This window comes from Pelecanus crispus, chromosome 6 (assembly GCF_030463565.1).
Source record: "Pelecanus crispus isolate bPelCri1 chromosome 6, bPelCri1.pri, whole genome shotgun sequence".
In the NCBI taxonomy this organism is placed as follows: Eukaryota; Metazoa; Chordata; class Aves; order Pelecaniformes; family Pelecanidae; genus Pelecanus; species Pelecanus crispus.
Genome location: NC_134648.1, coordinates 34,815,636 through 34,935,123, shown reverse-complemented (window position 1 = coordinate 34,935,123; position 119,488 = coordinate 34,815,636). Strand labels below are relative to the sequence as shown.

General features: G+C 48.6%; 1 protein-coding gene across 7 annotated transcripts; it reads right to left on the bottom strand.

Moving 5' to 3' along the window:
• Positions 1-8,909: 8,909 nt before the first annotated feature.
• Positions 8,910-105,881, bottom strand: SLC8A3 (solute carrier family 8 member A3). 7 transcript variants are annotated; one of them, XM_075712531.1, is made up of 7 exons: positions 104,116-105,881; positions 32,492-32,598; positions 21,453-21,470; positions 12,047-12,171; positions 11,408-11,507; positions 9,588-9,863; positions 8,910-9,286 (listed from the first exon to the last, which is right to left on the bottom strand). In XM_075712531.1, the coding sequence occupies exons 1-7, from the start codon at positions 105,879-105,881 to the stop codon at positions 8,910-8,912; spliced, it is 2,769 nt and encodes a 922-aa protein (XP_075568646.1). The 7 variants fall into 7 exon arrangements, with proteins under 7 accessions (XP_075568646.1, XP_075568649.1, XP_075568647.1 ...); XM_075712534.1 differs by lacking the exon at positions 32,492-32,598 and adding an exon at positions 30,986-31,089 and having other exon boundaries at positions 12,047-12,158; positions 21,449-21,470; XM_075712532.1 differs by lacking the exon at positions 32,492-32,598 and adding an exon at positions 30,986-31,089.
• Positions 105,882-119,488: the final 13,607 nt, after the last annotated feature.

Here is a 119,488-nt window from a genome sequence, read left to right as displayed (position 1 = left end):
TTGTGGATTTGTCAAGAATGAAATGGCAAACCAAGCTAATTTCCTTGTATTACCAAGGTAACGAGTTTTGGGCTAAGGGAAAAGCAGTAGTTGTCATCTTTGGAGTTCTGCAAGATGTAATTAAAACTAGGAAAAGAATATTAAAAAAAAAAAAAGCAATTCTTTGGCCATGCTTCCTGTTTCTGGGGTCAACTCTGAGAGGCCTTCACCCTTCCCTGGTGGTGCAGTCATTCTGTAAGCAAGTCAAAAAAGAAATACAAAGAGCTCACTTCTGCTTCTGCTCTGACAATGATATTGCCAGAAGACTTCTCCTCCCTGCCTCTTTCCCCCTTATCTTTGACATAACTAACAAAATCTACACACAGAATCCTGACCTTCTGACTTCTCAGCAGCCAGCCCTTGCAAGCCATTTCAGGCAAAATAACTTGGCAACCCTCCAAAAGCTGATATTAAAATGGACGGTGGGATCTGCAGAAGTGGTGCTCCTTCATTTGGAAAACACATTGAAAACAAAGTGTGTTAAAAAAACACCGCCTCGGGAACGAGGAGTATAACAGCAAGAATTTTCTATGGAGTGTTTGCCAGAAAACCTGAGGCTGGCTGCTTTGGGAAGCAATGATGCTGTCTGCCATTCTGTATCCAAGGGCCTGGTTACTGATTTCAATGGCTGTTTTTGTTTTTCAAAAGTGCCTTGCCCATGCACACCAGGAGGTGTCTAGCTTTCATTCAGAAAACAGTATCAGCTCTGTGCTACATGTTGCAGCACATACCTATATCCCCACCTCCCACAAAAGCACGAATGAACATTTATTCCATGTTGTGTTGTTCTTTCAGCACATTGGGACCGGGCTGAGGGTCTTCTGGCTCTCAGCCCAGGCGGAGGAGCTGCGGCCTCGCTGCATACTCAGCCAGTTGGCATCCCCTTGAGGACAAGGCACTAGTGGTGGGTGGCTCTCTGCTCGCTGCCTGAGCTGGACCTGCACTCTGCTGCAGGCAGAGGGGTGCGTGCTGGGTGTTGAGGGAGGCAGAAGTTTGTGGCTCCCAGAGGTTGAGGTTGCCTCCTCTCTGGTGCCAGCAGGAATAGCAGGCCCAGATCTCCTGCATGCAATTCACAACTAGGTGGCCCTAGTTTGGAGCTCAAAAGCTCCTCAGTGCAAGGTCTGGGAGTCTGGAGGGCAGATGAATTCAGCTCACCTTACTAAAACAGACATATTCACCATGGAGTCACCATCCCTGGAGGTGTTCAAAAAATGGGTACACGTGGCACTTTGGGACACGGTTTAGCGGGCATGGTGGTGCTGGGTTGATGGTTGGACTGATGATCTTAGAGGTCCTTTCCAACCTTAATGATTCCTAGTTTTTACTCTCATTAAAAAATAATCCAGCTACCAAGCCAGGAAGCATGAAATTATTACTCTACCCTTAATTGGTTTAGTGGTGGACTTGATAGTGTTAGGTTAATGGTTGGACTGGATGATCTAAAGGTCTTTTCCAACCTAAATGATTCTATGATTCTAAATTCAGTCCCAGTACAAAACAGATCCTTAATTCATTGCTTTTTACTATGTGAATGAAGGACTCAGAACTGTGCATGACCTTCGTCTTCAGTTTGGTGAAATGAGTTCTTCTGTAGCATCTCAGTGCTGTGCTTCAAGCAATAAAAACTGCAGAGTCTGAATGTCCATTATACAGGACAGCTCTGGCTTTGCATAGCACGAAGTACCATTGCTATGTCTCTCAGAGATGACTTTGGCTGGGACCACTCAAGTAATCCCTGCTGACTTCACCATGTCAGAAAAGAGTTGATGCAGCATTTGGCTGGAGAGATGGAGCTATTTCTGAAGTGACTTGGATGATCTCGCTATGAGCTGGCAGGTTGTAACAGGCAAAGCTATGTGAAGGTGGCTGAAGTTTGATCTGTTCATCTGCAGCCCAACGTGAACATGAATTTTTGCACCTCTTGAGCTGTTATGATTGTTTCAAGTGTTCAGATGTTTGCTGCAAGCTTTTTCTCCTCGAAATGCAGTTGAATACCAGACCTTTGTGAGATGAGTTAATCGAAAGTACTTAGACCCCAAAAAATAAAAATAGCAATGAATTCAGAAAACTGGTGAGTGGGCTTTGTAAAGAGATGCCCTAAAGGATAAAACAGATCTGAGAACTAATAAAAAAAGCTGGGGTCAAAGTCCCAATAAGAAACTATCCTGCTGCAAGGGAAATGAAGTAGAGACTAGTAAAGGGGACCAAGAGCTCGTCAACGTCCTGAAGCATGAAAAGGAAAAATACGAAACATAGGATTTGTGTTGGAGCATTGTAGACTATATGTGAGATTCCAGGGGACTTAAGAATGACGTGGCAACATCACCTAATTAGAGATGAAGAAAAACCTAGGGTATTATAGACCTGATGGCCTAATACCTCTCTGTGAAAACCTACAAGAGTGAGCTACTGACTATTCTCTAATCCCCTAGATAGATCTATAAATTTGTAAAAAAAAAAATGACTGGGATGGATTTGTTGATGTTTTGCTGAGGACAAATTGTATCAAACTAATTTGATTCCATTCTTTGACAGGATAACTGGCCTCATGGCTAGGGGGGTCAGCACTAGATGTGATATGTCTTGACTTTGGTAAGGCTTCTGGCACTGTCCCAGAGGACATTCTCGTAAGCGAGCTGAGGAAACGCAACCTATTTAGACTCACAATACATTGAGCTCAGTGTCAAAGTCAGAGAGCTTTCTGGGCAAATCTTTCCAGTGGCTGTCCAGGGTCCAGGTCTATTGAGGATTTTTATTAGCAGCTTTAGGAAATTACTTTATTATAAAATTTCCAGGTCATATCCAGCTGGGAGGGGCTGTGAGTACCTATGAAGGGTAGGAGCAGAATGCTTGATAAATCGCAGAAATAGTCCAAGTCAACAGGATGAGTTTCAGCAGAGAAGCATGCGATGACCTGCCGTGAGGCAGCTGGCATGAATGCGCAAACACAAGGCAAGACCCAGCAGGCAGCAATCCAGCAGAAATGACTGCTCAGAAGCTGGAAGAGGAGAAAGTGGAGAACCTGAAGGGCTTTACCACATACAAAATGCTCTTATGACAAGGATAGCAGTCAGTTGTTTTCCATGCGTTTGTGAATAAAACAAGAAGGAGAAAAAAAAAAAAAAAAAGCAGGGCCAAAAAACCCGCACCTTTGGGATTGCTATTGTTTTTCCACCCAAGATGCTACTGAAGAAGAAGAGGCAATCGAACCTCTTTTGATAGCTTTTTTAAGAGCTTACTGGACAACTCTGGTGTTGATAAAGGCATAGTGGCGCTCTTTACAGCATGCCTTAGTGCCAAGGAGGTGCCCAGGGGACCTTCTGAGAGCACTGTTGAAGCTTTTGTGTTCAGATTTTTTTTTCCCCCCTACATCTTTTCCATACACTCAAGTTGTACGCAGATAATTCTCACAAAATGGGACCAGTGTTTCTGTAATGCAAGCTTATTTTCTGAGACAAGAGAGACATCTTCCTGGGAAGGTATTTATAACTTCACATCTTACACCCCCCCAAAAAAAAAATGTTGCTTGGATGGTTTATTTCTCTAATTCACCTAGATTTCATACCAGTTTCAAAGAACTTCCTAGACCTGTGTTTCTTCAAACTGGGCCAATTGCTGAGTGCATGCCCAGCAATGAGTAGTAGGTAGGTCACGATTTTTCCTTTAGCCACAGCTCCCACTCAGCTCGTCACATGCATGGCAATAGCAGTGGTACTGTCTGGCACATTGGTGAATGCTCACATTTAGGTGCAGTAGGAACATCTGATGAGCTCATCAACCTGACATCATGCCTGCTCCATGTCTTAAGCTCAAACTATCACCTGAAGCCAAGTGTGGGGAAGGGCCGGGTTTCCCAGTCTGACATGGAGAGGGGCTGAGGGTTTCTGCTGCTGGCAGTGGGGGCAAGTGTGAGTGACCCCACCGGCCACCTGCCGGGATGCCCCGTGGGCCTGAGGTGCCGGTCTCTCTCCACCACCACATGCTGCCGGGCAAAGCACAGACCCCCCCCAGGTGAAGGGAAGGCAGACGTCTATGTGTGCGGGGTGGGTAAATCTACTCACGGTGTTGATTATCTAGATATTTTAAATAGGTAATTTAAATACTGGGGGGGTCCTTAATCCCTTCCCCCTGTAGAAGCAAGTTGTGAGCCCTGTCTTCTCTGCCGGGCACTAAGCGGCACTGGCACACATAGCTCCTTTATTAACAAGCTGGCTGCCACTGGCACACGCACACAGATGACAACGGCCATTAAAAACATTTTTTTTCCCCATATAATACTCCAAAGGTTACTCTTGCTGACAAGTGCTTTTCAGCTTGTGGCCAGGGCTGGCCAGGGCTCAGCAACTGCTGCTCACGTTCATGCAGGTTGGCTCCTACATCAGGATGAGGGATGTGACCACTCCCTGGCAGAATTAACCCAAAAAAGCTTTTGTCTGTTTTTTTTTCCCCAGAAAAAAAAAAAAAAAATTCCAGGTGAATGATATGTGGAATGACCTGCTGCCAGCTAACACCAAAGTACGATGGGTTGAAATTTCCTGGCTTTGAATGGTGGCATGTTCAAGCATGACCAGAGCTCCTGGATACCCTTCTGTTACTATCTATATCTATCCTATTGTGCTATCAAGAACTGGATGATGGTCATTCCTCAAAGGTCTTGCTACAAACCTTTTATCTGAAAGGTGTCCAGGTATGACAGTACCGGGTGTCCTCCAAAATTTTTTCCCAAAGCAAAGTGCTATGCTGGTGGAGACATGCAGGTAGGCATCATTCCACCACAACAGTGGGCCAGGGTGCTTGAAGCTTGAGGTGCCACACAGCTGATGGGGGGCTTCTCCTTGCAGATGATGCTGTGAGGTGAGGTCATGTTGCTGCTTTGGAGGGTGGTGGTGGGGTCCTCCCATACCAGGGACAAGTGGCTTACACACCAGTTCAGCAACCCCAGCCATGGAATCAGAGGAAATGTGCATCACAGAGTATTTTCGTGTTTAATTTTTGTGTGTCCAAAAGAGCCTTGATCGCACCACCAACACATCAATTGCCAAAAAAAGGTGACAAAACCTGTTCTGAGAGCTGCAATTGCCTCCTCCCTGACTTAAAACCTTTCCCTAATGGCTCTAGCAAACACTTCATTCTCACCATACCATACTGCACCCGATTCCCCGATGCCTGTGCGCTCTGGGATGAGCCCTTCAGTCCTGGACCTAAGCCTCAGCACCTGTGGGGACCCGGATGCTTCTGCACAGCCAGCCCCAAAGGGTTGCACCCCGCCCCCATCACCCCCAGCCCCTTCACAGGAGTCAAAGGCAATGGGTCCTCTCCTGGAGCCGGGGCATCTGTGCTCCCCCCCTGGGTTGAGGGCAGGCAAAGGGGGCATCCCTGGCCTCCCACCAGGGTTGTGGGCTGCACCAGCCACCCCTGTGCTGCAGAAAGGCACGTGGGATGGTTCTGGCACAAGGCTCACTGTGAAGGAGATTTCTGGGGTCAGGGGGCCAAATAAAAGTGGAAAAATGCAGTCAGTGGTGATGCTGGGTAAGGAGGCAGCATGGTACTGGCTGAACCCGGGGCACAATTCCCAGACAGCTTGAGGGGGATGGGTGAGTGATGCCTCTTTACAAAACTGATTTTTACCCAGAGGCTGATTTTTGACTGGCATCTATGTAGTGCAGCATCACCTCGATGGCAAAACCTGTGGGATGCTGGGGGTGCCCGCCATGGCAGCGGCGGTGGGAAGGCAGCCAGAGGTACCACTGGCCCCACACCATGCATGGTCCTTAGACTATGCCCCTGTGCCATGCCAGGCTCCAGGGACAAAGCAGCTCCTCTGATCACCTCTGCTTTTCCCTCCTGATGTCAGGGTGTGTTATTTATCCTCAAAGGGGCCTCGGTGAGGAGCGGAGACGGCGGGGAGAGGGAGGCTGAAAGGTAAGCGTGTGCCGCCCAGAGCACGAGGGCTGCTAAGAGAGGACAGCGGCTGTTACCGCAGGCTGCCACGGGAAGCTGACAGGAGAACCAAAGGGGAAAGAGCAGTGACAAGAACACCAGCCAAATCTCCTCTCCACCAGCCAGGGCAAATGCTGCAGCGTCCTCCCAGCAGTACTGAACTGGAGAGCTGGGGTGGAGGCGGGGGTAAACCAGTCAGAGCCAGTGTGACCAAGTCCAGGCACCTGCCCAAAGGAAAACAGGAGCAAGCAGATAGCTAGACCCAAAATAAAACATAAAAGCTTCAGGAAAAAAAAAAAAAATCCCCAAAGGCACCAAACTTGCTTTTTTTCAGCTTGCATATTTTTTAATGAAGTAAAAAATAAAAATAAAAGAAAGAAACACTCCACGGATGTTTCTGGCCTGGTGCAGATTGCCCTCACGCATGGAGGGCACCCAAGGTCCCCATGCAGTTGGCACTCATGGCAGCCAGTCCTCCCCCCCTGCGCCCCCTCCCCAAGGTCAGCTGAAGAAGGAAGCGGGTGAAAAGCACATGGTGGGTACAGCACAAGCAACAGAGGAACAGCACGGCAGCTCCCCAGGCCGGGCTTTACCCATGGGTGGGTGAGCTGGCACGGGTAAAATAACAGCTCAACAGACTTTGTATGTCCAAATTAAAACCAGCAATGATAACAAGCACCCCCCCCCCGAGAGCTGCACTTTAACCCCCCCGCACGCAGCATTTCGGGGGCTTTTGTAATTTTTCTTTCAGTGTCACGCATGTGTGCTCTGGGGTCCCCGGTTGGCAGGCGGTGGCCGGCGGCAGCAGCTGCTGCTCTCGGTGGCTGCAGGCCAGAAGGACCGGCAAGCTCGGTGGGAGCCTGGCCTTGGGGTTCCTTGCCTGTCTTTTTCAGGCCCTTTCCCAAAGGTATGGCAGAAGGAGGGTAAGGAGGCAGGAGGTCAGATGCTTGTTGGCTTCAAACCCAAAGGCTTTCCACCCATGGTGGGCTCCCACCAGCAAAGCTCCTGCTGCTCCTCTGAGAAGGATCCTTCTCTGCCTTGCGTGTATACACATTTATATAGAGATATAGATATCTGATAAACATTTTGTATGAAAATAAATACTTCATCTGTGTGTTAAGGACCATCATCGCTCTCATCTAGTCACCTGCTATAATGCTATATCTCTTTTTTGTCCATGACTACCTTGTTCCCATTGCTATTTTCCTAACCTGCAGCCACCTCCTCCCTGCCTCCTGGGGCAGCAGAAAGCACTGCAGCAGGCAGAGGCGCACCTTTTGGCAGCCACTCTCTCGTCGCGGCTCAAGATTTGGCTTATTATAGGAAACTTTATGAAGAAAATGTTTCCCTTTACAGCACCTGTTTCTTGATAGAAGAAATTATCTTCATCTTGAAAACACTTTACAAAGAGCAAGGTTTTAACATCCTCTTCCAGGGCTCTCAATTAAGAAATATGTCTCTAGATAGCACTGTTTATATAGATATAGGTATAGTTTTTATTTATTTTTATTACCAACCCAACATTTCAATTTGTAGCCATTGATGTAATTCATGACATACTCTCGTGGTGGTTTGGTTTGTTTTTTTTTTTTTTCTTAAAAAGAAATGCATGTCAATGAAAAGGATGCCCTTTTGTCTGTCTGGCATTCCTAAAAGTTACTTGAGATACTACAGGAGTCCTGATGTGGGTGGCAGTTTTTAAGCCCGTACCTTTCAATGGCCTTAAGACCACCAGCAAGATGCGGGTGCTGTGAAAACTGGGGTAGCAAATGAGTGAAAAGGCAGCCACGCCACAGCTTGGGGTGAGACGGCACTGGGAACATATGGGTGGGCACACTATCTGGGTTTTCCTGAATTCATTTCCACCTCCGAGCAGGAGGACCACACAGCAAACCCACCACTGCCACCATCCCAAGGAGCCGGTACCACTTTCCCTGGCTCCCTCCCCCCCACTCCCAGGGCAGGCTATTCCTGGGTAGCCATTTATTTCTTTATCAATTGTAAATGAACATAATTTTCTCTCCCTGCAGTACCACAAGCTTGAAGTTAATTATACAAAGAGAAATGCCATAGTCAAAATATACATGTTACGTATTATATTAGAGGATTGGGGTTTGGTTTTTTTTTTTTTAACCTCCTCCTTTTTTTCTTAGCCCAGGCAGGTGGTTGAGATGCTACATGCTCCAGCCTTTGTCACTGATTGTGTGTGTCTGTGTTTGTATTAAAAATATATCAGTCTTGTGATGTTCTTAAAAAAGAAAGAAATGGAAGGCGATGAGGGAGGAAACAAGTAACAGTGAAAAAGTTCTTTGACTGTGTCACAGTCTTTTGTGGCTTCAAAAAATACACATGTTCAATTCCAGCACTGACGGCAGCTTGAAGCTTTAGAGTAGGTTTTTAACATTTTTCTGGTTTAGTAGTAAAAAAGGAAAAAAACCCCAAGCACTGTGCCCCCCCAAACCAAAAAGCAACAAGCAAATGAAAGAAAAAAAAGGAAAAAAAAAATCAAATTCCTGATCAGCCTTCTGCAATTCCCAACCAGTAAAAATAAGAAAATCTCTCCTTACAGTGGAGGGGTGCTCAGGAGGAAAGCAGACAAGCCCCTACAGGAGAAGTGGCCTTTGGAGATGGCTGAAACTTCTTAATCTCATTGAATGGGGTCAGTGGCTGGGTTTATTCTGTTTTATTTCAACACTTGCCATTGTTGCTGTCTTTTCTTTTGTATCATTTTGGGTGGGTTTTGTTTGGATTTTTTTTTTCACTCTGTGATGGTTTTGCCCTTCTTGGCACCCAGCTGTCTGACTGTCCGGGCAGTGGCGGCCCCTGACGGACAGCCGTCCCCTCCGGTGAAACCACGCTTACAGGACTGGTGTCCGGTGAGGTAACGGAGGAGGGGGTCCCTCCCCCCGGCAGCACGGTCCCTCCACCACCTAAAACCCCTTGATGTAGCAATAGGCCTCCAGGGTGGCAAAGAGGATGTACAGCAGCCAGAGGCTGACGAAGAGCAATGTCGTGGCCAGTTTGCACCCCCGGGGGCCGCCCAGCTCCCCCCCAATGTGGGGTCGCCGGCGGTAGAGGAGGACGCTGATGCAGATGAAGGCGAAGATGGTGAAGAGGGTGACGGAGAAGGCCAGGGTGCCCGCCGACACCTGGAACTCCTGCCCCTGTGACGCCCAGTAGATCGCCGCCACTGACCACGCCAGCCCGATGCCCAGGAAGACGTTGACGGCGTTGCTGCCCGTGACATTGCTGATGGAGGCGTCAGCATACACATCCTGGATGGCTGCAGCTTTGCTGGCGAATGTGTCTGAGGTTGGAGGAGGAGGGAAGGAGAAATCACTGGGGGTCCGACAGGAGAAATGGGCAACCCTTCAAGTCTGGGGGACAAGGGAGGCTCAGGTGTGGCACTGGCCAGGCTGGGACATGGATCCCAGGTCCAGGGACCCCACGTTGCACCCAAGTGGGGTGCAGACCTTGCTTGGGGACAGAGCACCATGGAGCCCCTTCCCAGCCTAAACCCCATCCCCATGATGGAGCTGCTCCCCTGGGGCAGGAGAGCTGCCAGAGGACTTCCCTCCCACCTTGTCCCCTCCCCATGGCCACCTCACCTGGTACAGAAGTGCCGAAGGCGACAAAGATGACGGCAGTCACTGAGTCCTTGAGGCCAATGGTGCAGCCGAAGTGGGAGGCAAGGTCGCCGATGACGGCCGTGAGCATGCCAATGATGAGGATGGAGACGACGAAGCAGGCCCAGCCGTTGCAGTACTCGGTGGGGGGCACGCAGGCAAACAGCACCTTCCAGAAGACGGTCAGGAAGTGCATCACGTAGTCGAAGCAGGACGGCAGGCGCTCCTCGCCAGACTCGTCCTCATCCTCATCACCCGCTGCAAACAATGTGGAAGGTGAGGTCCAGCGCTCATGACGGGGCAGGTCAAGATTGCAGGGGTGGGCTGCAGCCCATGCTTGGCCCCTGCACCCCAGGGCTCCACGGACGCTGCTCTCCTGGGACAAGGTGGCGTGGTGCCGGCCACAACAGTGGGCTCAGGGCGCACCAGGTCCCTCAGTGACGGGTGAGGCTTGGCAAGAGGGGTGCCTCCCAAGACACCCCAGAGCCTGCGGGGCTGGGGAGTGGCAGAGCAACATGCTGTACCCACAGAGGGGCAGCCCCACCCTCATCCCTGTTCCCGTCCACAGGCAGTCACATAGTATGTAGTCAGAATGTGGAGATCACTGTTGAGGGGCACCATGAAGTCACAAATGCAAGTGATGTTTTGGGGGGGTAAAATAGCAGAAAGTGGTAGAATTGGGAAAATGGAGTGAATTCTTGGTCCTCCTGCACCAGAGCACAGGCTAGTCACCAGCAGTGCTCCAGCAGGAAACTTCTCATCTGTGTGAGGGTATCAGCAGCAGCCCTGCAGCCCCTTGGAGGGGTTCCCTCCTTAGGCTGGTGGGCCAGGTCAGCCCCAAGGCTGAAAGCACTGCTGGTCTCTGTGCAGGTACAGGACAATGGACATAAATTGGCAAAAGAGAAAGCAAGTAGGGAGCACAGAGCAGATGGCACGGGAAGGAGAGAGATGAAGAGGGAAGGAGGCCTGCTTGCTAAAGGGATGGAAGTACTGTTTCCACAGAAGCCGTTTCTCTTAATTGCTAGAAAGAAGAAAACTGAATACCCCGCACCTCTTCTTTCATATCAGAAGAAGCCCTTGTGGCCACTGGTGACAGCTCCCACTCAGCTGCCTGCCTGCTTCCCGTACTATGGCTGGGTGGAAAACAGCCCTTCAGGAAAGATGCCAAACCATCAAGGAAAGGTTCAGAAAGGTGCCTGAGTGTCATTAATGGCATGGACATGCCTAAAAGGTCTGCTCCATGGCTGCCTGGCTCTGGAAGCGGTGAGCTCTCTCAGGCTCCCTGGGCAACAGCTGCAGGTCTCTGGGCCCTTCCCTCCACCAGCTGCTGCTTCGTGGGGCAACACCTCCTGCCCATATGCAGTGACCCTCCCTACTCCCAGAGACTCTGCTGGCCATGGCAGACAGGACATCTTCCAGCAGCAAGACCTACCTGAACAGGACAGCACTGGGCACACCAGGAGCCAGCAGCCTGGCCAGGATGGGATTTTGCTGCCTGTACACTGCTCATCAGACCACTGAAGCAGCAGGAGCACCACCAGCAGAAGTCTTTGAAAACTGGTGTCCTGGATGGCTCCCCACCAAAAGATGGATCTCCTGGGCTCCCAGCTAATGCATCTGCAAAAGCCCAGCATATCTGGAGCAGAGGAGCTCTTTGGACTGGCTTTGCTGATGACCCCCACGCACACAATAGCTGAGCATCACTGACCAGGCAGATGCTGTCTCCTGAGCCCAGACAGATCCCATCCCAGGTTGCATGGACCCTGGGGATGCTGGTGTGGGTTTTCTGATGTCCCCCTCACCTGCGCTGACAGTAATGGCCTCCATGAACTGGTCCCTCCAGGAATGTGTCCCTACAACCAAAGCCAGGTTTGTCTTCTTAATCAGCTTGTCCACGGTGCTCTGTTGTGGAAATAAAGATGCACAGCAATTAAACTGGCTGCCAGCAGGCAAGACTGATCTTTCAGTGCACTGTGGTCTCATAGACCCTTCCCAAACTGTGGAGGTGCCACAAGCACTCTCCTACCAGTCAGATGAGGCCATGACTGGAGTTGGGCCCACCTTCTCCCTGGACAGACTGACCCAAACCTCACCAGAGCCTGCTGCTTTGCCACCCTTTAGTCCAGAGGATTCTCCTTCTTCCCTCACCCCTGCCTCACCAGAGATAGCTTTGCTCCTGCCCTCTCCTGCACACTGGCTTCTGCTTCCAGCAGGGCTCCCTTCTCTTCCTCCCTTCACCTCTGCCTACCAGCAACTACATCACCTGGCACTTCTTGTAGGCTTCTCCCACACTTTATTGCATTCTGTACTCCTTTTTATCTTCCAGCAGCCCTTTCCCTGCACAGGCGGCCACCCCCAGCCTCCTCAGTTCTGCTTTTCATGGCTACTCTCAGTGCCACACAGCTTTCCCCTCCTGTAGGACACCTGGGACAACTACTGACCTTGAACTCATAGGACTCCTCAATGATGACTTCTAGTTTGGGATGCTCGCCAAGTATTGGTTTGCCCATCTCTGCAATCCTCTTGGCTTCCTCCTCTTCAACCGTCAGCTTCCTCTCAGCCACCTCTGTGAAAGCAAGGTCAAAAACAAGCTGTAGACAGCAGCCCTGGAGCACTGGGGCACTGCGGGGGCTTGTCTGCAGGGCCTGAGCACAGGCTTCTGCAGCCCCTTCACAGACTGCTAAACTCATGCAGCGATTTGGGGGGGGCAGTGGTGGGGCGCTGGACCACAAAAACAAAGGACCAAGATTTCTGAGTATCAGTCACCAAGAACATAAACAACACGGTTTTAATTTATTTAAAAAAAAAAAAACAACCCAAATCTTTCTTCAGCCTGCATTGGTGCTCTCAAATGACATATGCCCTCCCATCATCCCTGCAGCAGCCACATCTATAGGGAGACCAAGGTACCCATTGGTTCTGCCATTTGGCTTACGTGCCCTTTAAGACAGCTTTCATGCCCTGGCATGCTTCCTGGTTTGAATGAACAAGAGACAGGATCTTTTTTTTTCCCTTTTGATTAGAAAATCACTTTGGCACCCTGTGTCACTCAGTGCTTGATCTAACTCTCAGGCAGACACACACAGTCACAACCACACACACACACATGTACATATTCCTAGCACTTGGAAAAATGAACAGGAAGAACTAAGTCAGGAGCCAAGTGGGTTTTTGCTTTCCCGTTACTGGATGTTTAGTTTCTGCTGGAGGAAACTAAACCAGGACCCCAGGTCAGCAGATGCCACTGTGGGGCAGGAGGGGTGCCCCACTGGACTGCCCAGTGGGGGGGGGTGCAGTATGCTGGGACAACTCTGTGTTGGGGTCACCTTGCTGATGCCCCAGCAAACCCAGAGAGGTGCCTGGGGAGTTTCTGGTTGCGTGGATGGGAAGGAGGACCCCGACCAGCAGGGGTGGCCCTGACCCAGGTCTCCTCTCTCATTCACACTCCCAAGTGCAGGCACATGCCGGTGGGCTCTCTGAAAAGTCTTGACATCTCAAGAAAGAAGTTGGATTTCCCTGGCTTTCCTGTGCCTGACCAGTCAGGGAGTACAAGCTGCAGCACGGGGCCCAGCTGAGCCCGTGAGTGGCAGCTGGAGCTCTGCAGAACCTGGCGGGGTATCACAGACATAGAGCATCTTGTTCTGGCTGAGCAGCAGGTCAGATGTTACCCAAGGTTTCCTCTAGAGTTTACAAACACCCCAGGTAATGCCTCAGATGTGATTAATCCCATGTGGGCTCCAGCAGATCTCATACTCTGCACCAAAGATCACACAGAAATTATGAAATGCCAGTGAAATCCAGCTATAAACTCTGCCTTCTCTTTATCAACCCAGCTAGACTGATTGCAAAGACTGTAAACCTTGCAAGTCCTGCAGAGTTTATAAAATATATAATAACTCCTGTGGCAGGTGACATTATTATAACCCATCACAGGAGCAGAAGCAGCGACATCCATCATTTGAAATCAATGACATACATCAAAACCATCATTGCCTACCTCAAAGACAGTGTACTCTGGATTTGGGAATCCCCAAAAGTCTACAAATACTGAGACAGGGGAGCACACCACCTAGAGAAGGTGGCAGGCAACGTAGACGGGCAATGCAGGATGCCAGAGGGGTAAGGGGGCAACTGCAGGCAAAGGCCAAGCAAGCACAGAGGGGAGGAGAAAGCTGAGCTGGAGAAGTGCAGAAACAGGGGCAAACTTGGACAAAATGGTCTGCCTTATGCTACACTTGGAGGCATGAACTGATGATCATCAAGAACAAGATTCAAGTTACTTATATTCACTTGAGCAGGGAATTGGATGAAATCTTCACCTCTTTTTCTAAGACAGAGATTGAGAAGGTCAAGTCTCTGCCTCTGCCTGGCAGTGTTTCAAGATGACAAGCTGTATCCATAGTTGAAAATGCAAGCGCTTACACATCAGTTACCGTACCATGTACATGGCTTGCTTCTGTCTGAGCTCTCCCATAACCTGAAGCTCAGATGAGGAGGCACCCTCAGCTCTGCAAGGCCCAGCTTGGGAGATGAGCTGAGTGCGTGCCAATATGTGCTGACACTACTGAGCTGAGCAAAAGCACAGCAGCCATCCCAGCAGGGTTGCAAAGCCCGGACTCAGGGACAGTCTGGCTCACTACAACCTTTGCTGGGAAGTAACTACATCAGAAAAGCTGTGCTTGCAGCTGGCGGCACAGTCCCTTGGGCTCTCGCCCACTGGCTGCAGCTGCATAGCGCAGAAAGTAAATGCCTGGAATCAGAAGAGCTGCCCTGAAAACAGGAAATATCAGGTAGAATTTCCTCAGCTTAACAACTCCAGGAGAAATGATGCAATGAAGCCTTGGTCCCCACTTTAACTGATTTGACAAAAGCCTTTGGCATGGTAAGACAACACGGAGTCTTGTGCATGTATTGGCTAGCTAGGCAAGGCTGAGCTGCAGGCAGGTCCGTAAGCACATGCAGTGCAGAATGCCTTCTCCTCCCTGTAGGTAGCGGTATCCAACACGGCTTTATCCCAGAACCTGGCATGTTGCTCATGCTGGTTTATGTACCTGTGCCAGGCAGGACAGCGTGAGACCCGATACCCTCCTCTGAGGAGGGAGACCTGCTCTGTCTCTTCTGACTGTGTGCCAGGCGCAAGGCTGTCAAGCAGGCTGCATGGGAACCCCCGAGTCCGTGGCCAGAGGCAGGACCTTCGACTGCTGGCAGATGGCTTCGTTGTCTCTGCAAGCCACTTGCAGATCACCTACCGATTTGATGAGCACAGCAATCACTTGCCAGGTAGCTCGGTGTAAATCAAGCGACACGTCCATGACCAGGAGTGTACAGATTGCTCTAAACCTGGGGGCTGGGTGCAGTGTAAGCACGGGACTGGGCACTCCACCAAAGCAAAGGCACTGTGGGACTTGCGCTATTTCAGAGGGCACTTTGTCAGTGGAAGAAGTGCCACCAGAGGCACCTTCAAGCCCTAGGTGGGCCGCTCACGGTGAAGGGACAAGCTGGCCAGTGGTGGAGACCTGCAGCCTGCTGACAGCACATCCACCGAGACATGAATAATGGAGGCTCTGCTGTCACCATGCAGCTCCTCTGCGGTGAATTCGGTGAACTGGGGCGCAGAGAGAAGAAACACGGTTGCCCAAGAAGGCACGTCAAGGATGTCCTGTGGGGGCAGTTGATTGAACACCACTGACAGGCTAAAACCTTTCAATGTCAGCTGCAAGCAAACTGCAGGAGAACAGGCATAGGCAGCATCTCCAAATGGATACCTCGCAGAAATGTTAATAGAGGAAGCTTGCAGATAATGAAAAAAGGAGGTAATTCCTTCACGCCTCATTAAAAAGCAGTCACATTTGTGAATGTGCAACAGGAAAGCAAAGCACAGAAACCTAACAAACTTCAAAGGTGCATCTGAAAACACTGAGCCTGCCATTGTATTTTCTCTGAGCCTCTATCCTAATGTAGGAGACAGAGTTTGAGTCACATGTCAATATTGTGCTGGATCTTGCTCAATGCACTCATGCAACTGACCCATAGGTGCCACATACCAGGCTGCTGATTGTCCTCTGAAGTTAGAGCAGTGCCATTTGTGGTAGGAAGGACAAGCTTAAGAGCCTAGTTGACATGTCTCTTGCCCCACTCTATGCTCACCATACAATTAAGGGGAGAGAGCACCTCCAAAGAGCAATGCAAAGCACCTACATGAATCTATCGCTTCTCCCTACCTACCATTTAGGACACTTGAGCATCCTGTAGCATGAATCAGTGCCAACCTCTGCAAGACACTAGACCCCAACCTGAACCTGCTCCAGGCCTGCTGGGACTGCCTGTTCCCATGGGATGCTGAGGACTAAGTTGAGCCCTGTGTGTACAGATCCAACAGCTGAGAGGGAATAAACTTTGCAACATCCCAATGGCAGAGCACACTCCCGATGCTCCTGCCTTTCAGGGAGGCACTTCAGTCAGCAGCACGGTGCACCAACCTGCCTTCAGAGCCACAGGAGGCCACTGTCTCTGCAGCAAGTGTGGGGCATGCTCCCATGCAGGCTATGGTAGCCACAGGCCCCCACCTCCTGAGGGACCAGGTGTAGGGATGGGGGACTTGGAGGGCTCCTCCAGGAAGCAGGGACAGGTGAGATGTGTCACACACCACCCCGGTGCCTGCAAAGACAACTATCAAGGGCTGTGGTAATGAAACACAGGGGGTGGGGGGGAGAGACAGACTTTTAATTTGGAAGGTCAAGTCCGTCAAGGTGAATGATGCTGAACTGCAGCTTAATTATTAACTAGCCTGATTTCTGTTTGTATCAGCATCAGTAACTACTTTTCAATGTGGACTGCACGCTGTCGACCCCAATTAAACCTGATAAGGTCTGGCTATGCCCAGCAAGAACAGGAGCCTGCCAGGACCTCCTGGGCAGCCTCCACCTCCTCCCTGGGAAGGGGAAGGTGGGAAGGGAAGGGTCCCCTAAACCTTGCCTGTTCTGGCACATAGGTGTGTGCTACCATCGAGTGCTAGCAACCTATCTGGGCTACAGGAGCATGCGCAGGCTGCTAAGGCTAGGCAAGCTGGGGCTGCTGCACCAAGGTACTGTGCTCCTTGTGCCAGGGAGCCCACAGGTTAGAGTGGAGATGCTACAAGCAGGGGAGACAAACAGGTCTGGTAAGATCAAAGGCTGGGTGGGAGGAATGAGAATGAAATCCTCTTTTGCCCAGGCTGTAGCAACAGCCACAGCTGACACCTGCTAGGTGCTGGACCCAACACTTGCTTGCAGGAAGCGAGGGGAGGTTTTTGGTTAAACCACTCCATGTTCTCACTTACTGTGCCTCATTCAGGGTCAGTTCAGACCCTTGAAGGTAGGACAGACGAGGGGGGCCAGCAGCTCCTACTTACAGTCCTGCCACTGCCGTGCTCTGCAGCCCCGCTGGGCATGTCCCTGCCACGCTCACTCAGCTCTCCCACAGCACAAGAACGATTTACGCCTGCAGGGCCACCATGGGACTCCATCTGCAGCTATCTGCAAGGTGCTTTCCAACCTACACATGATATGCAGTTTCTTGGGCTCAAAATACCATAAGCAGATCCCCTCCTCCTCTTATTTTTGCCAGGGGAAAGGGGAGCACCAAGCAGTGTTCCCACATCATGCATTGCTCCTGGAAGGTAGGTACTCCATGAGTGCTTGCTAGCTCAACCTCCTTCAGACCAGGTGTCCTGGTTTCAGCTGGGATAGAGTTAATTTTCTTCCTAGTAGCAGGCATAGTGTTGTGTTTTGGATTTAGTAGGAGAAGAATGTTGTTAACACACTGATGTTTTTTTTTAGTTGTTGCTTAAGTACTGCTTATGCTACTCAAGGACTTTTCAGCTTCCCATGCTCTGCCAGGCACACAAGAAACTGGGAGGGGGCACAGCCAGAATGGTTGATCCAAACTGGCCAAAGGACTATTCCATACCATATGACATCATGCTCAGTATATAAACTGGGGGGAGTTGGCTGGGGGGGCAGTGATCACTGCTCGGGAACTGGCTGGGTATCCGTTGGCAGGTGGTGAGCAATTGCATTGTGCATCACTTGATTTGTATATTATTATTACTGTTGTTATTATTATATTGTTATTATTACTACTACTATTTTACTTTATTTTGTTTCAATTATTAAACTGTTCTTATCTCAACCCAGGAGTGTTTCTCACTCTTACTCCTCTGATTCCCTCCCCCATACCCATAGTTGGTGTAGGCTATGGGTCAGGAACTGAATTCCCTCCTGCTTTAACTCTACTGAGGCCGAAGAAGGCTAAACCAAGAGGAACTGGGCTTGGGATGGGAGCAGACCAGAAGGCAGGGGGAGTGAGTGAGCAGCTGCGTGGTGCTTAGTTGCTGGCTGGGGCTAAACCATAACACCAGGGGGACCAAATGGGAACCAGACATTGCCTGTGGCCCTCTGGACACAAGGTAAAAGTTAGATAAAGCCCATTTCCATGGGATAACCTGGCTACTACACCTTCCAAGCTGAAACAGGCAGTGGGAAGGCCCTGTAAGACCTTTAGAGAGGTAGCTACCCATCACCTAGGCAATGCTGCAAGACTACTACAGCCACAGACCAGTTTGTATTCCCTGTCACTTGCTGAATAAAGTGGATTAAAACCAGCAATATATTCATAAAAGATTGCTATGAAGGCCATTTCACAGCCCTCGAGCTATCTCGTCTCCATCCATTTCTAGAGCGGGCATGTATCTGCATGAAGGTCACCCCTTCTGGGGACTGTGCTGCTAGGAAGAAATTAAAACGACAATTAAAATAGGATTTTTTTTTTTGTTGCAGCTCAATAAAATATAATCCTGGCTAAACAAAGTAAACAGTGAGCATGAATGAGTTCCTCTCTCCAGAGCACTGTCAAGCCGTCAGTCACAACCGGAGAAGACTGCTGGCTAAAAGACAGTCCGGCTTTTGAGGTTAGCATATGGATATGCCCTTTACTGAAACACATGCACAAGCACTGGCTGCCTGGGCTGCTTTCTAAAAAGGGAGGAATCTGCTTACTTAGCCCTGAAAGCTATTTTTGAGGCGTGATAGATCCCATATACATGCCCTGGTGTCCTTAACGCTAACTGGGAAACACTGCACATTCATGAGAGGGAGGCTAAGGCACAGGGCTGGGAACTGCGCAGTATTCCACTGCTGGCTCTGCCTTGAGATTGCTGTTGACATGACTGTCCCCGACAGGCCAGTCTTTCCCACTGCAAAGTGGACCCAGGAGTTTTAATGCATAAATAAAGAAACATACTTAGAAATATTTTGTTTGAGCTGGGTGAATATGTGGAAATAAGGGTAGAGCAGCATCTACCATTTAGATATTTCCTCATCCCTTTAAAGATCTGGATCTCCTGAGCCCAAGAACTTGCAAGCAAAGGCTCTTCTCAGGCTTTCAGTGACTTTTGCAAAGGCTGTGAAGCCCACCAGAGCAGCTGGTCCACTGCTGGCAATGGCAGGGACAACTGGAGTAGCTATGCACTTTGGTATCAAATGTTTCCCTGTATAAAGAGTATATGGAAGGATCATTGTTAGTGCCAAAACAAAAGGTTATGCATCAGAGAAGTTAGAAAAAAGCAAACCAGGTTTGACTCTCAAGTCACTCCACAGCCACCCCATACTACTGTGGTCCTCTGCAGCCCCAACAGCTGGCACTGGACACTTGGCCAAGCAGGGCTTTCAAAAGCTCTGCACAGCCCTGCAAGTCTGGCTCAGAGAGCCCGTCTGGAGGAAACAAATGCTGAACTGAACCTGTGCCAAAGGCTCTCCCCAGCCTGGTTACTTCGCTTTGCGTAAAATTCACAGCCCCGTCTTCCCAGGGAGGGCTTTGCAAGGCCAGGGGGGCCAGAGCCAGGATCTCCCTTTTACCCCCAGAAAAGGGCTGCTGGGACTAGAGAGGTGTTTTCACTTGGGCTTATCCATCGGGGCACCCCAGGGCTTCTGCAAAGAGACGGGGCCACTGCAGTGAGCGGGGGCCGTGGCACTTCTGGCCCTGCGGGGGCTGCCAAAGAGGTGCCAGGGGAGGGTGAATGCCCCAGGGCTGCGGAGGAGAGCCAGGGTGCCCAGCAGTCCCAGGGAGACAGCCCTGGGAAAAGGGGTGCTGCCCAGGAAAAGCTGTGTGAGCTGCTCTGGGAGGGACGGGATGAGGAGCGGGACCGACAGATTCCACTGAAACGTTCAATAATGCAGTTTTTTTACAAAGATTCCTGCACATCCGTGTAATCTAAATCTAACATGACACGGACTAAACGAGGACGTCACTTCTCTCCCCGCTGATTAGCCGTGATTGCTGCTGAGTGACACTCCAGCACGTGCCTCTGCGGCAAACGGGGCTCTGCTCGCCAGCCGGCCGGCCACGGGCTTGAAGCAGTGCAGGGCCAAGTACACAGGGCACCCTGGGGGCAAGGGAGGCACCCCAGGCCCCCCCCCCGCCCTTCCCCTCATAGACAGAGAGGAGGTTTTTCTTTGTTGACTGTAAAGCAACTTTCCATAGCTGGTGACCAAGTTCTCCAATAACAGCTGCCAAAAGCAATCAGGCTGGATCACAACAGAGGGAGGAAAGTTATGTTATTTTAATAGAAATTATTTGGTTCCTAGGGTTCTGATCAAATTAGGCAGCTACTGAATTAAAGCAATGAAATTACTGGGAAGGAGGCTGTGCTCAACTTATTTCCAGTCCTCCCGGACCTGAAGAAGTAACAAAGGAAACCATCCAAACTGCTCCGAGGTGTTTCCTGTAAACACCCTAAGCTGATATTTGGGGAGCTGGGGACTTCTGCCTGCCACTAGCAATTTCCTAATTAGCCCAATATCCAATGGGCTCAGGCCATCCCTTGAGCAGCAGATTTGGCATCTCCTCCGAAAAGGAGTGGAGATTGAAGCTTGCGTGGCAGATGCTGCTCCTTTGATTTGCAGCACAGCTCAGGCGTGATGAATGCTTTTGTTTTCAGCTCTGCTTGCAAACCTGTCAGACTTGAGCTCCTCTCTGCACCCTGTGTGCCCACCCTTATCTTTTGACAAATGTTTCTTTAGTGCAAATTCAACTGTAATCATATCTGGAATTGAAGGAATAAGAAAAATACAGGAGGTGTACATCACTCCACAGTGGGATCAAGAGAGACCGGCATAATGGGGATTTTGGGCAATGAAGGGGGCTCAGTATTACCACATGTAAAATCCTGTCATGGGAAGAGGAGATGAAGAGTGCAGAGCCAGAGCTGAAGGTGAGGAGGGAAATGCTGCTGATGCTTATTGTGCCCTGGTAGCACTGCCCTGGCGCTGGGCACACCCCCGGGACCCCCCAGGACAGGAGGTGGAGAGCACCCGGGTGCGTGTACTGAGGGGCAATGCATGGCCTGATCCTGCACAGAAGGGGACACCTGTGCAGCCCTGCACCCTCGTGCACCCTAGGCAACACCGCCCCACGCCCCAGGAGTGCCGCTCCACGCCCCAGGAGTGCCACCCAACCTGCAGAAAAGCCTTGTGCTCCCTGGTGCATCAGGACAACCCAAGCCCCAGAGCTGCCCAGCGAGAGGGTCGAGTCACGGTCCTGGACCAGCCAGAGCTGCATGTTCTGCTTTGCAACCCGGGCTGGGTCATTTCCCAAAACCGTGGGGAAAAAAATCTGGAATATGGGAAATGCACTTAGATGTCAATCAATCACTGTCCTGTTCCTAATGCATTGCTCTTAACTAGTTCCTGCTGGACACAAACACCATGAGCTGGGGCTGTCTACAACACAGCAAACACAAACAAGAGGGGCTGACCGAAGGGGACAAAAACAGAGCCAGAGCAGGCAGAGGAAAGGCGAAAAAGCACTTACCTTGTGTGAGCAGCAGGGCTGTGGGGAGAGAACACAAGAAAGACAGGGAGAGAGAAGAAAAGAGGGAAAAAGTTAATATCCAAGGGGGAAAAGCAGTTTTGCAGATGATGGCTGTCAGTGAGCAATGGACGTGGTGCAAGGCGGTGTGTGAACTTGCCAGGGCTGCATGCCGGGCGCAGGCCGGGGAGCAGACCCCGCAGCAGTGACATGGAGAGGATGCTGGTGAGCACCAGGGTGCTGGCTCCCCAAAGTCACACCCCCGCAAGCGAAGGCAGAGGGATGGAATGCAGGGGGGGAGCAGCGAGGAAGGGAAGGGAAAAGTAGGGGGGGACAGTTACACTTGCCGTCGGGGCCTGACGTGGCCCAAACTGACCTGAAGGCACAGGGGGTGCCCCCACTTCAGCTGGGAATATGTGGTTGTGGCAGGGCTTGGCACAAACAGGGAGGCCCCGGTAAACCCGTGGGTGGCTGAGAAGACAGGGTGGCCAGGAGTGATGGGCAGCTCACTGAGAAGAGCATCATCGGGGAAGGTGTTGATAAAATGGGTGCTGGCCTCTAGCGTGAAATGGGGCAGGGGGTAATGTGGCTGTGTGTCACCCCCCGGGATGCCCTGGCTCGCCTACGCCTGTCCTGCGCCCCACAGGTACCGCTCCCAGAGGGTCAGGCTGCCGAGAAGAGCACACATAAAGCATCGCTGCTTGAGTCCTCCTGGCTCTCTTTGCTCCCAATTGCAGGTCTGCCCGATAATGCTGCACGGGCGTGTGACGTGCAATGTCATCGCAGCAGGATGCAGCTGCCTCCCGGGAAATGTGACCGTGTGGTCCTCTGAGATCAGAGGTGGGAGGAAGGGAGGAGAAAGGGGCAAAGGTCCTTGCAAGGGACAACCTTATCCTGCCTTTCCGTACAGGCACAGCCCTCTTGCTGCCTTGCACTGTGACCTCCTGGCCCTGCCCGCCTTGATTTCCCCACTCCCCAGAGCTGTCACCAAGAAACGTCCAGCTGGATCCCTCTTAGGTGTTACCCTTAGAAAGCCACAGCCTGCGTCCAAGTTTCAACTAACTACAGGAGCGTCTGTATAGCAAAAAACACTGAACCCTCTTCAACAGGGGCCAAGCACCAGCTCTGTGCCTTAGCTTTGACTTCTACCTGACCTTCAAACAGCAAACTGGTCCCCAAAGACATGGTTGCATGCAATGACGGTTTTGTAATTACTAACACTTATTATCATGCACTTTTAGTCTCAGAAGCTTAAAACTCTGTACAAAGACTGAGTCAGTATTAACAGCCCCATTTGACAGATGGTGAAGCAAGCAGAGAGAGGCTAAAGAGAACATTTTGCGAACTCAGAAGTGGGCTGGAGTCCAGAAGTGCTAATTTACCCAGGCTTGCCGGTTCAGGCCTCTGAAAAGCAGGCACTTTTATACAGAGGCACCTAATTGTATCCATGCTGGCTTGAACGTGATTTCCTAAGCGATTCGTCAAAGGTCGCACAGCGCATCAGTAGCAGAGCTGGGGAAAGTAATCCTGAGTCCTGGCTCCCAGTCACGTCTCTGCTCTGTCAGGCAGCACCCACGGGCACAGCTTTCCCACCAGCCTGCGGAGAGGCATCAGCCCAGTCAAGATCTTCATCCACCTGTCCATCTCCCCAGCTGGAAATAGCCTGGGCACTCGGGGAGATCTCCCTTGTCCGTGCGGGCAGGTAGAGGTGCAGTGAAAGGGGAAGGGGCAACAAAGAGGCTCCTTGCTGAGCATCCCTCGTGTTTCAGGGGCAATTCCTTTTGAGAGTCAAAAACCTCTGGGGGAACCATTTGTGAATACATTCTGCAGCATGTACAGAGCCACGAGAAGCACACAACCTGCTCTGCCCGCACCACCTCTTGTCCTCCACCCAGCTCTGTCTGGAAGTCTCCAGCAGGCCTGCCACTGCTCCTTGCGGCACCAGTCTTGAGTCTCCTTGTAGCTCCATCCTGCTGCAGTTCCATGCTAACCTGTAGCCTCCTTACTATTCCACGGTCTTCTGGTTCTCCAGACAATGTGGGGAAATTTAATTTGCCTTTTGCAATTACAAGCATTAGTACAATGGGTCGATTCAGTGTTCAAATTTAATATAATGAAATATTACTGGGCTCCTAAGCTACTGTGGTTATTAAAAAAAAAATAAAATCATTGGTTCCTCATGAGTTTTAAAACTGTTATTCTAGTGCTCTGGGATTTGAGTTTATTTTTTTCCCCATTTGCTTTTGAGCCTGCAAAAGACCTATTTTTCTCCCTTTCACTTATAATATGATACATGAATATTTGAAGAAGCCTATAAAGCTATGAATGAAACATCAAGAATACAGCATGCAGAAAGCCAAGGGATTATTTTATCTTTATATTTCTTAGTGAATGCTGTGCATGCAAGCAAGAAAATGATTTCACGGACTAAAGCTTCCTTCCTGCACATGCATCTGCTAACGTGCCCTTAGCCCTGACCTGTAATGTTTCCTGACAGTCCATCTGGGGATGCTGTACCTGTACCAGCCCCGCCAATGGCCCCCATGCTGCTCCCATCCCACAAGCCTCCCTCCGCTGCCCCCAGCCCGGGCTGCATCCCTCCATCCCTCCCCAGGGCACTCTCCTCCTCCTGCGCTCCTGCTCTGCACGTCATGCTCCGCATGGGGCCAAGCCAGGCCACTTCATTGCTGCTGGCATCTCAGGTAGTCTCAGAGGCTTGACATGCGTATTCTTAGAGGGAGCTGCTAAAATTAGCTCCGCAGTCAAATCCAAAATAGCAGTCCCAAGTACCCCTCACCTAACCCTTGCACGGCGTGAGCACAGACACACACCCGTGCCCGCAGACAGGGTAGGTGACGCTGACTCTCTCAGGAGACCCAAAGCCTTCAGCTCTGGATCCCAGCTCCTCCTTTACTGTGATTTCTCTGCCCTACAGGCCTGGTTTTTACTAGGTGAAGTCAAAATTGTGTGCATGAACTCTGCTTCCCCTGCCACCCCTGAAACTGGACAATTTAGACCTGAATTTAGCTGCTAAAAAAAAAGCTAATTACTAATAAACAATTTCATCTGCATGTTTTCAATGTATTTTGGGGTGAAATCCTGCTGTGACATGTATGTTGGTGTGGGCTATGGGTCAGGAACTGAATTCCCTCCTGCTTTAACTCTACTGAGGCCGAAGAAGGTTAAACCAAGAGGAACTGGGCTTGGGATGAGAGCAGACCAGAAATTGGGCGATCCTGTAAATCCTGTGCTAAATGGGTGTCCCGGCCTTTTTCTAAACAGTGAAACACCTTTTTCTGCTGTTTACCTCAGAGAGAGATTTGACCACACTGCATGCTTTATTCTGGATTCATTCTTCATTAACATAAATCTTTTCTAATCAATATCCCTAAAGACTCCAGGAAGCCACTGCATAGATAACAGGATCCTTGTTAAAGGCTTCGGATTTACAGAGTGAGCTGAAATGAGGGAGAGGAGGCTGGATCTTGAGGAGACTCTCAGTCACACAACAGGGCAGTCACAGGCAGCAAAAGGCAAGGAGAACACATTGCCTGCACCCCGTGCGCACCCAAAGGAGCTCAGTGACCATGCAAATGGCAGGCTCAGTTCCCCAAAGAGGTAAGGATCCCCCATCTTCCAGATGTTACTGTCCACAGGCTCTGCCTCCAGATTTGCTCACTGAGGTGAGCAAACTGTTTCCCTAATGGACTGTGAAGAGCTATAAACATGGTTTTTTTATAGGCTAAACAAGGCAGAGATTTTGCAGCATTAACCTGAATGCTGTTATTATTGAAGTCAATAGCAAAGCTCTTGCAGACTTCAAGAGACTCCTCTCCATCAGGAGAATCAGCAGCATCCAGCTTAATCACAGAGCTGCAAGCAAATTATTAAACCTTCGGGGAAGGAGGCAACAGCAATCTAACATTTCTTTGCTATTCCCGTCAGCGGCTGATAGAAGGAGTGTCTCAGCATCTGCCCACACTTCAGAAAACTGCAGCATGTGTGCTCACGTATCGATGCAGCTTATCTTATCCAGGCATGGACTTTTGTACAAAGTCACATCATTTCATCAATATTTTGATACAGATAACTTGCTGGATCAATCCAAGCCAGGAATCCTTCTTCCTTTGCAGTTTAATCCTTAGTCTGTGACTCCCAGCCCCATCCTCCCTCTAGGGTATGAAGCTTTCCCATCAGGGATGCTGACACTTGATTAAAAGGAGATGTGTTACGAGATTTGTCCACACCGGTTGACTCTGTGCTGGGAGGGCTGAGAGGACTTCACAAAAAATCTTCCCAGGCCAGGTCATGCCAGCAAGCTGTTTAATAGTGCTTGCCAGCCATCTGTGCTCCTGTTTCCAGTGAAGCTGTATCCTGTGGGAGACATGCTTTCTGAAGCAAAATTTTGCATGAGGATGTTGATCCCTTTTACGAAGCATAACCCTCAAGACTCAGCCTTCACACACAAGCCCTGAGGCTGAATCTTCCACCACTGTGCCACGAGCTGAATTCTCATGAGCAGACTCCCAATTACGCTCATGAAACATAATTTTCCAAATGCTATTTTCACCATTATCTGCTATCAAGTGAAATCTTCCACAGTAGCCTCACTTGCCATTTGTGCTCCATCAACACTAAGGTTAACCACAATTTAAGCAGAAGACCGACTGTATCCAGGGAAAGCAAAGCAAGTTTTTCTCCTGTAATTCAGGACTGCGGACAAAGTGTGCAAGCTGATGTGTGAAGAAAGTATTTCTCCAAAATCCTCCTGGGCTGACAGCAGCAAAATCCTTGGTCCAAGTTCTGAGCTGACATGATACCAGAGCTGCCATGAGAGCAAGAGTCAAACCAACAGACAGCATCTTGTCATAAAGGAAAAGACTTGTTTCACTGCAGGAACACTTTAAAAAGGTGCTGAAAAATAGGTGGCCAGAAAGATGGCTCAGGGTACTGGGAGGTTGGAAAGCTCTGCAGTGCTCAGTAGACAGGGATTCAGTTTACGTGACTGCACATATGGAGGAAAGGTGAGACAAGGATTCAGAGACTAACTTCTTAGAAATGGAGAAGACAAAAAAATCAGGAACCCTGGGAAATGTCCAGGAGGATAGAGAAAAGCAACATTTACCATCTTTGTCAAGCAAACAACAGGAGTATCTCTTTGATTTCTTTTTACTCATTCACTTCAATATCACCAGCTTGTGGCAAGCGCCATCTTTGCTAGTGTTCTTTGCACCTGATATGCCAGTACTGAGTCAGTATCAGTCTTCATCACAGACCGGGCTGGCAAGATACCCATCTCGGATCTATTCTCATCTCTTTGAATTATTGGAGCACATCAACAAAAAGAGCTGCTAAAGTAAAACTACATGATGTGATTTGTTTGGATGATCAGAAAGGCTTCGAAAAACTCCAGCTGCAGAAAGCAACTTGTGAAAAAGGATAAATGGGCTGTAAGACAAAGTTTGGTATTGTAGATGTAACATTCATATAGGGGGAAAGTAAAGAACAGGAGTAAGTAAGTGGACAGCTCTCCTTATGGCAAGGGTTAACAACTGAGGCTCAAAGCAGCATGGCACGGATATAATTGGGGGTGAACAGTGATGAGGAACATCTGCAGATGATGCAAAATGTTTCAGTCAAAAGTCTGTTTCAGTGGCCGTTATGCGTTGTGCAAGCCCTGAGCAACGTTATGCGTTGTGCAAGCCCTGAGCAACCTGAAGACAGGAATTAGTGTTTGGAACACCACAGGTACCTTGCTGAGTAGAGATGTTTTTCCCCAGTAAGGCGCTTGCAGGTGCAAACAGCAAGAGCAATAGGATGAATTTCGTGCTGAGCTCTGGCCCTCACAGAGACCCTCCTGGAGATACACAGCCTCACCTAATTGTGCAGCCCAAGACAAGGTCATTCTCCTCTACCCCACAGCTCTGGTCAGGGCAAGCAGATGTTCCCTTGACTGGTGGTGACTGCTTTGTGCCAGTACATGTATGGGACAGTGCAGCCAGTAATGCAAATCAACCATATGGTAGCGAACCCTGCTCCTGCCTGCTATCCTCTTTCGCTGCGTGTCTATCAGAAACCGCTGCCACCGCAGCCAGCAGCAGTGTGGATACCCTCAGGAACAGCGCAGGGGATTTTAACAGCGTGGGGCTCCAGACCAAGTTCTGTATCCAAAATAAACTGTCCAAACTCTGCCCCAGGCTGGTTTGAGAAGCACACATCTATTCCCCTGATCACCGGCCCTGCTGTCAGCTCTGTCTGCCCTTCAGGGCACCACATTTCATCACCAATTTCATCACTGCTACCTAGTTTGTGAGGTCCTGGGGTGACTGCAGGCCCTCGGCACGAAGCTGTGATAGTGCAGGCATGACTGCGATGGACTGGCTGTCTCTGCGTGACCCTGACCACAGATTACTTCCAACCATGACTGCCAGTGAGGTGCCCAACACCGCCCGGCTCCCAACAGGGCCAGAAGAGATGTTTTGAAGACACTACGAAGAGTCATCTGAGAACATCTAATACTCCTACAGCACTCCAGGCACCAGCTCAGCGTGACAGAGCTAAGTGGGGAGTAATGACAAAACGAGTACAAACCGTCAAGAAAACCACGTCTTTTGTGGTGCTGGAAACAAATGCGTGGGTAGCCAAAACCCAGAGAGACTCTTAATCAAAAGGAACCCAGCCTGAACCTCCCAGGAGAGGCAGGAGCTGTGCTTTGCCCTTGCCATGTGAGTCACATGGGGGCCCATTCATCAACGCAACAAAACCAAGTGAAGTCCCAGCTAGGCGGCTGCGGTTTGGGATTTTCCCCGTCTGTGGGTGCGGGGCAATGGCAGCATCCACGCAGCGCTGTGGGGGTCCATTTCCACCGAGGCGGCTGCGCGGACCTTGCAGCCCACGGGGCTGTATTGGTCGTGCATGCGCTTTGCAATAAATAAACCATCCAAACTCTGCCTCTGCAACAGCACAATGACGGCAGCAACACGCGTACAGGAGTCAGTGTGAGCACCCCTTCCCGATGCTGTACGGCAGGTCGCACGCCTCCCCAAGCGTGTGCGAGCTCGTGCGTGTCCCGGGCTGCCTCCTCTCCGCTGGGAGCCGGCTGCTCACGCCTGCGCCCCATGGAGCTGCTGGCAACAGCATCTGCTGTCGATCAGTCCCGATGCTCTGTGTGGGGAAGCCTCCTTATTCTTCATCCCAGGCACAAGGCTCATCGGAGATGCCACAGCGTGCAGCACTATGGAGCTGGGGATTTTTCCAGATGCCCTGGAATTAGTGTGGCGACTGTGCCACCTTGTGCCAGCAACACTTACAAATGCATTTTAGTCTCCCGCCTCTTAGATTTTGAAACCACGGTGCTTTGATTTTTCTCTAACGAGGCTAACCAGGGCTCTGCATCTCCTCCTTGGCACGGTCCTTCACTTCCTCTGGGTAAGGAGGGTGCATCTTTACCTGTGGCGAGGGAAGAGGCTGGCCTGCAGGCTCTGTGCTGCAGATCATTTAGTCTGGCTCTGGTCTCCTCTCTGCCTGTTGCAAATCAGACAGTCCCACTGACTCCAGTTGATGCTGCTGTAAATGAGGCACCCACAGTATGGCAAGCTGGCATCATGGTCCTAATAATGACGAGGCCATTTTACAACTGAACCACCTTAAGGGCTATTTGGATTTTTTTCAAATACGTGTTTTTATTCAGCCAGATGTGACATGGCCTATATGGGAAAAAGAAATGCAAGTCTTCACAAAAACCAGCCCGATCCTGACTCTGTATCCTGCAGCTCACTGGTTTAGAAAAAGATGCAGGGCTCACAGAGAGCAGACAACTGAGCAGAAACCAGTGTGATGATCCAGGCTGCTGAGTGCATAAGTAGGAGAGAGGCAGAGGCAGGTGATTTTTCTCCTGTACCTGCTGAGATGGAGGCGGGAGCCCCACGGACGGGAAGGGGCACATGCAGGGAGGAGACCCCAGGGTGATTCTAGGGCTGAAGACTTTGCTGACACAGATTCAAAGGGCTTAATCTCCTTAAACTTCCAAGAAGAAATCTGACTGTAATATGGCTACAGTGAGCAGGTACCTACACAGAACGTACAGCATGCTATATAGTTCTTCAATCTGATGGCGAAAAATAGGAAAATAACTAGTGGCTATAAGCTGAAGCCAGACAACTTCTACCTAGAAGTCATGCTCACATCTTTACCCTGGAGGGCAATTAACCGCTGGGACATACCCCCATGGGATATGGCAGGTTGGTCACTGCTTCCGCTCAAGGGCAGTTGGACTTTGGTGAAACCAGACAGCCTGTGCTCAACACACAGTGAAACCTAATGTCCCTCATTGCTTGCAGGCTGCAGGAGATGCTCTAACGGCATTAAACTATGAATCCTCTTTGGGCTTATATTTTACAAATCCACGGATGCTATATGACATTGTCATGCTAACGCAAGCTGTGTCTATCCCAAACGTCCCACAGAGCCGTGCATGGGAGCTCAGACTGGCCAGAGGGCAGCTGCTGTGCTGGTCAGATAAGAGACAGGAGATGGTTCAGCAAGGTAAAGCTGTGCAATGCATGGGCAACTACGAGGTGTTCCCATCACCTGCAGCAGCACATGGGAGCAGAAATAACCCCATGGGAACACACGTCTGTCTCTGCTCCGTATCAGATACCCAGAAGGTGGATTTGAATTCCCTTTTGTAAAGTGCTTCTGTTTAAAGCTTGGCCTTCCTGGGCCACCCCAAAGCTGGTGAAGCCAATGGCAAGACTCACGCAGTGATAAAGGGGTCAAATACATATAGGACAAGGACAAAGATACATCTAGGCAAGGCATGACCATAAGTCAGGGTTTATTCCCACTATAAGCCTGCTTTGCTGGGACATCCTGGGTCTCACTGCTGATGAAGTAGGACCTCAGCAGAGCTCCACAGCCTCTGCACAACAGTCTGTGATTGTTTGTGATACATTAAGGGTGTTTTCAGATGAAATACATGGAAAACCATTTTTAAAAATAAAAGCAAAACGGGATACCTCACACCTTCCCTCTTATCCTATGGGCTTTTCACCACGCCTCCCAGGGACCGGAGAGCACCAAGGCAATGCCATTGACAGGCAACAACAGAGGAAAAGACGGGAGGTGTATGGGAGGAGCCGAAAGGGCAGCCATGCATTACGCCCTTCTCTTGCCTTTCACATTCCCCAAGGTCCTGGCAGAGGAGCAGGAGCAGGGGGAAGAGCAAAGGTGTGCTCGGAACAAAAACAGATCAAGACAAGGAAACCCAATCAAAATAATACAGCCTCCAAGGCTCAGGCATTGCACAAAAGGAGGATCAGAAGTAAGCTGGGCTCTAAAAGGCAGAGATGACACCAAAACAGGGTGAGAGCGAGAATACAGGAGGGCAGAGAATAAAAGTTGATTCATCTACAGGAGGAGGAGAAAAGGAGGGAGGGGAAGGAGGAGAAAAAGGGTTTTATTTTCTGGATTTGGGGGTTGGAGACGTGATTCTCATTTTTTTCTGTTTTCATTTTTTTTCATAAAAGATCTCACACCTGATATTCCTCGTTCCATCCATTTCGGTTCACCAAGGGCAATGAAGAAATTCTCCTGCCTTTCGTATTCCTCCTCATCTACTATCTTAACCCTTACGGTCTTCCTGTAGGGACAACAAGAGAGACAACCGTGTACAGTGGGTCGGCTGGCCGGAGGTGAGGTGGCAGCAGCGGCAGCAGCAGCGGCGGCACACGGGCTCCTGGCACACAGCCCCTTCCCCGGCGGGGCGGTGTGCGTCGGCCTGCCTGTTGGACATGGGGCATCCGTTGCAGCTGCTCCTTGGGGAGCGGGAGGTGTTAGGGAGAGAGGGGCTGGCGAGGGAGTTAGGAAGGAGGGAAAGCGGGAAGGTTGGACCTTGCTGATGGTTAGTGGGAGGCGACGTCTGCAGCGCATTTTTTTCAGTGTCACATGGTAATGGAAAGGGTATCGGCTGCCTGGAAATCACCAGGGACCATCCTGGGGTACCCACTGCATTTTACCTGGAAGATCAATTGCTTCTTCTACCCTCACAATTAAGAATAAATCTGCAGGGACTCTGGGCTGGGAGCCTGAGGAGAAGAGAGAGAGATGGGCACTCACAGACACGTTCCCCAGCGGGGTGAGGTGGGTCTCTGCTGGGAGGCTACAGCTCTATTAGCTGTGAAGGAGGCTGATATTTCTAATTACCATTTTTAAAATGGCACATCTTATTGCTTTTTCTCCTCAATAGCACCTGCCTCTTCCCCCTGACCTGTTGCCTGAGCAAGGACGCAGCTTTCCCTGGGAGCAGACAGCTTTGCTGGGACCTCATGGAGGACACAATGGGACTAAAATGCCTCCAAGGCTTGGATGGAAACACCCTGGGCGCTGGAGTGGGGCTGGCCCCTTCTCCCTGCTGCCAGCTCGTCTGGCTCCCTTCAGCACCCCTGCAATGCACACAGCTGCTGTGAGCCCTCAGGCGAACCAAAGTGGGGCGTCAGCTCTTCCCTGCCCTCATCTCCCACTCCCAGAGCTGCTCCACAGCAACCGGACTGAGGGCTGCACAGCCTTTGCCGAGTCCTTCTCAGAAATTACAGGAGCTACTTCTCTGCCAGGCCTCGATTCCTGTCTTTATCTGACATGGGTTTGACCAGGATATCCCATAGGACCAGGGCTGGGCAATGATCTTCTGAGATGCTGGATGTGTTTCTAGCCAGCATCTTCCCGCTACGCTACAAAATTTGCTTGGACCCTCCAGCAGGGATGGCAGAAAGTCCTTCTCAAGCTGCTGCAGAAATATGGACAAGCAGGACTGCTCTCCAGCCTTCTCTCTCTGTCCTCCCTCGCCACTTTGCCTCTCCCCAGCCCCAGCATCACTCCCCCCGCCGTGGGTACCATGTGACACGGTGTGTGCGCACAGCAGTGTTTAGGGCAGAGCGGTTGGAGATAGAGAGACATCAGAGGAAGAGGAGGAGAAGAGGAGGAAGGAGACAGAAGAGAAGAGGAAAGAAGAACGTTAATGTTAGTCTGGAGGGCCAGTACCACACCTTTCTGTAAACTCATATCCATCATGCGGGGGCTCATCAGCTCAATGAAGAAATTCTTGTTTTTTTCATACTCCTCATCATCAATTACCTTGATGTGAACTGTTTTGCTGTGGATGGAAAAATAGTAAGTGTCATAAAGGGGAGAAGGGAACAGAGAAGCAACAGTGGAGGAAGGCAAAGAGTTGAATCGGGACATTAGAAAGTCAAAGTTTTCTCACCCACTGAACAAGCTCAACATGGCCCTTGAGAAAGGCTAAATCCCCACTCCTGCAAGTGACACTGGCCAATTTTCTGTTTAGCCCAAAGGCAGGCCACACTGTGCAAAGTGAAGTTAGACAGAAATGGCTCAGATTCCCTGGCAAACCAGCGAGGGGCTCAGGAGCCACCAGCACGGCGGCTCACAGCTCAGCGTGCGGGCAATGAGGTCTGCTGGCCAGCAGAGAAGCAGGCATCCCTCACCCTGCTACCCACCACACGCACACACACACGCAAAAGCAGACGCACAAGCACGCGCGCCCCACAGGCACCGTGCTCCTGCCTCCCTGCTGGCAACACCCGTGGACGGGCAGATGCCCGCTGGCCGCATGGGCCGTGGGGAAACCCTGCAACCTGCAGCTCTGATGTAATTCACATTGGAGGGAACCCTAAGTGATGCGGGTTCATCAGCCGCCGAAGGGACAGCTTCATCATCCTGCTCTGAGAGGTGCTGGCTGCTGGAGCAGCTGGGCAGTGTGTCCTACGTCTCTCCTTAGGCAAATTTCTTATGAGTTCTTGGAGCATTTTGTAGGAAAAGAGAAGAGCTCACTGTGCCACGGTTTCTTTCACAGCAAATACATGCCTTATGCGGAGGTCACCATCCCTCAGCTTTTGCACACAAACAGAACAAGGAAAATGAGTTGAAGGCTCTGCCAACCCACTGCCTCCTTCCAGCCAGGGCTGCACTGTCACCTACCAAAGATGACTCCCATGCTCCCCTCACTTTCCTGGTGGCTGCAAGGCTTCATGCAGTCTCATCCCTTGTGACAGAAGGGATTGGTGCCTTTATTCCGGGCTGATCTCACACCCTCTTAAATGCAACATCGTCTGCATGTGCACTGATAAGCACATACAATTACATGCTCATATAAATGCAACTACTCTAAAGGGGCATGTGCTTGCCATCTCAGGGCTCCTGGACTTCCAGTTGGCCCCAACCCCAAGCTGGAACTGCATTTCTTAAATGAAATGTCAGTTCCATTTAAAAAGCATTTGTCTTACCCCAAAACAACTGCTCCTGAGAGCCACCAGGCCAGCTGCCCCTCCTGCCAGCGAATGACACACCTCCCCCCCGCTTCCCACAGTTTGGTACCCACACGTGGCCCTGTGGCTATGACCTCCCCTTGCTCCCTGCCCATCCTCAATGTTCAGGTCAGTCCCTGGTGCATTTTGTGCACAACTGGTCTTGGCTGGGGATGAAAAGGAGGAGAAAAGCAGGACTGGCAATCATGAAGTCTAGAAAAATAGCCCCAAGCTTCAAATCCCTATGTGCCTCAGCTGGTAGCCCTTGGCATTAAATATACCCAGTATCACTGATCCCACAGCGCTTCAGAGAATGAGCCGTCCATCCCTGCATCCTGGGGATGCTGTGATCTCCATCCTGGGGATGGTGCTTCTGCCAGCAGCCCCCGGAAAAATCACCATTTCACAATGGAGAATAGGAGGGTTGATTAATTGTCATCGCTGCAGCTTGCATTCCTACTGATATCACTAATGACCACAAAATTATCCAGCCCTCCTCCAATTTGACTCGAGTCATAACTGCTCCTGCACTCTGACTACGGAAATCCCATTCCCTGTGCTGGCCCTTGTTTTTGGCTTGGTCCCAAACCCCGTCTTTCAAATGATGGCATACAGAATAGGGGGAAGAGTTTGGACAACCTCTGCTATATCCATCAGTGCAGGAATATGCAAGAAAACTCATCTCTAATTCTTCTTTCTAAGATAAATCAGTCTTATTTTTGCCAGTGCTTGTCTACCCACATCCTGTGCTAATGCCAGCAAGCCTCCTTTCCCTTCTCCAGCCCCTTTCAATTTCCGCTAATCCAGCCTGAAGGATGTAGGATTTTAAATGATATGTCTCTGCTGTAAATGTTGGTGCTCAGCTAAGACTTCATCACGATGATTTTGCTGCATTTTCTTTGGAGAGCTTGACTGAATTTGGCTTTTGAACCAGATGTTGTCTGGGCCCCTGGTACTTTGCAAAGCTTGTTCAATTTGCTGAGTTAAACCTACAGCTGATTCATAGCTCTGATCTTTTCCTTGCTCATATACTACAAAACAGAAGGTGGGATTTTCAAAAGCAGCCAGTGCTTCCTGAATGTGGGTTGCTTCTTAAAATCCTATTCATAATTACCATTGCTTAAGGTTTTTCCATTCTAGGAGCTCCAAATTACTCAATATTGCTTGTCTGCAAAAATTTGGAAAAAACCCCACAGACCTTGTTTCCTGGGGGCCAGCTTAGGTATTGCGACAAAGCTATTCTAAGGCTTTATGCAATGACTATTATGCATGCACACCGTTTGAGTTTGCTTTCATACAGCAACTTTTCCTTTCTTTCTTTCTTTTTTTTTTAAGAGGTGGCTCTCCTGTCTCTGTGAGTGGTGTGTGCGCACACCAGAGCGGAGGAGAAGCGTTCATTTAATGAGGACATGTGCCCAACAGATGAACACAGCTGCGTGCTGTGTGTATGGAAAACCTGATTTCACGCAAGCCCCTCATCTATGCGATGAATACTCAGAGCTGTGGACTCAAGGAATAATGTCTTGCTGCATGCACATTTTGTTAAGTATAGAGAGCTCTATGCATCCTACTAAGCAGTCCCACTGCGGTGAGATTTCCTTAGAGCAGTCTTTTTTTAATGTTTAAAAAAAAAATCAAGAAAGAGGAAGAAAATGTGGTAAGGATCCATAGGGAGGATGCATGGTAAAATGCTGGCTTTGCAAAGCAAGTCCCCTTGGGACAGGAAACCGAGAGAGCAAACCTTCTGAACTCCTAGACCAGCTCAGCTCTGCTGCAAACTGGACCTTTACCACACACTCAAGCCTCAGGTGGCTTTTCAAAAAAGGGTGTCTGAATTTGGTGACCAATCCAGTAAATTCCTGGTTTCCTCCTTTGCTACGAGCCATAGGGAGAAAAGGACCTTCTACCTGGCTCTGAAACAACAGGTGAGGGGCAGAACTTCCACAGACCAAAGCTGCAGGTGCCCTGCACAGACACAGGCAGGACCTTGCAGCCCTCGCCCAACCTGACTGAATTTCAAGAGGAGCAGGTGCCCAACCTCCTCAGCTTTGCTGAGAGGTGGTGAGCACTCAGCAGGTCCACCACACTGTGAAAGCTTTGGGGACCCAGCGCAGGGGCCCAGAGGTTCTGTGCTGTGGGGACCCTGGCACCACCATGGGATGGAAGGCATCAGCCAAACCACAGCCACTGCCTGCTCTTGCTCCAGAGCCAGCACGTTGTAAGACCTCCCCATGCAAGGAGAAAAGGAGCACGGCAGAAGTTTGCAAGGACTGTGCAGTGACACCGGGAGGTAGGTGAGGGCTCACAGACCCGGTGCCAGATAACGGGGAGCAGTTAACCTTTCGCTGGGACTTTGCGGCGGAGGGAAGAGCAGCGTCCCTGCTCCCGGATCACTCTGCAGCCTGCCAAGGATGGGGGTGTGGGGCTGGGCTTGCTCCCGTGCGGGGAAGTGTCCTTCTCTCAGCGGGCTAGTTGCTCCGGTGACTGTCACCGCAGAAAGGTCAGCACTGACGGAGGGCGATTGCGGTGGCCTGTCAGCCTGCCACGGCTGGTGGGGGCTGCCCTTTCCCAGGATCTGCAGCTTCCCTAGCCGCTGTGAGCATCTCGCTCCTCTCCAGGGCTACAAAAGCAACCATATCTACAGCTGCGTCCTGAGCTGTCGTAAATCATCTGGAGGCCAAAACACGGATTGCTCCCACACAATCTCATCTCTCACCTGCAGCCACACTGAGAGCTACCTCCTCGGAAGGCATGGAGAGCGGAGGAGATGGATGGGGAGAAGGGCTGGAGCGTAACACCGCCCCGGGAAGACATCACGTTAATGCGCGAGATGTGACAGGAGGACACCGAGAGGCAGAGAGCGCGCGGGAGCAGGAGGCTTGGGAACATTCTGCTGCAAGAACATCCTGACAGCTTCTGGAAATTAATGGAGGCAGAGGCGGGCACGAGGGGGGCTGGCGGTGCAGCAGCTCTGATGGGCACACTCACCACAACAGGGAGCAAGGGATCTGAAGCCCACCTTGCTCAGCCAAGCACCTTTCATTCCCCAGCCTCTGGTCGCTCTGCACAGGGAAAAGAGGACATTTTCCAGCCTTCCCCTTTTTTTCTCTGACAGCTTCCTCATGGCCGAGACATACCTCAGACAGGTCAAAAGCGGAGAACAACAGAGGCCATCCAAAAGCCTCTCCTGGCAATCAACTGCCTTTGTTAAATGCCACTGGGAGCTGGCAGCGAGGAGCCACTCTGCAAACCCCAAAGCCCCACCGCCAGCACCAAGCCACGGCATAGTCCCATCTCAACCCCCATGAGGACATTGGTGGGAAGAGCTCTTTAATTCAAGCCTTGGTGGTGTTTTCAGCAGACTGAGCAATGCTTTCAGTTTGGGCTGTGACACAGCAGGGCAAGCCGAGAGCCGGTGTTCCTGGGGATCACCTGGCTGTAGGGAAGTCAGGATAGCTGCTTGCTGTCTCCTTTTTCTCTGGGGTCATTGCAAGCTGCCACCAACAGCCCTCAGATGATGGCGGTCTGGGCTCTCCTTTCAACATGCACTTAGAAACAATCACTGGTTTTAAAAGTTAGGGATGGGAAAGTTCTTCTGGGGAGCACCATTAGGTTCGAGATTTCCCTGAGTAAGCAACACAAGATGAAATGAATAGACATCGATTTTCTCCTAAAGGACTTTGTGCACATGATGTTGCTAAATTCCCCATCTGGGAAGTGCAGAGGATAATCTATAAAATCATTTTATTTGACAACACGTCCGCTTCTAACGCATAAGGCAACAACTGGATGGTTATTTGATTAATGTGCTAGAAAATATTGAGTATCTCTGTGTGGAGACTCTCATTTGCAGGAATTATTGCTGAGGAGGTTAAGACGATGTGTCTGCGTGACTTTAGAACGTGAAATAAGGCTCAGCTCTAAAAACAGCGTAAGTCAGGAGATGTCACATAGTGTATACCATTGAAACAGGCAGGGCTGTGCAAGGGCAGGATTTACAGTCCCCAGTGGGATGCTGTTAGCCTGGATGGAAAGCAGCCAGGACAGCAAGGTAAACATCCCTGGGACAGCGAGAAGTACCAGGAGATCTTTAGTAACTCATTAATATGAATCATTAGTGCATACACCTTGGGTCAAGCCACAGCTTTCTTGACACATCTTGATATACCCAAATCCTCATCTGATTTGCTGTTGGTGCAGGTCCCCGCAGCATGAATTTCAAAGCGCGTGGTGCCAGTCTGACTCTTCCCCAGAGCCCTGCACTGGGCTGGGATTTCAACATGAAACTGTAGATAGGACCTACTTGCTCTGCCAGAAGATCTCGTTGAGAAGTCCTGCTGCAGAAATGCTGACTAGGTAAGATGTCAACATCTGAGGCAAACCAGAGGGGATTACATAAGGCTATGCATAGTGGGGAGCTGTCTTTGCCAGGCTCACTGGGAGGCAGATATTTAACAGCGCAACGTGACAGTGCTGGCAGACAAGCTGAAGAAGCCAGTAAGAGAAGCCCTGTATGATGCACATGGTCACAGAGTTACGCATCAAGTAACCCAGGGTGGGACAAGCTGAGCCATTTTGAAGCAAAGGATTAAGCTGTCACATAGCACAAAGATGGGAGGTGTCTGAGGAGGAGAATCATGAGATCCCAAAGCAGATTCACTAAACTCACCAAGGAGATGATGAGTGATCTTAATTTCAACAGGAAATTGTGGTAATTTAGGAACCTATCCAGAGTATGACCAAGACAGACAGGTTGCACATGGGCTCATGCTCATGAAAGATTTTTGTCTCCCACGGGGATTACAGAGGGAGGAACAGGTTTTTGAAGCATCCAGCTGCAGCCACCAGTGATGGTCACAGTTTGTTCTACCAGCCAGGTCAGAAATGAAGTCGCCTCTAAGGTCAGAGCAGACATTAGTACCAATTACCTAAGCAGATGTCAACAGGATAGACGAACTGTCAGGACAGAGTTTCAAGCAGATCATTGATGTGCAAGTTGCTGATCTATGAGTTACAGAAGAACTGGTGCTAGTACAGGAGCTGGAGACAAGCCATTGCGGGCCAATTTCCAGGAACTGTCTGTGTCATTCATGAGGACCTTGGAACAGCAGCTGTGCAAGAGCCATCCCACTCCGTGCAGCAAGCACAGGGGGAACAGCCCGGACCACTTCACTACCAGACCAAATTGGCTGTAAAGTGCCATAGACAGAAGCACTCCAGAAATGTGATTTTTTTCTCTTTTGTCTTCAAGTCGTCCTGGGGGATAACCAGATGATAACCAGTTAACATCTTATCATTAAAATAGGGTTCTCTGCAGTGCTAATCACTTTGTACTGCTCTACACGTAGAATACCTATGTATTTCTCCAGGCAAGCCTGAAGCCATCCAAGCAAGTCACTTGATACTTCTGTACTTCAGTTTCTATATCCATGCAATGGCTGTGATCCTTATTTCTCACAGGGATTTGATAGGGGACAGTCCCTACTTGCTTTGAACTCCTAATCTGGATGATGTTACAGTGACGCAGCCATACAGAGGGTTAGGGAAGAGAGCAGAGAGAGCTTGAAGTGGCGGTGGAAGCATCACTTATTCACACGAGTATCAACTTACCCTGCTTCATCTGATTCGGTTCTCATTTGAAGGGAGCTGTGCATTTCTCTAGGGCACCTCCTTTTCCTTGCTAAAGTTCCTTTATGCCATTAGGGAACTGAAAGACCTCAGAAAACAGGGCTGGAAGCAACTGCTAGCACTCAGTTATCACCCCGTCTCTGTGCAGGGCCAGTCCCACCAAGCCATTCCTGGCAGGTAGGTGGTTGCCCAACTGTTTTTTGAAAGCTTCATGGTAGAGATGGTTTCTTTCCCCATATTTCAACTCTTTACTCCTAGAAAGTCCTTCATAATGTCCACCCATACCGACAAGGTATAACTTGCTTGGCAGGGGAGGGGGAAGAAGCCTTTGGCGCTGCCTCCTGGCACACGTAGCAAGGAGGGCTCCCTATGCCCCTGCTGTCCCACTCCACACAGGGAGGGGCTGGGATCTGTCCACATGATCTGGAGTCCTTCTGCATGCCCCTACCCCTGCCACGCATGCAGCACACAGGGCACCTCCACTCTGTCCCTGCAAGGGCCAGGGCCAGAAACATCCATCTCTGCTACAGCAGGTCACAGGGAGGGGGGAAAAGGTCCGCTGAGGAAGACACTGGGCAAGAAGTGGCTGTACCCTTAGGAGGACACCAGGACCCCAGTCCGAAACCCTGCATGCCCCTCCATGCCCATGTCCCTGGGACTGTGTGTGACTCTGCTCAGGATCGCTGGGAGCTCAGGGGCTCTGCCTGGCTGGCTGTCGGTGGTGCAGTTTGGTCATGTCGCACTAGGTCTTCATAAGAGATAAAGGAGGAAATATTGATGCAGAAAGGCAATTTCCCTTTGTGTATTCCCCATGTAATCTTGGCTAATTAGTAAATTGCCTCTTGTTTCAATTAGAACTATTGAAAATGCTTTAGTAGCTGACACATGATAATTAAAGGGACATAGCCAAGACTAAAGCCATATTTTTTAAAGTCTTTACTTGTATCAGAAAGCTTCAAAGTGTCACCGGTAAAAGATGTATAGGGATAGCTGGTAAAAAAATAAATTCTAAAAAAAATTGCCTAACCATTATCCTTCCTCCATCCTGGTTGTCAAAACTAAAGGGGTCACTTTGTGCTTGTGGTCAGCTTCACTTTTCAATTTGCGCTTGTTGCCTGCTACAGCAGCCCAGCCCTCACTTCCCACTGCCACGTAACCCTGCAAAGAGACATGAAATGCTGTCAACTTCACGACAGCATTTCACACTTACTTTGTACCAGTGCAAACAACTGTACCAGCAATGAGAAATCAGAACTGCTAAGTTGCAGGCAGGTGAGCCCATTAAGCACTGTCACACCTTGCAAAAAAATCCTTAAGTACGTGGTATGTTATTCAGGGCAACTCCAGAGATGCGATATATCCACCTGTGTCACCCATGGGAATCAGCACTGGAGCTAGCAAACAGCAAATGTCTCATGCTCAACTTGGAAGCCCTGAAGAGATGGAAAAGGCACAGTAGGGAAGCACAAAAAAATGCTCAGGGAGTTTCCTTAATGCAGTCAGCCCTGCCAAACAAGCAGTTTTCCAAAGCATTCTGTATTTCACTTTGTTCAAACATGATAAAATGCTCTAATACAGAGATTTCTTCAAGGAAAGATGCCACAATTCAGTTTTAAGAATTTCTGCAAAGAGGGGAAAACCATAGTTTGTTACACCCTCTTTCTCTCAGCTGAGTCCATGCTGCTGATCAGCTGAGTTGAGATATTTAAGTTGGGTTGTACAAGCATAGTAGCCCAGCTCCACAGGTTTTTTTTCCCTTTATTCAGTTTAATAAAGCTTTTTTTTTTTTTCTTTTCTATTAAACATTTTCAGGTTCAGCTATAATCTTTAAGTTCCTCTTAAAAAAAAGGAATCTAGGCTGATCTGTGTATCACCTTCCAGACTGTTGGCTCCGAATACTGAAGCTGTGTGTACAGATACAAGCGGCCCCTTGCCTGGCCTGCTGCAGGTCAGCTTTTTCTTGCTGGCCCTATGAGACTTGATGCTTCAGGGCCAGGGCAGAGCAGACAAAGCCTTGACAGCCTGTGGAGCTATTTGTTGAGGTCTGTACAGTAAGCACTTGTCTTGTACAAGTAATAATTCAACTTGGCAGCCCATGAAACCAGACAGTTCTGGTGGGTATCAGCCTCGTGTAGGTGCAAAGTGGTGCCAGGGCCCTGGGCACGGACGTTTCTCTCCTCCCTATCTTGGGCAGGTTCCCAGGGGAACAGATTCACTGAGACAATGCTGTGCCCTTTTTCTCTCAGAAAGGAACTTTAAAAGGAACAAAACTTCAGCCACAACCCCACCATGGTCACACAGTACAAAATCTAAGAAAAAGTAGAGGGTGGAAAAAGAGACAAGGAAGAGAATTTACTCCTTACTAAAGGTCTTTGAATTTTCCTGCTTCCAGCTTAGTCTAACACACCGCCACAAAAGCCTATGATGTCAAAACCCACCATGGACGTTGATGGCCAAACAAAGTACTGGAGATGCTTTTGTTTGCTCTAGAGAATGGCTCCAAAACTTGACACGGTGCAGGAGCGGGAGTGCCCTGGACAGGAGAGGGTAGGCTGAACTACCCCAAATCCCCTTGAGATGTTCTGAGCAAACACGAAACTGGCATTCAGCTGGAAGTGACCCCCATCCCACCACAGCGCTCCTGAATCCCACCCGCAAGACACTCTTCACTGGCTGGTATTAGCAGCCCAGTGCTTCAAGCCGTCGCCCCTGGTTTTAGACTTTTCGCTGAAGGCATGGAGATTTGGAAGCTATATTTAGATGTCTTCTCTATTCTCCAGCAACAAGGTTGCCATGGAGATGCTGGCACGGACGAGAAGGTGGGGACAGAGGGGGAGAAGAAGTTGAGGAATGAGAAGTGCCAGATTCAAAACAACCCTCACCAGCCCAGGAAGGCTTTAAATTCTCTGTAGGGCAAAAATTGCTGAAGGTTTTTAGCTGAAATGAGCCCCCGGCACTACCCGATGGTGTGGCCCTGCCAAGCATCCCTCAGTGCTTTGTCACAGCAGGTTTGAAGAGACTCAAGTAGCTGGCCTTTGGGCACTGCTCTTTTGGGAGAACATGCCCCCATCAACCTGAGCTCGCTGCCCCAGGGTGTGCGCTGAGCACCGATCCGTGCCTCGGCTCATCTCTCCTGTGAGTGCTGATCACTACCTGCACCCTCAGGTCATCCACCCCTGGACATCCTGAGGACAACCACCCACGTCCTTCTCTCTGGGCACAGCTCTGAAGGGCTGCATACCACCTGCTGCTGGCTGTAGCTCAGATGAGCTCTACGCAACTTCTTTCATCTCTCTTCAAAATTCAGTTCTCTGAACTCCCAAGGGATTTGCAAAATCTTCTGATGTGGGGTACCCAAAACCAAACCTGCACTGTGACATTGCATCCCAGCAAAGACATGCTAGCCGCTGCTGCCTGAGTGCCAAAAGCAGCCCTCTGGGAGCTCAAAGTCCTACTGCTGCCGTGCTGCTTCACAAACTCATATTGACTTTGTACTTATCCGGCTCCTGGCATAGCTGGGGTGGCTTTGTCTCAGACAGGGAGCCACAGCTGGGGACAGAGCTGCCCAAGGCTCCCCCACGGGGTGGGCAGGGATGTGCCGGCACGCTGGGGACGAGCCACCCAGCACAGGATGGGAGGCGGACGGCCATGGAGACCTCAGCTTGCTGATCCTACTGCCACAGGAGCCAGGCTGTGGTGGGAGTGAAGGTGGCTACTGCCAGCAGGGATTAGAGACCCTCAGTCTCCCCCATGACACATCCACATCCCCCAGGCTGGCATCAGCCGCAGGCACAGCCCAGATATGCAGCTGCCAGCAGAGATTTGCACCTACTGCCCGCAACACTGCTCTTCCCAGCACAGACAACATAGGTGGAGACCAAGGGGTCCTCTTAACGTGGCTGTTCCCAAGACTCACTGTCCTACACTTAATGCACTTGCAATGAAATTTGGCTTTCTAAGAAAGGTCAGAATAGTCCCGTCACTTCCCAGTGTGGGAGCTGGCATATCCCAACCCCACACACCTGCACAGACCTCCTTCCTGGCTCCTGCACATGACAGCATCCCCAGATTTCAATGCTCAAACCACATCAAAAAGGGTGAGGAGCAAAGCAAACTTCCCCACCGCAAGCCTCCTTGCAAACTTCCCCACCTGGACATCAGCCTCACAAGTCCCTCTTTCCCCTCCCTCGCCCTGCTCTTCCCCCCCCCACACGCAGACAGTGCTTTTAGCTCAGCAGGGCTGTGTTCAGCCCAGCCATTGGAGTTGCGCTACATTCAGCGGAGCAGCAAGGCAGCAATCTGTAGGAAATTAATGAGCTGCAAACAACGCTGTGCAGCTGCCAGCCTGAAACGAGCCCGCTCTGCACGCTGCAGATACAATTATTATATATGAACAAAAGGAGCTGGAGCTGGAGCTGGGGTGCTTTGGCTCCAGTCACAGCCTTCTTGTGACCAAGATAAGGGACAGCACGCCGAATCACCACAGCAACATCAAAGTTGCATATCCAGCCATTTACACAGAGCCAAGATATTGCATCTTTATCCAAGGCCCTGTGCACTTGACCCGGCTCACTGTTCTCTTCTGTAGCCCTGAAAATAGGGTAGAGGATATTCAGTTACACCATTTCATTTCACTCTTTGGGGCTGTTTTAATTCTATTTCTTACTGAATAAAAACACACTGGGAAAACCAAACAGGGCCATTTGTTAGCTTCCAGGAGCTAGTGCCTCTGGAGGAGCTGCAGGTTCCTGGGAGGAGGCCAACTCTGCTGGGCTTGTACTTCCAGAATCCAGAGCTTTGGACCATAAAAAAGGTACCTTCTTGTTCATAAACTGAACAAAAATCATGTCATCAGCCAGCTTTGCAGAGACAAAGAGTGCTTCAGAAAGGTTAAATCTAGGACCAGGGCAACCTTCAAGCCTCACTTAATTCTGCCAATGACCCAGCTTCAACTCCCAAAGAGCCAGGTGGCCAGATGCCCTCCTGCCTCCCCACAGCCAGTCCCCTCACAGGACAGCCCCGCTCAGCCAGAGACAGGAACAAGTGCTGCACGCTGGCAAGACCACATCAAACAGATCAAACAGACCACAGCCTGCGCTGCCCTCACCCGCCCAATTGGGTCTCCTTTAATCAGCATAGTCCTCTATCATCTTACTGCTATAATTTCCACCCCAACATTTAGCCCCATCTCAGCTTTCACATGTGGATCCAGCTTTGTGGGAAGTGCTTTTGGCAAACCCTTCTAACCAATCCACATCAGAGACGGCTTGAACTCCTCCTGGGGTCCCTGGCTGACAGACAGGAGTCTCCTCCTGCCCTCTCTACCCTGTGGCAAGAGCTAGAGCCAAGGCCCTTCATCCATCCTAAAAGCTTGCTCTACCCTCAACCCAACATGCTCCTCAACTCTTGTTCCCCTTTTTGCCATCTAAGCCCTCCTATTACAACTCCCTCAACACCTCAGACCTTAATAAATGATGCTCTGTCTTCTCCCTTGCAAGTTTTGATAGCACCACTGAACAACTGTTTGACTTGACCTGTCCTGGCAAAGCCCAGCCATGCTCCTGATGGACTTTGGCATATATCCTATGAAACTCCCGCTGAATGTTGAGTTTGCAGGCTGATCTAACACACTTCTCTCCATCTGGTTAGAACCACAACCTGATAAAAAAAAAAACCCACAAAAAAACCCCCATTCTCCCAGCCCTGGTCTTCCACCCAGCTTGCTGGTGGGTGCAGCACCTTTCACCCCAGCATCAGTAAACATGTCCTCAGGCATTTAGTAACATGACACAACTGCTCTGAAGGCTAATACCTCATGCAGACCTCTACAACAAATCCCCTGTGGTTTCAGAGGAGGGACTGTTGATTAATGAGCTCCCTCTTCGCCCTCCTAGCCCTCTCACCTTAAAAATGTAACTCCCTGACTCCATCAGGAGTCTTACTCATTATAGGACCTAGAAGGCTTTTTAGGACTTGAAATCCCAAAATAAAGAGCTTCTGAAGAAAAAGGAAAAGGTGCGCTTGATGGGTTTTTTTGAGCTGATTTTGATTTTTTCTGAAAGGAGGTCCCATCCCAGCTCTCTGCCCAGGCAGAACATAATTGGGTTGCAATGCCATTGGTGCCTGAGCATCGCTCCCTCCCTGCTCCAGCCTCCGCTTTCTTCCAGCTCGCTTCACATGTGCCCTGCAGTGAGTGTCAGTGCTCTTACGAGGAAACTGCTATACTCCGGGGAGACTAGCAGGAGTGGGAGCCTTCTGCTCTGTCTGTCTGTTTACCGGGGTGTCTGCCTATGTTTATCAGTGGCTTATTCTATTTTTCAGATGCTGTCGCTAGCTCTGCTCCCTGCCATCATGCTCCCCCCCCCACTTCCTTAGCTGTCCCAGAAAGGCACTGGAGTAAAATGTATGCTGAGAAATACTCTCTCAATATGCTAAAAGCCCCTCAAACTGATGCTGATTGCCCACAAACTGGATCTGAACATGTACCTCGTTGGCCTGAGGTTCTTCCCTGGCTTCGCACCCATGGGTAGGCTGCACTTATCTTTGCTCTCTAGAAGCAGAGCTGAAGCAGAGAGGATATCGAAGTCTTGCTTAACTTCATAGGCAGCAATCAGCTGGAGCAGCCAGGAATGAAATGCATGAGCAAAAGCCCCCCTGGTCGCTCCCTGGGCACTCACCTCATCTCCCCGCTGCCGGGGAAGACCCCTCCCACCTGGGGCTGCTGCTGGAGCGGCACAGCACTGGCTCCATGCCGGAGCACAGCAGCCTATTTCTGTCCTGTGACCCATCTGCCAATGTGACGCCCATCTCTAAGAAGGGCCAGAAGGAGGACCCGGGGAACTATAGGCCTGTCAGCCTGACCTCGGTACCACGGAAGATTATGGAGCGGTTCATCTTGAGTACGCTCAACAGGCATGTGCAGGTCAACCAGGGGATCAGGCCCAGCCAGCATGGGTTCATGAAAGGCAGGTCCTGCTTGACCAACCTGATCTCCTTCTATGACCTGGTGACCTGCCTGGTGGATGAGGGAAAGGCTGTGGATGTCATCTGCCTGGACTTTCATAAAGCTTTTGACATCATCTCCCACAGCATTCTCCTAGGGAAGCTGGTGGCTCATAGCCTAGGTAGGTGTACTCTTCGCTGGGTAAAAAACTGGCTAGGTGGCCGAGCCCAGAGAGTTGTGGTGAATGGAGTTAAGTCCAGTTGGTGACCGGTCACAAGCAGTGTTCCCCAGGGCTCAGTTTTGGGGCCAGTCTTGTTTAATGTCTTTATCAACGATCTGGATGAGGGGATTGAGCGTGCCCTCAGTAAGTTTGCAGATGACACCAAACTGGGTGGGAGTGTCGATCTGCTTGAGGGTAGGAAGGCTCTGCAGAGGGACCTGGACAGGCTGGACCAATGGGCCAAGGCCAGCTGTATGAGGTTCAACAAGGCCAAGTGCTGGGTCCTGCACTTCAGTCACAACAACCCCATGCAACGCTACCGGCTTGGGGAAGAGTGGCTGGAAAGCTGCCTGGATGAAAAGGACCTGGGGGTGTTGGTCGACAGCCGGCTGAACATGAGCCAGCAGTGTGCCCAGGTGGCCAAGAAGGCCAACAGCGTCCTGGCCTGTATCAGGAATAGTGTGGCCAGCAGGAGCAGGGAAGTGATTGTCCCTTTGTACTCGGCACTGGTGAGGCTTACACCTCGAATACTATGTTCAGTTTTGGGCCCCTCAATACAAGAAAGACATTGAGTTGCTGGAGCGTGTCCAGAGAAGGGCAACAAAGCTGGTGAATGGTCTGGAGAACAAGTCTTATGAGGAGCAGCTGAGAGAACTGGGGTTGTTTAGTCTGGAGAAGAGTAGGCTGAGGGGAGACCTTATCACTCTCTATAACTACCTGAAAGGAGGGTGTAGTGAGGTGGGTGTCTGTCTCTTTTCCCAAGTAACAAGCGATAGCATGAGAGGAAATGGCTTCAAGTTGTGTCAGGGGAGGTTTAGATTGGATATTAGGAAAAATTTCTTCACGGAAAGGGTAGTCAAGCATTGGAACAGGCTGCCCAGAGAGGTGGTGGAGTCACCATCCCTGGAGGTGTTAATGAAACAGGTAGATGTGGCACTTTGGGACATGGTTTAGTGGGCATGGTGGTGTTGGGTTGACGGTTGGACTGATGATCTTAGAGGTCCTTTCCAACCTTAGTGATTCCTAGTTTTACTTTCATTAAAAAATAATCCAGCCACCAAGCCAGGAAACATGAAATTAATTATTACTCTACCCTTAACTGGTTTAGTGTTGGACTTGGTACTGTTAGGCTAACGGTTGGACTTGGTGATCTTAAAGATCTTCTCCAACCTAAATGATTCTATGATTCTATTCTGTGATTTGCAGCTGGTGCACAGAGGCTGCAAGCACACAAGAAGTGCCCTGGGCCTGCCAGGTCCCTACCCTACACATGCCCTGCTGGGTGGGTGGGCACCACCAAGCAGGGAGCTCACCAGCTTGGGTCTTTGAATCCAGAGTTGGGGCCTGAGTGAGAGCCAGAGGAAGACATTTGGGGCTTTCTGAAGCAGTCTAGCAGCCCACTGCAACTCAAGCTGTGCAAGACTCAAAATCATGACACTGGACTAGGAGAAATGAGGCTGCCTGGGCAAAACACCACTTGCCCTACACTCACAGCAAGACTGAAGGCAAGCTGCACATCCTACAATGGTAGAGGAGAGCCTGCGAACACCTGCAAACCACAGGCACTGACTTTTTCATAGTCCTAATGGTGAGAAAGGTCTGCAGAGCCAACCTTGACGCTGGAAATAACTCCCCATGGAAGACTTAGAGATGGTCTACAGCAGAGATAGCCTGCAGCTGCAAAAGCTGGCTTTGCCAGGAACACTCGCCTACAGAGAACCAGGTCACATCCCATTTCCAGCAAATCAGAAATAATCCTGGGTGGTTTTTTTTTTTTTAAATGTTTATTTACCAGTTGGTGCCTCCTGCAGAGACAGACATTTGGAGATCTGTGACTGTGGAAAAAGGAGGGGGAAAAAAGCTTCTAATGATATTGCCATCTCTTTAAAAAGCAATGATAGTAACAGTCCCTACTAGCCCTTGGAGCTTCACATATGACTCTGCTCTGACAGAGTGTGACTGTACAGGATGGCAGCGTTGGGCTCTATTTTAATTTTAGCCCAACTGCTCCAGATCAAATTTTCACAGCCTCCACAGAAAGAGATGGCTTTTATTAGAGACAAGAGTTATTAGTTTACAGTCAAGCTGGACTCTTTCCTTCTCATTGCCTCAGCGCAAATAATAACAGTTTTGCAGGCTAAATGAGGCTCTCCTGGCCATCTGTGAGACCCACTGAAGACTGAAAGATTGCCCAGGTGTAATTCAGGATAAAATCTGGTTTTTGGAGCATTTAGCACTGTTGGGATTCAGTGCTGAGAGAGAGTGAGGGCCCAGCCCCACGTTTTGAGCCAAGAAATCCTGATAGTGCTGAGGCACTAAAAGCTCCTCTTTTCTTGTCTTCTACTGCCAGCAAATGTGATTTGAATTGACCAAGAGTAAACATGTGGGGTGTTTTGGGTTTTTGTGTTTGCTTGGTTTGTTTTTTACAGTAAATGCAGATTTCAGATGCTTCAGTGGCTTGTGTTACTCAAGCAGGGAGAGGGGCTCAAATTCAGTCCTTCCAAAAATGGAATTTTTGCAAGATTGCACCCAAGACTGGATTCACCCTGAGCATCTATGAAACCACCTAGCTCCATTTCCTTCTTTTGGGAGGCTATGCGCTTATATGTGGCATCGCTTTCCCCAGAAATATTCATGACTAGGAGTGCAGTGCTGCCCTTCAGCTGAGCTCAGATGAGTTTCTTCCTACCCCTCCAGGTGTAAGTTTTGCTCAAGTCAAGAGAGATTCATTATCTTTAGTCTAATCTAAAGAGACCCCTGTTCTTTGGAGCCTCTGCTGCTCTGCGGAACTATGCCACCACCCAAAAGCTTGCTTGGCCATTAAGACCAGCTCCATTTGCTGCATCTCCCCCATGCTCAGCTCTAGTACCTTCAGAGGCTACCAAGGGCTGCCTGGCATGAGAGAGCTTTCTCAAGCGGGACATGTCTTTCGGCTGGTGGTGGTTCCCGGCAGGCCTCCATCAAGGTGAGATGTAAGGCACATCCCCGTCCCATCCCGCCTCCCTTATGCAACCACCACCAGCTAAAAATACAGCCACAGCCCCTGCAGCCCAGGCCCTGGCAAGATGCAGATTTAATGAGGCTTCCATGGCAACAGGTTTCACTTCGGCAAGGACCGGGATCCAAGGGACAGGAATGCTTGGGGGGAGAGGTGCTCCTCGGCCAGGGGAGAGCTGCATGGTTAAAGGCTTGAGGCGGTGGGGTTTGAGGTTTTTTTCCTTGCTGCTATTAATAAAATTGCCAAGCATTCGGTTCAGTTAGCTGCAGCCAAAGAGGCAAGCTGTGTAGTGTTTTTAACAGACAAACCTGGACCTATTTCTGTCATGAGGATAAATATTTACTAGTCAGCCTTAATTAAACTCAATCACCCACAGGCAGAAATGTTAAAAGAGGGATAAATCAAGGAGCCTGTTTCAGTCTACCAATACTATAAACATCCTTTTCTGTAAAAACAGGCTCCTGCCAGAGCTCACAAAATACAGTGGCAGAACTGGCCGATACGGAGCCAGGAGACCTGAGGACAGCTAAGGTCATGGAGGAAGTGGCACTGGTTGATGTTTCATGGATATGTCCTCTGTGCCAGTACAGGGGGGAAAGAAAAAACCCAAACAGAAAAAAAGAAAAAAAAACCAACCCACAGTTGATGAAAAACAGGGGATAAAAAGATACTGTAAGCCTGGTTTTCAAAGAAGAATAAAACTGAATAAAACTATTGCTTCCTGTCCTCCATACTGATCTTCCTACACTGCATGTAAGAGTAAGGATACATGCCAGCTAAAATCCCACTTTGGTGTGCAGAGCTCTAAGCATTAGATCAGCAGGGGCTGTCCTGTGGCTAACAGGTGTTTAGGGATCCATGGATTATTTCTGTGAAATGTGGAAAGTACCTCAGAGAAGCTAGCCTCTTACTAGTTGGCTATATTTGCTATTCAGACGGTGACACCCTTGCTGGACAATGCTCATGGGGTCACAGATCAAAGTTCCTGTTTCCATTATAAATGTACAGTATTTTTCCAAAATGCAGTTTGTTTTCAGGAATTTCTTCTTGTTTCACTTACAGACTAATACACCACCTTCTACTGGGACACTACTTCCTATCAAAGCACAAAAAGAATAGAAACAAATCAAAAATAAAGGTAAATATTAACCTTTGCACTTCAGTCATGAGAAACTGAGGCATGGAAAAATTTCAGGCGGAAAGCGAATGCCCAGCCTCCGCCCAATTCTATGTATTTGGCACTGGGAACGGAAAAATCAAGACCCCCAGAATTGCAGCTTGTTATTGAAAATTGTGGCAAAAATCAAGTGCCTATAAAATAATGCACCCCTAACATCAAGCACCCCAGCCAGGCACCAAAACCTGTTTGGAACTCCATATATCTGAATGTTAAAGACAAAAATCACTGTTTCCTACTTCTTTTGGCTCAGCTCCTCATATTCAGGCATCCTTCAGAGCAATCTGCCCAGTATGCTTCTCCAGAACGAGCCATTCCTGTTGATATGAAAAATCATCACTTGGAGGCACCTAACCCTTGTAGAAGCTGATTTTGTACACATTAGCTCCCACCAGTTATGTCTCTCTCGCTAAACCAGGTTCATATCCTGTTATAAGCCTACTGAAACACAACGTGAATCATTTCACAAACTACAACAGAAAACCATCTCTCCACCCCATGGAAAGTTCCTCCTGCTAGGATGAAACGTGGCACGTGTTAAATTACACACAGCACCAAAACCGATGCCACAAATCAAGATGCCGAAGCCACTGGGGAAATCTGGGGACATAAAATGTCATTATCCATACAGAAAACTGGCCACCGCTGCTTGCTAATGCAGCAGTGTCTCCAGCACTGCAGCAGCCCTGGTCCTGACCACCTGTGGTCATCACGCTGGAAAGAAAATGCTGCCTGTTGAGGATTCCCCTTCCTTCTTTCCTGCTTCTTGTGTCACAAGGCTGCTTGGCTGCAGCCTAGCCATCAATCTTACCCCGAGCTGCATACAGAGGCGTTGACAGGACCTCCCAGCCTCTGTGGCACCAGGCTCACGCTGGTTCAGTAAAGCTGGTCTCTGGAGCTCTGGTCTCCTCTTTGGAAAGGTGATGGATATATAGGTTAGCTCAGACAGACCTGCTTTCTCTGGAAACTGTAGTCTGAACCATAGTGGTCGCATTTCCTCAAGATTTTTCTCCTTTGCCCCTGACAGCTCTACTAAAAATAATTTTTGACATGAAATAGGACTGGGCAGTCACTTTGCCTTGTACAGTGATGAAATTCAAAACCCAGACTCATTACCCTACTGAGTTCTGAAATAAACGAGCAAACATCAAGGCTCATATGTCCTTCTCTGGGATGATAGTGCGAGGGAGGAGCTGCCACAGCATCTCCTTGATCAAAGGAGGTGCCTGTGCTGCTGGAGTGCAGCACTGGTGGGGAATAGGGAAGTCAGCCATGTCCACACCTTCATTTAGATGAAGGCCAAGTTCAGTTTAAAATTAAATCCAATATCATTCCCCATAACATGGAGTTAAATTATGAATGGCACATAGTGAGAGTGTAGGCCTCTTCCATTTCAAGCTCCTTAGCTTAACCTAGGTTTCCTAATCAGAGGAATCACAGCACTGAAGATGCCACCACGCAGTCCTTGCTCTGCCTCTGCCGGTGTCCTCCTTAGCAACTCCAAGAAAGTCACTTCTTTCCCTGCTTGTAAAATGGGAACAAGCACTCCTTTGCCTCTGAAGCACATCACGAGCATGAATGCATTAATATTTCAAGACACTTCAATATTATGGAGGGGAGAACGCTTGAAATGCATAAATAAATAGAAGCAAGGTTTTTAAGGCGAGGTAATATGCTTTACTAGCTCAACTAATATTGCTGTATGAACTTCTGAGCATAAGGGATTTGTGCCCAAAATGTACTCAGTTTCAAATTTGGGATTTCTGTTTAAGCCTGTAAAAAGGTTTGTATTGCCTCAAATTGCCCTTTCCTGGGAACTCATGCCAATCAGCTGGGCTCATATTTCCTCTCCCTAGAGACTTTGCCACTCTCATATCCTTAGGCCATCACAGTTTGCAACAACATAAATAGCTAATTAACTTTTTACTTAAAAGTAAGAAAGCAATCAAGCCGGCATCCTCATCAGCTTCTGGAAATACTTCAGCTCTCCACCACAGCTCTGGCTTCAGACAACCTAAGATGCAACCTAAAATATTTGCTGCAACGATATATTCCACCATTATTGCACCATATTTGTAGCTCCAGTCATAAGAAAGGCAGCACACTGAGAGATAATTTGCTCTATCATCACCCGCCTTGCTACACAAGATCATACAACCTCATGAAACAAACATGAACTTACAGGAAATGGCAAGACATGGAACTTAATAATAACATGCCAAACCCTTAAGAAGGTTCTTGAGCATCTGTTCAGTCCTCACCAGGACTGAGGAGAGCCTGCCTGAGAAAAGCTCCCATAAAAACCGACCTCAGTCTCACAGCAAGGGTAGGCGTTAGCTTTTAGGAAATACAAAGGTGCTCCCGGTCTCTTTAAAAGAGCAGAGGCGGGGTGAGACTACCATGGAAGTCAGAAAAGCACAGTATGTTTGCAGATGACCGGTCATGCTGCAGGAACCAGAACCATGTAAGCCATCAGAGAGACTCCCCTGCAGAGCCAAGGGCCCTACCCTGGAGAACAGGAGCAGAGAAGACGCCCCAGAGCACCCCCAAAGCACCACCTCTCCTGCCTGCCCTCCTCCAGCCTCGCTGATGAGCACTGTCATGCCCAGACAGACTGGAAATCTTGCTTTAGTATATACACAAAATAAGAGAATGCCTTTTTTGGCCTCAAAGCAACTCTTGCAGGCTTTGCACGTGGGTTGTTTTCACACCTCACAGTGAGGCAGATAACTCTGGCAGGTTTCCACCTCACCAGGCAGCTCAGCCACCTGGCCTCAGACATCCTCCATGCTTTTTTCTGTTCTCTACCTTTCCAGGATTTTTCCTTAGGGATGATCTTAGCAGGACAGTGGCCCCATTTTCCTTCTCTTCCCACCCTTCCTGGCTCCACTCCCAGCAGTTCCAGTGCAAGGCTGTCTGGATCCCCAGGAGGACCAACATGGGACCAGCCAGCAGCACAGAGGCAGGCAGGGAGCTGCCTGTAAGGGGGACAAAGCTGTCAAGAGTGGACAAGCTGGCTGCCATAGACCTTCTCTCTCTGCTGGCAGGAGGGTGTCCCGCAGCATGACACCGAGGCAGGGACACATGGCACATAACCCGAACGAAGGCTGGGGTTGGCTCGGCTGCTTAGTCCACTCAGGAGCCCTGCTGCGTCCCCAGCTCTTGCGAACCAAGAAGTCAGCAGATCTGTCAAGAATGATAAAACCTAGCCACGCACCCTTAGACCTCTGCTTGTTATCAATTATGAGGCTCGCTGGCAGAGCTTATAGACTTGCTGTGAACAGAATGGCCACAGCCATTTCAAGCAGTCTGGTCTCTTACAGGACCCTTAACATCCTAATATCTCACACACTTTCATGCATTTACCCTTGCAACATGCCAATGATACGGGAAGCAAAGGAAGAATCAAGGCAGGAGCTGTGGCTCCCACCCACAGCACCCAGCAGGCACTGCAGAGCTCCTGCCGCTCCCATGCAGGGCGAAGACCCTCCCCTAGACAAAGGTTCCTCTAGATGGCAGCTAGGGATGGAAAATGGTGCCTGCCAGGGTCTGATGCCTCCAACCAGATTGTCCAGAGAGATTTCAGTGGCTGAAACTCCCATCCCATAAGGCAGAAGCATGCATAGTTCCCCATGGCTGCACCAGCCCATCAGGAATGAACCCCTCTGAGCATGGGCCACGTTGGCGCCTGGATAGAAACCTGGTGTAGCCAGGACCACCAGAGTTAGAGCTGAACTTATCAAACAGGCACGTCTTTAAACCTACCAGCTATGAACTAGGCAGCCTGCTTCTTGTCTGGAGCCCAGAGAGAACACTCAAAGCTGGGCCCAAGGCTTGGAGAGCATGCTATGGTTTTGAACCACTTGCAAATGCATCTCTACTACTTTACTGCTCTTCAAACACAAGTAACGTGTGGGCAAGGATGAGCCAAGCTTTGCCTTGTATTTGGCTTGATTTTCAGGAGCTCATAAAATAAGACTACACCCGAAGATAGAATTATTTTTTTTGTTATTTTGTCTTATGAATAGGCACACAATCTGACCTGCTGGCTGCAAAGGGAAGTCTGTAGCAGATGATACCCTCTTTGCAGGCTGTTGTTACATTTGATTTGGGTCAGGCAACAGGAGAGGAAAGAGGGACAATAAAATCATCACACTTTTTTTTTTTTTTTTTTAAATACTCTGGATTTTAGAGAATGAGCTAGAGATGAAGCTTCAATTAAAGCACGCTTAACAAGTGACTCTGGTCTGCATCTCACACGTAAGCGATTCTCTCATTTGAGTCCTGATCATCTCTGATCTGCCAGAAGTACCAAAGGTGACAGATTTGTAGCATATGTCTTGGATAAAAGCCTACCTTCTGCATAAGGTAGCTAAGAGACGATGCCTAAACTGAGCCTCATCTTATTACCCAAAATGAAGACATCTATAGGCAGAAGAGCCCTGTTAGTTATTGTTTTGTAAAAGGGAAGGAAAAATAACCTCTATGATGGAAGAGGAAGAAATATCAGACAAAGACTAAAGCAGCAACAGCAGACAACCTACAGGCTGAGTGGGAAATAGGATTCGGTCTATACAAATATCTGGCTCTCACCATGTTCTCTTATCCCAGCCAGCTCAATCCTGGGGCTAGGGACCAAGAGGAAGGTTTGCTTTTGTCCTTTTGGGTTTTGTTTTTCAATCTAACTGCTCAGGTTAAAATGGGCACCATATATCTAAATTGTCAAAAGGAAAATCATTAGCTTCAAGCCCTAAAGAAGACACTCCTGAGGGCTTGTACCAGTTCCCACATTACAGCCAGTGTGCCATGCTCACTTCCCACACCATGTTAGAAACCTACCCCCTGCTTTAAAGTCATTTTCTGAAGAAGCTGAGCACGAATTCATGAAAGAGACCCTGCCTGTTAAGCTCAAGGGGAGGGGAAAAAAAAAAAAAAACATTCACATAAACGTAGTGAAGTTCTGTCCACTTCTACATACACCCAAGGAGCCTGCCACACTCCCTAAGAGTAACTTCTGTTTGTCGCAAGGTGGATCTGCAGTCTTTTTTCTCCTAAGCCCTGACACAACAGGCTGCAAGGCTGAGTTTATTGCTCTGTCTGGTATCTTCTCATTTGGCTCTAATCCCCTCCAATATAGATGCAATATTTCAAATACTCTTGCAGATATGGGGCTCTTCTGAAGACCTGACATTTTTATAGTCCTGGCAAGCCATCCATTTCTATTTAATTTAGTTCTTGACACAAATAAATATATGCACTGAGATTTACATATGGGTAGACCAGCCAATATTTTCAGGCTTACATGCTGAGAGCTGCATCTCTACTGCAATCACTGCTATAACTATAGGTGGTGTCAAGCCATTCATGTCGGCTATCATCAGCTAGATTGGGGGCTGCTAGAAACATAGTCACAGCATTGCTGAGCTCTTCACAGGCTAAAAGCTACCTGCAAATCTGAGGAAAAATTAATTGACCATATTGCTCTCTAAGCTATTGCAGCTGTTTTAAAACTCTCAGGTCTCCTGCTACAAGCTGCAGTCACAGCACAGACATATCTAGAATTAAAGGCCTAAAATAGAGGTTTTATCCTTTTTGCACCCCAATTGCTCCCCAAGACACTGCATAGACACAGCTCACACTTCCTCTTCACATTTATAGTCTTGTTACCTCTGCTTGAAAGCTTTGGCTGTAGCTCCTCCAGACTGCTTGCTAGAGTACACAAAACCCCTGTGAGCCCTGGACAGAGGATCTCCTTCATGTCAGGACCTAACTGGTGCCTACACCACCATGGCTGCCTCTGTTATCACCACAGCAGGGGAAGGGAGGGCTGGACCAGGCAGAACTTGATCTCTCCCCAGCTGGCACCAGTTAGGGCATCTCCTGTCTGCTCCCACCTGGGCTAAGGGGTGAAAATCAGCTCTCAGGGAAGTGGTGGGAGAGTCTACTCAACCTCTCCTCACTCTATGGGGCTGTGCTTGAACTCTTAGTGGGTGCTCTCTGGGTTGGTATTTTCCTTTCCTAGCTAGACATAAAATTGTTTCTTCACGGAGCTCTGTTGTGGTCCCATGTGCAGAGCTCCATGGCTACAGGAGGGAGTTGACTTTCCTTGATAGCTGCACTGCAGTGGAAAGGGACAAAAGCAAAGGGAGAGAGCAGGTTCAAGAGGCTTGTGGCTACATGGAAGATGGGTACATAGGTGATTTCCTAGGAAAAGTGCTAGACTATCTTTGAGAAAAACAAGGAAATGGAGCTCAAAGCTGTGAAAGCAGAAGCCTGATCAGCACACTGCCTTCTCATCTGTCCTGTGCCCCATCAGCCAAGCCCAGGGCTCCAGATGTAATCCTGAAACCCTGCCAGTGCAATTCAGAGCTGCTTTTCTCCCACAGCTCCTGGGGAGCATCTTCCAGGCAGCAGCTTTGCGTGGGATGGTGGGTGCTGCGTGCCTGGGTACCAGCAACCATTTCTCTTTGCCTTGTTACCTTTGCTGGGGACAACAGTGTAGTGGAGGCTGACCAACTGATGGATACTTATTTCCTATTCACACACTGAATGTTTTTACCCTGGTGTGGGTGAATGTACTGAATGAGACTGAAACTGCACCTGGGGAGAAACAGCCACAGGCACCAGTACATGCTGGAGGCTGCCTGGCTGGAAAGTAGCTTGGCAGAAGAAGACCTGGAGGTTCTGGTGGTCACGAAGCTGACCATAAGCCAACAATGTGCCCTTGTGGCAAAGAAGACCAATGGTATCCTGGGCTGCATTAGGAGATATATTGCCAGAAGGTTGAGGGAGGTGATCCTTCCCTTCTACTCAGCACTGCTGAGGCCACACCTGGAGTATTGTGTCCAGTTCTGGGCTTCTCAGCACAAGAGAGACATGGACATACTGGACAGAATCCAACAAAGGACCACAAAGATGATTATGGGACTGGAGCATCTCACCCATGAGGAAAGGCTGAGAGAGCTGGGAGTTCAGCCTGGAGAAGAGAAGGCTCAGGGGGACCTCATCAATATATAAATAATTGAAGGGAGGGTGCAAAGGGGATGGAGCCAACATCTTTCAGTGGTGCCCACTGACAGGACAAGATGCAATGGGCACACACAGAAACACATGAGGTTCCCTCTGAACATTGGAAAACACTTTTTTTACTGTGAAGGTGACTGAGCACAGGCACAGGTTGCCCAGAGAGGTTGTGGAGTCTCCATCCTTGGAGACAGTCAAAAGCCATCTGGGCAACTGGCTCTAGGTGGCCCTACCTGAGCAGGGGGATCAGACCAGATGACCTCCAGAGGTCCCTTCCAGCCACTCTGTGATTCTGTAAAACCTGTGAATAAGCAGGATGCTAAGATATCAAGTGCTCTAGAAATGAGCAGTGTGAGATTCCTCCCTCCAAAGGCATAACCACTCCCCCAAAGAGCAAAACAAACCAGAAATGGCCCAGCAATGGTGGCATATGCTGGAAATACTGTGAGAAAACTGATACAAGCAGAGTATGTGCAAGCTGATGCTGTGTCTGGGACTTGTGCAATGGCCTGTAAGACTCGAGCTGATGACAGCAATAATGTCTCTGGCTGCGAGCTCGGTTGCACTGGCCTGCATGTGTGTAATCTACCCATTGGTACCTACCTCCTTCAATCCTGGAAATGCTTGCTATCCCACTGGATAAACACAGGGAATGTTCTCGCCGCTGCTCCCCTGATTCAATGACATGTCCACAGGGGAAAGAGGATTGGTGACCCCTGTTCTGAAACGGATTAAACCACTGGCTGGACTTCCATGAGCAGATTAAGGGAAATGACTGCCTATCTTTCTGTTCTGAATGCTGAAAATTGTTGTGAGAAAGTCAAGCCTTGCAGTCCTGGGATCTTGAACTAGAACGGCCAATGCAGAGCAGTAAAAAGATGCTAAATATTTCAGTGATTGAAAGAACACGAAGACTAAGTTATTAAAAATCCATATGGCAGACAGTGGCTCTTAGACCACGGTCTGTGGGGCACCAGTGGCCTGCGGAGTGTCCCTACATGGTTGCCAGACAGGCTGCTGTTGCAATGGCAAAGCATCTGTCACTTTTTAAAGTGACCTGCCCTGCTCCTTCTGCTCCCATCCAAGATTCACAGAGTTTCCCAAGCCTATTTTTGACCAGCTGGCCTAAAAGAGAGCCTGAGCCTGTCCATCTGCACCAGGCTCTCCTGTGACTCCTTTTGATGGCTGATTTGAAACGTGTAAAGGAAGCCACAGAAAATGCCAGGCAGAGGACTACAAACCATGCAAGGAGCACTGCAACTCCTCTGTCAAAGGGTCTGTAAAGAACATAGGCTAACAGCGCAAGTGTCATGTTAGGCAGGGTGCTCTAACCAGGCAGCTGTGCCCACTGCACTGAAAAGACTTTCACCTCAAATTCTTCCTATGATGTTTGCTAATTTTACTATTTTTAAATAATTAGCCCTGGCATTGTATTTATGTCAGGGAAGGAATGGGGTCAAGAACTGAGAGGCTGGAAGAGGAAGATGATGGGGAAGTTAAAAATGTCAAGAGGATCAGCTCAAGGAAATCCCCAGTTGCCATCCTGGTGGATGATTCTCAAAAGCAAAAGAAGAGGAATTCCCAAACCCCCTTATTTTCAGCTCACTTTGAAGAGCTCCCTCACATGGTTATCCTGAATAGATGCATCTCTGATAGAAAAACCTGACCTGAAATCTTGTAAGAACAAGGTCTCTTATGTTTCTTTAACTTCAGGGCCAGAAAATCCACATGAGCAGCCTTCATCTATTCAGGGTCTGCGGTCTGCAAGCGCCTTCTAGCCCTTCATTAGCAACGTGACTAACGCTTGTCACGTGTGCTTTGTTATCACTCCCATCCTCCCTGCAGGCTCTGGATGCAGCACAGAGTTTTGTCTTGGTAGGGTTTAGTGGTTTGTTTTTTCCAAGGAACTTGCTGCTGTGCAGTCCTGTCGGCCACAGCAAGCTGCAGGAAGGTACCCTGCATTTAGAGAGGGAGGTGGCAATGCCTGGGGAGGTCCCTTGCTCCTGTGGGAAGTCACTCTGCTGCCTGGCACGGGCTGCACTTGGCAGAGCAAATGTCACAGCACCTTGGCATTTACAGTTCAAGCCTGAGGAGAATTAACCACAAGCATTGCAGTAACGCGTTATTGATCCTGAGCATGGGATTAGAGTGTGAGATGCCTCTTGCTGGAAGAGAGGACACCTATGCCTAATAACCAGCGGATGTTCCAGAATGCTGTGCCAATCACGTGCCTAAGCACAATCGGCAGCGGGCTAATCTCACCTGGCGCATCAAAACAGGCCAGCTCAACACTAATTAAATCTTGAATCTCCTTCCTGATACACGTAGTATTAAATCAGGCATCTGAATGAAGTCCGGGCTGTTAAGAAGGGGATCTTCTGTGGGTAGCATTTAAAGGGGTTTGTTTATTTCTTCTCCATGTGGGCAAACGACATCGTGAAAAATCCCAGCTACTTTGATTTGGTGACCGGAGGCACTAGGTGACCTTATCTCTCAACCAATCTTTGCAGTGGCTCGGTCTCCCTCCCCCTCCATGCTAGAGATGGCAGAGCAGCGCCGCTGGCGTGCACAGTGAGTCAGCAGCCCCGCAACTCCCCGATCATGGAAATGCTCCCGCTCCCACGGCCTCGCGGTTCGCAGCTTCGCAACTAAGACGGGGCACTCCAGCTTTGACAAAAAAAAAAGTGCATTACAAGGAGGCAGGTCCTCTTATGCAGCCAACACACCAGTTAAAATTGCTCTGTCTGGGCCAGGGTGTATGTAGAGAGCTGGTCCTGACCACAGGCAGCCTGCGGGAGCCTCGCTGCAAGCTCCCCTCTCCAGTCGCCAGAGAGATGAGCCACCTTTCCTCCTGCTCGTAGAGCCTGCGGGGCCCTCCGGGCGATGGTGGGACAGTCACGCAATATTTTTGAGAAGTTGAAATCGGTCAGTGAACGAATGGTGGTTTTTGAGTTTCTCAGCCAATGCTCCTGGGAGGAAAATGCTATTATAGCAAGGAAAAAAAAGCGCTCTGAACTTTTGTTGCTAGCGCCTGAACTGAACCCCACTCCTGAGATTTCAAAGGAGTTTCTGTAGCTTTTTAACTTTTCACTGGTCTCTGCATTTCCACGCCTGGACAGTAAAAAGGCTAAATAGACTAATGCTGTTTTCACAGTGCGCGGATCATGTTCAGCACCGTCCTGGCAATGCTCGGCCTCTTGAAGTGAAGTTCCAGCCTCAGCCTCTCTGAAGAGGTCTGAACTCATTTAAACACTCCAATTCTGGCTACACTTTTAATCAAATCCTTTGAGATCACCTTTAGGGCTCGCTGCTTTTGTTCTGCAGCCAGGAGCACGTCCCACGCCTTTACGCCGCTCTGACTTCAGCCATAGTCAGTGGCTCTTTTCAGACTGAGCAACACTACCCAGTGAGGACCAAAACCAATGCTTCTTATTTGCTTTGTATGGTACCAGCCAGCCCTGCAATAATGAGGCCTCCACTGCATTTCCATCACAGCTCAGCCATTGTGCATCACTGGTCCTCTAATGAGGATATTTCTGAGAGAAGGTGGGCTGAACTCTGTCCCATCACTGATGGTGGTGGTGTGGCTTTTTGCCTACCCCTCTCGATATCCCCTACGAGGTCTGGATGCCTCTAAAAAGAGTTAAACCCCCCTGACGAACTTCTGTGGTTTCAACTCCTCTCCAGGCTGGCAACCAGATAGTGTCCTTCCCTGGCCACTTACCTTCTCACCAACAGAGATGTCACCAGGAAAGCACACTCCTTTGTATCTTGCATAGGAGGTATTGAGATTCTCATAACACTGACTCAGGGAAATATTCACCACAGAATTACACATATTACTTCTAAATAGTTTGTATTTGTTCTTACTGACTTTGCCCACACAAGAAATTGTAGCTTTCTAACTAAAATGGTGTTAAAATCTGACAGCCTTAAACTGGTGCAAACCACAGTAGAAACACTAAGCGGATCCTTGGGTTACATACATGTTTAAAGAAACAACACAATTAGTTAAAATTTTGTTCCTTAGTGTACAAACAAGCTACATGGCTATTCAAGTATTAACATCCAGATTTGCAAAAAGCAATAACCTGTTTAAGGGTTATCTGTGCCGGATCTGACTGTTGATCAGCCTTTTAAACAACAGCATATTATGATCACTATTAGCAGAAATAGCTATACAAAATGTAAAAATATTAATATATTCCCATTAGTCTTTAAAGATCCAACTTATACTTTTGAAATTCATATTGGCCTCAGAATTAGACTGTACATATCCATTCCCTGCTGTAAATTCACTCCTGAAATCAAATCTGTCAGTGGCATGGGTTTAATTTGATCTTGTGACTCTCTCCGGTATTTGCTACTATGCTAACACATTACATTCTGGACAACATATTAAGCTGTGATATAACATCAGGGTCACACAGAGATGAGTAAGAAGCAATATGAGAGTCTGTGAGTACCCTGATCCTTTGCTGCTGCCCATGCTTTGAGTTATTCATATTCTGCAAGGGCAGAAAGATGATACGGATTTCTGCTTAGAAGCCTGAACCATGGCACAATAATCAGACGCCAAAGGTTAGTTTTAGTCCAGCACAGAGGTGAGTGCTGAGATATCACCCAGAAAACTCCAATCCAGAGGGCTGGGGTGGAAAAGAGAGAGATGCACCTGGTGTTCAAGTACAAGCACCCCAGTGGGCTGCACATACGAACCTTTGGCAGCTCACATAAAGCAGTCATCTACACATACGCCTACTCATCCCTGTGGTGCAGACTTCCAGATAAGAGGTAGTGCTGCTTTATAGTACAAATGATAGGTGTGGAGATACACACAGCAATGCATGCCAACAGAGTGTACCAACACCGATACCTACATGCTGAAACATCATACTCATCAGGAGACACAGGATCTCCTGCCTGCCCACACTATTTCCTCCAGGAGGGAATGTGCCGGTGTGCCAACCTGCAGTGCCTTCGGCAGCAGCATCACCCACTGATGGGGGAAGGATGAGGGCCAGCCTGGGGCGGGGGGTGAACATTAGGTGGGATATCTTCTTGCCTCTTTGTTCCTGCCGAGGAGGCCAGGGTGAAGAGGAAAGAAATGGAGGAGGAGGCAGAAGGACCCTGGATCCATCAAAGCAGGTGGCCTCCACAGGCTTGGCCTTGGACAGAGTGATGGGAAACTTGCATATTCAGAAAACCATCCATTTGGCCTAAGGTCTGAGGATTGGAACCAACAGCAGGGAAGAAAAATGAAGGAGTCTGTGAGGTCTTCATGGTGTAGACCCATCCATGCTGCAGTTACACTCAGATGGAAGGGCTGAAAGACAACAGCTTGGTACCACCGTACAGATGGGGCTCCACTGCTGCTCCACCCTTCTCGGTGTGAGGGAGAGGGACAGGTCTGAGCCACAGAAAAGGAACTATACCTCACAAGGGGAACAGCATTCAATTTCCACAAACAAACAAAAAAGAAAGAGAAGAGGAGGCCGTGTCCCCAGTGTCTACATCAGACAAGAGTTTGGGCAAAGCTGGGTTATTAATAACTCCAAGAAAGGGCTCTCAGAGGGCTCTTTCCATGAACTTTCATCTGGGATACCTACCCAGGAACAGACAGCACTCATGCAGATTCTTCCTCCCTCCTACCATCATTTATTCAGGACTCCTCTTTGAACAACCTGTCCTCAGTCACCCAGACAGCAGAGCACTCAGAGAGATAACCATGGCGCATTTTCCAGATGCAGAGCCAAACCTACTGGAAACTCAAAAAGACTGCAGATCTCATGTTTTGATTCCTTATTTCAGAGCAAGGATGCTCAGATCTGGATCTACAGTGGCCAGAAATGTAGGGCTGTTGGTCTCTGGGTTGCTCTTGTTGGATCAGCATGTGACAATATTGGGTCACTGCAGAGTGAAGCAACCCTGGCTTGCATGGCACTGGACACAGTGACTGCTGGAGATCTGGGCCAGGCACTGAGGGACAGACCTGACAGCACTCTCTGGAGCATTTGGCATCTGGAAGACTTAAGGAAATAATTCTCTTAACAAGCTACTTGCTAGCTTCCCCCTCCTGGACATTTTTGGCTCTCGTGAATGTGAAATAAGCCTTTTCTGTAAAGACGCAGATGACGCGGCTGGCAAAATCCTTCCCTGAACACGGTCAGGGAAAAGTAAGGAAAGGGAAAGAAAAGCCATTCCATGGGCTGTTTTGGTCCTCTCTGCATCGCCCACCACACAGGACCTGGAGTGAGCTGCCCCACCTCCCTGTGCTCCAGGCTGGCTGGCCGATGAGACCTGCTGTGAAGGAGCAAGCTAGAAGCAGCCTAAGTGGAGCCTCCCAAAACCAGCTCTCCTCCAGAGCCTCAGCAGGGACTTTCATCCTCTCTTTCCCTGAGGAGCTGCTTTTCAGCTGAGGCTCTTGCCCCCAGTCCCTGCCTGAGCTACACTGCAGCTGTGCCTGGCTGCACATACCCCACTGACGCAGCCCGAACCCTGAGCCGCTCCCATCCCTGTCTCATCACCACAGACCTCTCCTCCTGCACATCACTGCTTTTCCACCACCGGACAGTGCTCAACCTGAGCAGCTGATGTTCACCACTGAACCCCGTGGGTCCGAGCACATGCAGGCAGCTTGTTCTGCCTTCTGGGCTTCAGAAAGCAGGACGCTAAAACACATATGGCTACGTGTGCTTTCTGCTGCATCCTCCCACGTGCCCTGCCAGATGACCACCCGCAGCGGTAAGGCAGTCCTTGCAACTTAGGCGTGATATTATTCATCCTTGTTTTCCAAAGGTGATACCCAGTCTGGGAGCGGGCGAGTCTAACAGGTCAGTAAGGCATCCCAAGGTGCCTTCAGGAAAACAGGACATTTATAAAACATAACTGCATGGAATATCAGCTGTATTGCACGTCATCATGCTAGCTGCTTCTTGCTCACAGCCAGGTAAACAAAGAAGCCAAGAGTGCGCAGCCATTTCATTTTATTAATTAAAGTGACTGGCATTTATACAGCACCAGAGCACTTTGCAAATCTTAATTAAGCTTCGCAGCAGCCCTGCGAGGTGAAACGTGTTCCCATTTACAAACAGCAAAAAATGAGACACAGTGAAATAAGTGCCCTGCCAGTGCACTCAGGAGCTCAGTGGAAAAAAATGGGAAAGGATCCAAGATCCTGCCGCCTTCCCACCCCTTTCCCTAGCCGCTGCTCCCCACCCCATGCTGCCCCATGGCTTTAACCCTGACTGGACACCACGGGGACCTCTAGCCCAAGCAGCCACACGCGGGCAGGAGTAAAATCAGCACAAAAAGCTGAAATGTTCTCCCATGCCTAAGAGATGCCTCAGGGATCTATAAAAATTTTATTATTTTTCATATATTGAAACAGGTAGAGAATCTACAGCCAAGGCTTCAGTACGCCTCCAAAGTTCATTTCACACTGCCCAGGGCCACTGATCTTTATTGTGCTGTCGCTGGAGAATAATACTGGGTGTCTGGGCACAGAGTTATTCCCGCTGAGGAACATCCCCAGCAGCCCGGGGAGAAGCAGGGAGACCCTGTCCTCACCAGCCTGCCTCCCCTGTCCCCGGGGAGAGCCCCGAGGCGTGCTCCCCATGGTCGCACCGGCGCCGGGGCAGCACCAGACTCCACGGGGGCTGCCCACGGTGGCCCTGCCCAGGCGCTACAGCCACCTGCAGCTATTGGCATCAGGGGACAGACAGCAAGGTGGCCGAGGTGTGGAGGGGAAAGGTAGAGGGGAAAAGGGGGAGAGTCTCGCTGGTTCAGGGGAAGGAGGAGGAGCGGGGAACGGGCAGCTTGATGCTCTACGGCTGTGGCAGGGATCTGTTCCCATCTCTTTGCAGGTGGGACCTCGCTCTGCGAGAGCAGCGCTCTGGAAGCGAACACCTGCCTGAGGGAAACAAGCCTGACAGATATTTTGCACAAATAATTGAATTATTTTTAGATGCTCAACACATCCACTCACAAGACAGCTAGCCACGCAGAGACAAACAGATCTCGATGTCGCAGCCCCTTACTAATCCACTGAAACAGCTAATCTCCTTAACCCTTGCAGCTCATGAATAACGGGAGACACATGCTTTCCTTTGCAAAGGCATTGCACCTCATTACTTCTACCCCAGACGCTGTGCCCAAAGGAAGGAGACCTGCAGCATGGCCTTTTTTTGGTCTGTTTTTTATTTTCTTGAAGGGGAAAGGCGGGTCCAGATAGGATGCCAGCAGAGAGGGACCAGAATCAACCATGTGGGGAAGTGCTCCTATAGCAGAGAGACCTTTCCTTCCTTCCCTCCTTTGCTGCTTCTTGCAGCTTGACATATGCACAGGCATGATTCATCCTTGCCAAAGCGAAACAGGGTCAGCAGCAGCCATCCCAAAAGCATGATAGCTGGGTTGAGCGGGGAGAGGTTACTGTCCAAGTGTTTCTAAGAGCCTCAAGCTTAAAAGCCAAAGGCTTGGTTTGGCTGAGCATGGAAAAGAAACCCCTGCAGTCACCTTCTGTTTTTCTTTGACTTTTCATTACTTTTGCTAGAACAGTCTGAAGCATCTTATTTTGAAAGACAGCTCTGTCTCAGTGCTCTGCATATACTATTTATGCTCAGTTCTGCCCCCACCCTTCCCAAGAGCGAGGGTAGGATCCTTCACAAGAGCAAGGGTAGGGTCTGATTCCCAAAGGCTGTATCATCACCTTTTTGTCTACAATGCATGCTTTAAATGGCAGGTCTGTAAAATCTTATCAGTTGAAGTAAACCTATGAGATGAACAGCATATGGAAAAAAAAGATGCCTAAATACATGCATATACACACTCACACAAAGCTCATGGGAGACAGGAGCTATATGGCTTTCTTTTCTCCACATAGTCAGGACACAAAGATAATGTCCTGATAGTTCAGTGCTGCTGAGGAAATATCCCAAGAAATATGAGTTTGGTTGTATTTCAACTAGCTCTATCAGCAAATCTGCAAAATTCCTGTAATTGGGACAAAAAGGATCACACAACATATTCACAGTGGCGAACAGATGATGCTGCATCCAGAAAAGACGCAGGAATTGCCCAGCCAAGAATGCTGGTATGGCTGTATCAGTTCTGCTGCTAAACGCCTTGGAAAAACCTCTCAATTGCTGCAAAACAGAGACAGTTGTGCTTTTCTAAAGCCCTCGTTGCATAATACTTCCACATAATCACATACTTGGGTGAATTTCTAGCACAGTTAGGGTGTAGAGGCATGGGGGGTGGGGGGTGGGGTGGGGGAACATTTCTACGTCTCATGACATTTGCATAATGGACCCACAAAGGGCTATGATTTATTTTAACAGCATGCCCCGACCTGAGCATATCCCTGCTCTGCCGCTGGGAGAACCTGTGCTGAGTTTGGCCAGCCCAGCCCTGCAGTGGCCCAGCAAAATTAGGAATGAGCCCTGCCAGTACACACCAGTGCAGTGGAGAAGGTCTGGCCCTTCCCAACATCTGGCCACAGCACCGCAATCCTGCTTTATCAACAAACATCCACCAAAAAGTCTCAAAGTTATCAGAGTCCAAGCTCAGGCCAAGGTGCACTGAAGCAAATGCCAAAGTTACCCCTGACTTCTGCAGAGACAGCACAAGTCCCATAGTTGGCAGTGGGTCTGCAGCAACAAATCTAATTTATAGATTACTTTTCCAAATTCAGCAATATTTTCAACATAATTACAGCAGTACGAGGCTCAGTGTTCAGGTCTTGGAAGATCTTTAGGCATCCTACTATCCATGTATGTCTACTCTTACCCCTCTTGCTGTGGCAAGTGAATCCAGTTTTGATCTTTATGGAGACCCTGTTTGACAACAAGTGGTTTTACCTACTCTGGAAACCTCGACCTGAAGAAAACCTACTGGGATGCTGCACCAACAAATTAAACTGTTCCCTCTGGAATGACTACAGCTTTTTCCTAACCTAGAAAAATAAAAGCCACCACTATAAGATGGTGGTGGGTTTTTTTTTTCCAAAGCTTTTCCATACTATTCAAAGAATCTCCAAAAGGGCCAAACAGTCTAATGAACCACAGATTTTCTACCAGTTTGCAGAAGAGCACAGTAAAGCATCTGCTCTGTCCTTCCCATTTCAGTTTTGTAAGACTAAGGCGTCTAGGAAGATTTCAGCTTGTTAGGAGTGTCACAGTAGTACTTCTCACCAGCAACAAAGTAAAAATTAATGTTAAATTAGCATTAATATTTAAAATAAGTTATTCTATTCCATGCTTCTCTGTTTGTGAGGAGATCAGGGTAATCTCTCTGAGGATTTCCAGTCAGCTTCCCTGATAGGGCATCTGCTAGACGGGAACTGATATTCTCCAGCACTTGATCTTGTTCAATATTACAGCATCTGGAACATGGTCCGGATGCATTGTTTCTTCAAAGAAGTCCTTGCCTGGGACTGCTGAGTGGGGAATGTAGTTGGATTATAGCTAAAAATACAGATTTTGGAGCAAGGAAAGGTCCTTTTTCCTGCTTGCCCTTTCCAGCAGCCTGGCCTGTCTGGGGGTGTCCTGACATGAGTGCTGCTCCCCCATCTGACTGCACACCCTGGCTCCCCACACCTCTCTCTCCTGCTCTGCCAAAGCTGACCTGACAAGCGCAAAGCCTCTTCCCTGCTGCCTCGATCCCTGCACAGGGCTGCTTGCTTGGAGCCCGGGCTTCTTCCCACGCCTCCCACCAACCAGGGCACCACTGACACCTTCTGACCTTGCCCGCAGCCAAAGGAAATTGAAATGTAGAAGCTGTGACTCATGGGGAGAGCAACATGCAATGCTGCCTGCAGCTCATTTCTTCTCCAGCCTTAATGCATGGCTGGGATCACTGAGGACCAACGAGCTAGACGTTTCCCTGCCAGACCTTGCCTCTTTTACAGCCAGGTGTCTCCCCCATGAGCCCGCAGTGTTTCCCCGCTGGAAACATTCCCCCTTGCAGTGAGGGGGAACAGTGCCGATGCATACCAGCCACTCTAGAAAAGACTCTGGGGGTGGTCTGGCAAAGGGACAAATAGTCCTAGGCAAAGTCAATGCTTGGTTGAAGCCGTGCAAACAACCCTTTAGTATAACTGCTCAGCAGCATCCCTAAAAGCAAACCTCCCCTGCATGCTGGGTTCCCTCAGCGAGTGCCCCAAAGACAACCTCACATGTCCCCCCCTCCCAATCCTGTTAGCACCCTACAGAGGCAGTGGATGCTTGGCCTCTTCCCAGGAAGGACCCCCAGCTGGTGCCGACTGAAGGCCCCCTGCCCAGGACAGTTGGACCCCCACATCCCCAGGCACCCCAGCTTGGGGACAGCCCCAGCCTCTCCCCAGCCCCAGCCTCTCCCCAGCCCCAGCAGCCCCTGTGGGTGTCTGGCACACAGCGACTGCTCTACAGTAATTAGGTTGCAGTCAGAAAAAAAGCAATGGCCTTTGACTAGAGGTGTCGGGGGCCAGCTGGTTGAGCTGTGCTAGTGTACTGCTGCACACTGACCCGCTCCCTGCCCCAGCAGCCATGTAGCCCGAGCAGCTGGCTCCACGTAGGTGAGACTTGGGGGGATGCCCCGGAGGACACTGGCCCAGGAGGGGAAGGAGAGAGGCTTCAATGGGGTATGCAGCAGAGGGACATGGGGACCTGCACAGCCACAAGCAGTGGCAGAATGTCCCCTCCTGCTGGTCCAGGCATCAGCAGCCGCTGGTCACTGCCACTGTGCAGGAGGCAGCTGAGGAGCAGAGACATGCAACTGCCAACAAACACCATGCCATGCTGCAGCAACCACCATCCTGAACGATGGTGGGAGCAGGACACAAGCCCCTCGCAGCGCCTAGCGTGCCGGGGCAGAGCAGCTCTCCAGAGAGACCTCCTCCCGCTCACAGCCTCTCTCCCAAGCCAGCATATGAGCTCAGGTGTCCAGAGATGAAGGTACAAAGCCCAGGGTGTCACCACACATTGCGGCGGTTTTAATCAAACCCTTCTCAAGTTGTACTGGAAATGCAAAGCCTCCCTCCCCCTGGCACGCAGCACTGCCGGTGAGGTGCCTGCTGTCTTCACAGCCCAAGCGTCCCCTGTGAAAAACCCCAATGCATCAACTCATCAGGGATAAACAGCCCCAGGCCATCAAAGGGTTAAAGCCAGAGAGACTACTGCAAAGTATTTATGAGATGAGACAGAGCTCAGCCTGCATACTCTGGAGGGTAATAACATCAGGGAGGCTTTTGCTGAAAAATCTTAATAGGATCAGCCTACGGGATCCACTTTCACTCAGAGGTCAGTGCCCACATATCAGCCAGCAAAGGGGCCAGGTGCCCTCCCTGCACGAGGCTGGCTGCAAGAAGGTGTCCCCTGCAGCCCTGGGGAGCCCACAGCTTCGCCTCTCCTCAACCTGCTTTTTCTCAGCAGGACCCAGGTAGCTGCTGCCCTGCTCTTGGCTTTCCCTGCTCGGCAGGCTGGCTGGAGGCCCGGATCTCACCTTCCCACTGCCCCAGCTGGCCCTCGTATGGGGCACAGGTGAAACTTCATTCATTGCAATGGCTCTTAAACAAGATCTAACAAAGAAGCTCCACTTGCACTTCTTTGGCTCCCTCCTCATACCCAGCGTTATTTTATTGCATGGAAATAAGCCTGCAGGGACCATTTCATTTATGCTACTCAGTACTACCAACTCCAATAATGTGATTCCTCATTTGCATCACCAAGGGATGTAAATTTGCCCCAAAGAGCCCATGATCCACCCACAAAACTCTCCCCTGAGCCAGACAGAAGAGGAGCAGAGGGAAGAAGATAATGGCTGGGACAATCTAGAATAACAGGGAAAAATCCAGGAGAAGAACCGTGAAGAAAGGGAGCAGGAATAAGCTGCAATGCTACCTTACAGATTCTTCAAGTAAAGCTGAAAAATGCCATATTTCAAAAATCCCCCCTGACCTGGGCACACCTCTAGCCACTGTGTTTTGCCCCCAGACCCCTGCTGCATTCACAACGAAAGGTGAACAAAAGCATGCAGAAGAGACCTGTGGAGCTGGGATGCTGGAGTGTCACAGCTTATCACACAGCAAAGAAAAAAACACCCCAGAGCTCTAACAGCTCAGCTCTGCATGTCACATCAGTGTCCATTGAGGAAAGCAGGCACAGGAGATGTCTCGGTACAAAAAACACTACACAAAAAAAGCCCTGTCTCGGGGGATGGGGGGGTGGAGCTCAAAGCGCCAGTGGAGATACTTGAGAGTGGAACAAAAGGTTCAGTTTCAAGCTACCTAGAAGATTAAAGTTAAAAAGACCATGTCTAGTTGTACAGCTTCCTACCAAGGACTGAAATTCCTTTTCCATCGCATTTGCCACAGTGGTGGTGGCCAAAACATCATGCATGATATTTGTGTTGTGGTTAACACCCTTCCAGGAGGTGGGGAAGGACTCAGGTTTGTAGCAGCAGGCTCAGGGCAATGCATACATCTGAATGGTGACACCAAATTTTTGTGACCTGAGCCTGACTTCCCAAGGGAGAAAAGGGCACCCGGTGGGCTCTGGCTCATGCAGAGCTTGCTCCTGGCTAGGAGCCACCGATATGGTGAGTGGCATCAGCATCCCTTTTTTGCACAAAACAGCTGAAAGTGGATGCACCCAAAACCCAGCAATGCATGGTGCATGCAGGACCTGATGAGGGAACAAAGGGCGAAAAGCTGGGACTATTCCTCACCATTTGCAATTAGGGGACCAAATAATTACAGATTCATTATAGCACCTCTCCAACTGCCTGCAGCTCCTGGTCTGACTGGTGCCATCACAACCGCCGTACAACTTTGTCTCCTTTGAACTTGTCCTGGTTTCGGCTGGGATAGAGTTAATTTTCTTCCTAGTAGCTGACATAGTGCTGTGGTTTGGATTTAGTAGGAGAAGAATGTTGATAACACACTGATGTTTTTAGTTGTTGCTAAGTACTGCTTACACCAGTCAAGGACTTTTTCAGCTTCCCATGCTCTGCCAGGTGCACAAGAAACTGGGAGGGGGCACAGCCAGAACAGCTGATCCAAACTGACCAAAGGGTTATTCCATACCATATGATGTCATGCTCAGTATAAAAACTGGGGGGAGTTGGCCGGGGCCTGCGATTGCTGCTTGGGAACTGGCTGGCTATCACTCAGCGGGTGGTGAGCAATTGCATTGTGCATCACTTATTTTGTATGTTATTGTTCGTATTATTATTTTCCCTTCCTTTTCTATCCTATTAAGCCATCTTTACCTCAACCCATGAATTTTACGTTTTCTTTTCCAGTTCTCTCCCCCATCCCACTGGTCTGGGGGGAGTGAGTGAATGGCTGTGTGGTGTTTAGCTGCCTACCAGGTTAAACCACAACAGAACTTCAGACATTCACCGTGTAGGAGCTCACCACAAGAACGGGGACAAGATGAATGTTTTTCAGAACAGTTTCCAGGGCCTGGGTAGTTCAGAGGATTGCCAGCAGATCTGGGGGACTTTCATCTTGAAGTTGCTGGTTCCGACACAGCCTCACTAGGAAGGCATGCTGATGGCCAACTTGGGGTCCATCTTGCATAGGATAAACAAGTATGACATCCCAGAAAAAAAAAGCAAGCTTCAAAGAGGCAACAGACATGCTGAGCGTACTAATGACATGCAGTTAAAAATAACTAATGCTAGAAATGCTGTGTAAAGCAAACATTACACCAATCTCTAAGAGTGACGTTTTAGAATATACTTGTGGAAGCAGTCCTGTATACAGCCACAGTGAAGTTTTGTGCACTTCCCTATGTCTCAGAGGGGCAGACACAATTTTGAGATCTCTGCCTGATATTTGCTGTTGAGGCAATGTCTCCTAGAAGTGCCTCCTGAGATCTTCAAAAAGGCAGAGAGTGAAGGCATCCCAGGCAATCACTCTACCTCTTCATCTGCAGTTGTCACCACCAGCTGTGCCTGCTGTTCCAAGAGGAAAAGCCAGCTGGAATTCCTTACTTCCCAGAACATGCTAGACAGCCCCTGTCTTTACCCCACCTCCCACAACAGAACAGCAGACGTCTGCCACATCGAGCAGGTGACCTGTTTGATCCACCTTGACATCCTGCAGTGCCCAACTCCAGCTGGTTTGGGCATGGTGCCTGCAGCACGCCCACCTGTGTTAGAGGTCTCTAAACAGTCTTTGCTTTCTTCTGGCGCTGGCTGGCATTCAGCTCCTATCTTGAAGCCTGAGGACTCCCTTCCGTTCTAATTTGTATAACTGCTGATGCTATTCTTATTCAGAGAAATGTCTAATTCATAGAAACGTTGTTCACAAATGGGAGCAAAAGGCCTTGTGCACTGGAGGAGAAGCTCCTACAAAATACAGAGTAACAGCAGAGCTCACCCTCCCTTCCCTCTGCAGCCCCACCTGTCATGGCTTTGCTACCCTGATGCCATTATCTGCCAGACCATATCCACCTATTCCCTCCTCCCCATCCCTTTTCACTAGTCTCTTTCCTCAGGCTACCTCCAGGCCCCAGGCAGATCCACAGACTGATCTAACCCACTCGGTTTGAGAAAGAAAATGTCTTCTCCCCAACTCCTCTCCCAAAAGCCCCAGTGCTCCCTCCAGTCTCTTCCCAACTGCCTCAGTCTCTTCAACTGTCTGATTATTCATGTTGCACAATACTGAAGCCAAATCTGGCATCTAAAGACTCCTCCAGGAAATACCCAGCCCCACCATCTCACTCAGGTGACCTCAGGAGAAAACAAGAAACTCTTGCTCCTTTCCTTGTAGGATCTCTGGGGCGTTGTTCAGTCATCCCTTGCTCACACCAGCAGCAACTCTTGGCAGCTCAGAGGATTTTCAGAACAGATTAGTCACAGCTGGTGCCTCAGGTACTCTGCCTCCATGCAACTTTTTGGGGATGGAGGGTGTGGTTAAGGGGTGGCATCCCCATCTGAGTTCTCAGAAGACCTACACAGCTAAGTTCAAGTTGTGTCAGCAGCACAGATAAACCAGAGGTGGCAACTGAGCCACCTCCTCCAAGCTTCCAAAACCTTCATGGACACAGACCAGCAAGGGTGAGACAGAGAGTGAGAGGAAAAGCGTGAGGAGGGAATAAGGAGGGGTGAGAGCCAGGAGAATTTAGGGTGTTGCCTTGTGCTGTTCCCTGAAGGGAGCATCACACTTGTCTGGGCTTACATTACGCTGGGAGGCAAGACAGAGAAAAAGATAAGATAGGTGATGCTGGCCTGGCTTCACAGGCACCCCTCTCTATGGAGCACTGCTAGGCACGGGGACAAACTCCTTTGATATCATGAGCTGTTGACTCAATCATGAGCCCATTGTATACGGATGGAGGAAATCCCACAGCAAGGGGACGCACCAGGAGGGGCGCGCCCTGCCAACCCCTGCGAGCGTGGCTGTGTGACGTACCAGCATCACCGCTGCGTGGGGAGTCACCAACAGCTCTGCGCGCACACAGGGCACCACAGTGCCTCCCGTCACGCCTGACATTTGCAGCTGGCGAGAAGCGTGTGTGAATGTGCAAATCCCAGCCCCATGGTCTCCTGGGCCCGTTAAGGGGAGCAGTGCCAAGACAGCGCATGTGACAGCAGTGGAGGGCATGTCCTGTTTGATAATCTCCCTCCTGTCCTCCATCCAGGGAAGAGCATACCTCTGTCCTTACTCTGTCTTCAAACCAAGGCTCGGTAGGAATACAATGTCCCCTCAGACACACCAGGAGGTTTCCTAATTAGCCAAACGATCTTCCAAAAATAGGATTAAAATGTCTGCCCCAGACCAGTAATATATTTCAAAATATTACCTGGGTATGAAAAAGAATACTTTCAGCATGTTACAGACCTCACAGTTCTTCAATAAATGTAAAGAGCTCGACAGTCATTAGGGAAGCCCTTCCTCCCCCAGCAAGAGGGGTGACAAAGACAACTCAGATGCAACAGGAGGAGAAAGGCATAGGGGTCATCTGCAGCAGCTGGTTAAGGCTGGATTCAGGTATATCAGGACAGAGGGATCTCCAACAGCTTCGTAACAGAGTGCGTATTATAAAGTATGGTAGTCACCTTCTTGTAGGCAGGGTGTGAAGTGAATAGTCCTTAGGCCTGAGGGTTTGTGCTCAGCAGCCAGTGCACCCTGGAAGAGGCAGGAAAGCAGATGTCCTGGAGAGCATCAGGAGAGGCCAGAAGAGAGGACAAGGAGGGCTTACAGTGGCACAAAGCTGAGAGGAAGGGGTGAGAGCAGGAAGAGCAGCCACAGCAGGCATACCTTCAGCCTCACCAAACAGGGAAAGTTTTGCTGACCACAGTGCTAACTGCAGAGACAGATGAGACCCACTTTTAACTGGCTAGGAAAGGAGGCAGAAATAAGGGCTGGAAAGAATGATCTACCAGCACGGGCTGGCAGGACCTAGAGAAGGTGGCAGAGACAGTCATGGACCAGCAGTCCTGGGACCAAATCTATCTCTCCACACTACCTATAACTGGAAAGGCCTCAGCTGGAGTAGAGGGTCCAGTTCAGGGTGCTGCACCTCAAGAGAGACATGGACCAAATGGAAGAAGTCCACAGAAGAGCAAAGAGAACAACTGGAGGGTGAGCAGGGCTGGCTTATTTGAAGAAAGGTTAAAAGGAACTGGGATTACCTTACAGAAGAGAATACAGGAGGGAAATGCAACTTTCAGGCACAGCATTCAAGGATGTAAAAGGCTTATTTAGGAAGAACCAAGGGAAGAAGGGATCTGGGAAAAATATATTTTCTATGTCCCCAGTGGTCAGAACAAACAATATGAGGCTGGAGTTGGAGCAAGGTCAACTTAGCTTAAAAATTAGGAAGACCTTTCTAAGGGGTTAGGATAGTGAAGACCTACAAGAAGACCTAGGGATATTGTAGATGCCACTGCACCAAAGATCTTCAAGAACAGGCTGGAAGAACATCCGTCAGAAATTACATAGGTGCAAGTGGATCTGGCTTAGGCTGAGATGTTGCATGGTGCATCTTTTAGATGGCCATGTTACGCCCATGTTTCTCAGCTGAGCAAGCAACAGTCATTGTGCTTTGCTTGGGACAGCGAAACAAGGGATATTCCTCTCTTCAGATGGATCATCTCTTGAACTTTGTAGACTGTCGGCCTCCACAAACTGAGCTTTTTCTCCATGGATAATTGACCAAGAACCATCTCCTTGCCTGTCTGCCCTCCCTTGTAAGACAGGGCACTGCATTGACTGCAGTTGTTGGGAGGTAGGCTGGCACCAGGGAAGTGAGAAATCTCTTCCAAGTCAAAGCGGGCATTACTGTTGACTGCTGATGGTAAACTACAACAGCAGAGTAGTGGCATTCTTCTCTATAAATACCAGAGCCAAGAGAGGATGAGCAACAAGGCTAATTTGAGAGCTGGCTAGCTGGGAGAAGAAAAAGCCCTTTGCTTACCCGACTTGACCTCAAAAAGCCAGAGCACTACACTGTGTCCACTGTGGTAGAGATGCTGTCAATCACCTCCCCTGCCAAGACATTTAGCCCCACTGTTCAGGTGAGACAGACTGAATTAAAGATGTGAGAATTGGTTTCACAGAGCTGAGATCCATGTCCATTTTTGTAGCATCACCAGTTTTAGAACATCATTAAGAGTCTGACGTTTTTTACATTTCCCTCCTATTTCTTTTCATTTTCTCTTGCCAACAAACTGCCAGATCCTGGCCAGAAATGCAGTCAGTGTGCTGAAATCTAATTTGAAAAGATATTCTTGCTTCTAGCTGAATTACTATAAGAAGTATCCAAATTTCACAAAAGAGACAGGAATGTCCCTTCTAGGTGTGGAGCCTGCATACAGGCTTCATAGTCCAGCATTTATCTATGGGGGAGAAGAAATGAGAGGAGCATAGGGAGGGGACACAGACCCCTGTGTGGGTCTCTCCTGTCCAAGGATGGGGGAGTTGGACTGCAAGGATGTTTTGTTATGGGTGCCTAGTGATGTTGCGAAGGGTTCCTTAAGGTGGTAATTAAGGGAAATTAAAGCCAGAAGGATGAGATACAAGCCACATCAATACCTTTCATTCCACGACTTATAAAAGCTGGGGTTTCTAGCTGAAATACTAGAGAGTCCCTTTGCTAGAGTAACATTTTGCCTCTACTGCTCATTTAAACAACACCAGAGGAAGAAGCGACTGTCATTACTACAGGGGCCGCAACTGTCATCACACTGAGCTGGGATTCACGCTCCCTTTAAAACAGAGCAGGGAAGAGCTCACAGAAGCAGAGATTGAGATTCTCATCTAACCTGCTGGACTTACAGGGGTGGGGTGGGGTGGGTGGGAAATTACATTCATTGAGAAATCCAAGGAAAGGATCTCTTACAGGCAGACCTCTCTATTTTTTGTCTGACCTGGTCTGCAGGCTGGAGGTTTTATGATTTACCAGCAACTGAGGACAGCATTCTAGCCTTACCCTAACAGCAGGATGTTGCTAGCTATAGGGATCCCTGGACTTCACCTTGTTGACACAGTTCTGATGGGCCATGGCAAAAATAAGAGACGAGACTTTATCATGCTTCCCAGCCCAGAGGAACCCAAGTGACACACATCCCCTAGCATGTTCTTACCGAGGAGTCTGAGAAAGCATGTGCAAAAGAAAAATCAGAGGGGGGTGTAGTTGTGTGTGCATGTGCTCAAGTTAAGAAGTGCAAGTGTTCCATGGCAGCCTGGCATTTAAATCTGACAAAGCGGGCAGATCTGCATAGAGAACCCTGGTAGATTTACTGCCTACTAGGTTTTTTTTGAGAAAAGCTATTCATAAGCATTTCAAATACTATTTACAATGTTTTGGTGGGTATTAAATACTTATTTACTACAAAATCATATGGTGTGCTCTCTCTGAAGGCTGCTGAGAAGGACTGTTGACACTTATGCTCAGAGCTGACATCCATATGATGGCCCTGAGGTTTAACTGCATTAATGCTTTCTGGAAAGATAGCCGGGGCCTGCGCTCCAGCTGTGGTGCAGGAGGAGAGCACGGCACAGCACTACACATAACTGTGTCCCCTCTCCCCACCCCTCCAGCTGCCCAGGCTAGGCTCCACAGCACTCTCGAAGCCATAGCCCACAGCCTTCCAGGACACAAGAGTGCTGATGCTGCTGCCTTTGCTCCAGCTGGTCCCCTCTCCACACTGCAGGAAGCACTGGTGCCAAAGGGCAGGCAACTCAAGGAGGACATTCAGGAGAGCCCCTCACCAGCACTGGCAGCCACCTCCTCCAGGCAACACGAATTTTACCTGTGCCACTTCTTGACACATAGCCATCTAATTTTTTTTTTTTTTTTAAAATCCTCCAGTGACAGAGACTCCACAAGCCGCACAGGCTATCCACTCTGGAGTTTAAACATCCCAATGGAAGCAGGGGAAGAACAGGGATTTCATCGCTATCACTCCACTGCTATCACCTCTAATTAGAAACTGCCGTGTGCTGCGGTACTGGGGGCTGCCAGGGCCAGCCCCTGCTAGGCTGCAGGGAAACATGCCAGGCACCAGCCCCACTGATAACATACACCACTTTTGAGAAACACAGAGAAGATTTTTTTAACAGGAAAAAATTAGTAAACCTAAAAACAAAGATAGTTTGGGCTTAGGGGCTGTAAATTTAAAAAAAAAAAAAAAATTGGCTAAAATGAAGCAGCTAGCTGGTAGCCCCCCGGAAGCCAAGCAGCTGAGCATCGCATCAGTGCCAGTCGGGATGTTTCAGGGTAGGTTTTTCTTCTGCCAGATTTATATCACTCCCAGATTGCTGAAGATCTGCAAAGACACACTGACCCAAGCCCTGAAGAAGTGGATGACCCGTCTCGCCTGGCTGCACCAAGGCTGTAAGTCCAGCTCCATCTCAAAGCTGAGCTCTGTCTGCTGGTGGGTCTGAGGAGCAGCAGTGATCCCACAGGGACCAGGCTGGATCCCCACCAGGGACGCGGTGCTCTGCTCACCAATGCCAGCCCACCTCCCGCTTCAGATTTACTGCTACTTCTGGCAGTCAATAAAAGCCTGCAATGCACTAGGCAGGAAACCTCCCCCCTCCATCCCTCCCACCCTTCCAGCTAGAGAGATCCAGGAAGATTTATTACAGTAATAAAAACAAAAGAGACGAAAGATACAGGGGAGTCTCCAAGCCAGGCAGTGCTTCAATAAAGCCCAAGAAGGCTCTTGGGGGGGATGCTGATCTCTGGGAGAGACCACATCAAACAGCAGCAAGCAATTCATCTGCTGGAAGGGGAAATGTCAGCCCATGCCTATGTGATACCCCAGCAGGAGAGCAGGAGAGATATTTCAAACAGGAGGGAGTATCAGGCTCTGGGTTTTTAAAGCCCCTGAGTGGAAGAGCAACCAGATAGGACAGGAAATGCTCAAGCAGGGTAGCTGAGATGTAGCCACACAAGAGCACGTCCACCCTCACTACCATCACTGCATCCCAGGCCCAGGCCACGGTGATAACCATTGCTCTGGTCCCAAAACTTCACCCATGGCACAGCACTGCCCACTCTCCTGGGGCAGGGTGGCTCCGAGGGGCTGCACAGTCCCCATAGCACCATGTGCCTTGCACTGCTGCAGGCAGAGATAATACGGAAACTCCTCTGCAGGAGCCTTTTACTCACCTCTGCTCCTACTTGGCAGGAGGGACAGTCAATAAAACCAAACTCCAGTCCCTCCTTCCCAGTCCCCGGGGTCCCTTACTGAGGCCCTCAGGACATGAGATCAGGTCTCCCTGGCTTGGGCAGGCACCACGCAGGGCTTGCAGCTCCTTGCCTCCCTTCACAAAACCCCTGCAGGTCCACACTCTCCTGCGCTGGGACCTACCCACAGGCAGCCCAAAATTCCCTGGGAAACACACTCCCCACCCAGATCTCCATCACCCTCAGCACCCAGATTGGCTTGTGGTCAGGCTGGCACCCACCAACCTTCTCCCTGGACAGATGTCATGTGCAGTATAATGTCACAGCAAGGGCTGTGCTTTTGCATTTAAGGAGGACGGAGAGAAACCCTTTAAGCCTGAGAAAGAAAGAAGGAAATGTGTTCCTTCAGGAGGAAGGAGGGGTTTGTAGCAGACAAAAGCCCTGGAGAGACTGGAGGCTTCAGTCCCGTTCTCCTCTCCACAGAGTGTCGTGGTCTAACCTCACAAAATTGCCGCCTTGCCTTAGTTTCACCTGCAAAACAGGGTGTTAGACCTGTAAGGGATGCTAGAAGGTGCCACTGAAGAGCAAAGTTGCTGCTCTTACACATGCTGCAAGGCAGGCTCCCTTCCCTGCCTGCAGTAAGGTCCCTGCCCTGCTGCCTCCTGACCCAGACCAGGTGGCTCCACAGTGGGACATTGGACTGGGGCTTGGATAGAGTCCTTTTACTGCTTGGGATTTTCACACCCACAGAAACAGATATTCCCTGAGATTAGCCACCAGTTACCCTGAAATTACTTTTAACTCAAGCCTGGATTTCCACAAGGTAAGGCAACGCACAAATCTCAGTTAAAAGCTATTCTGTACCCCAAATCTTGCCCCAGATGCAGATGTGTATTCACACCTGCATTTTCTGGCAACACAGAAACAGGATTTATGCCTGCACATAACCAACCAGTACCTCCTCAATGACTCTAGATAAAGTGGGCCTAAGGGTCTACACTGGGTTGTGTTGACCAGCCCCCTGTCCCATCTCAAAGATCTCAAGGTACAACAGAGGCTTCACTCCAGGACCGCTGCATTTCAGGAGGACAGGAGGGAATACAGGGTACTTTGGAAAGCACAGCACTAAAATACACTAACTCCTTTCAACACTGATTTACTTGGTACTGTTGACTAGACAAAAGCAACTACCAAAAATCACGTAGAGAATAAATGAGGAAGTGATTTTCAGTCCTCATTTTCAATACGTAAATGTATCTGTGCTTGAAGCTTACTGTGCTCTTAAATAATTGGTTAATTCTTTCCCCTGTGCAAAGCTCTTCAGTTCACCTTTAAAAGAAAGAGATGGATGATTTAGAGTCCAGCATCCCAAAAGCAAATCTCCACTCCCCATGCGAGAGGCAATAATTCAGCATAGCTACGCTGCCATCAGTCATGCTTTTCATCTTCCCAGTGCACCTTTCCTGTCACTCCCTGGCAGGGGGAAATGGATGGTAGATGCTCCCTGCTATGCCAGTTTTGGGGGTGGGAAAGATAGGAAAGGGGTCACCTTGCAAACACTGCCAGGAAGTCACATGTGTCTAGCTCAGGGGTGGCTGGTGGTCTCCTTCGTGACTGCCTGGCTTTGCTAATTAGATGCTGTGAATGTTAGGAGACATATTTAGCTCCCCGGAGCATGGCTAGTGTTAGAGGGACTCTAATTTTTTTTTTTGTTTTTGGGGTTTTGGGTTGGGTTTTTCCCCCCCACCAATAGTTCCCACATGAAATAGGCTCACTCCTCAATTCAAAGGATTACTATTTTTATTTATTTATTAATTAACTGCCACTTCTGCAAGCCCAGCCTAGGATCTGAGTCAGACAAGGCCTTGTCTGCTTTCCCCAGTAATAAAGGCCTTGTAATTACACAGGAAAGCCTGGTGCTGACAGATGACAATCCAGAAGACATCCCAGCCTATTTTTCTATAGCTGTCCTGTTTGTGGAAGACTGAGAATAGCTTAGCCATGCTGGCTGCGCAAACAGACGTGATTCACACAGAGAGACCAGGCCCTGGCTAACATTAAAGCTGCAAAGTTGGTGGAGAAAGGGAAAGAATAATTATTTTTTTTAAGCCCTGTATCCATCATGTTCCCTGTGGCTCTGTGTACGGCACAGCTAGGGAAGTACACCATGCCATGTAGTCAACATTGTGTTGACAGCTCTCCCACAGCCACTGAGCCCACCTCTAGCATTATCCCAGCACCGTGGTGGGAAAGCCAGCCACTGAGCCTGGAGGAGCCAGGGCACCATTCCCCACCACTCTTCCAGCACCGGCACCTGATGGGGAAGAGGCAGATCTCAGGGGCTGTGACCTCTCCAGCAGGCTGGAGCAGGACCCCTCTCTGCAGGGGGAGAATTCATACCAAACCCTACTGGGATTTTCACAAGGCTTTGAGTTGCCACAATAGTCTCCGCTTACTCTGTCCGGCTGTCTATTTTAAACCAAGCACAAATGCAGTCCTTCCTCCTATTGATCAAGCCTCCATCTAAAGAAAAGACTGTTCTTCTCCCCTTACCTCTTCGAACAAGGCCGTTAACTTTACTCCAGTTATCAAGAGACACCTCACCCTGTGGACATGTCCAGGCTAGGTAGTATCCATATCAGGAGAGTGGGGAAAGCACAGGTCCTCACAGTAGCACATGACCTCATGCAAGTGATGAGAAGTAGCTCAGATTTCAAAAGTTATCTGTTTTCATTACACACAGTGAGATTTATAACACAGGTAGAAACATTTAGATAGTTATTCAAACTTTTTTTCTTTAAGAAATACAGTGTGGAGATTGCTAAGCTGGCAATGCCCTAAAAGTAAAATTTAAAAGAGCTTTCCTTCCACCTGAAAGAAATTGTTCTTCTATGCTTAGCATATAAATAAATACATTAGACCCAGGGGTATAATGCAGCAGGTGATTTCACTCCATTCAGTCCAATGCCAAGTGACAGTTTTCTGCATTACTACTGAAAGATGCTAAGCTGTGAGCTAATGCGTAGCTCGATGAATGTACTTGAAAAACCTGCTTGGTCCCCAGAAGGAAGAGATGCTCAGTCCAGTGTGGACCATGACACTGAAGATGCCCCACTTCAAACGAATTTTGGATTCTGCATTCCCCTGATCTCAGCCCATGCCACTGGATATGTCTAAGGACCTGATCCTACACAGAGCTCCGTTGAAGCCAGTGCCCTGCCATACTGACCCCCAATGCAGGACAGATGCCTTCAGCTTCATCCCTACCTGCAGCTGGGCAGGCTGCTAAGGCAGCAGTCTCTTCTGACTTGGTTTCAGTCATCTTCAAAAATCACTCTGACTCTTCCTACATGTCCCTTGTTAGGGCAGAGATACTCCATTCTGGACCTCCCTGGAACAGAGCAGTGCAACAAGCAGTGACCAGGGACAAGACCCAGGGCAAGAGACTTTCCATGGTAATGCAGCATTAGAAGAGGTAATGGCTGCTATGCTACCCCCATTTTGCATGTGGGGAAACTCAGGTACAGAGCAGTGATGTGGATTCCTCACAGCTGCACAGCAAACCAGAGACAGGTCCAGAAGAAGCCTGCTTCCCCCATCTTATGTGCTACAAAGCAATGGTTGGAAAAGGGAACCAGCCAGACAGGGCTGTAGTAGCCACAGGCATGTTAGCAACAGATTTTCCTGCTTGCCGCTGCCTCAGCTGCCCTCTGAGCACTCCCAGCTCACCAAGTCTGGCCAGTCAAACCACCACTGCGCAGCCTTTACGCTAAATTGGGAACCCTGGTCCTGGGCTGGACTAGGTGCCCTCACACACCCTTTCACCACTGTTTTGCCATGGGGACTGCTGGTAACTGAGCAGAGCCACTTCCTAAACTACTCCCCTTAGAGCTGCATTGCATAAGGCTGTTAAGCATAGCCAAAATGGGAAAAGATGACCAACTGTATCACTGTTGCCAAAAAATCCCAACGGAAGTTATACCTGATGTAATACTAGCCTACTCAGTTCTGGCAAAGAGAGACATAATAAAGGTCCGATTTCCTTTTTTGCTAGTGAAAGTGGATTTTGCCCCGACAGCTGCTGGGAGCACAGCACAGCAGACCCGTGTCAGGCTGAAATCCAAGCTGCGCCTGTACCGACTGCCGAGAAGCTCTGCTATTGCCAGAGCTCAGGGGTTCTCCTGGGTGCCCCTGTATGATGGCACAGTCCCACATGGTGATTTGAAGTGGTGTTTGCCGGTTTCTTTGAGGACTGTAGACTTACTGCAGCCTGTCTGCTCCCCTTAACTTCTAGGTTTAGCAGGAGGAAGGACACATGCTCCAGACATCACATAACAAAACTGCAATCCAGCAACACTGGGAAGGGCTCAGGTACCTGGGGATGCTCCAGAAAATTAAGCTGAATTAATTAGGAGTGGGAAGTTAAGGCATGAGAAAGCCCTGTGTGGACGCCCATGCTCTGGAGTAACATGACCTCAGTTCAGTTTAGCTTAATCTTCCTGCAAAGGCAATTAGGCTAGACTAAGGCCCCGGGAATGAGATCATGCACACAAGGATTTAACAGACTGCAAACAATCCCTCAGTCAATAAAAATACAACTGGCCCAGCCTGGTTTTGAGAGACTCAAGTCTGCCTGTGCTCAGTGGATGGCCACCAACCTAGACACCAGTGGCACTGTGCTCCGGTTTTGTTTCTTTTTCAAGTTTCCCACAGTTTCTGGGCATATCTTCATCTCTACGCTACGAACCAAATATTGTAACAACTATTAGAAACCTCACATCCATCGTCACGGCAGAGGCCAGAGCCACCATGAGCTTCCTGGAGAGCAGCAGGGCCGTAGCCTGGACTCAACCACTCCAAACACAGAGTCACTACCGATACAGCTACAGGGTATTTAAATAGCTGTGAACCACTGCAGCCATGCTCTACCCCGCCAGCTCTGGTCAGCAGAGAACATTTCTACATGCCAGCCTATCACTATCATTTGGACATTATTTTATTCTTTTGTTGCGCCAAGATAAGAGTTTGTTTCTTGATTGCAATAGTAAATCAATAGAAAGATGTCTGCACTCAGCCATTTGAAAAAAAAAAAAAAAAATCCCCACTAAAAAGCATGATTTGATTTTGCTATGTAAAGTGATGCTTGAGCCTGCGGTCTTAGCTCAGCAGCGTTCTGGCACACGTACTACATCAACCAAACTAAGCGGCAATATCAAGGCAAACACTATGATGGCAGAATTAATTTTGTCCCATGGCATGACAGAGATGCTTACCCAAACGTAATTCTTTGTCTTTACACAGGGTGCAGACATCAATGACATAACCACATCTCATTATTTAAATACCACAAAGCCACATTATATCAGTAAGTGCAATACCTCTCAGTACAGCAAATTTCTTTATGTGTTACAGACAGAACTTCTCAGAGTCACTCTGAGAAAAGTTTAGTACACTGCTTTTACACAACATACTAGAAATTAAATATAACAGCACATAATAAGAGAGAACCGCTGCAGGCATATTTAGGCCGCATAAGTTTTGCAGTTAAAATAGCTGCGAAGTTAACCATTTCACCCTCCAAAGTGGAGTGTTAATGGACAGTGAATGGTATAATACACAGCCATTGACTTGGAAGGGAATTTTTGCCTACAAGGCTTAGAGCAGCGGCTTCCAGCCTGCCATTTTGATGGCAGACTGCAGACTGCTCCTGAGCAATTCACGAAAGGTTACTGTGAAAAACGAGATCACTATACACTATAAAACAAAGTCAGATGTTCCTAAAGGGGCTCGGATATCCCCCCCCAGAATGTTTTGAAGGTGCCACAAATTGAGAAGGACCGAACACCCCTGCATGAGGGACAAACTCCTTATTTTATTCTGCCTGCTTTGCACCAGCGTAACTCTCTGTACGAGAAGGGAGCATCTTCAGACGTATATCATTTTGGTAGAAATTAAGAGAAAATTAGGCATACGTCAATTCAGCTGCACATGGCAGGATCAGGATAATTACATTGGAGAGAGAACACTGGCCTGCAAAAATCCAACAAGATGTTTCACATATGAAGCTCTGCGTGTAGAAGACACCGAGAGTACATTTGATTATCAGATACACAGTTTGTAATTGTGTAATTAAACATCATTTTATAACTACACACACTGGGGGCAGAATTAATGTTCTGCTTGGCATTATTGACTTCTAGGACTTAATCATGCAAATGGGACAGTCTCTTAACGAGATTTTTTTAAATAGCCTCTCTTGGGTTTAAATGGAGAAAGCAAGAGAAGAAAGGCGGTTCTCCATCCCAGGGAAGTATTTCGCACAAAAACACCCTCCACTGGACATGCCACACTCGCCCTAGGCAGCTGCGCCCAAGAGGCCACGGGGCAGAGGTGCACCCCTGCAGATCCCCTTCGTGAGCATCCTGCCCCAGCTCCTGCTTCAGGCTACCTGTGCAGGTGCGGGTTACTGGGGCACGGCATAGCCACGCTCAGCTCCACGTGGTTTATTGTGGAAAAAAACTTAATCCTGACAGTGGAAAGGAAGGCTAAGAGGAAGCAAAGCAGGAAGGGCTGTAACACATGGTATTAATGAACATCTGTATCAGAAACTTAGTCGTGTCCAAAAGTCTCTGTTTCGTGCGGTTCCCATGGCTGAACACAGTTCAGCAACCACTAGTGCAGAACAAAGCTATGTTCCCTGCCTGATGCCAAAAGTGCCATCAAATGTCTGTCCTACTTACATGTACTGAGCATGAAACACCATTTAGCTCGGCCTGGCGATGTCCCAATTTGCCACTAATGGTCCTGCGTCAGGGTGCAGCACTCCGTGCTCTGCACGGCTAACTAGCGATGGCAGGAGGTAGCTTGGCCCTCCCAGCATCAAGTCTAATTCAGGAAAGAGCAGAAGGGAACGCGATTGTTCCCCCTCCATATTCCGGCTTCCAGTCACCAGGAACTTAGGGACCATCTGCGCCCCAGTCTGTATCCACCACGGCATGCTGAATAGAAGGGGCTGTACGAGAGACTGCCCTTTCTAATCTCCTAAAACTCACTTACTGGAGGTGACACTGACATTATGTATGATGTTCCTCAGCTTTTCTTATATTTGCATTACTTGCCAATCCTGGCTTCTTCCTCCAAGGACTTTTAAAGCATATAAAGTAGAGGTGCACTTGGAGGCGAAAACACAAGCAAATTGAGAAATGAAGGAGGGCTAGAGAAGGAGAGGAGATAAAAGATGCATATAAAAGTATACGCAGAGAAAAAGAGAGAGAAAAAAGAACATGAAACTCCATCTGGCTTCTTTCAAGAAAAATGGAGGCTTGGTCCTATTCCCAACTGCACAAACCACTATTGTTTAATGAAGAATGAGTATTCAAACAGTGAGGACAGTCAGCCCCACTGTACAATACCCAGTTGTTCTCCATCCTCCCAGGGCATGCCGGATGAATTCAGTCAATGCTGCTACCCATAGGCTGGAGCATGGGTGGCTCTGTCACAGGATGGCACCGCTTACACAGGGCCAGTGCCAAAAGCACTAATTTCAAGACTGATCTCTTCTAGCATTGGTCTGACAGCACAACAAGCTGCCATGCCAATACCTGGCGCCCAGAGCATCCCCTCTGGGATTTGCAGGCTGCGATTAGCAGGTGAATGTGCCACCTTCCCTGGGGCTGAGGAAAGCACCTCTGTCCCTATTGATTGCCAATCAATAGCCACCTCCCATCTCTCCCTCTCAGCTTCTGCAGTAGCGAGTGTTAGTAATCAAGTAAGAGTGGCAGGCTGATAAGATCCTGTTATCAGCAAAATGGGATTCTAGATCTAATCTCCGATGTCACATTTCCAGCCCTGATCACTGAGATTTAACCCCTTCAATAACTGAAGTATGTAGCCACAGCTGTAAGACTTGCAAGAAAGCTTCCCAATCTCCATCCAGGCCATGAAAGCCAATCGAAGAGCCAAATTCCTGCTCTCACTGAAACACAGGGAGAGCAAGAACAATTGCAGGAAAGGCATCTAATGGTAGGGGCCAAATTAACATTTACTGCATCTTCTCATTGCTTCCTATTGTACTTTCAAGTTACTGCAAGAAACAAAAATGCTGTGCAGCTGAAGGCGTCTAAACTGCCGGTTTATTCCATTTTTCACAAAGAAACACCACCAAAAAAATTGAAGCTCCCAAAGAATCTCTCACACATTCATCTTCTTGGCCTAGGAAATCTCCACACCCTCTCAGCTAGGAAAAGAAAGTCTTTCCACTCCATAGGGGACTTAAATATTTCAGTGCTTACTTGCACTCCACTCCTGGCAGACCTTGGTTAAAATCTCATGTAAATAGCCCAATTTCATGGCTATTTACTGACATGTCCTCATGGCACATGGCCATCTAGAGGCACCTGGACTCCCTGAGAAGGGAAGCTTTATTTAAAGCTGCCGTGGCTACATGGCTTCTGCTCTTCCAACCGATCAAGTCCAAATGACATGGAAGTAACTTTGCCAACCAAACAGCAAATACCAGCAGAGATGGTTAATGCAACTCCCTCCACCCGCTCTAACTGCAGGAGTCTTTCTATCACGTGTAAGAGGCTGGAGCTCAGGCCCTCAGAGGACCATTCTATTTAAAACTGAATGTTAACAGAAAAAAGAAGAAGAAATTCAACCAGACATCAGGGTTGAAGGACAGCCAGGCTGGCTGTTGTGTTACTCCACATGAAATACATGATATCTGAGATCTCAAGATGGTGCTTCTCCCTTCCTTATCATTAGCACTTTGTTTGACTATTATTTCTGCAGTGTTTCTCCTGCCTTTTCTCTGTTTCTGCCAAATCCCTACCAAATCTGCTACAACACCGGTGTCTGGAAGAGAAACCTGCTCTGGGGTCACCACTGCTGGGCCCCAGCCAGTTTCACACAACAGCATAGCCCAGAGGCACTTGCTTCTGCCCCCACAACCTCAGTGTGCGCCAGACTTAAAATTTAGAAATACCACCCGAAGGTCAAAGCAACAGATCACCAGGAGAGTAGGTGGCTGCATGTCCTCGGCCATTTCCAGCAGCCAACAATGTCTGCGTACAACTGTGCAGATGGAAAATCAACAACACATGGTGAGTACATATTACACGTAGCCATCAGGCAAAGGGACATCCTCTAATGTCGCCCAGGGCATTTGGCAAGGAGGACACTTGCCAGACTGGGATATGAGCTGCTACCACAGCGCTGTGCTCTCCCCAGGAGCTCTGCTATGTATCTAGTAACCCACACCTCAGCTGGTCAGCATCTAAGAGCACTCACCTGTTTCACATGGGAAAAAGGCACAAAATGGATATTGGGTGGGAAATTCTAGCTCACCAGTTTTGCCTGGAGCAGGGGAGAAGGTGGGCAGCTCGGGAAAACCTTCCCTTTGACATCCCAGTGAGGGCCAGAGCTGCCTCAATCTGTTACAGGGAATAAACCTCTGCCACCGCCTGCAAAATCCCAAGTCAGTAGCAGTGACTTACTGGGCTAATATTTAAGACGTGCCATGCTGCTGACTCACATCCACAGGGACTGCCAGGTCCATGGGGTCTCTCGGGGCCCACCCTGTGCAGGTGGGCATGTGCATAACCATAACTTCTGGGGATCAGTTACAGAAGGGTGCTTAGAAATTTGTAGTTGAACATCAGCATTGCATAGGTGTCCCGCATTGTGGTTTCTCCACTGTGTTGCTGATATTGATCGTCCCTATATAGTTCACTGATTGCTGGTTAATTATACGTTGCTGATAAATCAATGCACCACTTCAATCCTGATTTGGTTTAAACTGCACGAACCAAGCAGTTTTTCCCCGCAGCACAGCTCCTTCCCTGCAGAGCCACTCCCAGCCAGCTGGTCCCCAGCCCACACCTGGGCAACAGCTGACCCCATCCTAGGCACCAGACTTGCATTTCTCTTAACCAGCTTCCCCAGGCCCCTGTTGGCCCATTTCTGCTGCGCGCCAAGGCCCCTCCAGCCAGCGACCCACGCTCCAGTGTACCAATCTTCCCCTTGGACCACAGTCCCCATGGGCTCACTGGGGCAGGGCTGCACGTCACCCCATCACCCCTGACGTGGATGACAATGCTGAACTGTTCAGGCCTTATGTTGACTCCTCAAGGTTGTGACTAGGAACTGGCTACCCGTTAAACCCCAAAGCACTGACCACCACCTTTTCAGCCTGACAGACCAGACAGCTTTTTAATCCATCTTGTAGTCACCTATCGAGGCCGTATCTTCACAGTCTGGCTAGAATGATGCTATGGGAGAACACGTCAAAAACTGAAAGCCAAGGTAAATGACATCCACTGCTCTCTCCATGGCCACTGACTCAGGTATCTCATCACAAAGCAATCGGGTTAGTCAGGCATGATCTGCTATGGTTACACTCATGCTGACTGTTGCCAGTCACCTTCCTGCACCTAGAAATAGCACAATCTAACATATATCCACTCCAAGTTGGTTGTCCCTCACTGTAAAAAAGCTTTTCCTAGTAGGTTCTCAGACTGGTCAAGGCTAAAAGCAATTTAAAGCTGCTAAGGGATCCTAATGGTCTCTGGAGACAAGCTTGGGTGAATGTCCTGGTTTCGGCTGGGATAGAGTTAATTTTCTTCCTAGTAGCTGGCATAGTGCTGTGGTTTGGATTTAGTATGACAATAATGTTGATAGCAAAAGCTAAAACATCAGTGTGTTAAGTACTGCTTATGCTAGTCAAGGACTTTTCAGCTTCCCATCTCTGCCAGGTAAACACGAAAACTGGGAGGGGGCACAGCCAGAATAGCTGATCTGAAGTGACCAAAGGGCTATTCCATACCATATGACGTCATGCTCAGTATATAAGCTGGGGGGAGTTGGCCGGGGAGCGGCGATCGCTGCTCAGGAACTGGCTGGGCGTCAGTCAGCGGGTGGTGAGCAATTGCATTGTGCATCACTTGCTTTGTGTATTATTATTACTGTTGTTATTATACTGTTATTATTACTACTACTATTTTACTTTATTTTGTTTCAATTATTAAACTGCTCTTATCTCAACCCAGGAGTGTTTCTCACTCTTACTCTTCAGATTTTCTCCCCCATCCCACTATGGCAGGGGGAGTGAGCGAGCAGCTGCATGGTGCTTAGTTGCTGGCTGGGGTTAAACCACGACAGTGAGTAAGGGCTTACTGCACAAGTTGAGATGGGCATGTACCCACATCATACGCCCTGATGTCAGCTAATGAGCTGGCTGTGAGAGACACCCTGCCACCTTTATGGATGGGTCTTCAGTCTCTACAGGTCACAGAGGTACTCACCAGGGTCTGGGAGCTGGTCCTTATTGGGGACAGTACGGGCAGCATAAGTGGAGGAGACAGTGGCACCACCTCCTGCCCACAACATACATGGTGTGCATGTGACAGAGAGAGGGGACGGTGTGCGCAGTTGTTGCAAACAGGTAAAAACAGATCAATATTTCCACAGCTGCTAAGGAGTTAGCAAGAGGTTGATGCTCTAAATGGCAGAGCTCTGGTGAGACACCACATCCCTGCAGGAGCCTCTCAGCAATAGCTGACATTCAGATCCAAGCAGGCTCCTTGGAGAAGGCTGTGGGAGCAGCAGTGCCACAGCATGACGTAAAGCCCACGAACATACCTGTTTGCAAAGAGGATTGACATGCCCCATCTGGGCACAGTGACCACAAAGCACCTCAGAGGTGACCCTGGACAGGCCACCCCGGGGAGGCTTTGTCCCCAGTGCCTGTTGCTACTCGGCAGCCCTACTGGAAGGCAGGCTGTGATTTCTGCAGCAGCGGTGCTCTTGCTTAAGAAAAGCATGCATTTTGAGTCCCTGCATCCCAGCTGTGCCAACTGCCCTGCTCTCCGGAGCCTGTGTTTTCAACTAAGCACCACACAAACTCTCTCTCATCACCCATCCAGCACCAAAGGATGTTCAGTGCCCAGGCGCTCACACCTCGGTCACTGCATGCTCCTGAAGAGTGGCGCAGCCCTCCTTGTAGGACGGGCACACTGCTGCTGACTGTGCCAGCCCCAAACCAGCCTGACCCGGGCAGTCCCTCCCCTATGGTACCACTGCTGCAGGCTGCCAAACACAGCATGCCTACAGGCACTGGCTTTTGCTTGGTAGATAAAATGATCCTCCTGCCCAATTTGTTGAGCGATTTGAGAACCCTCTATGTGAAAGCAGAAATATAAACATAAAATACCTTCAATCGATACAAGAAACTGCCTGGGATAACCAAATAATATTATCTCAATATTCCTCAGTCACTCTCCACGCTCTGTCTACAGGGGTTCAGATAACCTTAGGCATGCTACTGTCCCACCACCTTGTTACAGAAAAAGCATGTAACTGTTTCTAAGGCCAAGTGAAGCACAAGTCAGCTGGTAAAAGGGGTTTCCCTAGGAACAGAAAACCAATGTTTTACTCCACAATGATTTCTTTGTGCAAATGCAGGTGAGCAGTGACAGTTACTCCAGAGCTGTGGTGAAAACACAACCCTAATGCAGCCAGGGGAGAGCCTGCCACAACTGTTTGCCCAAATCTCTCTCCTGTTCTAGACAAGGATATGGTGCTTGAAAGCCACCAGGATTTACATGATAGTTCAACATTTTCTTTGGTGCCAAATCTCTTGCTTTGCTACAATGTTTGGAGTTGGGGATCATCATTACAGATATCAAGATGCCAAGAGGGAAGGAGAAGATGTACATGGGGAAGAATACTGCTTCTCTCCTCGGTCCAAGTCATACTCAGTTAAAGGCAATGCTGCCTGAAAAAGATCAGATGGCTTCCCAGTGTGTCCAGAAGCATTCACTGGAAATAGGTAGTGGGAGGAGGTAGGCTCCAAGGTGCTATGGGATTTTTTGGGGAGGGGCAGAGTAGAGACAGCAGCAGGGAAAGGGCAGGAAGCAGAAGACAGCTCCTCCTTCCCTTGACTTGCCTCAGCAAGGCTGAAAGTTTCTTCTCCTACCAGTTAGTGGAGGAGGAACTAGGAGATACATTTCAATCCACCTCCAAGATATCCCCACTGACTGAAGTCCTAGTTGAACTACCAGCCTTGCAACAAGAAACCAGCCCCACATTAGGGGAGAAGAACAAGGCCCCGTGGTTCTCAGCAAGCAACTCTCATCCATTTCCTTTTTCTCATTACAACAATCACCTTGTTCTCTCTCTGCCTTTCTCCAGAGTATTTAGCAACTCACAGCTGAGCTCCTTCGAGCCCTGGACATACCCCCACCAGGGCCCTGTTGGACAGTGATTCCCCATGTAATTGTCCCCAAGGAAAGAACAATCCCATCTAAACACACCTCTGCTCCGCCTTTGGTGATTCACCCCCAAAACCCAGGTCAAGGGCACACATGGGGATTCGGATCCATTGCCTTCAAGGTCAGCACAATGTTCTCCTGCCTCCTAACACAAGCAAGCCTTGCTCATCTCTCAAAGGTTCCTTCCCTGCTTCCATCATCTACTCCAGAGGCATCCAGCTCGCCCAGAGCGCTGGGGTTTGAGAGCAAAGAGACACCTTGGCGCTGAAAGCCAGCAATGCAACAGTACTCACAGCAATTACAATCTTGTGACAGGTAGATGGGTTTAATTATTTGTGTGGGTGGACAAAGCTGCTGAACTACAGGAGGGTCAGGGGCAGTACGGTCTCAGCAGTACATTGTCAGGCCTGTACAGATTAGGGGTATCCTTTGATCACAAGACAGCCGACACTGTTTCCCAGTGGACTTCTACTGTGGGGAAGGAAAATCATCCATGTGATTTCTTTAGGTACTCAAAGTCACTCTAAGGCCCTACCCTGCCCTCCCTCCCTGGTTTTCTGCAGATTGATTTAAGCTGATGCCCTGGTGAGAGTTAATTGGAATTGCAGTATCCCATGGAAGTCCCCTATGCAGTGGTCAAGTTTGGTGTTCCTCACTTCTAGCCTTGAACCGCTTCAGATGCTGTGATGCTGCAGTTCACACCAGAGGTAGCTGCGTTTCAACAGGCACTACAATTATTTCTCTCTCCAGAGCGTATCAACTCCTATCAAAATTTTACAGGTTATCAGCAGGAAGGTAGGACACTGCTTATTATGGAGCTCAATCCCTTCGACACACTCTGTATCACAGGCTATTACTACCCAACAAGGGGCAAAAAGACAAGTTTAAAGGATTAAAGAAAACTTCCCATCCTTCAAAATTCCCAGGAAGCTTCAGAGACAAAACCAGAGAGGATGGTGAGGGTGGAAGCAAGCAGTCCCAGCTGGAGTGGTCCCAGGGTTGGGAAGAGGGATGCAGGAGCAGCAATGCTCATGTGCTGCTAACAGGTTTATTCCGCTGGCAGGGATTCCCTTCAGGAACATTTGAGTAAGTGCTGTACACCACCGAGTTCAATCTGCACTAAGCAGATTAGTTCCTTACCGGTGAAAGGTTCTGGGCAGCAGCAGAGAGTTGCTCACCACGTGATACAAGGGGGCTGTCATTACGTTTCATAGATATGATATAATTATATGCTCCCTGGAGGGTACTTCTAATTGAATTATAGGGCGTCTCACAAGTATTCTGGACAGCAGTTCAAGGAAGCTCTCACCACCCAGAACAAGAAAGAGATACCCTTTAATTACATTAGATGTACCCTCCAGGGAGTGGGCTGTTACTCCGTGCAGCAATTCGCTTTTTAAAAAAAAAAAAAAATCATTTCCCCCCAAAACTGGAAGGGAGGTGCCCTTAGCAGCAATTTGTTGTTAACTGCATACTTGCTCCTCAGGCCCCTCCTCCGCAAGCTTGCAGCCCTGTAGAACTCCCTCGCCTGCCACCCGGGACAGCCCTGCACCGCAAGGCAGAAATCCCTCACTGAGGGCAGTTGCCGAACCTGCCCGCATGGCTGCTGGGTTCCTTCCCAGCACGGGGTCAGGAGATACAGCACTGCATGAGGTGTCACGTGCCAGGCTATACGTATGAGGGAGGTCTCAGCCTCCTGAGAAAAGACGCTAAGAAGCAGCCCCCAAAGGCAAGGCATTAATAGAATCATAGAATCGTTTAGGTTGGAAAAGACCTTTAAGATCATCCAGTCCAACCATTAACCTACACTACCAAGTCTACTCTAAGCTAATCAAGGGTAGACTGGACTAAACCATGTCCCAAAGTGCCACATCTACCCGTTTCTTGAACGCTTCCAGGGATGGTGACTCCACCACCTCTCTGGGCAGCCTGTTCCAATGCTTGACTACCCTTTCCGTAAAGAAATTTTTCCTAATTTCCAACCTAAACCTCCCCTGGCACAGCTTAAGCCCATTTCCTCTCGTCCTATCGCTAACTACATGGGAGAAGAGACCAACACCCACCTCACTACAACCTCCTTTCAGGTAGTTGTAGAGAGCGATAAGGTCTCCCCTCAGCCTCCTCTTCTCCAGGCTAAACAATCCCAGTTCCCTTAGCTGCTCCTTATAAGGCCTGTGCTCCAGACCCTTCACCAGCCTTGTTGCCCTTCTCTGAACGCGAATAATCCCAGGCCAGGCCAAACAGGGGTTCCAGTCATTACAGCACACACTGGCAAGGTTCCCTGCCTCAGCCTGCCCATCCATTCATCCTGCCTTCAAATGCCCCAGAGCTGCAAATGGCTACCCTGGTCCCTCAAAGACAGCCAGAGTGACCCCAGAACAAGGGAGCTTGCTCCATCAAGGCTGGCCATGCTTCCATCCCTTGGGCACCCAGAGCTATGCTCCCAGGGGCTTATTTCAATCCTTGAATTTTTCTCTCTGCTTTAGTCCAGACTCATCCAGTTTTATCTTGTGAACCAGATCTTCCCAGGGAAGCTGCAGCACCAGGCTTGTAAAACCAGCTGCCCTGCTGTCCCAGCACAGCCTGCCTGCAGGCAACACACTGGGGACTGGTACCCCTAAACTAACTGGTAGCCACCTCTGCACCATGGCACCTCACCTCCTCAGGCTCCTGGCCAGCCAGAAACACTGCACAGGGACACATGTTGGACCTACTGCTTCCCACAGAGCTCAGGGGAAAAAAGCAAAAAAAAGCACACCTGTCCACATACTGATGCTTCGCCAGCACCAAAAGCAACAGCTTCTTTGCTCTTTACCCTCTCATCTGGGGGCTGTGCATCCAGGGAAACCACCCAGCACTTCTCCTGCTCCAACACTGCTGTCTGCAGCTTACTGTCAAGCCAGGGGAGATGTCACATCTGTTATGCTTTTTTCTTCTGCTCCATACCATACAAAGGATGGGATGATCAGGCCCTGGAGCCTATTTTTTTTTTTTTTTTAATCACCTCAAGGGAAAGCCAGCACCAGCTGCCCACCACAAAGACTAATGACCTACTGAAGCTGCCATCAGCTCTGACTCCCACAGTCCACATCTAGCACCGCTCCACTTGTCAGGCTGCAAAAAGAGCAAGAAAGACAGTTATGCCAAGAACTTGCTAATTATAGAAAATGAAGACCTGCCTATAGGACAGGCATCACAGTCACCTCTGAGATAAAGCACACACAGCTCCTCACGCTTCCATGATGCAAAGCACACACAGCTCCTCACGCTTCCATGATGCTAGAGGCTCAGACACCAGCAGCAGCCAGGCATTTGATATGTTCCACCCTGCTACAGCTTTCAGGTATTACTCTGCAGGATACAGCTAATCAAACCCCGGGAGCCCAGCTGCTAGGCAAGCAGTTATTGCTCATACGTAGTCTGTTTGCTGTGATTTTGCATTATTCACAGCTCTGCCCACCTTCAGTGGTGTCAGCTAACAGGACATACCTGGGAAAAACTGCCAATTCACATGTTCTCCCTCCCCAACTCCACTACAGAAAGAGAAGACTACTGTGAGCTAACCACAATCCACCCCAAAAATAAAGAAGCATTTCTGATATCTTAGAAAACAGAGAGCTCAGTGCTTATTTAGTCTTCACAGTCAATGGACTGGTCCTGGCACATCCTTCCTAAGCAGCATCATGGTCCAGCTGACGTCAAGGGAGGTGGAGGTAGCAGTATTAAGCCAAAACTCTCAAGCAGATGAGGTAAAAGAGAGACCAACCCAGGAGGGAAGACAGGTAAAGCAGAGATAAGTGGAGCAGAATTTCTACATTAAATATTGATAGCTTTATCATGCTTTTTTCTCTAAAGGATAAAAACAGAGCAGCACAGCGCTCAGGTGGGGATTTTTATGAGGGTAGGACCCATTTGGCTTGCTTATCTCATGGAAAAAAAAAAAAACCAGAGCCACAAAAGGTAATTAATACCCCATTTCACTTTAACAACATACTTTTACATGGAGCACCAAAGAGACGCAGTAGCAGATAAATCATCTACAACACACTCAGCACAACAACCACAGCACAGGCAGGAGCAACCACTCCTGGAAACTCTGGAGAGGCAAACAGAGGAGAGAGGAAAAGCCTCTTTCTTCCCCAGCACCTAAAAACATCAAAGGAGATCTTCCACAATCTAACAGAAGGACCAGGAGATGAGAGCCATGGCTTTTGCTCACAGGGTGTAGGTAGAGCATCAAGCCCTTTATACCCAGAAGGACTCCACACCAGCACCTGGAAGGAGAACAGCAGGACATAGTGGAGGCTGTCAGGGATCTGATGTCCAGAGGAGGGTTTCCAGGCACTGCAGTCCACCTCTGGGGCTGCACCGCTCTCCACATGAGGCTGCTCAGGCTTTGAGGCAAGCTCAGCAGACATCTCCGTTGGCCTCCTAAGGACAGGTCTGGCAAACCCTGGCAGGAAGAACTGCTCCCATCTGATGCTCAGACTTCCACCCTGCTGCCCTTCCAGTGCAACCCACCCAAAGCGCCCAAGCCGCCAAGCAGCCAGGGCCTGCTCAACACCAGGACTGGCTTCAGCTGAAATGCTCACAGCAGTACGTGCTGGCACCCAGGCAGAGACTTGAGGGGCCTCATCTGTCAACAGCCCATCTGCTAAGACAGCTGTAAGTATGTACCAGTCCACATTCCTCCCAGCTTTAAACCTGCTGTTTCCACTGAAGCTAAACAGAGGATGGACTTGGTCCCCAGTGCTTCTATCAGCTAGCACAGCAAATTCTCTTATCACCTTTTATCCTGACGTGAGGTAAATAAGAAACAAGCCACACTGCTAGCAACAGGTAAATCATTTCTTATTTGAAACAGCTGCCACCTTCCACCACGATCAGCTGCTTCTATTTAGCCACAACAAAAACATGCCAGAGGACCTCTGGCTGGGGAGATTTCTAAATGAGATGAGAACAGCAGTCTAAAAAGGATAAGCCCGTATTTAACTCAGAAACTTTGCTGACACTCTGATCTGTTAGAAGTCACAGACACATTACAATGATGCTATGAGTAATATTCCCACTGTGGGTTAAAAAAAAAAAAAACAACAGCATGTACTTGGAGTGATATATGGTCTATCAAGCCTTGCCACCAGCACCTCTTCTTATCCCCTGAAGCTGCATCATTCAAACCATGCCTTCTCCTCCTTCTTATAGGTGGGAAACAAATATGACCTGTGCCTCTGCAAACCTGCATGTAAAGGGCATGATGTCTAAGCCACTCATTTGCAAAGGTGCTCCACACCATAATGCATGAGTCAGTACGAGGAAAGGAGGCAAAGTTCACCCAAGCCACAGTAGACTTGTTTCATCTTGGATCAGTTCTGGTCTGTTGTTTGTTTTTAAAGCCAAAACTAGGTTGCATCATCTGGCAGGGTGAATTTCCCTGTGTTTGCTCTAAACTAGGAATATCACTGACCTCTCTGGTACCTCCCAGAACATCCCTTCTAAGGGCCTCCTACTTCACAAACCCCTGAGCTTCCCAGGGGCTTCTCTGCTACATCAGAGCACACAACCGCTCTGAAGAGCCTCTCTCTACCACATGCCTCTCTTTTTGAGCTGGGGTCCCAGCCTCCCCTGTTTAAAGCTGTCACAAACTCATACAAATGCCTCCTTTGATGGGCAAGAAGTCACAGTGTCTGAGACAGGATGTCATTTGTCCTTCTTCATGGACAGATGGCAAGTATGTCCCCCTGACACCCGCCAACAGGACTATCTGGGAAGGTAAAGGTCATCTCAGGGCTTCTCTTCTTCTTCCCAGGATGGTGCCGCGGTCTCACATTTCTGCAGACAGCTTTTACATACACTCTAGGAACAGTGCCCCAACGCCTTACGCTAATCCCCTACAGGTCACACCACCTAGACCTCACAGCAGGACTACAGCAGAAACCCAGAGCGTGTGTGTGCACGCGCGCGCGTGTGTGCGTAAAGGACTTCAATTAAATTAGAAACTGGTACTGTTAAGAACGCTGACATGAGAATTTCACAGCAAGAAGCAAACACAACAGCCTTTCACCACTGGCAACACAGTGGGGGAAAGCTTTTTTTTAACTGGAGGACAGCTGCTACTGTTTTTCCTCAACCCAAATTAAAACAGGAATCAAGAACTTCTAATTTATGTGAAGGTGTAGGAAGACAAAGCCAGAAGGAGCTTACCCACTGATAGAAACAAACTGGAGAAGAGTTTGCAGGATTCAATCTCAAGAAGGCTCTAACAGGAAGGAAGCGTGTCCTGACAGAAGGAAACCATCAGCCTCACACAACAAACTCTCATTGCCTGGAGTCCCACTAATTAGTCTTAATTTTTTGAGGGCTGTTCTCCTCACACCCCAGATCCTTAGGATCAGTGCATGGTGTAAGAGAGCTGGTCAGACTAGATTACCAAAATAATTTTGTTCTGACCTCGGTCATTAACTGGAGTCATCACAGCTGATATAAATAAACCAAGGTCTGCAGATGTAGCACACCTCCACATCAGGTGACCAAAATTTAATTTAGGAAAACGAGCACCCAAAACCACAGTTACTGTTGACAGCTTGGGGGAATAGCAAGATATTGCAGCTACTGCCTATACCTGTACCAACCTGACTTGCGATGGCTGGGGAGAGGTCAGCGAATCTGCATAAATTCACTGTGATCCTGAGTAACAGGAAATTACAAGCCTGATGTACGCAGACCTTCTTCCGGATAGAGCACAGGCCAGCAGTTCAGGGAAATCAGTTTTATTACTGTCTCTGATCTGCTGGGTAATCCAGAGAAAAGTCACTTTCTCTGTATGTTTGTCTCCAGCAGTCTCTGTACGAATGGAGGAGACAGCCCTTCTGTTATTGAGAGCTCTGCCTAACACACACTTAGATAAGTGACTGTAGGTTTCCACATGTTACCAAAGTTCAGCCATGCTGACTTTGCGAAGAGGCTCCGCAGGCCATTTAATACCAGTTTAACACCACAGCATCTCTCAGCACCCGGTTCCTTCCTGAGGCACAGGCAATACTCTGAGAACTACAGACTTGGAGCAGATGGCTACACCTCTAGCAGCCTTCAGGTCCTGCAAGTAATTGAGCAACCAGCAACAAAGGCAAGCAACAGAAGTAGATCTCTTGGCCTAAACCTTAACTCTGTATAGCTGCTACAAGTGACATGGCCACAGTAGAACTTGTCACTATTTTCTAGCTGGCATATCAGTTAGCTACTGGTAACTTGTATATTTTCCTAAACTTTCTAAAGCAAGATCTAAAAATTTTCATGTGATTTAAACCAGTTTTAAACAGAAGAAACTATTTAAACAGAGAAAATTTAAATTAAATTTAATGACTTGCTGGGAGTTCCCTTTATTATGCAAAAAGAAAATCCTCTAAAACCCAATTCACTTTTTGCTGCTGGCTCTTAATGATTTCTTTATTGCTTGGACATGATAAAGCAGCTAGGTCAATCATTCTTCTACATTTTCAGATCTCCAGGAACCTAACATTTATTTCCATACAAAATCATTTAACAGAAAAGTGTTCGGTCATCTTGCAAAAAAACCTAAGTTTTGGACTTGATTTTTTGAAAGTTTCCTTTTAGTCAACAAAAGAGCTAGGATTCTGCTTCAGCTGCTTAGGTCATATCTGACCCTTACTGGAGCAGGTATTTGGAAATAACAAATATATTGAAAAAGAGGCAGCATAATCAAATATTTGAGACCTGATCAATTCCCTTCTCAACAGATGACAGTGTTCAAGAGTATATGGCTTGATTTATAGTATCCAACACCCATACACATCCATACACACACACTGCATGGGACCATATTTCAGTAATAATGGCATTGTTTCAAGCCTCCTCATCTCAGCCTGCTTTCTCTTGTGCTCCCACCCAAATGTGAGTAAGGAAACTTTGACTGTGTTAGTCTAGAAAGAATCACAGAGGCAATAAGCAAGACCCGGTGGCAGGATCCATTTCCCTCTCATTCTGCAACATTTGCCTCAACTCAGTTTTTTTCAGTCCCACATATTTTAGGGAAAGCCTCTTAAAATCAACCCTGAGATAAATATAAGATAAAATAAACTAAGTGAAGACCCCTTACTCCATTTAGTTTTCAGGGAGAGTGCTTATCCTTGGCCCTGGGGATTTGGTAGATGGCAGCGCCTCTCCTATAGCTTAATCTCAAGGATGCTGTGTAATCTAGTGCCCCTCAGATTAATCTAGCCATTGCTACACTTAAGGAGACTGACCTACAAACTACTTACAGATCGCCTGCTGCTGCAGAATGTAAGCTGAAGTTTTTTAATTTGTGTGTCAGAGAATGACCTGAGAGCATGAACTGAAGCTTTTACTCTCCTCCAGTTTACACTGATCAGTGTTTCTTTGTGGCTGCAGTTCTGTGGATCCTTAGCATAAATGCATAGCCACAGCAAAGCTTAGCACTGTCTTGTGTGTCTGCAAGATGCTGTTACTTCATTTCCTTCCTCCACGAGTCAAGATTCTTCTCAAAGTGACTCCACGAGGAGAATGACAAGGTTAAAGCAGTGAGGTAGGCAGGACTCCATCTACGAGCACCTCCTACACCAGCACGGAAACTAGAACCCAAGTTTCACCTTTCCTAAGCAAGGGCCTAATCAGTAGGCTGAAGTGGGGAACACGTAACTTCTCACTGCTTTCTGACCCCCTGTCCTTAGCATCATCTGCTGACCATCTTAGTCTTCCTGCCTTCCCCTCTGTTCTGCACCAGGCTTTGTAGACCCTCAGTTCCTGCTTCAAGTGAGCGGGGGACATCAGTACCTCATGGTGGATCCCCCTCCATGGCAAGGCATTTAAGAGGCAGGGCCTCAAATATTCAGCCAGGCAACCCCCTGGCTATTTGGTGACCCAGTGTCTTCATACAGCCTTGTACCAAGCAATACCATAACCAGTAACTCATATGCTGCCCCCTGGGTCAGCAAAACTGTCCCAAACACCCTATCCACCCATCTTCCCAAACTAGGCTGACCAAAACTAGCTAGTGTTTATTGGAATAGTAGCATTATGGGTCTGAACTCCAAATTCAGACCTGAATCACCTCAAGTTTAGCCTAAATATTTGCTCAAAATTATTTTTCTGCATTCAAATTTAGAAAGCAAAAAAGGAAGAAAAGATTAAACCCACCCATTACTGCTTCCAGGTTTCTACAGCTGCTTCCACCTGCACCTCAGAAAGGAGCTGGCAGAGTACAGCAACTGGCATGTGTTCACTGAATTTAAAGGCCAAGGGCTGATTACTGAAAACTACCTTCACATGTTTCCAGCCCAAAACTCCATTTCCAGAAGACCTGGAGATTTAAAATGAAACCCAGGAGTGGATAAGGGCAGCCTGCTGGCTGACATGATCTTCCTCCTTGTTAGGCTTATTAGTTTGACTAAGTGCTATGTTGAGCCAGCTACACTAATTCTAGCTTCAAAAGAAACTCATCTCTGCTAGCCACATGGTCTCCATAGCCACTGTGGCTAGCAGGCTTTGTTCCCAGCAGTCTTCTGATGCAGAAGTCAAAGTCACATTAATGCATTAGGTGTGGGCACATTTTTAAGTACACCACAAATGTCTCATCTGTGCTCTAGGGCATCTTCTCTGGGTTACAAACCTCAGCATTAAGCAACCTACACATACTTGTTTTCTGGACTGCCTTCATTTTCATTAGAGTCTGTCCCACAAGGATGCACGTGGTCCTGCTGAACGTGATTTATTTTAACCCAAGCAAAGCAACTCTATGGGTATCATCTGACCTTCTGTCACACTTTTCAAAGACAAAAAGAAGTCTTCCATCAGCTGGAAGATGAAAGAAAGGGAGTACAGTTTGGAGTAAGATGGTTCGTGGGCTTATTGTCTGGTACCCCAAACCTGCTGGCCTTTCACTGATGGGTCTTTTTCAAGCAAGAAAAGTCTCTGTTCTTCAAGACCTGGCTGAAGCAAGGTGGTACCCATTATATTTTAGGTAGTCTACTCACAGGAGACTGTAACCACACAGCTGACATTCTTCTTCACTTTCTCTAGAGAAATCAGCTTGCAGCTCAATTAAGGGGACTAACCTGCATGGCCCATCTCCCTGAAAAGGCCAGATAAGGACAGCTGATCCTCTTCCATCTCTGGTAGTGGCTGAACCCAGCCAACCAGGAGCTTCTCTTCCTTTAATAGGAAGAACACATACTTATAATCAAGCATCAGGACTGTGGATATTAGCTGGATTAAATGGTTTAGTGGGCTAAGGCAGAAGGTGCTATTGAATTAGAGCATCCCTACTGCATAGCATTTAATATATTAACATCCTTTCGGGTACCGTATTGGGAGGCTTGGTACAAAGATTTCTTTTCTCTAATGCCAGTTGCAAGTCTGCACAATTCTTCCTTTGATGGCTCAAGTGATTAGGTGTTAACAAGAGGAACCTAGGCACTTAATACTAGGGAGTTTTAGCACCAGGTTCACACCCCCCTCCCTCTCTCTACTCAGCTAAGGGATTTTTCTCATTCCCCACTAATGTTAACAGCAGGTACTTAAAGCAATTAGACATTATCGCCTCTCTGGTCTTTATTACTTCCTAGCTTCGTATCAGCTACTTTGTACGCAATAAAAGAGCTGAATTAACAGGACTGGTGCAGACTATTCTGCTTCCCTTCTTCATTCTGTATGAAAACACTGGGTCATGGAGCCACATGGACAGGCTGTGAGCTGCAGTGCTTTAGACCATTATTGCCAATTGCCATGGTATTTTACAAGGAGAAAATCCACAGGTAGTAAAATAACAGACATAGGGAGATCATAGAGAAGGTGAGGTGGGGAATATGGGTAGATCATAGGGACATAAAGGCTGGAAGGATTTCACAGGTCCAGCAGAACAGCTTGCAGCTGTGCCTGTGCTGTGAATTAGCTGTCACAGGAACCTGCAAGTTGCACAGGCAGCCTAGGAACACAGGTATGATGTGTTGCTCCTGTGAAAATAAAGCCCCATGTCTACACAGCAGCTCTTGCTTGCCTGGGAGTAACTGTTGTACACTTTTCATCTAGGGATTGCAATAAAGTCCTGTGCACTCTATGTTTGGTGTCCAAAAAGAGGCTTTCCCATATTTGTCGAGCCAGGTAAAAGCTTGCCCTTTTTTCCCTCTCTCTACCTTAACTCTCCATTAACCCTTAGCTTTAGTACAGGACCTCAGAGAATGATATATTTTCCTCCTATCCCCACCCCCCCAGTATTTCTAAGTCTCACTTTGTCATTCCCAAGAAGGAAGGGACAAGAGCTTTTGAGCTCTTAAATCCTGCTGTCGGTTCTTGCCTGAAAGAGGTAAGTAGGGAAACTGAAGGAAAGCTGAAGAAAGGAGCCTCTCCCTTGTCAGCATTCACCTGTAATGGATGCAACATGTAGGGTTATACACCAAAACTAGACCCAGGAACAGAAACGAATGGGGTACTTACACAGTTTCATCATTCTTGAACTCCAACTCCCCGTAAGTGTCTTCAAAGTCTTCTCCACCTCCTTTTGCTGTCCCTTCCACTGTCCTAAATGGCACTATGACTGTACCCCGAGCACCTGATGTCCTTAGGACTTTGACTTCCATCACGCCAATGCTCTCACTAACGTGTATAACATCGCACTCAAATGTGAAGATGCCAGCATGGTCATCATCCAGTATAGTCACTGTGGCCACACAAGGAGAAGCCAATATGGCCTTTGGGTAAGGGGAGTTACTGAGCTCCGGAGGTTCCTCACTATCCACCACACGGAGGTTACTGAGCCGCACAAAGAAATGCTCATCTTCCTCAAAGATGTCATCATCAATAATTCCCACTGAGAACTCCTTCTGAGTCTCCCCTGATTTCAAGACAACAGTCCCCTCTGTGAACTCGTAGTCAGCACCAGCATTGGCAGAGCCATCCTCTGTTTTATAGTCCACATAGATGGTCTTGGACATGTCCCCTCCTTTCCGCACCACTGTCAGGAGAACGGCACCACAGTTCTCAAGACACTGGTAGGAGCACGGGTCAAAATAAATTTTGGAGATGAATTCCTCAGGTTCATCTGGCCGCACCTCATGCAAGCTGGTGCTCTTCTTGGCTTGCTCAGCTGCATGCTTCTTCAGAATATTGCCAGCTCCCGTCATCATTCTGGTAGCTTGAATGCGATAAAAGGCTCTGCTCTTTTGCTGATGAGACAAGGCATAATAGTTAGCCATCTCTACCAGCTGGTCCAAGTCCTTTTCTGGGTGCTTCTGCTTCAGGTCCTTAAGGATCCGGATCATCTCTTTGCGAGACTCGTCTACCTCCTTCCCCTCCACAGTCACTAAGTTTCCATCCAGAAAGTGGGAGTTCATCATCTTGCCATCCATCTCAATTCCCTTAGGGTGATCACCTTCTGATTCTATGATAATGCCCCTGTGCTTGTCAGTACGATACTTTTTGTGCATATACTTATAGAAAAGCAGACGCCTATCTGCTATCCAAGCCAGAAGGACGCAAAGTGGAAAGAAGAAAAGTGTGAGCAGACCTTCCCACACCTGAACCACACCTGGAGAGAAGACAGCAAGTATCATGTACAACCAGATGTAAGCAAAGATGCTCCATGCAGCTGTGACAAAGAAAACCCTCAGATGTTTTATCTTTCTGGTTTCCCCATCAGGGATCACATAGACACAGATGGCAATGATGATAAACATATTGAAAGCAGCGCTGCCAACAATTGTAGACGGCCCTAGGTCTCCAGCTATGAATCCATGCCCACACACTTCTATCAGAGACAGAAGGATCTCAGGAGCAGAGGAGCCCAGAGCCATGAGGGTCAAGTTGGAAACAGTTTCATTCCAAATCCGAATGGTAGTCGTTGTGGTCTCTCCATTGGGTTTCTTAAATGTGATTTCTTTCTCTTGCGATGTAATGACCTCTATAGATGCCATGAAACGATCTGCAATGATGGAGACTCCAAGGAACATGTAGATCAGTGCTACAAAGTATACGATAACACGGGCAATTTTGTCCCCAAGGGATGGGTTTTCTGGGTACCATATTGGCAGGATAACACCTTCCTTGCAGTCAAAAGATCCTGAACACGAGCTGTTTTGTACTGAACTGGTTGAGTCTCCCGTCAGGCCAGCATCCACCTGCAAACCATGCAAAAACAGCACAAAAGTAACCAGCCCAAAATGGAGGAAGGCTGAGGTGACAGGCTGCAAGCTTAACCACGCCATACACAAGATGCAACTTCCACTGTGTAGATCCAAAAAGGCCGAGAACCTGAAACAAACAAAACAGAGAGGGGGGAGGGAAGCATGAGAGAAAAGGAAGATGCAACATTTACCCAAACGCACTTCAGTATCTCACCACTGAAGAGTACTTGCAGAGATGCAGGGGTTGTCTCTCTGTCACTTTGAAGAAGGTATTTAGCAGGGACTCTAACAAACTGCAGCATTTACATGCCCAGCAGATGAAGATCAATTGCTAGAAAAGTAACTCAGAGGAAAAGTGTATATATATAATAGCCCACTCTTGACCTACAACATGTGCAATAGGAGTACTGAGTGCTCAGCTACCACTCACCTGATGATGCCATGGTATTCCCCAGCACATAGCACTTCAACCCAGCGCAAATCTAAAGGCTTCCCTGTCTCACCACCCACAGGATAAGACAAGTCAAGGAATCACTAGCAACACAAGAAGCACCATTAAAGGCCAGTGAGCAATCTCCAGATGAAGTCCATTTGTTGGACATAATTCAGTTACAAATTACAGAGTATCTTGGTGGCCAAAACATCCCCACAGCCAGCCCCTCCTAATAGGCTGCAGAGTCTCCAGAAGGGTCCTAGGGCTCCCCTAAGCTTCTGAGGCACAGGGCCTCCACATCAGGAGTTAAACATGTCAGCGCAGAAATAGGGCAGAGGACTCATGTGCTCAGCAAAGCACCAAAGGCCATTTTTCACTAGCCTTTCCATTGTGATCTCGACATTTACATTTGACATCAATAATCCTGCTTTTAAATGGTCACAGAAACCTACAAAACCTCCACAGTTAGAAAAAGCTGCACTCATGAACCCAGAAGATAGAACAAAATGCATGTACCCACCAACATTCCCTCCACATCCCTAAGAAATCGATATATTTTCAAATACCCTCTAAAAGGAAAGTAATCTCTAACCTAAAATACCATGCAAAAACAAAAGAGCTGATCAATGTATCACGTAGATTTGGCATATCACTGCCCAATAATGCTTTGTATTACTTATGGACTACATTGCTGTAGGGCTTGCACCACTTAAAATTGGATTCTGAACCCTTCACATTATCATGGATCACATTATTCTCCTTCCTTTATAACAGGCCACTGGAAGATTTTGGTCTCAGGCTTAGCTGACAAATCACATTTGTAAGTCCAGACACAGCCAAGTATCTCACAGGAAACATCAAACTTAATAGCAACATTATCTACAGCACTTGGAAGGTTCAAGAGCCTTAACTCCCACTAACTTTCATTGAGGTTTGTACTGCCAAATCAGTAGGGCTGGGATTCATTTTCTCTACTGTAACTACCTAAATCTTGGGCAGTAAGTTAAATGAAGTCACCTAGGCTCCCTTTGTAGTCAGAGTGTCCTGGTTTCAGCTGGGATAGAGTTAATTTTCTTCCTAGTAGCAGGCATAGTGCTGTGTTTTGGATTTAGTAGGAGAAGAATGTTGATAACACGCTGATGTTTTTAGTTGTTGCTGAGTACTGCTTATGCTAGTCAAGGACTTTTCAGCTTCCCATGCTCTGCCAGGGGCACAAGAAACTGGGAGGGGGCACAGCCAGGATAGTTGATCCAAACTGACCAAAGGGCTATTCCATACCATGTGACGTCATGCTCAGTATATAAACTGGGGGGGGTTGGCTGGGGAGCAGTGATCGCTGCTCGGGAACTGTCTGGGTATCAGTCAGTGGGTGGTGAGCAATTGCATTGTGCATCACTTGCTTTGTATATTATAATTATTATTATCACTATTATATTGTTATTATTATCATTACTATTTTACTTTATTTCAATTATTAAACTGTTCTTATCTCAACCCAGGAGTGTTTCTCACTCTTACTCCTCCGATTCTCTGCCCCATCCCATCGGGGTAGGGGGAGTGAGCGAGCAGCTGCGTGGTGCTTAGTTGCTGGCTGGGGCTAAGCCACGACACAGAGGAAAGAGACAGACGATCCTTCCTGTCCCACCCTGTTCTGACCCAAAAGATGTATTTAAGACACACATCTCCAGAAGAGATTTTGTCCCTTCCCATCTCTCTCCATGGTCTATAGAGGGTGCCCAGTCAGCCAATTTAGAGCAGATGCCTAACCTTCACGTGGTGGCAGTTTGAAGAGATGAACTGGCCCCTGAACACTTGAGGAGGTCCCTCCCCTCTCCCTTGCACTGTAAATATTCCAGGCAACATTTTAATGTTATCAGCATTAACAAATGCATCTCAAATGGCTATTTTATCATCATGTTGTGTCGCTTGCCTCTTTCCGAAAGCGTGTGCAATCTTCCCGATATCAACAAAAATGTTTTCAACTTTCAGATAAAAATCTATAAAGACAAGCAAAACAGGAAGGAAAGCATGAACAAGGACTGCAAATGAACAAAACCACTCCTGACAAAGAACAGCAGAGGGGAGAGAATTGATTATGCAGTATCAGGATCACAAATCCATAGCTGACACCCTTGATGTGAAGAAACAATACGCTTCTTCATGCTACCTGGACTAATTCAGAAGAGACAGTTTCTCCCACATTAGCCTACTTATCTTCTCTCTCCAGTGCCTACTTATCTGCCTGTCCACCCTAGCCCTGGTGCCTGACCATGCCCCCGGGGATCAGAGGGACCTCAGCCTCAGGGAGAGCTGTTAGCCAGCCCCAGCCCCAGCCTTTGAAGTCTTCTTAAAACGCCTTGCTGACTGCTTAGCTCAGGGTCACAGGGAAGACTGAACTACCCAGCACATAAAACTTAGGTTCAATTTGACCCTCCTATTGTGTCTTCCCTGCCGCTCCCCATGGTATTTTACCAGATCTCTGGCTGCAGGATGTTGGGAAATCCATGAGAAAGGGCCAGTGAACATGTGCAGAGTGACTATGAGCAGCAAGCCCAAGATCTCTGGGCTGCAAGGTAAATGTGTGCACGTGCACAGTAAAGATGACACGTTCCAGGTGCCTCTGACTCAAGGAGCACACAGAGACCAACCGCACAAGCACAGCAGTTCCAAAAACACCCTGGGCACACCAGATCATCCTTTTCCGTACTGCAATTGCTGGCAGACATCCACCAACCTCTTGACACTTCCAGCTCCCAGCTCCTACTTAACTGTAGAGCAGCCAGTAGGTGCTTGTCTTCCACAATCAGCCATGTAGAAACGGCTGACAGAAAGACAGGAGTAATTTCAAAAACATCTATGTGACTCAAGAACCTAAATTTGGTTTCAAAAATGACTTAAGAGTCTAAGTATCACTTAAATTCAGAGCCTTGTCTAGGAATAGTACAGTGACTAAACTGCACTCTGAAATAAATCACTGCTGCCACCAACCTCCCTCTCTGTGGGACATCCACCTTCTGTAATTAACACTATCCGTCTACCTTCTGTAATGCCATGATGGTTTCTAACACTAGCCATTCCTCAACACACTCCAGGACCTTGCCAGTCCTTCTTAAATTTTTAATTTGATTTTAAGCAGAGGGTAATTTTATTATTATTCCTCAAACGAATTGTATATTATTTAAAAAACAACCTCTACCAGGGTAGCCTCTATGTGTTCAGACCTCCACACTCAGGCTATGGGTTGTAGACTTAAAATCTCAGAATTCGGGAATACTTTTCTTCACTTCTTCTGGTTTTCACTTGCTTTGACAAACATTTTAATGTTAAGTGAAGGTCACAATCATTTTCTAAAATGATACAATAATGACCTGATCCTGCAATTCTTTGACACAGACAAAACTCCCCAGTGGGATTAAAAGGAATGGTGCCCACAGACACACTGTCTAACAAGATCTTAATATATGTTCATTAACATGAAAAGCATTAACCTAACCAATCTGAAAAACACAGTGAAGCATTCTTACTGCCATCCCTCCCTTGGGAACTGGTGCAAAAGTGCTTTACAACATAGAATAAAACTACTGAGTTTTAAAACTGCTGTTAATAAAACACTGAGGTAGCAGTTTTAACATTCAGATGACGAGGACAGAAGAGTTAAAACTCACTGTAGCTCTAGGTCAGCAAGGTTGCTTATACAACGCACAAGTTTGCCCTCAGATAGAATCATAGAATCGTTTAGGTTGGAAAAGACCTTTAAGATCATCCAGTCCAACCATTAACCTAACACTACCAAGTCCACCACTAAACCAATTAAGCATGGAGTAAGATATATCTACTAAACTCAGTCCAGAAATCACTGGAGGGGATCTACATAGCTCTGCCCAGAGTGAAGTAGAGACATCCCCTGTCCCTCCTCTAAGTAGCAGCATTGATCTCAGCAGGGCTAATTGTGACAAGAGCCACCCTTCAGCATGAGCCCTGCGCTGAGGATCAAGCCTCCAGGCGGGCTTGTGGCACAGTCCTGAGTCAATGCTAGTCACCCAGGAGGAGTCACGGTGTCACTCCTCCGACACCAGTGCAACAAAACACATCCACATCTGGCGCAGAGAGGTGTCGTTCCAGCAACGTCACTGCCCTGGCCCTGCGGGTTGCAAACAATAGGAGGCTGCAGCAACAGTGGAAAGTCCGTTGGTATTGGGCAATCTTTGGCTTTATACCATGAGGATGATAATTTCCACTACTTCTTTGCTATCAGACATCATTTTCTCCCACAGGTGTCTGCCCCGCTATTGCTAGCACACTAAATACATGCAAATAAGGGCAGTGGTACCAAGTGAAGTGTCCCCTATCTGGTAGGGTAAGTTCAAAGCATACAATCAATGCAAAAGAGAGGCAAAAAGCTGAAGGCATCCATGCAACAGAATGAGCTACTGTTCAATAGCGCTGGGAAAAATGCGTAACAGTTGTTTTAGCAGGGGGAATTCCTTCTTGTACAGGAGTTGACAATGGCCACGTGATCCATAAATCCATAAATAGAAACCATAAATAAAAAGATCAGTTCTTGAAATACTGCTGGAGACAGTCCAGAAAGTAGCATGGACCATGCTTGTCACAATTAAGCCTGCAATAGAAAATGACTTTCAGACAACTATCAAGCTCCTTACATCTTTTATAATAGCTGACTTTCAGAAGACTGATGGTTTGTCTGCTGTGGACCTACAGCAAGGCAGGAAGCTGGGAAGGCTATTTAGCTTTTTGTATACAGCTGCTCACATGACTAATGGCAAGGATACTTTCAAAAGGAAGCATTCACAACAAGAAATCAAATCAAGAGGCAGGATAACACGGTGATGGCTGCTATCACGTAACCTCCACATACCAAGTTCCCAAGATGACTGCTCAGTAAATACAAAACCAAAGGCAAACCTCTAAGTCATTCCTTATTTAGGCAAAATTCCCCTTAAACTATCATAAAAACTAGAACCTTTGGATTTGACCTGCAAATAAGATTAGGTTGTCTGGCACCTCTGTCTCCTTCCCCTCTCCCTCCCACCCCCCAAATAAATCAGACACACGGAGCACGTCTGTGGCCATATAGAATCCACTCTCCCCGACTCTAGACTGGCCAGGAAAGTCTGCTGATTAGATCTGAGCACAGGGTGAGCCCTGCTCAGGCGTGGGCGCTGCACGAGGGCCAGACAGAGACATCTCAAGATCAAGGGTTTTGTCTACTCGACAAGCGTCTGTCCCAGAACAGAGCGGATACAGCGCTGCTATTAGTGTCCTCTTACAGCCCAACTCCAAAGCTGGAGGAGGCAGAAGTAAGGTTCAGTTTAATAACAGGGCCTCACATTCCTCAGCTCCAAAACACATAAAAGCTTTTTGATTGAGCACATGGGGGTTTTTTATAAGCATCAGCAAAAATTGAAATTATAGCCTTTCTGCCAAAGAACACAAATAACTGAGTTTTAACAGAAGAGATATTATACCTAATTCACCCTCCTCTGTCCCCCCAAATAAAAGCATAACAAAATATTTAATACAAAACAAAGCACATATTTCAATCATCTCCATTCAAACGTAACTGAGCCCTTTGCTCATCACTACAAGAGTACCCAGAGTGTAAGTTAAGATTTACCTGCAAGCGAAAAGCCAGAGCAGTGTAATTAGATCCATTTTGTCAGACAAATGCGAATTTCCAAGCACAGACCTCGCCTTAAACCATCACACTGGTGGCACATGCCCATCTGATACAAGCACAACCACAGACCCCAGCTGACTTTACACAGGTTATTGCACAGCAATAGGTAGTTTAGCTCCCTACTACTGCACCAGCTAGGTTTTATGGGGAAAAAAGCACTGTAACTCATGCTTAGGCCACGACAGATCCCCGCAGTTCAGCTCTGTGGAAAAGTTATGGCGGGGAGCCGTAGGTGCTTGTTTCTTTGCACTTCACAGTAAACATGCCAAAACCCAGAATTAGCTGCCTACAGAATATCCCCCTCGGTATGTGTCAAAAGCAGCCTTTTTTTCTCTCAATATCATGCAAAAAGCTACCATAAAAAACCCAGCTCTCGTAGCAAGTCTTTTAATACTTACAAGCTGGTATCTCTACTAATTTGAGTAGCTCCTACCATTCTAGTGCAGTAAATGGGTGTTAATCAACACAGCGACTCAAGTCTCCTAATTCCTTATAGAAATGCTGCAGTGGTGGGATGCAGTTACATTCAGTGATCCCAGGGGCTGACCCGAACAGAGCACAAGTCTGTGTACGGTGAGGAGCAACCTCCCAACACTCAACTTGCCCCAGGGAACTGGTCCATGATGTTTTTTTCTGTATTTTAGTATCTGTGATGCTCCTGGAGAAGCAGTGCCATAAATAGCTAACCCACAAAGATGCCCGTACTTAATTGTCCCCTTCCAATACTGCACCAGCTGCACTTGACTGGCCGGGCATTTTACATCCTCACTCTCACCCCAGCTGAAAAATATCTGTACAGGATAGATGGATATATATTGATATAGGAGCTGTGGTTTATGCTCTGTGCACAGATATGTAAAGGAGGAGGAGGCAGACACTGAAGGAGACCCTTCAGTGGGCAGCCACAGCCATACTCCTGAGAGATGTCCTCATTTATGGTGCAGGCTAGCGCAGCCTCCTTGGGAGCCACAACACGCTCGCTCTTCCATTCCCCATACACATCCGTACGTCTGAGGTTCCTCAGGCTAAGGGACAGCAAAGCGTTACCCTTTTCATTTTTTTCCCCCCAGAGCTGTAGCCTTTTTTACAGTCAGAAAACAAAACCCAGTATTTATGCTGACATATAGATTAGTAGTGGCCATCCTCCTGCTTAAAAAGCAGTATTAACTGCTCTGATATAGATGGCTTTTTCTCTTTTCATTAATATTACACAATCTCACTGTTGTTTTTCTGAACAGTGTTTTGTAGTACCTTCGAGTGGCCGAGATACACGGGACCTCTGGAGGTCATCTGGTCCAAGCCCCCTGCTCAACCAGAGCCACCTAGAACCAGTTGCCCAGGACCACGTCCAGTTGGCTTTTGAATATCCAGAGGATGTTCAAGGACGAAGGATGGAGTCTCCACAACCTCTCTGGGCAACCTGTGCCAGTGCTCATTCACCCTCAGAGTAAAAAAGTGCAGGTATGGAGTCCAAGCCTGCTCCTGACAACCACATCCAGTGTTGGGGCACTTGGTACACACTGCACTGGGAGCTCACTGTAGTGCTTTTGTGGCAACCGCACAGGCATTTGGCAAAAAGTCACTGTCCTGACCTTTTGGAAGTCGCTGGAAAGCCTGCATTGCATACTTAGAGGTACTTCTAAACACAATTAAAGCCTTTAGGTGCTTGAATACCAGTGCACATCTGAAAACACCATTCTTTGCAGTGTGAACAGCCCCAGATTGAGAGGGCAGGTACATTGAAGCGCCTTCTTCAGGCCTTTGATGTTATGTCTATGATGTGAAAGGCCCAGTGAAGAGGCTGAAAGTCCTTCCTTTGAGGTTTAGGAGGCTGAGGGAAATAAAGAAGTGGAGTTACTGGGTCATCCGCTCAAGGCTTCCCCTGCCTGTTCCACAGACTGCAGCTACTGGAGACAACCCAGAGCAGCCACCCAACAACGTGTGGGGTTGCAATAGGCGCTGACTCCTCTGTTGCAGCCTTCAAGGCACTGGTTTTCATCACTCTCTGTCTTGCTGGTTTATAAAGAGAGCAAAGACCATTTGGGGAGGCAGGGAGGGGGGAAGGGGAAAAAAATTATTCCAGTGGTGTGAGGAAAACTTCTTGTCAGTAAAAGACATTTTTATGTACTGCCTGTGGCAGCACACAGGGTGCGTTATTTACTGCTCCTGCTTCACGGACATATTATACTGCTGGTTCAGGTGCCACCATCAGAGTGCAACTTATCACCTAGTGACTCACAGCATCCTAGAGGAAAGATGACAGCAGCAACTCGTGGCATTTCTTTAGCACTCTGATGACAGATCTGCAACAGCTACAATTAAAGACACTAGGATTTGTTGTCAACAGTGCATTTGTGCTGCAGAGCAGTAGTTATTTGCACACAGAGGCAGGCTAAGTGGTAAATAAGAGGGGAAAAGGTGTTGTAGTCATATCTCACCCTCTTTAGATCCAGAATTAGTTACGAAAAATACAAGTTTTCTGACAGAAGACACTCATTTTAGGCAAACAAAACAAACCATGTGATGTGTGGGTTTTGGTGCAACAAGTAGCCTGGCAGGGAGCCCTTCCCCTGCCAGCTCATGGGCTCCTGGGGCAGCCACCAGCCAGCCATGCGGGGTGCTAACCCCAGCACCTGGGGCACACACTGCTCCCATCCTCCAGAAATGGGCCTGTTTCTTTCTTAACTTCTCCTCCAAGGAAAAAGAAGAAGACAATTTCTGATTTTTTTTTTGTCTGAATACAGCAAAAAGTATGTTTTTACCAAAAATGCCATATCATGCACAACAGAAATTATGAGCCCTCCACAAGTCTATTCAGAAGGGCTCGCTCCTGGCTTGGCGAGAAAGAAAATATTTAGAAAGTGAATGGAGGCAGAAGCAGCACAAACAGGGCAGTGGGAAACTGGACAGAAAACAGGGAGGGGAGAGGAGGAGGAGGAGAAGGCTACACTTCAGAAATCATCTTCACCGCTGCAGCAGAGAATAAGTGGCTTGTCATTTGTCATGTTAGACTGAAGACTTCTACGCTCCTCTGTGCGATGGGCACAGAAATGGAGTAGATAGGAAAGGCTCTTGAGTAGCCCTGTTAGCACAGCTTTCACAGAATTAGTCAGACCAGAGCCACAAGAGGTGTCTGGTCCATGCCTCAGGGGCCACTGCTGCATTGTTCCCCTTGTGAACATTATTTCCTAACACTTTGTACAGCCCAGTTTTAAATTACCCAAGCGATGGCATTTCCACAACTTCCCATAGAGACTCTGCCACGATGTAATTTATCTCGGAGGTTTTAGCCGTCTTCCTTATATTTAGGATGAAATTAAGAAAATTTATGCTGCTAGTTCTCATTATACTGTCCTTGGAGCACTCTCAGCCATTCTCCTCCCTGCTCGAGATTTACATGCTTCAGATACTTGTAAATAGCTGTTCCCCTCCACAGTTATTCTTTGGCCAAAGCACACAAATTTATTTTAATCTTTATAAATTAGCCCAGGCTGCCCTTTAACCATTTATCTTGATCTCCTCTTGGTTCTCCATCTTCGAGGCAGTCAGAAGCAGCCGGGTATCTGTGAGCATCATACCTCAGTGCCTGTTCCCATCAAAACCAGCAGCAGATCTGCTCTTGTTGGAACAGGCGAGCCGAGCCTGGGCAGTGAAGTCTCACCCCTCAGCTCTGCCGTACACCAGGTTTTCATGAGGTACTGGACCGTTGTGAAGATTAAATCTGGATTGCTATATGCCAGCTTGCTGTGTTGCTCACTTTTGAAGGTCTCTCCGTCTGTTTGCTGTTGTCCCCAGCATGGTGGGGCTTGCGTGAGGAGCTCCGTGCTGACTGGCATGTGTAGAAGGAAAACAGAGATTTCCAGAGTTTCAACCAAAAATTCAGGGTCTCCAGCTGACAGGAGGGAAACACACTGTAATGTGCTCGCTGCTTCTGCGGATCTGAGCACAGCAGGGGACGTGAAAAATGCACTGAGCTATAGGTTATCCTCAAAAGACCTCCCGCTTCACTTGAAAGGTGCCAAAACCTGTAAATTCTCCCATTTGAATTCAGTTATCAAATAAGATTTCACACAGCACCCTCAGCCTCTACTGACTCATATCGCCACATATCTCTTATTGACAATTTAGATATCTTAAGTCTTCGGTGTTTTTTCAGCTGTTAATTCTGCAACTGCTTTAAAAAAAATAAACCCTCGCATCTACCATGATTAATTCATTCTTCGTAAGTCCAGGCTGTTTATTGCTCTTTGTTCATTTATGCACTAGCTGTTTACAGATTCTCTCTTAATATTAGCTCTGTTATTTGCTAGAGACTCAAGTCATATTTACTATATGGTAATTGCAGAGATGACATGGACAACAAACAGTGGAAACTGAGCTGCCACGGCAATTAGAGTAAGTGGCAGTAGTCTCCAGGCTATCTGCTGCCCCACCTTCACTTCTTCTCCCCCCCACTCTCTGACGACTTTCCTTGTGGGCTGTATAAAGCCATATGCCACTCTGATCTCTATAGCACAGAGAGGCGGAGATTTGTTCTTCACTATGGCATTACCAGACAGGATTATTCACCTTTTTCCTTTCAGTCTGTGTTTCAACTGCAGGTCTGCCCTCCCTGGCTGGCTGCCCCACTCTGTTTTATCCAAGGGTAGATAATCCGAAATATTGTCTGGAGCTAGTCCCCCTCAATACCTACATTTTCTCTCTCACTATTACAACAGCACTAACTTCCTCCTCTGCCCCATCCATGGCCTCAACATGTCTCAAATATTTCACTGAGGGAGTCGCAAAGGACAAGATTTCACAGGGTAATTAGAAGCTTAACAGAGCAGCTCTTTAACCCACTTGGACACCTTGATCCCACTGAAATCACAGATTTTCCACTGGACACCTAAACGTGATTTAAAATTCCTGCAGAAAACCGAACAGGTGACTACGAGAGGCCACTGTCGTCCTCTCCAAAGAAAGACATGAGGTTTATTTCTTGGTTCCTGCCAAGAGCACTGGGCAGGTCCCACACCCAAAAGGCATACGGCTAAGCCAGGTAATTAGGTGACTTGGTCCTTCAATAAAATTAAAAAAATCAAGATTACCTATATGTGCATGCCAACTTGGGAGCGGTGCATACAACAAAGCACCTTGTCTGAAAAGGATGAGGCTCCTCCCTCGCCATTGCTAACAGGCCTGCAATGATACTCCTCTAATTCCCAGCAGTCAGCAAGTCTTAACTTAGATACTGGTGAGGAACGTTTGAAAACTGGATGCAGGGCATCATGTATCAGAAGAATTTCCTAGCAAAATACATAATAATCATGCTGCTGTTTATCTCCAAAGTGGAAGAAATAGCATTTTCAGTGTATTAGAGCACTACTTACCCCAGCTTCCCTCCCTTGACCCTCCCCTCCAAAAGCATCCTTTTACACAAAGTCATCTTAAAAGTGAGGACTATCTTTCCAGCCTAGCCAACTTGCATACCATCAGCTGAAGGCTGGCAAGAAAGAAGAGAGAGAGGGACCTTAGGACCAGATTGTCTCTGGCGAAAATCAGCATAGGTCCAATAAGCCCAAGTCAGCAGAGCCAGCTTATTCTACTGGAGGAGCTGCCTGAGGAGCTTTGGCAACACTTCATACAAGGTAAACCTCCAAAATGAAAGCTTCGCCTGTTTCCTCTTTGCAACTCACATCACACACATCAGCTGGGGGGCATCTTCCTGCTTCCCCCATACCAACTGTATTCTTGTCCATGCAGCCCTGGTTCCTCCCTCCTCCCAGTGCTCCGTGCTGGCCCTGGATTTGCTACAACTAGTCCTGCCAACAGGAGCAGCTGAGTCATGGGAGATGACCACATCAGCCAAATGCACTGAAACAAGACAAGGGAAGGAGAAAATATTCCTTCCCCCCTACAACCCCAGACCCCAGCAAACAAGGCCTGGAGTCTCTCTTCTCCACCATGTGCCCGGTGTCACCTTGGATCAGCATCGTAAATTGCCTCATCCTGAAGGTATGACAACAGGAGTTGCTGGCTTAATGTAGGTGCTTGGATAACACACTCATCCCATGCAGCCACCCACTGTACAGTCTATTCAAGCCACCGAGGCAAAGAGAGAGGACAGCCTCTATCCTGCCACTGAGGGGCACAGCCCCTGTTACTGATGCTAGTAGTCCCACATCGCCATCAGTTTTACTGAGCAGCTCGAGTCCCCTTCAGGCACTGCAGAAATTATCTTTCCATCCATTTCTGCAAAGAGAAGATTAAAACTGAGATGTGCTCTACTTGCTTTGAAGTCCAAATCTCTCCTAAGACAAGGTTAAGGCAAGAAAATTGCAGGCTCCCTATCTTACTGGGAGTTTCAGTGGAGGACTGACTTGAGCAACAGCTAAGACAGGAACAAACAGCCTGTTTTCACAGCCTTACTCCACGCTCTGCCCCTGTCCCCTGCCCCCTCAGCCCAGAAAGCCTCTCCTGCCCAGCCACACTTCTGTGGTGGTGCCCCGAACCCAGCCCTCCCTGGCAGCACTGATGACAGTGACTCCTGTCATCTGGGAAACCTGTCACAAGTGACGGACAAACCTGCTTTGCCCAGAACAGGAGCAACAGTCCCCAAATACCAGTGGGTGAGGAGCAGTGGGACGGGCAGAGCGTTACCCCCAGCAGAGCCACCATTGCTGTTTAGTTCAGGTCAGTGACAGAAATGGGTAAAAGAACAAGCACAAAAGGTCTTTGACAAAAGGACGGTCACTTCTAAAGACAAGCAAAGCCTTGAAATGAATTCGTTTTGCTGTGGGAGCTCAATGAGCAGACAAATGAATAAAAATGGGTTTTCAATGAATTTGAGCCCTGTATCCCAACAACCCTCCACTCTGCAGTAATCCTTCCTCTCCCCATTCTCCTTGCCTTCCGCTCTCCCCACAGACCTGCACACAAAGACTTCCATGCCCCTTCCCCTAACCCTCCTCCCACCACGACCCCTCTGGTCCTTCCCATACCCAGCTACCAGTCAAGCAAGAGGCAGCTCGTACTGCAGCCCCTTCTGAGCCCCCTGCACTGGCCAGGTGTTCAGCAAGCCACCAGCACCACTGGTGCATATTTCACGAAGTGCATAAGAACATGGCATCTGAGAGACCACCACCCTTTTGTCCAAGGTGATTGCAGCCAGCCCGCTGTGCCTGATAGCTGTTGGCTCCCATACAGATACTTGCAAATTATGACCATGCCACTTCTTTGTGCTCTCTGTGCAACGGTAAGTAGATGAGGTTTCTGGAATCCTGCATGACCAAGCACAGCTCCCACGTCCCCTCCTTCAGCCTTCTCCGGGAAATCAGCTTTGGTCAGAGGGACAGAGCTCGTCAACCAGGCCAAAAGAGGTTCGAGGCTAACACCAACAGAAAGCTCCCAGACTCAGGGTATTTTATCTAGTGAGCACTGGAAACTTTTAAAATTCTATGCCGTGCATTTGTGCAATCTGTGGAACTCAATGTCATAAGAAATAAATTAAGATAAGTGCTGGAAGACTTAAAGGAAAACTAGATGTGCATGGAAATACTCAAAATATCCATA

Excerpts from the sequence above, each read along its gene's own strand:
- SLC8A3 (XM_075712531.1), bottom strand. The coding sequence starts at position 105,881 with ATGGCGTGGTTAAGCTTGCAGCCTGTCACCTCAGCCTTCCTCCATTTT. Across the intron at positions 11,508-12,046 it reads AGGAGTCCTATGAGTTCAAG|AGCACCGTGGACAAGCTGAT; the intron begins GTCAGTAGTTGT and ends TTTCCACAACAG. Across the intron at positions 9,864-11,407 it reads GGCCATTACTGTCAGCGCAG|CGGGTGATGAGGATGAGGAC; the intron begins GTGAGGGGGACA and ends CATTGTTTGCAG.